The sequence below is a fragment of the Lygodium microphyllum genome, chromosome 1 (assembly GCF_053477565.2).
Source record: "Lygodium microphyllum isolate KBCC chromosome 1, Lygodium_microphyllum_v1.1.10, whole genome shotgun sequence".
NCBI classification, from domain to species: Eukaryota; Viridiplantae; Streptophyta; class Polypodiopsida; order Schizaeales; family Lygodiaceae; genus Lygodium; species Lygodium microphyllum.
The window spans coordinates 6,779,728-6,923,906 of NC_141135.1; the positions used below are offsets into that span (position 1 = coordinate 6,779,728).

Here is a 144,179-nt window from a genome sequence, read left to right on the forward strand (position 1 = left end):
GAGAATTATTGTATGTATGGGAAGAACTTAAAATTGTGCATGGCCTTCAACTTTGAATGTCTTGATCTGATTAAGGATTAGTGTGGCCCAAACCTCCTCCTGGTTCAATAGACACCTAATAATCTATCCAACTACCAACTTGTCAACCATTGAGCTAAGATCGATGAGCCCTAGATCTTCTTTATCTTTAGGAAGTGTACAGGTAGACCATGCAACTTTGGGACACTTGAACTTGTTAGGATCCCCCCCCCCCCCCCCCCCCCCCCTAAACAAGAAATTTCTAAACAGAGCTTCTAATTGCTTGAGGGCACCTTTGGGGGGCCTCTAGCATGCAAGGAAGTATATGCATGTAGGGATGAGGATGTGCTTTAGCACCACACATCTAGACACAATGCCTTGCTGGAATCCCTTCCATCATTCAAGTTTGCTTTGGACTTTCTCAATCACCCATTGCCATTTGTATTTGAGGGGCACCCCAAACCCCATTGGGATAGTGAGTAGCTTGAACACTTTTCCATTTGGGATAATTTGGTAGCCAATTTCAAGGATCCATTGAGATGGGTCTTGAATAAGGGTCATAATGCTTGTTTTTGAGTGGTTTATTTTGGAACTAGATACTAGATAGAAAATTTCCAAGCATTCCCCAAATATTGCTATGGACTCAATGTCATTATTTAATGTGCCATTTGTGTCATTCACAAAAAGGTTTAGGATTATGTTTCTATTGTTGGGTAGTTATATGTCTCTAATTTTGCCGTATTGCATCCTATCATCAATCAACCAACCAAGGCCATCCACCACAATTGCAAACAAAAGGGGGACAAGGGTGCAATCTTGTCTTATGGACCTCCTCAACTTAAATGAATCAATGAGTTCTCCATTAACATCTATAGAGGTTGTTGCATTGCCAAAAAGGATAGATACAAATTTTAAAAACTTCCTCCCTATCCCCATATCAACAAAAGACTACAAAATAAAGTCCCATTCAAGTCTATCATATGCTTTATCAAAATAAAGTCATGATTGTGTTTCTCTGCGTAGTCAATCCGTTCCCATAGGCTAATAATCACATCCAAAATATACCTTCCCTTAATGGACCCTTTATGTTCCTTCCTTATCCATGAGTGGAGATGATGTGTTGGCCTTTAGGCCAAGGCTTTGGCAAAGACTTTAAAAGTTGAGTTTAAGCAAGTTATAGGTCTCCAGTTACACAATGGGTATTTTCCCCCTTTTTTGTGTATTAGCTTTACCATCTATATATGTAATTTCTTGATAAATATTGGCCCTTCATTCCTGTCTTACTCTTGTGAGGGTCTGTTTTGTCTTGCTAAGAAAATCTTGGCTCTCCTTGATTGGGTTGGCCGTTCTTTAGCTAGCCAATCCCTTTGGGGGGGGGGGAGTGATTGTTCCAAATGGTCTTTGTTCCCTATTGAGCATACTAAAACTTGAGTAGTTCTGGATCAGCATGGAACCATCCTACCCTAAATGTAGAGGGGGTATCTTCTGTTAATGCAGTCAACACCGGGTTGTGATTTGACATGACTAGAGTGTGTAGAACATTTTGCTAGCAATTCATGAAAGATGCTAAGAGCCCTGCAAACGCATAGGATTTGTCTAATTTGGCTTTCCTGATGTAGGGTGGCTTTTGGTTATTGCTAGCAAGCTATCCCATTCTCTCCTTTTTGCCCCTCCTATCGTGTCCTTGTTCCATACAAGGTTGTCCACTTATGGAAGGCTCGTAATGCCTCCATTATTGTCGAGCTTATGCAGGGCTTATTGCTTGAGTTTCACTCTCAACTTTAATATTTCAACTTAGCATCTGAGCATTGGGCACACTTGACTGACCGTTATGCAACTTGAGATAGGACTTGTCACATCAATTTGGATCGCGAGCTCCAAAACTTCAAAATCATGAACAAGGATGACTTGCTAGTCAAGTTAGTTGAGTATCGACATCTCCTCACCGAGTTCCCAACCATTGGGGCTCCTTAGTCCTCTGACGATCAAGTCACCCTGTTCTTTAATAAGCCGCCAAGACAATATTTCCATTTTGTGCAGCAAGAGATTTCACAACCTCAAATGCCCACAATTTATGAGTTTGAGTGTTAGCTGTTGTGTTATGCACGATTGTTCGATCAATTTCATAATACGTCCTTGATAGAGGGGACCATAGTTACCTGGAACGAGGAACGGGAACGGGAATGGGGGGAACGACACATGTCTTAAGTGCCCCAAATATGCCCTGCATGACCCAAACTGCCCCAAAGAATATCCCTCTAATTGCCCCAATACCCCAATCCTCCTCTGCTTGCAACTTCTCATTCTTTGACATTTCTTGTGAGTTATCTTCCTTGATCTTTTTTCCATCCATGTTGTTAATTTCTTTCTCGAAGTCATCAACCTCCATTTGCGAATCCTAGAAAAACTGGGTTCCATTGTTTTTCTAATTTTCTCTTTACCTTTAATGGCTCCCAATGACTCCCCACAAAATTAACCAGGAGTGCAGCATATCTATTACCGAAATTCATATTATTGTTATTAATTTTCTTACCTGAGTTTTCCTTTTGCATATTGTTTTTTCGTTTCCTAATTTGGACCTTTTGAAGTCCCTTCTCATCAAGGGGGGGAGCGGTCCTTCGCCTCTTCTTTCTTGTGGTCCTTACCCCACTCCGAGCAAACGAGCCCTTACTCTTGATATACTAACTAGTAACTTGACCGGTGACGCTGTTTCGAAACTTGAAAGAAAGAAATATTCAAAAAGCTGAACTCATCCATTGTACGAAGTACGCGAATGTTGTCATCAATGGCGCAATACCTACAAAAAAGTCAGAGTTAGCGATCGCTTTACTCTCCTCTCCGACACCATTTGCCTTGGTCATCAATCCGCACTTCATTTCGCAAAGCCGAAGCACGCGGAGGACGTCCTGCACTTGATTTCACAGTCCCAAACCCCAAACACGCGGAGGACTTCCTCTGAGGATCTGCGTCAACGCGACCCCTCTATCTCCTTCTCTGCTGGTCCAGGGGCATACATGCTGCAGACTGGTCGTCCGCGAAACCAAATATTGTAAATGGACAGCTCCGAGGATGGCGCCATGGCGCGCGCAGGTCAATGCATTAATTTAATCAAGCCATTGGCTGATTTTATTGATTGATTGATTTATGTGGTTGCATGCTTCATGAGTGATGCCATAGCTATATCAGTTCCGCGTGTCAGGCGTGCCGTTAAAGATTTCTCAATCCAGGCCACGAGCTATTGCATTGTCTGTTCTCGTGAAGCTGAAAGGTGACAAAATTTCAGATGCCGTACGGAACAAATGGTGTGAAGCACATTCGAACCTGCCGTCTACTCTTGTTGAACTTTGGAGGACAGTCTTAGTGTTTGTCCTTCAGCTTTGAAATGACACTGCGGTTGGAGAATCTCGATCATTGCTCCTCTAGGAGCTATACCGCCTCTTTGTATCAACGCTTGCCCTCATTTCCATCTCTTGATCCTGTTGAACATTATATATGTGCTAGAAGGATGGCTACTTATGCCTTAAAGACCTCTTTATGCTTGGTACTTCATGCATCTGTTAGTTCAGCAACATGTAGCCCCAATTGCTACATCCATTTGTGAGGCTGAGTACAAGGCAGCTATTACAGCTACTGTGGAGTTCTTTTTTGGAAAAAACGTGTGGTTAATTATGTTACTCAGAAGAAGTTTTCAAATAAGTACAAGTACTCAACAGTCAAACTGGAGGTATCTGTAGATTAGAAATCACTCATATGTACAAGCCTCTCAAGGTGCTGTGGGGGATAGTAGCCATGGAGGGGGAATGTAATGCCATCGAGGGCAGCTCGCTTGTAATGTGAAAAGTAGGCCATGGCCACATCGGGTGTGAATGAACTGCTGCCAAAGACCTTATTGGTGCTGAGAGTCACCCTGTGGCTGCTCCTAGCAGCCATGGAGTGAGTGGATGATGGACGACTAGACCTCTGTCAGAGTAGTGTACACCAAAAGGCTCTCATTGCTGAAATCATGTGGTAGCGGGACTTCTAGATGTGCCACCCTTTGAGATTCCCAATGATCTTCCAAACCTCTGATCGTGAGGTTGTAGGCTCTAGTACCTAGCAATTGGGCAAAGCCTTTAGGCCTAGCATGGCACATGAGCCTGCCTTGATGAAAGATTGTTTCATGCATCTCTTCCTCAAACAACAAGTGGCAGCCTTGGCTAACTGATTTCCAGGAGAAGGCCTCATGAAATGCACCCCAAGGTAGGCGCAACTTTGTGGAGTTGTTGGAAAACTCCTCTCCACATGAGCAATGCTACCTCGCATGACCATATAGGCAATTCTTTGGAGTCTCCATTGTTGTGAGCAACACTTGTAGACTCTGTCATGTTTGCATTTTGGCTGGCCAATTCCCACTGTTGCTAGGCCCCCATGTGCTATAGGCCATATAGAGTAGGATGCTCTCCTTGGCCACAAGCATTTGCATCTGTGCATTATGAATGATGCCTAGGAGAATGGGGCCAAGTCGACTGCCAATTATGGGTCATTGACAAGAAGGTGATTGGCTTTGCCATTTGTTCAGCTCTAGGCAATCTCTCTCTTCTCCTTGTTAGGAGGACATAGAGCAGAGCTGCAGACAAATAGCCTGGCATTTGCATTGAGTTGAAGATCTCTTTGAATGCACATAGCATGGGATTCTATACCTTCTAGTAGGTGAAGAAAAAAGCCCTAGATAGCCCATCCTCTCTTGGGCACCTTTGCTTATCGTGTGACCAGAAAGCACAAAACATATCCTGCTTCGAGAAAGGGTTGAGGAGTCAACCATGCCAACTCCTTTGTCACTTCAAATAGGATGCAATTCCACTTGTTGCTTGCAATGACATACCCGAGGTGAGACTATCTCGTGCTTGGAAAGCTGGTTGTAAAAGTTTGCAGCGAGCCTTGTTACCTCCTGAGAGGGTAGGATCTGACTCTCTCATATTGATCATACAAGCTGGGGATCTGGTCCTCAAAGTGCTAGGTTTGCATACCTATAGGCACTCTTTGCACATGGTATCCTCTTTCTATGCCCGGAAAGTGGCTGAGGTGCAGAAAGATTGTTAATGATGACATCAACAATAGGTTGTCATCGAATTGGCACTGTTTCTCTCTTTTGCAGGTTTCAAAATCACATCAATGGCTAACTAATATGATTGGTAGGATTGAGTGGATTGGGACTACGAGGACCACCAAAGTGATGATTGAGACTAAGAGGATTGGTATTTCACTTGTTGTGACTATGAGGATTGTTGTGAAAGCCATCGAGATTTCAAAAGAGGTCGCGGCACAAATCAACATGTGGACCATGATTGGCCAACCACCTTATCATTCTATCCTTGTTTCTTCTTTTTAGACCACCAATCCATGATTAGTGACCATGGGATCATCTGTTTGGGTGCCTGTCCTAACCTCACTTCCCGCTTTTGAAAGGTTGGATCGCCGGGCAAGTGCATCCTCAATAGCTTTGATCTTTGGGAGTTTGTTGTTGTCTCTTATTCCCAACCTCTCGTGGATCCTTGAGTTGGAGAGATCATGGACTCCACAACTTTGTGGGATCGGCTCAATACTAGAGCTACTGTTTTATCTTTTTGAGTTGTATAGATTTGTACTTGTGTATGTGAGATGCATCCAACTACTGTAGAGGTTTGGATCGGGTTGGTATTCCTTTAACAAGTCTGTACATTCCGACATTGAATGATCCTGGAGTTAGAGGAGATTTGGGATGAACTTGCATAGTTAGGGAAGGTCATAGCTTTGGACCACCTAGCTGTGACACTTACTATCACATCTCCCATCACCAAAGTATGATGTCTTTCATATGAGTCTTCTCACCTCTTGTATGTGTGCTTTCATCACATGAGAGGAGTTAGTCTCTATGGTGCAAGACTAGGATGCCTAGCACAAGGAGACTGATTTTTGGAGAGCCAATGCCTTGAGTGGTGCTTTTGTAGCATCTTCATTGGTCGAAGGAGAATCCAAGTAGAAGGTGGTGCGAGCTTATCCCAAGCACCCTTTTACAGTTCGACATGAGTGGATGTGGAGATAATGAGTCTCTTGATTGAAAGAGTGATCAAATAGTATGCTTGAGCATCACGTATCTCCCAATGTACTTGATCAATCGTAGGAGAAGTAATAATAATAACTCTTGGAGAGTTGGAAGTTGTAGTAGAACAACTTGAAGTAGAGACACTAGCACTTGTGGGTGGACCATGACTTGTTGGTTGTACCTTTGCTAGTGTATTAGGGCTTGTTGACTGTGCCTTTGATCGTTGTGGGATGCCGGGCATGGAGCCTAGGGAACGCGTTTTCCTTCCCATTAGGGAACGATGTTCCAAGGTGTCGTTCTACCCATTCCATGTGGCTATGCATGGAATGGATCACTCTAGAGATGTTCAATTGGGAAAGGGTGAGCCGAGCCATTGTAAAGAAATACTCTGAATGCAGAAACACAAATAAAAGTGTGTGACAAAGCATAAATTCAATAGAGAAGACGATTAGGGTTAGGGTAACTCAAAGGCAATGAACACACTGAATGAAAAAGTGAATGGATATTGAATATACATGGCTCATATAGCAAACAAACAGTGCAAGGAATGAACACTAAACCTTGAACTCTCGTGTCTCGTGGACCGAGGCAAAGGTAATGAGTTGGAGAGTGTGTTGTACTCTTGATAGATTCTGAAACACAACAAGGCAGCCTCCAAGATGTAAGACAACAGTAAACACAATGGACAGGTAGAGGAGGGAGAAAACTGGCAAACGCAACCGCTGATGATGTTTTAGTTCGTATAGCAGCAGAGGATCATAAACACAATAATTCAGTAGGTTGCCAATTTTAGACAACGTGGCTGATTAGTAAATGCAGCAGAAATTGATGTAGATTGCATGATGGAGGTTGAAAACAAGTACTAGATCGATGGAGACAATCTCGGGCAGCCTCAATTGAGATGTTCTCTGCAAATAGGGTGTGGGCAACAAAGCTAAAGCGCTTGAAATGTGCAAAAACGAGATTAAGATTGAATGGAGGGAAGCATGCCTATTTATAGAAAGTTTCCGGTCCTCAACAGTCTAGAATCTCTCCACGTTTTAACTCTCTCAAATTGTTCCCCGTTTTAGGGTTTTTCCATTAAATGAGCATTTTTGGGGCTGTTCAAGAGGCTAATTAGCATGTAATGCATATTTTAGCTCAACACACTCTCTCAGGCCCAAAAACTGAGCTAGAAAGAAATGTTGTTTTCACCCCAAGACGTCCCACCCCAAAGTAGCTAGGGCATTGAACAGAGGGTGCACGTCGGCTGCACAGTGGCCTACCAAGACTACAGAGGCAATAATTGTCTTACCAAGGGAGTCCAAGTGGTCACCCTAAAAAGGCCAAGGCATCAGACAAAGGGTGCACGTTGGCTGCCCAATGGCCTACAAAGTCTTGCAAAGGCAGATGGAACCACAATGAATGTTTTTTTTTTTTTGGAAGTGTTTGTTTAGAAAATATGGGTTGCAATTGTTTAAGTAACTGAAAGGAGACTAACAACCAAAAAATTGGACCCAAGATCTTCACAAAACAAGTAAGCTAACTCCATCATAACTGGGTGTTGATGATGAAGAAATGGGCTAAGGGTAGGTGAAGCAAATATGGTGCATATGTGGAGAGGTAAAAAAGATGTGCGGATAGCAAGCTAGATAAGCTAAGCAGAGGGAGATTGTCTTAGAGACTGCCATGTGCAATGCCACGAATATGGTGGATCCAGAGTCCACTACTCAAAAGACCAAAAATGGATAAATGTGGATAGATGCATGTTTACAAGAACAGAATGCTAATGCACTCGAGTTATGCAAGAGAGTGTATGTTGAGGCAAAATGCTATGCAACGGTGCCATTGGATAGTGTCCTTGCATGGAAATCGTTCATGACTACCAAAAACTTTGAAGTAAGAAAGAATAGGCCGAGAGCCAAAAAATACCTCATACAGAGTCTTTTTAGAGACTGTTGTAGTTGGGCATTGGTTAAGAATGTACACTGAAGTGTTAACAGCCTTGACCTAAAGGTGCTTAGGGAGCTCTGTTGTGAACAACATAGAGCATCCCATATTTAGGATTGTCCAGTTCCTATGCTCTATGACTCCATTCTGTGCGAGGGAGTTGGTAGAGGTGAGTTGGCATGCAATGCCCTGGTCTTGTAGAAACTCAGAGAGCTCGTGGGAGGTAAACTCGCCACCACAATTACTTCTCATAGTACCCATATGACGACCAGTCTGGTTATGGACCAACGATGCCCAAGTACTGAAATAAGTGAAAGTATGAGACTTGTGCTTGAGGAAGTACACCCACATGTATTTAGAGAGACCATTCACTATAAAAAATAAGTACAGTGTCACGGGAACGTGAAATTTTGAGATGCTTTAATCTTGATGATAACATTTGATTAAATTATGAATTAAATATGCAAGGTTGTTTAGCATATGTGATGTACATGGCAGTTATTTCATGGTAACATAGTGGGTATCAAATGCAAAAGTTGTAATAATTTATATTTGATAGGCACTAGGTGGTACTTGGTGTCAGATTTGGGCCTAGACTAATTTATCGACCAATAATGTCAGTGGTGACATCGGAGACTAGGCATTAATTAATTAATTAATGTTGGTCTAAGGGCTAATAACTACTCAGGGATACTTGGAAGACAAATTGGCCTAGCCAATTTATTTATTGATTGGTGAAATTAATTTTTTGAGCACTAGAATAATTATCAAATTATTTTTTAAAATTAATATTCTAAATATTAATTTAATAAGTTGGATAATGTTGAAAAATGAGATTAGAAGGTTGCCATTTGGTAAAACTTGCCTATGCAAGTGGGGAAAACGTTTTTAGGGGTTGGTGGAAGTCTATCCTAGCCATTGTGAGAGAGAAGGAGGTTATTAGAGAGCAAGGAGAGGTTGTTGATGTGATTTGCAGCCACCAGGGATCAGTCCTACAACATGTGACAGCAATTTGGAGCCCTCCAGGAGTAGATGACAACAATACAAGGTTCTTTTGGTATAGATGACAGCATATAGAATGTGGCAGTAGTCTTTTTGGTGGTTCTAAGTTGTAGATGATAGCTTCCATGACTGTTTAAGCAAGGCAGCAATAGATTTTCAATGTTTCTTGCGATGAAACTGTGAAATTTCTCTCTACAACATTCTCTCTCATCTCTCAGCTTTCTCTTAAGTTATCTCAATATTTTTCAGCAGTTTGAGCCATTAGAGGAAGAGATTTCAGTCAATCTCTGTTGTAAACTCTAATTTATAGCAAAAATTAGGGTTCTAAGAGCCGCCTCAGGATGCATGCTTAAAATTAAGGGTTTAGGACTTGAATTTCAGCAGTTGAAAAGAGGAATTTCAGGGAGATTCAAGAGGATAGCCAGTCAATATCAGATTTGGGACTGAATTTGTCTCTCAAGGAGCAGGGTGAAGGCCAATTCCCAAGCAAAGCAAGGGACAAATTGGTTTAGAGGCTTGTTGGTCAATTTTGATAGGAAGAGGCACTTGGATTAGCGGAGGAGATTAGAGAATCTCAGCTGTACTCCTTCCATTTGCAATATAAGATAAATAAATACTACAAGGAGCAGGGTGAAGGCCAATCCCCAAGCAAAGCAAGGGGCAAATTGGTTTGGAGGCTTGTTGGTCAATTTTGATAGCAAGAGGCACTTGGATTAGTGGAGGAGATTAGAGAATCTTAGCTGCACTCCTTCCATTTGTAATATAAGATAAAGAAATACTGCAAGGAGTGTCAATTTTGGGGCCAATAGAGCGTCCAATGTCCAAGATTAAAGTGGTAAAGTGTGTATTTTCAGTATATGTGAATTTTATACATGCTGTCACTAATACTTAATCATGTTATTTACTACCCTATTCGAGGAGGAAGGTTGGTTTATATAGTGTGCCATTCAAGGCAGCAATGGATGTGGGACCACAAAGATCTATATGAATGAGCCTAAGGGGTTCAGCAGCACGAGCGATAGATTAGTGAGGAAAGGGTGTACGATGTTGTTTACCTAGCTGACATGCTTTATAGATCTCTCGAGTTAATTTTAGGTGTGGAAGGCCCTCAACCATCCCTTGACGTGACAGCTCGTAAAGAGAGTTGTAGCCTAAATGTCCTAAGCGAAAACGCCAAAGATGCTTTGCTTGGAAGTAATGGCACTTTGAATCATTGGAAATCGGCTTGGTAAGAAAGTGTCATGTGGTAAAGGCCATTAGGCTGTGCCTTGCCTTGAGCAATCACTAAACTAGTCTGAGAGTCTAGAACCTCCATTGTGGTCGTGGTGAAGAAAACTTCTCGTCCCAACTAGTAAAGTTGCTGAACAGACAACAAATTCACTCCAAGCTAGGGGACATGATAGAAAGTTTGGGGTACCCAAATTAGGGTTTTTCACGTGGGACACATTAACTCTCGAGGATTGCATTTCTTTTTAAAATAAGGTTTCTTCATTAAATGTTGGGATAAAGGCCCTTTTTCACCTTTGTGTATCAACACATTGTTGGTACACCAAAATCGAATCGTACTTTCACTCACTCACTCTCTCTCTGTCACTCTCACTGCTCGAGCTGCTGCTCACTTCTCTAGCTGAGCTCCAACAATTGGTATCAGAGCACAGGTTGTGTGCGCTTTCCAAGACCACATGCATTAGTTGCCAGTTGCAAGATTGACAGGCGGTAGTCAGCTCGCGAACAGGTCGAGCAATGAATAGCTTGAGGCAAAAGGTTAGTCGGGTCCAGCCAACTAGGCAGCAGTGTGGACCAGTCGAGGAGGAGTCGGGGTGTCCAACAGGCAACCAGCTCGAGGCAAAAGGTCAGTCGGGTCCATCCGAACAGGCAACAGCATGGACCAATCGAGTAGGAGTTGGGACGTCCAACAGGAAACTAGTTGAAAGGTACTGAGCATGTGGCGTACAGGCGAGTGGGTATGGCAGTAGGCATGACCTACGACCAATGTGGGAGTGGCAACTAGTGCAGAGCAGACAGGCAAGTGGCGTCACGTGACGTGCTTGACGGGTCAACTAAAAACACCCCCCCCCCCCCAACACACACCCACCCCCCGCCCAAGCCCGTTTTTAAAAAATTAGAAATTTCTTTAATTTCTGAATTTCCCCTTGTCTTAAGGGGGGGTCGCATAGTCGTCAAATCTCTACAAATTTGAGCTCGGATATTTGGGGCTTTTCCAATATTTGATTCCGTTTGTGTGTGGTAGTGACATTTGTGTCAGAAATTGCAGACATTGTGCGTGTTGATCTCAATCAAATTGGGGATTTTGCCAAATTTGTCGGAATATCGCTCTTTTGAGTAAAATTTCCCGACATTGGACCCCAAAAAATTGGGGCTTTTATTTTGATGAAATTTTGCTTAGATGGGATAGATTGGCTGATATTTATGCACTATTGGACCTGGAATTTCGGGATTTTGTGCAGAATTTGGTAAATTTCTGTAGTATTTGCCTGTGTGGTGGCTGATTTATGTATAAACAGCAGAGATTTATTATTGTTTGAGGAAGAACAGCCGTGTATTTGCTGATTCAGCTTGTGCTTCTGCAGTTCAGTGCATTTATTATTGTGTTTGTGATAAAAATAGTTGCAATTTCTTCAAGTTCAAACATTAAGAGTTTGATGGAAATCAAACGGTTTGATGGTCATGGCTTTGACCTTTGGAAAGACCGTGTGTAGGGCATATTGTCCTTAAAGGATTGTGAGGATGCATTGCAGGAAGATAAACCCGCACAAATGTCTGATGCAGATTGGGCCAGAGTTAACAAAAAGGTTGTGGCTTACATAAAGATAGGTGTCATTGATGACATTTTGATAGACATTAAAGGTTTAGATACTGGTTATGCAATATGGGAGAAGCTGAAAACTATCTATAAGATCACCACACGTGTTAATCAGGTGCATTTAATGCGCAAGTTGGTGAATATGCGACTGGATGAGTCCAAGTCTACAGTTGAGCACTTGAGTGCATTTACTAGCGTTTTAAATTAGCTCAAGGATGGAAATTTGGATTTTGATGATAAGTTGAGGGCGATCTTTTTGATCATGACACTGCCCGATTCTTGGGAGACCTTGGTGGTCTCTTAGTAATAACCCCAATCTCTCATATGATGATGTGAGAGATTCAATCTTGAATCAAGAAATTAGACGTATGTCTAGTGGAGAAGGTAGCAACTCAGCTTATAATGTAAGAGGCAAAGAGTAAAAAGAAAAATGCAAATGCCGGTCAGAGAAACAAAAGCAAGAGCAAAGGAAAGGAATAGAGTGATGTTACTTGCTATCAGTGTGGTCGAAAGGGCCACAAAAAGCCTGATTGTAGGTATTACACGAAGGAACAAGAGAGAAAGAAGAATGCAGGAGACAAAAAGAAGAAAGAGGATAAGATAGATGCATCTGAGGCAGCCAAAGGCAAGGAAAAGGCCAATGTGGCCTCGAGTGTAGTCATAGAGGAGCTTTAAGAGATAGAGACTGATTTATTATGTGCAATTGATTATGATGTCCTTGTATGTCACATGCAGAATATGCAGATTACCAAGACTGATGTGATTGATGCACTTTTGTCAGTTGATGATGGTATTACTCAGACTTGGATTGTAGACTTTGGTGTCTCTTTCCATGTAACTCCTTGTTTGGAGTGTTTTGCTATGTTCAACTCAGGTAGTTATAGAAAAGTATATCTTGGAAATAACCATGCTTGTAGCATTGATGGAATTGACACTGTACACTTGTCTTTAGATAATGGACAAGAGCTTGTGTTGAAAGATCTCAGATATATGCTTGGAATCAAGAAGAGTTTACTATCTGTTGGTCAGCTTGACTTGCATGGTTATACTACACTGTTTGGTGGTGGTTTGTGGAAATTGAAAAAGGGTTTCATGATGATTGCAAAAGGAACCAAGAAGGGCACTTTGTATTGTTTGCACTGTAAAGCTTTGAATGGCAAGTTCCTTGTAGTTACTGAAGATATTGTGGTTTCTCCATGATGGACATCCAAGTTAGCTAGAGGAGGGCTCTATGTGCTAGTTAGGCATTATCTAGATAGGAGCTTGTCACTAGCTCAAGTGGGTTGGGTAGTTTCCAATCAACTCCAGGTGGCATAGGTTGTCATTGGAGTTGTGGTATAAGAGATTAGGCCATATGAGCTAGAAAGGACTTGATGTCCTTACCTCTTTGAAGAGAGTTGATGGAAAAGGCTCTAAACTTGACTTTTGTAATGAGTGACAGTTTGGAAAGCAAATGAAAAATTTCTTTTACTCTGGTGTCTCTCGTAAGTCCAATGTCTTGGACTTATTGCATTTTGATGTATGTAGTATGCCTGTGAAATCGTTGGGTGGTGCTGCATATTTTGTTTCTTTTATTTAATGATTATTCTAGGAAGATTTGGGTTTATCTCTTGAAAAGGAAAAGTGAAGTGTTTGCTGTTTTTAAAACTTTTCACGCATTTGTGACCACTCAGATAGGTAAAAAGCTGAAATGCTTGAGAACTGATAATGGGGGTGAGGTCACATCTACTGAGTTCAAGTCTTTTTGTGACTTGCATGGAATTAAGAGGGAGCTTGTAACTAGCCTTTTTTCCGTGGATGGGTGGTAAATCCCTGATTACAACTTAATTATAGTAGCAAAACAATAATTGCAAATCTGAAAATACAAATTTACCTATTGATCTTAGACAATGCACATCTAATTGGCCCCAAAATTGGTGCCCCTTTCGGTATTTCTTTAGCTTTATTGAAGAAGAAGTTGATTTACAATGGGATTCTCTCGATCCCCTTCGCAATCCAAACTCCCCTTGCTATCCAAAGTGGCTAGCAAGTCGTCAATCTGATTTGCCCCTTGATACGGGCACTTAATTGGCCTTTACCCCCTCATAGACGATGGAAATCCCCCAAATCCAATGATTGGCTAGTCCTCCACTTGAATTTAGCTGAAATTCACCTTCAATCCTGAAAAATCCAAATCTTGGAGCTTCCAATTTTCGACATGCTTCCTGAGGTTGCTGCTAAACCCTAATGTTTGCTGTAAATTAGGGTTCACAGTAGAGAAATTTGCAAATTCTCAGGCTCTAAGGGTCCAAATGTTGAGATATTCAGAGTAAGGCTGTCAAATGACTGGGAGATGAGAGAGAAAGCTGAAGATAGAGAAAATTCAGAGTTTCTTTGGGAACAACTGAAGAAAATTTGTCATTTATTGTTGCTACCCTGTCTCAACAGCTTGTAGATGCTATCACCTATTGTTGATTGGTCTTCTCTTGTGCGTGGCTGTCTCAGAAGGTCCTCCAATAGCTGCAAATCAGACCAACAACATCTCCTTTCTCTCTTTTGCAGGTTAAATACACTATAAATGCCTCTCTCCAGTCTCTAAAGACGTTTTTCAGTCTTGTATGGGCATTTTTGACAAGTGGCAGCCTTTCCAAATGGTTTTTTCAGCATTATCCATAATTAAATATTAAATTTCAGTCTTTAAATACTGAAAATTAATCTAATAATTATTTCGGTGCCTTGAAAAATAATATGATTGGCCAATAATTAAATTGGCTTAACAACTTCCATTCCTGAGTGTTTTTTTGTCATCTTTGACCATTAGATGGAAGTTAAGTACCATTAAATGCCACTTCTCTAGTGTCACCAATTGACACTTATGGCCAAATGAATGACCTAGGCCAATAATTGGCATCAGATACCAACAAGTACCTGTGCGGCATAACTTATAGCAACTTTTGCCTTTGACATCCTTCGATTTCCTCGGGTCCCGGACTCGTAAATTTATTCTAATCCCAGTTACACCTCACATGTGCAACATTTACTTAACCACGTGATTAAAAAGTAATCCACATGTTAAGTGAGGTTTCAAAAATACATGTCCTCATGATCGAGCTTATAGCTCCTTACAACCCTTCTTCAAATGGGGTGGCTGAAAGATATAATAGGACTTTATGTGAAAGAGTGCAGTGCATGTTGTCCACCGCTAATCTCCCTCATGAATTTTGGGGAGAGACACTTAAAACTACGGTTCACATTTGCAACCACTCTCTAAACAGGTCCTTAAATAATGGCATCCCTGAGGAGGTTTGGTTTGGCAAATCGGCATCATATGACCATTTACGGATTTTCAGTTGTGATGCCTTCGTGCATGTTAGAGATGAGCTGAGGAACAAACTTGACCCAAAATCTACCAAAGGCATTTTCATGGGCTATGGTGATGAGGGTGAATTTGGCTATAGAGTGTGGCTACCTCAATCTAAGAAATTTATGCGTAGCCATAATGTTTTGTTTAATGAGGCAAAATTGTTAAAAGGTACTTTAGCCTCCAATGAAGACATGAAAAAGGTCAAATTTCATAATTTGCAGCCACCTATTACTTTAAATGATGAGCCTCATGATGCTGTACCATAGGTTGAAACTAATGATCAGCCGGTTATTTTTGAGCCAGATGATGATGGACAGCAAACAGAAGCACAAGAAGGTCATGGACAGCAAGATAGACTTGTTGATTATGAAAATGCAAATGCTGGTAATGAAAATGAAGGTGCTGTACCGCATGAACAGCATGCTGAAAATGGCTTACAGCAGCCAATAAATGCTGAAAATGACATACCTCTAGATGTAGACCCAATTCCTGAAAATGTCGATCATGGGGTATGCAGGTCTACACATTTAAGAAGGCAAACACATAGGTATGACCCCTCTTTGCATTATGTAATGCTTATAGATGAGGGTGAGCCTCTTACCTATAAAGAGGCCAAGTCATCCAAATTCAGCATAGTAAGTGGGAGCTAGCTATGTAGGAAGAGATTAAATCTCTGTATGCTAATGATACTTGGGATCTTGTGTCGTTGCCCAAAGGAAGAAAGCCTCTTCCTAACAAATGGGTTTACACGCAGCCATGCAGATCATTGTTTGTACATGAAAAAGGATACAGATGGCAGCCCCATCATACTTGTTTTGTATGTGGATGATATGTTGCTAGTTGGGAAAAGAAAGACTAGCTTGGATGCTCTCAAAGATCAGGTGAAATCAGTCTTCTCCATGAAAGATTTGGGGAATGCAGAGCATTTTTTGGGCATGAGGATTCACAGGGATAGAATATAGAAATTGCTATTTTTATATTAAGAGAAGTATATTGAAAAGGTATTGGATAGATTTAATATGGTTGAAGCTAAACCTTTTGGGATACCCTTACCTCCTTATGTTAAGCTTAGTAAAGCCAACGCCCAAAAGATGACATGGAAGGCAATGCTATCAAGGGAGTCCCTTATGCATCAGCTTGTGGCTCTCTTATGTATGTTATGGTTGCTACTTGTCTAGACATTGCTCATGCAGTGGGAGTTGTCAGCAGATTTATGTCAAATCTTGGCAGACCACATTGGGAAGCTGTCCAGTGTATTCTTCGATACCTAAAGGGTACATAAAGAAAGTGTATTTGCTGTGGGCGGGATGCATTTAGTTTGCAAGGTTATTGTGATGCAGACATGGCAGGTGACTTGGACACTCGTATCTCCACTAGTGGGTATGCCTTTACAAATGCTGGTAGGGCAGTTTCTTGGTGTTCCACATTGCACAATGCAAAACATCGTAGCACCGAGTACTACTAAAGCTGAATACATATCAGCTATTGAAGCTTCTAAGGAAGCTATATGATTGAGCAAACTTGCAAAGGATCTTGGCATGTCTATGGGTACTGCAGTATTGGGATGTGATAGCTAGAGTGCTATGTATTTGGCTAAGAATGCCATGTATCATTCACGCACAAAGCATATAGATGTGCAATATCACTTTTTTAGACAGATTCTAGAAGATGGTCTAATGACATTAACCAAGATCAAAACATAGGACAACCTTGCAGATGTTCTCACTAAAAGTCTAAGCAAAGCTCAGCATGAGCATTGCATATGACTAGTGGAAGTTGGTTAGAGGTTCACTTCGGATCTTTAAGTGGAAGGTGGTTGGGATAAAGGCCCTTTTTCACCTCCGTGTATAGTACACGTGCATTATTTAGTTGTACATGTGAATGCACCCTTACGTGCCCTAAGTATAAATACATTTTATTCTTTGTGTACCAACACATTGTTGGTTCACCAAAATCGAATTGTACTTTCACTCTCTCACTCTCTCTCTCTCTTTGTCACTCTCACTTCTCGCTGTTTCTCATTTCTCTAGTTGAGCTCCAACAATTAATTAGGCGTGTTTTGGGGCTATTTAAGTTAGGCTAATGCATTTTCAGCTCAACAGGTTGATGATAGTAAAATGCAGGTTTGATGATGCGGGTTGGTTGACGACAACAAAAACACATGTATGATGACATGGTAGTTTCTACAATAGAAGTGGATCATAAACATAGCAGTTTAGTAGGTCGCTAGCTATAGACAATGGGCTGATCGGCAAAATGCAGCAGAAATTGATGTAGATTGTGCGATGGAGGTTGGAAATAGGTGTCGGATGGATGAAGACAATGTTGTGCAGCCTCTACTGAGATGTCCTCTGTGAACAAGTTGTGGGTAGCGAAGCTAGAGCACTTGAAAGTTGCCAAAACGAGATTAAGATTGAATGGAGGGCAGCATGCTAATTATTAAAAATTTCAGGTTTTCAACAGTCTAGAATCTCTCCCTATTTTAACTCTCTCGAACCACTCCCTATTTTATGGTTTTTAAAATTAAATGAGCAGTTTTGGGGCTGTTCAAGAGGCTAATCAGTATGCAATGCATACTTTAGCTCAACATCCACTAACCCAATTGAGATGTGATAGCATGGAGCTATCAAAGGTGCTCTAACTTGCCAAAAACTTGCAATAGGGACTAAGGGCTATGGCATGGGCATGCTAGTTGTAGGGGATGGTGGCTCAACGACAAAGGAAAGAGGCCATTGCCAAAAAGAAAGACCTATAGAAGATTGCAATCCTTGAAGAAGTTGTCGATGATCCTAGAAATCACCCCACAATTGCAACTTTGAGATGGTTTCCTTCTGAAAGGGATGGGGGATATGAGGCTTCTAGAGGAGATGGTGGAGAATGGGGTAGAATAATCCGTTGGATGGCGGATACAAAAATAGGAAGGGGTGCAACAATAGAAAACTTAATCGGAAGGTCCTTTACATTGTAACACGAATGGAACCGATATAGCCCCCTTTCTTGCCAACTTTTTCCAAGGATGGCTTCTGATGTAGAGTCCTCAACAAAGATGGCATGCTCAATTAAGATAACTCAAGTCTTGGGTCTCATAAGGCCATTAACAAAGTGGAGATGGAAGCCCAAGTCCTATATATGAAGGACTTCAGATGCATAGCTCAAAGATGGTCCATGGATGGTTTGAAAATAGAGACAATGTGCCAAGACCACAAGTAGGCACCGATGAGATGTCACCAACAATGATTGCACGCTCTTGCGGGCAAAGATTCCAGGGCTAGTCTCCTTTTAAAGTCATGCGACTCAATGCACCGCTATCGATGAGCTAGAATATTACATCCTTGGACATTTGGATGGGTGCTAGTAGCATTGGTTACAGTGGTTATGAAGTGACTTAGAGTGAACACACTAAGGGCACATGAGGGTTAAGGTAGCTGAGTCCTATTTATAGTATTCAAGGCTCTATTGTGCACAACATGGTGCACCACTCTTGGACTCTTGGCTTGCAAGGCGATGCATCCATACATTGGGATATTGTGGGTTGGTGATATGGGATGCTAGCTTTGGGGATGTGGCCATGACCTTGTTTGCTGCGAGTTTCTGGGCTCTTTTACGAATTATTGAGTCTTGTTATTATTTGGTACAATGGAGCACCTATTCAACTATGGAGCAAAAGATGGTTCCAAAATACCCATCTTTATCTTTGCATTCTTGAACTCAACCAATTTTGGCAAGTGAGCTTTTAGAATTGGAATAGGTGGAAAATTCCAATGCGCATGCGACATAGTAAAGGTGACCATTCGAGCAACAACACGAGGATCCACACAACCAATCTCGTGTGGCTGAAAACCAAATGCCTTACTATGCTTTCTTAGCAAATTCCTTGAAACAATGTTTTCCTTGTGGGTAAGAAAATCTTCATGACCAAATTTCAATTCTTTTAAAGATTTTGCAGCCCCTTCTCGATTTCGAGGCATGTGTCCAAAAGATTGTCCTTTTTCTTCAAGCTTTGTGAGTGAGAGTGAGAGAGGGAGGATATAAGGTGCTGAAGCTCATACCTATGATTGTGGAGAGATCCCTACTCTCAAAATCATCCAAAGTTCGCTTTGCTTCCAATATCTTTAGAATCTATGGTTTGCATACATTTATAAGGTGCTGAAGCTCATACCTATGATTGTGGAGAGATCCCTACTCTCAAAATCATCCAAGGTTCACTTTGCTTCCAATATCTTTAGAATCTATGGTTTGCATACATTTATTTTGGTTATTTATCAAGTTGTTTCTTCTTTTTGAATGATTGAGATTCATGATGTTGTTTGCTGTCTAGGGTTCCTAATTTTTTGGACGTGGTAGTAGTATGTAACATTGGACAGCCATTGGAGGAGGTGCTAAATGCAAACAAGGATGGGTTGAATGGTGGGCAGCTTGCCTATTTATAGATGCAAAAGGATCGTCCCAAATTAGGGTTTTGCTTATGGGACATAGAAACTCTCTAGGATTGTGCACGGTTAAATGAAACTTTTGGTAGTTCACATGTTTTGGGATGTCTTAAAGAGCTAGTCAGTTTGTAATGCTTTTTAAGCTCAACAGGTGAGTATATGTGTTAGCTAGCTCGTGCGAAATGGAAGGTGGTGGGCTAGGTGAGACACACACACACACACACACACACACACACACACACACACACACACACACACACACACAATGTAATGAAATGATCTGTTAATGTCTATAAGAGGCCAAAATGACCTATAAGACTATGATATCTCATTTGTATGATGATACAATTGTGTGGAAAGAACAATAAATGTAATGGTAAATGAACAATTGAAGAAAGCTAAAAGCTATATGTAAAAAAGAGAACTCTAGAGCGTTCTAGTTGATACAATCTCATGGGGGTATAGAAGGCGTAGCTCTAACGTGAGCGATAATCTCATGTATCCACCTATGAATGCGCCACTGATGTCTGTATTGGGGTCTAGGGTATTTGGATTGACAAAGCTTGACAGCTTGATTAATTAATATCCCCCGTGTATGTGTAGATTGTGGTGGTGTCATAGTGCCCTCTATGGTTTTCCCTTGTGTAGAATGAGGCTGCGATTGCAATTGTCAGTGAAGCCTTTTGAGTCTCCTTCACAAAGAAAATTGTAAGCTGCCTTTGGATAGGGTCTTGGTGTCTTGGAGCTGCTATCCTCTGGAGGTGCATGCCATGAAGCCGTCATATCTCAAGGAGGAAGAGGCCAAGGTATTACTGATCATAGAGATCCATGACTCTAGGTAGTGGTCCAAACCCATCTCTAAAGAGAGTGGAAACGGCCTCAGATGTCATAGTATGCTAGGCAGCAACAAATGTAGTGCTCCTTTGTCTCTAGCTCTAGTTGCCATATCTGGCATATACGCTCCTCTGGTGGTATGGATCTATATCTAGCAATTCAATCTCTATTGAGGCCAAAGTTGGCCTATGAGACACAACCATGTACAACGATGATTGTCACTAAATATCAAAGTGTGATGAAATAAACCTTGGTGAGTGATGGTGATATATAGTGCAATTCGAGACTAAAGTGGTATACAAGAGAGGATACTAGGGATATCATATGGATAATGAGGGGGATATGTGGAGGTGTACACATCTAGTTGTGTGTAGCTAGGTATGAAGATACAATAATCTCTAGCTCCACCTAGTCAAAATCAGTGGGTAGAGTATCTCATATATCCCTAAGGAGATAGTATAGGGGTAATCTATGGTTTGATCTCCTAGCTCTACTAGGTAATTGGTTGTGGCATCGGTGAATCTTCCTCATTCTCTCTAGTATAACCTTTGTGTCTAGTATCCTTACCTTTGTGGTCCACGTGCTACCTTGATCTCCTCAGCTCTTTGGATTGTCACCCCTCTTTGTGTAGGTACTGTGTGTGTGGTCACTATCTAGAAGGAATAATTGAGATGTAATTGTCTTCCTCGCCTTTGTCTAAGTACCATCCTGTGTAATGATATGTGGAGCCTCTAAATCTCAATCAGGAATTTACCTAAGCAGTGTTGGTTTGGTGACTTCATGATTGATTTGAGAGAGGTGTCCTCAAAGAGTGGGGGGTATTTGATTTGGACCATATTGTAGGCTCTGCATCTGCATATGTAGTGCTTCTTGCTCTCCATCTCCTCCGGACATGGCCTCGACATGTCTGCTTGGCTCAAGGAATACGACATGGTCTTCTTGTCGACAAAAGGCCAAATCAGTTTGTGCGACAAAAATAGATACATCGGAAGTTCAAGGAATTGCCATGCTTCCCAAGTACAACAAACGAGCTTTACATCTAGCTAGGAAACTTTGAATAAGAAAGAAAGAAAGAAAGTTGTGTAGACATATGGAAGAGGCTAAAATGACATATGAGATCTAGAATGAGCATGCCATGTTCATTAGAATCCATTGCCATGGAGGTTCAAATGAAAGTCCAACCTGCAACTGAAATTTTAAGACACGAGCATAGTGCTCTCAGATTCTCCTACAGACGATGCTGTATCCCAAAATAGCTCTCATGGGGCATACTAGCATGGAGGTCAATGTGCCTCCATGTGGTAAGAGAAAGAAGTGATTAATGTCATCCAAAGGCCCAAAATGACCTATGAGATCAAAATGATGACCTCAACTGATCCTGGTATATCTTGCTATGAAAGTAGTTGCATAGGTGAATCTCGTGAGGAATATCCCACATGAGAAATTGTATTTGTGTTTTGGAGTCTTGTTCAGTTTGTAAGATGTATTCTCTTGTTAGTTGCTTCTGGTAGTTGAATGGTAATCCAACTTTTACTTCTTTTCACTTTGGCTTATTAGGCGTCCATTTAAAGATCAGTTAGGAATTACAAAATATGAGGGGTTATCTTTCAAAAGTTTGAGGAGTTGGGTCCTGTAGATAATTTTGGGTGTATTCTAGTATGTATGATGAGCAAAATGAATCTTTTTGGTAGGCAGTTGGCTTGTGAATCTCAGTCATAGAGCTTGTGTTCACAGGCACTGATTTTGAAAAGATTCTGCAAGAAGCAAAGTCTCGCTGGCTACGACCTGTAGAGATATTTGACATCCTCAACAACTACAACCATTTCCGTATATGCAATGAACCACCAAACTTACCTCCTAGTAAGTTCGTTTTGAACTCATCTTGTTGGCTTAGAACATGCTTGTTTCTTGGTTTTGTTTGGAGGATTTTGAAAAACGGATTATTCTTCATGCATAGAAGAACATGTTTATACTATGGACTCCAAACATGTTTCAGAAAGTGCAAATGCTTGGTCATCTGGGTACCCATAATGCACTTAAGAGTCATTGATCTTTCATTTAAAAAGTTGTCTTTCTTGTTATGGAACTCGGAAGTGTCTGCAGTTACATGTTCCTCTTTGCTGGTTATTGGGTATGATTTCTTCTTTCAAGTCAAAACGAGCTGAAAAGAAGAATCTTAAACCTTTTCTTGGCATTCCAATCAAAGAGACTGAGCAATGGAAAAAGTCTCTTTCTATGTTGCCATTATTACTTTTAACAGCAGAAAGATATCAACAATTGAACATAAATGGTTCAATGCAAAGAACTAGATGTGTACTTCCACATACTTGTGACAAACAATATATCTGCACACATAAGCATTGTATGTTAAATAATTTGTGCTGCAAGTATTGCAATTCTCATCGTTGTTGTCTTTTCTTTTGTTGTCTTCAAGGTGGTACACTGATTCTCTTTGACCGTAGAATGTTACGAAATTTTCGGAGAGATGGTCACATATGGAAGAAGAAAAAGGACAACAAAACTGTCAAAGAGGCTCATGAACATTTAAAGGTAAGTTTGACAAGAATGTAGAGACCTGTGGTCAGCATTTGTTTGAGCTTTGCTGTGCCAAGGGTGCCATAAACCATTTTTCTCTTTAGTCTTTTTGATGCATGCGAAGGGCACAAGTAAGATTTTTGGCTAATTTTTTTTTGTGTCAGGGGACTCATAAATTTTATCGCTTCCACTTCATTTAGCAACATGTTTAATAGGCTAGTATGAAGAATATTGAGAGGGTGTCTTCATTTCATCCACTTTCTGGTCGTAGTGTATCTATTTGAAGCTGCCCATGTGGTAGACATGTAGGTTGAGCTAAGTATGAAGATTCCAATATTGAAGGCTTAAGGAGATGCTTATTATGTGGGTGACATCCACATATATCCAGGGATCTTGTTGTTTCCTTCTTTATTCCAGTTTAGGTGCATCTTTCACACTATTGTGTTTCTCCCAAGTGGCACCTAGAAAGCCTTTTTGGGTCTGTAAATGAAAACCAAAATATGAATGAATGAGGTGAAAATATACTGAATGACTTGGTTTCTCAAAAACAACGCCCCCCGCCCCCCCCCCCCCCCCCCCCCCCCCCCCCCCCCTTCAGGCCCAAAAAAGAGCGAAAAAGAGGAGTGAAAGAGAGAAGATCAACCACGAAATCCTAGAATTCCACCTATAAGGTGACCTATAGTGAAAAACAATAGACGAGATGAGTTGATAGTACCCAAAACTCAACCTTGGGAGAGAAACCACAACCTCCATTACTCCATGCTAGGAACGATATGCACTCGTACCATATCAAAGAGACGGTAGGGTTTGCGGAAAGAAACACAAAGTGTACGGCAAGCACTGAGAAAAGAAGAAACTTAGAGAAAACACCGAAGAAGAAGAAGATGAATGATAAATTAGTGAATCAAGTTGATACAATGGAGCAAAAGCTCGAAGATGATTGCAATGTCTTGGCCGACTAGGCGGTAGCACTTGAAGAAATCTGCACTGTGAAGGGAGCGAAATGCAATCCTTCCGGTAGAGCTGTCGATGACAAGGGAAAGAGCTGCTCTATGGAGGGGGTGAAATGTAGTCCTCTAGATAATGGAATGCCATATAGACATTGAAAGGTGAAGGTCAGCAGTAGGCGGCTGTTGGGCAGCCCTTCAGGAGTGAAGAAAACACAAAAACGTAGGTATTTGACGTAGGGCTGATAAAGAGGGTGTAGTGTGCTATAGATGGCGTGAAATTGCTGCAAACACAAGCTTGATGGTGACACCTGGTGAGGAGGGCTGATGCCAGATGACGTAGGCTGCAAAACGCTAGGTGGAGATGGATGCAATAGCCATGAACCGAAATGTCCTCCTTGCAGGGTGTGAACAATAGTGGAAAGGATGGAGAAAGGAGAGAAGAATATGGAAGAGAGTGACAGAGGGTAAGAAGGAAGGAATGTATGGGATGAAGAATGAGGGAAGTTAGTGCCATATTTATAGGCACATATTGTCTGGAGTGGTGCCCCAACTCTCTCGAGTGGTGCCCACTGAAGTCTCTTGGGTGGTGTCTTGACACTAGAAAATGATCATATAAAGCCTTTTTGGGGTGGTAAATGGAAACCAAAATAGGAATGAAGTAGGGGAAATGTATTGAATGACTGGGTTTCTCAACAAATCCTCAGTGAACTACTCCTCACATCCCCCTCCCCCCCCCCCCCCTGTTGATGTACATGAGAAAGGGTTATGGATATAATGTTTCATGCCACATGGACATGCAATCACTGTTTGGACTGAGAACATCATTGCAATGCATGTGTGCATGATGCATGTATTATATGTTATTGGGAAAGTCATAGTTGAAACAAGGAATGGAATGAGAATGTGATCCCTCAAAACGGGGGGAATGGCTCAGGTTAGGAAACAGGAATGGTACACTATATGACATTGTTTTGTGAAATAGATGTACTTAGTCACCGCCAAAATCTGTTCTAAGCTTTGATCAGCTGGGCGATCAGCAATTTGTCAAGATCTTTGGTATTCAGAAATAATATAGCAAGGGCGGGCAGTAGGCCTTGGGGTCAATCAGTATCATTATCACTGAGCAGGGGCAATCTAGCTCCTGTATTCATGAGATTTTAATTTGCTGATTTACAGCTTTCAGCTCATTGTCTACTGCCCTTTCATTAGCCTTAAATGGAGTTTTTCATTGGCTGTAATGCACAAGCTAGTTTGAGCCTTGACTGCACTTGCTAAACCTTTGTTGGGGTTCCTTTCTTTTTTTCAGAAACAAAGTGTCTCAATCAGTCTAGAGTGAATGGCACAATGAGTGGAGAAGTTAAAAAGCTTGAACATCCAGGCAGGCTGCTCTATGATGTGCTAGAATATTTACAAAGTTTCAAAATCCTAATTTGGTTCCTATGGATTATGCCTTTATTCCTATGATTAGCATTGAGTACATAAGAGGAGCATGGGGAAATGAAATTCTTATACTAGTGCATGGATTAGAGGATTTAGTAAGAGCTATCAAGGTGGCGTTTTGTCCAAATAACTGACTTCAAACTAAACATAATCAGACTTCTGACCTGATTTTGACCGACTTTGTCTTGTTTGTGATGTCAGGTTGGTAGTGAAGAGAAAATACATGTCTACTATGCTCATGGTGATGGTGGTTCGAACTTGCAGCGCAGGGTGTACTGGTTATTGGACAAGTCGGTGGTTCTTTTTCATTTGTTGTTGCAGTTGAAGCATGTGCTGCTTAGGTGTAGTTTTAAATTGGACTGTGAAATTGTTAATATGGGTGTGCTTTGTCTATATCTTCATGTATTGTTATCATTTATGTTGCAGGACATTAGAGCACATTGTTCTTGTTCATTACCTGGAGGTCAAAGAGGTGCCATTGCTTGAAAACCTGACATTGAATACAGGCTCTCGTACTTGAATATAGGCTCTCATACTTGAATATAGGCTCTCATACATACATTGATGTAAAAGATTCCAGCTTCCACACAGTATATGTTTGTGTGTACTTTAAACAATGCAGATTACAGAAGCATGTTGGTAAACTTTTCAAAATTTGCAGTGTCCTTTTACTGCAGACTAGTAGAACAAATATGCAACAGCCATGGCAACAGAATGCAACTCAAGGTCTATCTGAACAGCAATCAGTATACAGGCCTTCCTCTGTCAGTGCTGGTGCTGATGTAACAGCTCAACAATCAGTGTACAGGCCGTTCCACATCTCACCTTCTGGCACTGTTCTTAGTTCAGAGAGCTCCGCAGAGCGTGTAGGAACACACCAAATGGAGTTATCCAATTCGGCTCAAGATGATGAAGATTTTGATAAGTTTGATCTTGGAGAACTGGAGTTGATTGATTCAGCTGTTAGTACACAATGGTTTTTGCCTCAAGTTGTGGGCCAACCAAAGGATGTCCAAGTGTCAGATGAAAGCTTTGCTAGTATGCCAGGATTAGGGTATGGTCAAGTAAACCAAACTCACAGCGGAAGAAGTGGGATGGAGCTCACACCAGTTGGATCGATAATGAAGCAGGAGGTGTATTTTGAACCAGGTCTAGTACCTTGTGGAAATCTTAGAAAGTCTGATTGTTGTCCAACTTTTCTGGTGGCCTGGGTGTGCTTTTTATAACAAAGGAAGCTGTGATGTGTTAACTTGATCTGATGCTATAAGCTCTAATAGTGTCTTTGGTTGATAGGTAATGTGAACTATGACATGACAGGCATCAATAACCCAACCTGGGAAGGGAAAACACAGTCTCTGAACAACATAGATTGGACTGGAGTGCCCACTAACGATGGTCAGGGTACCGCTATAAGTGGAGCATCATTAGGAACTGTTTCTTTCCATAACCAGGTAACATGACTGGCTTGTGCTATTTTGCCAATCCAGATGACTTTGGATTCCTTGGACATAAAGCCTAGACGTGTAAACTGTCCTCAAGAAATCCTTAATTCGTACAAGTTAGAATATGCCGTTTATGATGTATGAGAAAATTGCTTTCATAATGTATTGCAGCATATAATTTACCTATTATAAGACAATATCTCTCTGATGTCAAAACTATCTTCTAAAGAAACAAGGAAAGACTACTGATGTTCTGCAAAATTGGGAGCTCAGCTTCTTATATTGAGTCCAGCTTGTTTGTCTTACAACTCAAGGATCTTGCATTTTTGATGGCTTGCTCCGGACAGTGGTAAACTTTGTATTTTTACTGATCTGTCACATTCATGCTTGCGTTTTGTGTTTTGAATTTTCAACTGTGAAGAGAGTCTATTGTGTTGGTTGTTGCGATTCCTTACTATATTCACTTCACCATTGATGCCATCTCTGTGGCTTTTAGTGTTTGTGTGTGTGAATTGTGATTGTACTATCGAACCTTTTTTGATTGTTCAGGGCTGGTTGACCATGAGAAGTGTAGCTATCTCTTACTCTCTATTCTCCGTCATCATCTTGTATATCATCGATTTTCATTGTGCTTCCTATCTTAGTGGCTCGATATTTCTTCACTATGGTCTAACCTTGATCTTCTAAAGCTTTCTTTTCAAGCTTGAAGGATGCTTGGTCTTTGGTTCACAAATGCAGGTTCTTCAACTTATACTTCAACCATGGTTTGCGCTTCAAGGATTCACTTGGCATCTGTGGTGGTCCTAGAGGCTTCTTTAGAGGATAGTGGTTTTCGGCTTGCTTCATCAAGTTCTCTTGGTGGCTGCTTTTCAATGGCTTTGGTTGCCTCATTTCTATGCCATCTAGATGAGATGGTGTCATGCTTCATATGTGGTGATCATGTTGATTGATGGATGGCGGTGACATCAATGGTTTTACTTCACGGATGGTAGATGATGGCCACATGGACTTGGCATCTGCTTTTTGATGGCTTTTGTTGCCTCATTTCTATGCCATCTAGATGAGATGGTGCCATGCTTCATATGTGGTGATCATGTTGATCGATGGATGGTGGTGATTGGTAGAGAGAGAGAGAGAGAGAGAGTATATTAACGTCTCTAAAAGGCCAATGTGGCCTATGAGACCAAAACAGTACATACAATGATGATGGTGTGTTTCTCATCTAGAACGAGAAGAAAGATGAAAAACATGCCTATAAGACTGAAAAGGAAATGAAATGAAATGAAATAGTGTCCCATAAAAGGGAAACATGTCAGTGATCTGAAAGTGAGAGTAGAGAAAGGAAAACTCTCCATCAATGATATGTCTGTTCTCTAGGGAAGTGTATCTCTGCATAGCTAAGGCGTCTTGGCATCTGTCTCCTGTGGCGCTCAATGATGGCTTTAATTTGTCTGTGGTGTGGATGTCTAGGCCTTCGTCCGGGTGGATGTGGGCGCCTAGACCGGCTAAGTGCCACTGCTCTATCCAAAGGGACACCTACAGAAGATGAGGTCCAATGATGATGTATTCCTGTAGGCTGTGTGGCAGTAGTAGTGGTATCTGCCATACTCTGTCGTGTATCCATGAAAAAGTCAGTGACTGCTCTCTGTCTATGTGAGCCGAGCTGTGGGGGCCTCCTACTCCGTAGAATTGTTGCTCTGCGCCTCTGGAGCTCCAAGAGGAAAAATCCCAAGCATCTCTGATCCTCATACTGCATGATCCGTCTCAGGGGTCCAAAACCCTCTCGAAACAGACAGTGGTATCTACCTCGTATGTCGTAATATACAGTGCATCGGCAGATGTAGTGTTCCTCTGTCTTTGGCTCTCTGTCGCATAGTGGGCATATGCGTTCTTCTGTCTGTATACCCTCCCATCTGCCTGTCTCAATCCTCAGGTGGTAGAGAGAGGGTCACCGTGTTCTTTGGTGGCATTGTGAGAGGTGGAGAAGATCGAAGCTCAGCTGAGAGTGGAGTAGACAGTGTGGAGAGTGAAGCACGACACCCAATGCAATGGATTGAAAGTGTATGATGAAAGTACAAGGCATAACCCTTAAACCCTAGGGTTGTAAGAGTGTGTTCACACCCGAAGTGTGTGCAACACGATAAGCGCCCATAAATGTGTAACATAGGCACATAAAATAAAGAAAATAAAATTGGGAAAAAAAACCTCTCGTACGGAGAGGAAAAAGTGCCCAATGTCCTACTGATCACACTGACACTCCTCTGTGAGCATAGGCGTGAGTGAAACCCAACAAAACCCCCTAGAGTGAAGAGTGATCAAAATACAAGGGCCATCTGTGCTACCAAAGGAGATCAAATTTGAAGCATTGCAAAATGCTTCAAATTTGTCATGAGGAAGAGCTTTGGTGAAGATGTTTGCCACATTATTGATAGTAGGACAATAGACAAGGTTGATATCTCCTGCATGTAGCCTCTCTCTAACAAAGTGATAATGTATCTCAGTGTGTTTCGTGCATGCATGAAACACTAGGTTCCGTGCCATTGCAATGGCACTTTGATTGTCAGTGAACAAAGGAGTAGGCTCCGAGACAGATACATCTAGATCGGCTAGCAAACGTCTAAGCCATACACATTCAATTATAATAGTAAAAGTTGCATTGTATTCAACTTCACATGACGATGTGGCAACAGTGGACTGTTTCTTGCTAAGCCAAGATATGCAAGATGAGCCAAGAAAGAAACAATTGCCACTAGCGGAGTGATGTGAATCATAATCACAAGTCCAATCAGAATCATTGTAAGCATGTAAGTGCAGTGGTCCCCCCTTGGCATAAAGCAATCCAAGAGATCTAGTACCTTGCAAGTAACGGAAAACATGCTTGACAACTTACTAATGTGACATGCGTGGCTGATGCATATATCTGCTTAAGACTGAAATTGCAAATTGTATGTCCGGCCTAGTGTTGCATAGGTAGATAAGGTATCCAACTGTTGGAGCATATGTGTGTATATCAAACAAATCACTATCATCATGCAGTGACAGTTTCAGTCCAGGTTCCATTGGTGTACAAACTGGCTTGCAATCCTGTAAGCCAAACCTCTCAAGGAGTTTACCAATGTATCTTGACTGTGATAAACCGATACCTCTAGCATCATGTATAAACTGCATGCCCAAGTAATAATGCAAAGACCCCAAGTCTAACATCTCAAAAGTTTGCTACAAATTTTGTTTAAATTCTGAAATCTGATCAGCATGTGTCCCTGTAAGCAAAAGGTCATCGACATATAGACAAATGATTAGCATGGATCCCCCCTCTTTAAATACATAAAGAGTAGACTCTGATGAGCTGTTTATAAACCCTTGGCTGAGTAAGAAGGCATCAATCTTTATGTACCAAGCTCTAGGAGCTTGTTTCAAGCCATGTAAAGCCCTTTTCAGCTTGCAAACCAAGTGTTCGGATCCCTCAACTGCAAAACCAATGGGCTGCTGTACATATACTTCTTCATGAAGTTCTCCATGTAAAAATGCAGTCTTTATATCTAATTGATGCAGAGTCCATCCATAATAGGCAGCCAAAGCAACCATATACCTGATAGTAGTCATGCAAGAGGTAGGTGCAAATGTCTCCTCATAGTCAATGCCTTTTTTCTGTGCATAGCCCTTGGCTACAAGCCTGTCTTTATTTTTGTCAATGGATCCATTTGCATTCCTTTTCAGCTTGTAGATCCATTTTGTTCCAATGGCTTCTTCCTAATAGGCAAAGATACCAAATCCTATGCTTGATTCTTAATGATGGAATCAAACTCAGCTTGCATTGTTGCCAACAATGCACATTATGTTGTGGATCCTCAAATCAAAACATTCAAGCTCCTCATTATCAACCGTATTTGCTGCCATAACAAGCTCCGTGGTATGTGCAGTATCATGCATACGAGCTTGCTACTAGTACGACCAGCCATGGGAGAGCATACAAATGACTATCTTTCATAGTCTGTAAATACCATCTAGGCATTTTTCTTGCCTCCAGACTGTGCACAAGCTCTTGTCGAATTTTAGATTCAGCACTTTGCTGAATATCCAGATCAGCCAATGGCTGATTTTCTGCATTTTCCAATGGAGCAGCTGGCTGAACATTAAGTTCACTTGCTGAAACTCTAGCTGAATCACCAAATGAAATGGGTAGTAGCCCTTTAAAGACATCATTGACAGCCTGATATGTGTCAAAACCAGCAAGGGATAATTCTGATTTTTCATCGAAAAGTACATCCCTATTGACAAATACCTTTTTAGAGGCAGGATCATATAGTTTGTATCCTTTGCTCTCACTGTTGTACCCCACAAAAATGCATTTGACAGCTTTGTTATCCAACTTTTTTCTAAGTACCTTTGAAATGTGTGCATATGCAAGACACCCAAAAGTACGAAAGTGCCTAACAAAAGGTTTCCGGCTATTCCAAGCCTCAAAAGGTGTGACATTCTTTAATGCTTTGGTGGGGCATCTATTCAAAACATGGCAAGCATACATAACAACTTCCATCCAAAAACTATGTGGCAAGCTCTTTGCTTTCAGCATACATTTGGCCATCTCCGTGAGTGACTGATTCTTCCTCTTTGCAACCCCATTCTGTTGTGGAGTATAAGCAATAGTGAATTGATGAACAATGCCCTTCTGCTTCCAAAAAGAATTCAACATAGAGGATATATATTCCCCCCCTTAGTCCGAACGGAAAGTCTTCACCCTATAGCTAGATTGGTTCTTAACAAGTGTTGCAAAATCCAAAAATGCATCATACACTTTTGACTTTTTCACTAAAGAGTAAACCCAACAAAAGCAAGTAAAGTCATCAATAAAAGTCACAAAATAGTAACATCCACCCAATGACTTTGTCTGCATAGGGCCACATACATCTGAGTGCACTAGCTATAACTTGGTTGTGGCTCTAAAAGCAACATCACGGGGAAACGAAAATCAATGCATTTTCCCCAAAATACATTCCTTGCAAGAGTGCTCAGGAGGTCTCTTCAAGAGAGGTAATCCATCTAGTATTTGGGTATGTTGTAAACAAGCCCCATGCGACCATGCCATGACTCTGCCTGTAACATAGCAGGAGTAAGAGTGGATGCTAAATATGCGGAGTGATTGATTGAAAGAGCATCCAACTCTATCCCATGCCTTTTGAGCTGCTGATCTTTGGGAAAGTGGCTGAAGTGGAGCATGCTGAACAGGTTGAGTTGCCCGTTGTCCACATCTTGTTGGAGGAGCAGCAGCAGGAACTACAACTCCGGGCCTAACTTCTTCTCCACTTACGTAATCCCAAAGATTCTTTGCAATCAACACATTCTTCATCATGAAGGACCAGAGTGAATAGTTGTTACCATCCAACTTGTCCTCCTTGAATACATAGGTAAGTACATCACCTCCTTGATTTGCCATGATAATCAATGCCAAGAAAAGAGCAAAAGAGCAATGTCCAAGCTGGACCAACGTGGAAATCTCAAAATTTTCTGAAATTACAACAAATAGCTTGCTGCAATTAGCAAATTGAAGTACACTCTGTCAAAACTGTCTATAATGCATGCAGTCCAAGGTGCATTCAATGCTCAACAACATTGTAGAATTAAAAATCCCAAAATTTTTTACCCAAAAATGCTCAAAAACAGTCTATTTTAGACCGCATTTGCTTTGCATGTACCAACGTCTTCATAAAACTCCAAAGCCCCAAAATTCTTGACTTGTTTGCCAAGAAATTTTTGCATCAATCGTGTCTAAGATACGTATCCAGACTGTTGTGCCTGCTCGGGCAAAAGTGCCTTTTCCAGAGATGAATCTCAGAAACCAATCAAGCTGGTCGCCGGCGGTTTGAGCAGGTGACCGACGAGTGGCAGACTGGTGGTAGTTGAAAATGCAAAGGCGTTGCTGGCCATAGGTGGGCGGAGGTTCAGCCCCAGGTGGGTGAGTATGGAGCAGTAGGCGGCGCTATAGATCAGGCCACAGGGCGGTGCAACTAGCGGAGTTGTAGTGTTGTACTGGCGGGTGGTGCAGCGCATGGCACAGGGCAAAAGAGGAGCGCAGAGGGACCTAATGCAAGGCGCTGATAGTGTTGTAGGTGGGGCAGCCCAAGTTGGCGCAGCAGCATAGGGAAGCTGCATAGGCAGACTGTCAAACGCAGGGGCGGCATTGGGTGCCACAGCCATGACGGGTTGTCTAGCGAGGCGCAACACAGGTGTAGGCGACCACTACTGCATTGGTGGCAGTCGAGCTAGGACTGCTCTGCTTGAGGAGGTAGACGAGACATGGCTTCTTTCGCGGCAACTCTGGTTGATTGGGTGGCACAGTCTGCAGGGTATGGATTGAGTTGTACTTTGCTCTGATACCAAATGTGAGAGGTGGAGAGGATTGGAGCTTAGCTGAGAGTGGAGTAGACAGTGCGGAGAGTGAAGCACGACACCCAATGCAATAGATTGAAAGTGTGTGGTGAAAGTACAAGGTATAACCCTTAAACCTTAGGGTTGTAAGAGGGTGTTCGCACCCAAAGTGTGTGTAACACGATAAGTGCCCGTAAATGTGTAACATAGGCACATCAAATGATCAAAATAAACTTGGGGGAAAAAACCTCTCGTACGGAGAGTAAAAAGTGCCCCAGTGTTCTATTGATCATTGACACTCCTCTATGAGCGTAGGCGTGAGTGAAACCCGACAGGCATCAATGGTTTTGCTTCATTGATGGAAGACGATGGCGACATGGACTCTTGACCTCTCGGGTTATGTCTTGGATGGTAGTTTCTTGTTAGAGAGGGAAATCGATTGCCTCTATGGCGTGGCTAGGTTGAATCGATGATTGTTGGGTTTGCCTATGCAAGTTCTGGCATTTCTTGATCTCCTCTATTGCGACACGTATTTGTCAGAGATCATAGCCTGTTTCAGGCAGGCAGCAGCAGGCAGCAGCTGCACAGTCCAGCTGCACAGTCGGACTGTGCAGTCGGACTGCCACGTGGCAGTCCGACTGTCTGCAGCTGATTTTTATCAGGCTGCGCCTTATTTTGGCGCCCCATCCTAGGCAGATTTTCGCCTATTTATTGCTGACGTTTTCAGCAGTCTGGCATTCATTCTCTGTCGCAGATTACAGACCGGTGCCGTGCAGATCTCTGTCTCTGTTCGCAGATTTCTGACAGCAGACAGTGCAGACTGCAGCAGACTTCGAGGTGGACAGCAGGTCGCATCGTCGAGGTGGAGACACGCAGTCCAGCGCACTGCGCCCGTGTATATCTTTGTATTCAGCATTCTTTATACAGCAGATCTTCAGTGTACACTGTCTCTTTCTCTCCCTTCTCTCTCTGCGTTCTCTCTCTCTCAGTCCTACGCTTCCGCACCGCTGCACTCTGACATGGTATCAGAGCAGTGTATGAGGGCTGACTGAGCGCAGAATCAACCTGAAGAGGAGTTTCCATCGCGACACAAATTTGCGTTTTTTGCGTTTAAGGGCAGACAGGAGGGCTGCGCCTTGGAACAAGGCTGAAACGAGTGTGGGCGCACAGGAAAGGAGTACAGGTGGTGGATTTGCTGCTGTTTACTGCTGTTTGTCGCGGAGAAAGTTTGAGTTTTCAACCTAAAAGTGCAGGTTTTGCTTTTTCATCGCCTCCGGCGGGTGAAGAAGCTTCGGGACGCTGAAGAGCCTTAGCAGGCTGAGTCTACTCAGTCAGAGGGGGCTGCTTTTGCGTTTGAGAAGGCATTGCAGGTGAAGATGTCTACAGAGATGGACCTGGAGTTCCAGGCGATTATGGACCGGAAGGTGCCTGTCCTACCGGCTCTTCCTACAGATCAGAAGCTCGACGGCGACAACTACCGCATTTGGCGCGTTATGATGTTGGCCATTCTGGAGTCCTATGATTTGGCGGAGTTGGTACAGGAAGATATTGACCGACCCTCGGTAAGAGATGAGTCCAAACTCTCTTCCGATGCTCGTGCGGAGTTGGCCAGGGCCCAGTCTCATTGGGACAAACTGAATGCCAGGATTCGATCCTTTCTCTTTCTATCATGCACTACAGCTGTGATCGCTCACATCGAGCACTTGACGGTGGCTCGTGAGATATGGCTGGAGCTTGATCAAATGTACAATCGGATGACCCTGATGAAGAGGGTTTCTTTGGAGGTACAGATGCGGACCTTGTCCGTCAATAAGTCTTCTTCGCTAAGGGAACACATTAACAAGCTAAGGCAGCTACAGATGCAGGTTCAGAATGCGGGGAAGCCGATCTCCTCCGAAGACATGGCGATTACACTCTTGTCCCAGTTGCCGCCACGATTCGGTACATTTTACTCTGCCCTTATTGCTTCAGGGCGAGAGTCTACTCTTCGGTGGGAGGAGTTGGTTCCTATGGTCTTGGACCAAGAGGAACAGTTAAAGGGACAGAATGCTTCCAAGACGGAGGCGTTGACAGGTCAAGCCTCTCAGAAGAAGGGGAAGGACCAAAAGAAGAAGAAGGGGGATAACAAGTCCAAGAAGGACAAGGAGAAGGACAAGGACAAAGACTCCACATGCCATATTTGTGGAAAGACTGGCCATTGGAAGAAGGATTGCCCTGACAAAGACTCGAAGGACACCAAGAAGAAGGAAACCAAGGATTCTGGAGCGGTGGCTGCACCCTCATCAGCTGCATTTCTACATTTAGTTGTCATTGAGGACGCTTCTCCGAATGCTTCTGATGCTGCGATGGCGGCTTCCCAATCTCGAGAGTGGATTATTGATAGTGGTGCCTCACGGCACATGACTCCTTCATCAGATGGTGTCGCCCAGCTGCGACCTTCGCGTGGGCAGGTTCTCATTGGAGACAGCTCTTCAGTTTCTATTGCAGGTCGGGGTAAGATGCAGCTTATTCCGGATGGACGAGGTGGCACCCATACTTCAGAGGTTTTGCATGTACCAGGATTGGGGTACCATCTCCTTTCAGTCCATAAGATTTGTTCCCTTGGTCTTCTGGTGGAGTTTGACAGTTCTACAGTGCGAGTCCTCGATCGTGAGTCGAGGACCATGTCAGAGTGCAGCGGTGCGGAAGCGTAGGACTGAGAGAGAGAGAACGCAGAGAGAGAAGGGAGAGAAAGAGACAGTGTACACTGAAGATCTGCTGTATAAAGAATGCTGAATACAAAGATATACACGGGCGCAGTGCGCTGGACTGCGTGTCTCCACCTCGACGATGCGACCTGCTGTCCACCTCGAAGTCTGCTGCAGTCTGCACTGTCTGCTGTCAGAAATCTGCGAACAGAGACAGAGATCTGCACGGCACCGGTCTGTAATCTGCGACAGAGAATGAATGCCAGACTGCTGAAAACGTCAGCAATAAATAGGCGAAAATCTGCCTAGGATGGGGCGCCAAAATAAGGCGCAGCCTGATAAAAATCAGCTGCAGACAGTCGGACTGCCACGTGGCAGTCCGACTGCACAGTCCGACTGTGCAGCTGGACTGTGCAGCTGCTGCCTGCTGCTGCCTGCCTGAAACAGGCTATGATCTCTGACACCCCCTCTCAGAGCCTGGACAGGGCAGAAGCCTGAGGGATCTGGAATGTTGCCGAAGTAGAGCCTGAGGAAGCGCCTTCGTAAACAAATCCGCAAGATTATCCTCCGTCTTGCAATACTCCACAGTGATGGTCTCATCCAAAAGCTTTTCTCGGATGAAGTGGTACTGGATCTCAATGTGCTTCGTCCGGGCATGAAAAACAGGGTTCCTTGCCAAGGCAATGCAACTCTCATTGTCACATCGCAGCAATGTAGGACGAGTCTGGGGGCACCCAAGCTCCTCCAACAATCTCCGAAGCCACACAACCTCGCATGTGGTGGAAGATGCGGCCCGATATTCCGCCTCAGTAGACGAAAGGGCTACCGTGGGCTGCTTCTTGCTACTCCAAGAAATAACACCTGCACCCAAAGTAAAGCAGTAACCTGTTGTAGACCGCCTGTGGTCCACGTCACCGGCCCAATCCGAGTCGCTCCAACCTGCAAGTACAAGATCTGACCCATCTGTCCCTGCGGGGTAATGAATCCCCAAATCAGACGTCCCCCTCAGATACCGAAGTATCCTCTGAGCAGCCTGCCAATGCACCGTCTTAGGTTCACTCATGAACCCTGCCAAGAGCCCAACAGCAAAACATAGATCAACCCTGGTGTTGAGAAGCCAAATCAAAGACCCTATCAACTGTCGATAGCGGGAAGCATCCGCCAAAGGAGAAGCTGAGTGGGAAGTGGCCTTCCAGTTCGGATCCATAGGAGTAGAGAGGGCCCGACAATCTTCCATCTCAAAAGACGCCAAGAGCTCCTGTACATATCTCTGTTGGGAGAGAAAGATCCCCCTCTGAGACTGAAAAATCTCATGTCCTAAAAAGAAATGGAGTAGCCCCAAATCCGTCATCTCGGACGTCTGATTTGGGGATTCATTACCCCGCAGGGACAGATGGGTCAGATCTTGTACTTGCAGGTTGGAGCGACTCGGATTGGGCCGGTGACGTGGACCACAGGCGGTCTACAACAGGTTACTGCTTTACTTTGGGTGCAGGTGTTATTTCTTGGAGTAGCAAGAAGCAGCCCACGGTAGCCCTTTCGTCTACTGAGGCGGAATATCGGGCCGCATCTTCCACCACATGCGAGGTTGTGTGGCTTCGGAGATTGTTGGAGGAGCTTGGGTGCCCCCAGACTCGTCCTACATTGCTGCGATGTGACAATGAGAGTTGCATTGCCTTGGCAAGGAACCCTGTTTTTCATGCCCGGACGAAGCACATTGAGATCCAGTACCACTTCATCCGAGAAAAGCTTTTGGATGAGACCATCACTGTGGAGTATTGCAAGACGGAGGATAATCTTGCGGATTTGTTTACGAAGGCGCTTCCTCAGGCTCTACTTCGGCAACATTCCAGATCCCTCAGGCTTCTGCCCTGTCCAGGCTCTGAGAGGGGGTGTCAGAGATCATAGCCTGTTTCAGGCAGGCAGCAGCAGGCAGCAGCTGCACAGTCCAGCTGCACAGTCGGACTGTGCAGTCGGACTGCCACGTGGCAGTCCGACTGTCTGCAGCTGATTTTTATCAGGCTGCGCCTTATTTTGGCGCCCCATCCTAGGCAGATTTTCGCCTATTTATTGCTGACGTTTTCAGCAGTCTGGCATTCATTCTCTGTCGCAGATTACAGACCGGTGCCGTGCAGATCTCTGTCTCTGTTCGCAGATTTCTGACAGCAGACAGTGCAGACTGCAGCAGACTTCGAGGTGGACAGCAGGTCGCATCGTCGAGGTGGAGACACGCAGTCCAGCGCACTGCGCCCGTGTATATCTTTGTATTCAGCATTCTTTATACAGCAGATCTTCAGTGTACACTGTCTCTTTCTCTCCCTTCTCTCTCTGCGTTCTCTCTCTCTCAGTCCTACGCTTCCGCACCGCTGCACTCTGACAGTATTCTCCTTCTGTGTATGTTTTTGGGCACAATGGTAATGTCCTTGCACTATAGTGATGGACTTGCACTCATGTATCTCTAGGCCAGAGACTCCAGAGGGATGATTATGAGAGGGTGGAGGTAGGACATGTTGATGCTTGCCACACATTCGTATGATGTGGTGGATCCTAAGGGAGGCTTTCTACATGCGTTGACACCGTTTGGCGATTCAAATCTTGGAGCTGATTCAACTTTCAAAGCCATGATGAGAGGTATAGATAGTGAATAGTGCTTGCTCCTAGTTTGTTCCCACATGGGTGGACACTTTACTAATCCATAGTTTTGTTTTCATCCTGTTTGGGTACCTTGACAAGCTAGACATTTTGCCTTTCCCTTTGCAACATATCCTCATCATAGACATCCTATATTCTAATGATGGCCATTTCTAATTTGTAGGGTGTCCGAACCCAACACTCAAAGGTTGTACCATAGCCTAGGAGCCACTCCTAACCTTTCTTTATCGTGTAGTGGGACGATCAACCTTGTCTCACTTGGAGTTTACTCATGTAGCTTGCATTTCGGGACATGGGAGGCTGGCCACAAGACAACTTGTTTTGCATTTTCAAGCCAGGATATCAGCCAACTTGCCATTGTTTGGAGACTTTCTTGTGACCTGTCAGAAGTGGAGCAGCAATGGAAGCGTAAACATATACTGTAATAAACTGCTGAAATACAAGAGAAAAGAGAAAGGGAAAGAAAGAACACAATACAGACGAGAACTCAGATGTATGCTCGGGGAAATGGAATCCATATGTCAAACATGAGATTGTCGCATACAACAGTGAGTCATTGGTTGCGTGGGCACTGGCACCGGCTCCTCTCTCCACGGGACCTCTAGGTGGTGAACTGAACCAATTGAGGAGGAGGAGCCCAGAATATATATAGGCATGAATAATGCCACAAAATATGCCAGGTCGGTCAGCATTTAATGTTGGCTGACTGATAGCTATAAATGCCACAATAGCATAAAATGCTACACACTAAAAATGCCTAAAATAACTACATAAAGTGCCTAGCCATAATACATATTGAGACTCACACATGAGTTGACGTACTCTGCTAACACCCTCTCTCAGATCATGGGTGATTTGATACAATACAATGGTACAATGAGAATAAATCAGAAACCATACAACATAGAACCACCAAGTATAACCATGGATACCCAAGCAATAGGTGATCAAGCCGCCACCAAGGTGCCTCGGAGAGAACCTGATATCGATGTTGATTGTACCAACTCCTAAAGATAGAGAAGATCATAGCAACTCTCAAGTCAATGATGCCTTTGATGTAGCACACGTGACCATCCTGTCGCCAATGCCGCAACGCATAAATGACCATGGATTCCCTTTAATTAGCCAAACCGCCAAAGTGTCCCCTCATATGAGCTCTAGATGAAAGCCACCCGCTCTTTGTCAAATAACCAACCCATCATGAACTTGGATGTCAATCCCAACTCTAGGATTTGAATTTGCTAGACTTCGTCAATGCATCAAGGACATCCCTTTCTGGATCATGTGCATCTGTATAGAAATATAGATGAGGCGCGGCTGCCCCATCTCACCACCCTCTCACACTCCCTCTCTGGCACGAGAGAGTTGTGAGGGATGACCTCATCACCACCACTAGAAAGAAGCTCAGTTGAGAGTACATAGTTGACAACAAAGAGAGTGTGAGAGTGAAGATACGACTCCCAATGCAATAATCAAAAGAGTAACGTGCAAGTACAAAGTACAACCCTAAACCTTGGGGTTGTTAATGTGCGTTCACACCCGAAAGGTGTAAAACATGATAAGTGCCCGAACTCTATAACATAAGCATATGAAATAAAGAAGAATATAATTGGGGGAAAAAACCTCTGATAAGGAGAGTAAAAAGCGCCCTAGTGTCCTATCGAGGATCATTGACACTCCTCTGTGAGCGTAGGCGTGAGTCAAACCCAATAGTGTTGTCACTTAATCAACCGAGAGAATGCAATCATCTTAGAGCTTTGTTTCATTGTATCAGCATGATTTATTCAACATGATTTAGAGTTAATCATTCTTCACTCTTATTCTTATTCTTCTTTTGTGTTTTTAAGTTTCCTTATCATTGTGTTAGCCATACACTGTGTTTCTCCCCACAAACCCCACCTTTTTTTACATGCTCAATGTTGGAGCATTGAGGTCTTTCTCATTCCCTTTGGGGTGAGTTGGTTGCTACAATGGTACATATTTGCAAGGGTCTCTGACTTGGGCTTTATAGGGCATGACTCCATATGAGGCTTTCTTTGGGAAGGAGCCTTCCATGTCTCATTTTCACATCTTTGGGTGCAATCGCTATATCCATGTGGACAAGATGAAACAAGACAAGCTTGATTTGAAGTCAAAAAAGTTGATCTTCATTGGTTATAGTACGATTATGAAGGGCTACAGGCTCTATGGCCCAATGAAACGAAAGATTGAGGTGAGCAAGGATGTGCTATTTGCGGAAGATCAGTTGATGGTATTTCTACTATAGATGGTTCTTTGCCATCAACTGACCCCCCACCATCGGTCCCTTCCCTTCCTTCGAGGTTACCAATTAGCACCCCTCCTTTGTCTTCGACTCCTTCCCCTCCATCCCCTTGTTCTCTGCCTTCAAATCCCCTTCCACCCTTGAGTGAACACATTTAGGACTACTGTAGCATGTTTTTCCCTTACTAGGAGGCTTTTTTTCCTGTGCTTATTATATATGCCCATTTTCTCTAGGGCAAAATAACTCTTCTAAATGTTCTAGATTCATACTTGTCAACACACTTTGTTTCGTGAGTGTTCAAGCTTCTTCTTCAAGTTGTGTATACATTCCTACAATCCTAAATTCAACATTTGGTATGAGGGTGGGCTTTGATCTCTTGGGGGTAGAGTCATTAATACTGTTCGCCTCATCTCCTCGAGGCGATTCTTGGTGAGCATTTTCTTCTTTAGTGTAGAAATTTTGATACTATTCATTTCTATAGTCAAGGCCTTTTGCAGCCTGTTTTGTATTGTGTAATGTAGTGGAAATTGGTTCCGTTCACATTTTCTTCTATATTGGCAACTTTTGCATGGAGTGTAGTCAATGACCATGGCTAGAATAGTGATGTATTATTCCATGCGTTGGTTGTTGAGGACACATTGGACGGAACTAATTATCCATTGTGGACTTATATGATGTGTCATGCATTGGTTGCAAAAGGATTGTGGAACATTGTGCAAGGAATTCGTATACGTCCTGCTATTGTTGTGAAAGGTGCAAGTGCAACAAGAAGAGGTGTCGTTGAGAACAAGCCTATTTCTTTTGAAGAGGTACAAAATTTAGAAAATTGGATGGTTGCTATAAAATATAAGGATGATGCTATTGTGAAGAATGATGCTTGGTTCTAAGCAAGTTTGCTAGTTGAAACGTAAGCTAGATGATAGTGTCGATCGCTATAAGGCTAGAGTCGTGGCAAAGGGCTATGCTCAATAGAGGGGCATTGACTTAGAGGGCATTGCTCCCACTTGTTGCTTAGCAACAATTCATGTCAGCAGTCTAGTCAACTCGTGTGTGGGTCTGTGTCATGCTGGTTATTACTAGGGTATTTAGGCATTTTAATGTGGCCTTTAATGCTGCTTATTTGGGCATTTATTTGCTGGAAGACCAGCATTAAATGTTGGCTGACCTGCTGCCATTTATGGCATTATTTTGTTCTTTATATTGAGGTTCCTCCTCCTCAATTAGTCATTATCACCTATAGGTTTTGTTGGAGAGAGGGAGCTGGTGGCTTTGCCTACTTAGCTAATGACTCACTATTGTATGTGAGTGTCTTGTGTTTGGTATATTTTGTTTTCCGGGCATTCTTTTGAGTTCTCTTTTTTGTAGTGTTCTTTTGTGTTTTTCTCTTTTGTCCTTCTGTTCAGCATTTATTTATGCTTCCATTGCTGCATCCACTTCTGACATGGTATTAGATATCAAGATCTGTTCTTCTAATGCTATATTCTGTTGATTTCAGGTCTTCCATTGCTCTCTGTTGATCGGGCAACCTCCTACTACTGCAAATTGCGCTGTTTTCAGCTGTACAGATCTGGGTTTGCTGCATTTAATGCATTGCCAGCCTGCATTTAATACTCCTACAGCTGCTTTTTCAGTCTGTCTCTCACGTGCTACTCCTGGTGGCTACTGAACTGTGGGCGATTTTTGTCCCTTGCTCAGCATACATGCGTTTTCAGCACATGCTGGTGGTGCAATGCTGGGCGACACCTTTTGGCTGTTTTTTTGCAGATTTTTGTGATTTCAGCATTGTGTTTTCGCAATTAGCTTGTGTACATTGCATGCGAACTTTGTTTTGTGCAGTTTGTGTTGTTGGTGTGGTTGTACTCTCTCTCTCCTCTTCTTTCCTTTATTTTCTCTTCCTATCCTCTCCAGATGGCTCCCCCTTGCTCTTCTATTGATGACAAATCACACGGCCTTGATTACCTAATATGGAGTGTTGTTTTGAAAGCATGGCTTGTGCAGAAGCAATTATGGTAGGTGATGTAGTCATCCCTCATGACTCTCCAATGCCAAAGAGGGAGTGTGAGAGGGTGATGAGGTGGGGCAGGTGAGCCTCATCTATATAAGTATATAGGTGCATAGGTTCTAGAGAGGGACTTCCCTGACGCATTGCTTGAAGTTTGGTGGGTTTTGAAATCTTGGAGCTGGGATTGACTTTCAAGTTCATGATGGGCTCTGTTTGACAGAGAGTGGGCTTGCCTCCTAGTTTGAGCTCACATGAGGGGACACTTTGGCAATCTTGGCCGAAGGCGGGGAATCCATGGTCATGTATGTTCAGAGGCATTTTTGATAGGATGGTCTTGTATGCCATTGTGAGGCGTTGTTAATAGATACAGACATCTGTTATGATTCCTCTCTATTTTACAAGTTCTGGTATGATTGACATCGACACTTAGATTATCTGTGTGGCACCTTGGTGGTGGCTTGATCACCCACTCCTTGGGTATCCATGGTTCTATTGTGGTGGTCTTTGTTGTATGACTATGATGTGTCTTATCATTGTATCATTGTATTGTATCAGATTACCCATGATCCGAGAGAGGGTATTAAGAGTCTAGTCAGCTTGTGTGTGAGTCTATGTCATGTTGGTTATTAATAGGGTATTTAGGCATTTTATTGTGGCCTTTATGCTACTTATTTTGGCATTTATTGCTTGAAGATCAGCATTAAATGCTGGCTGACCTGCTGCCATTTATGGCATTATTTTGTCCTTAATATTTAGGCTCCTCCTCCTTAGTTACTCATTATCACCTACAGTTTTTGTTGGAGAGAGGGAGCTAGTGCCGTTTCCTACATAGCTACTCACTGTTGTATGCGACTATCTCATGTTTATTATATGGATTCCGTTTCTCGAGCATTCTTTTGAGTTCTCTTCTTTGCAATGTTCTTTTGTGTTTCTCTCTTCTATCCTTGTGTTCAGCAGTTTATTTCAGCATTTGTTTATGCTTCCATTACTGCATCCACTTCTGACAATTCATAGCAATATGCAAGAGTAGGTTAGGATGGTTGGAATTTACATTATATTTACATTACAACTGCATTTTTTAATGGTGATGTGCATGAGAAAGTATATGCATTTTAGCCTCATAGTTTTGTTTAGAAAGGGTTGGAAAGTAACGTGTGTAGATTAAAAAAGTATGGTCTAAATCAAGCACCTTGGCCTTGGTATGAGAAAATATATCTATACTTGACTACATGTGGTTTTCACATAGAAGGGTGATATGCATCTAATTGTTGTTATCTTGATGACATGTTGTTTACTTGTTCTAATGAGACACGTATCCCAGTGCTTTGCTCAAGCCTTTGCACACCCAATTCACTTTCAAACTAACCCAATGTTGTGGAGCATTTACCTTGACATCTTTTCTGTATAGTTCTCATGTGATCTTGCATTCTTCCTCTCACAAATAAAGGAATTTCCCATGAAGAAACCATGAATAGATAACTTGCTTTGTGACAAAGTAGTTTAAAAAGTGCACAAGGTTTGAGATCTCAGAGGAGGAGAGGGAATCTCAACCTTTTGTGCTGTAATAACACATTTTAATGATATGTAGATCAAAATTGTTATGAAAAACATGAGATGGATTGTATGAGAAAATACAGTATTGAATGGTACCCTAAGATAATTTAACATATGACATGATAAAGTTATTTTGTTCTCTCCAAAAGCTACTTGGAACCTAATTTTTTTGACAAAAAAGATAGAGAGGTTGTTTGAATCTCGAACAACATAATCCCGTGAGAGAATCTTATTAGTACACGAAGGATTTAACCGATCCCAAACTGTGGATCAGACTGGAAAAGAAGTATCCATTTAGTTGGTAACCTATGGTATTAACACATACAATACAGTACCTATAGTATGGTATAGTATAATGATCTTCAAGACCATTGTCCTTCATTGCTTTTGTGTGATTGACACTGGTTCGTTCTTTGTCGTTGAGAAGTGAGAGGAGGTGACCAATTGTGAAATCTATTTTTTAAGGGCTTTGTGCCATATTCCAGACTGCATTAGCCAGTTCCTGCAATACTGTTTTGCTGCATAATGTGGACTAGCTATAATGACTTCTACAATAATACAAAACTTGCACTTTATGACCAGAGAAATCTTCCTGATTTTGGGAAACCACTGTACAATAAACATAACTCCATGAGTTCATCCACAGATTTAGGAGAGTTGTTCCACACAGTGTATATGTATATAGTGTGATTTAGCTCATTGAAGTTTCCTAGCATGAGGCTCGTTGGTTTTTGTGCTAGTAGCTATTGAGGTTTGTGATGGTTTGCAAATGCTGAGGCTGCCTGACCCATCCAAACACTACAGGCTGTAGCTTCAGAAGATCTGCAGATGTCTTCGATGTATGATGGCCTGAGGCAGACTGCACATGGTAATCTGGACAAAGAAGATAATGGTAGTCAACCATGGCTTCAAAAATCAGATTCAAACTTGCAAATGGAGTGGTCAGAAGATAAACAGAACTCTCAGAGTCCTGTTTTGCAGTATCCAATTGGAGATGAAGTACTCAAGAAGCTTGATAGTCTAGATAGATGGATGCAAAGGGAACTTGTGGATACCGAGAACAGCCCTTTAGCTGCATCCACCAATACTTCATCCTGTTTTGACATATCAATACATGAACAGAGCCAAGACAAAACCGAGGATCTTTCAAGTATAACCTGGCAAAGTCCATCAACTGAGGAGCTGACTCCATCCTTTCTTCCACCTCTACATTTTGAGATTATAGAGTATTCACCAACCTGGAGCTTTTCAATGGAAGAAACCAAGGTATATCTCTTACAGGGATTCATTATCTTTATATTATTCAGAATATGTGCATTGGCTTAAAAATGAACAAGTTGATAAGGCAAGGAACTGATAAAAGTGGTGATTGCATCCTTATAATGTAATACAGACTTGCCTGGTAATTCCTGTCAAATATACTTTGATTTTCTTTTTTAAAATTGTGACTCAGATGCCATATCCACAAGTCCACATGGTCTTGCACACCTATTGAGATCACCACACTGTCACATGATGTAAATTTCAAGAAAAGCTAATTTCGGAACAAACTAATGTCACTGTTCTTTGGTGCTGGCTTGGATTTAATACTGTTTACTTTTGAAAGCTAAATGTAGTTAGTATGAATTCCTGTGTTAACAGAAAAAAATTCCAAAAACGTTGGTTGTTGTAGTTCCGTTGGTCTGTCGCTATGGGGCAGGTGGCAGGTGGGACTACTGCAGTTCCAAGGCTTATGTAAGCAGCTGGCATATCATTTGTGGTGTTTAGACATCCATTGATTGTGGATAGAGATCATCATCAGTCATCGACAGCAAGAATGTGAGCCAAAGGGGGTGGTGTGGATCGAGGAGCATGAGTAGAAGAGTTCATGGCTGATTGTGGACTGATTGAGGCTGATTGGGGGTCTGTCCTTGACAGGGAAGCAAGGCATACTTTGAGGGTTTTGAGCACATAGAGTGCAGGTTTCTGCTCGGGTCTGATTGCAGTAGTGTGGTTTCATTGTTGGCAGCCTTTACCATTCTACACATTTATATTACTGTTATATGTATTTCATAGGAGAATTGTTTCCACTTTGGGTTTTCTTATTTTGAAGTTTTCTTAATTTCACCAAGTTGTGCATTTAGGAGACTAATGTCTTATGCTTGGTAACAAAAAACGATTTTGGCAACCTGCTGAGGAAGCTGAAAGCCAAAGGTCTATAGGTGAAGATGAAACAACCGTGTTTTGTATAGGGCGTGTGTCTTAGGCTCATGGTTACACCAAGCACCTAGAAGCCACACTTACCCATATGCCATGATGCATTGAGTCAAAGGGCTCCCATCTTCAATTTCCTATCACAGTCACAATTTGGAGGATCCCATTATTTGCATTTTATTTTCCTTATGGCAGTAGTACAAGGGTTTTATGCTAGGGATACAGTATACAAAGAGCTTGTGTTGCAAGTGCAAGCTTGTTGCACACATGGGAGGCGGAGGTGTCATGCATGGAGGTGGTGGAATGAAGAATTTTGCCACAGCCTTAGGGCTTGGTCTCTTGGTTAAGGGGATCCTCTATAGAGACTTTAGATGCCAGTTGCACAAAGTCTCATATAGCCTGATTTTCCCTTTGGCTGACATACGTATTCTTGATTATTAGCGTGTCTATGTAGCCAACTTTTGAGAATCACTTTATGAGTAGCATAGTACCTCAAAATACCGTTTTGGGCAGTCTGAAATGAACTGGCCATTTCCCCCCGAAATGGGACTGCTGGAATAGCGTTTTGGGCAGTCCACCCTTTGGTCAGAAACAGGCTTATACAGAACGTTTTTGGGTCATTTTTTTTTCTTGTCCCTTGCATATTTGGTCCTACGTTTTCTCCTCTATGACCCTGTGGTGGTGGTGGTGGTGGTGCTGCTGCTGCTGCTCCTCCTCCTCCTCCTCCTTCCTTCCTTCTTCTTATTCCTTCCTTCCTTTCTTCCTTCCTCCTCCTCCTTTAACCTTCAAGTTCTATCCTTTCCCTTCTTCTTCCTAAGTTCGCATGCCTCCTTCAAAGCCATCGCACTGGACCCATTTTGGAGGCATGTGATATGAATTTAATCATGTGACATGAAGGCTTGAAGTTTTGTGTGAAATTTGGATAGATATTGTTGTAGGCATTGATATATTTAGATACCTATGCATTTATTTTAGGCTAAAATCCGAAACTCCTCCCCTCCGGCTTCTGTTGTTTTCATTTCCCCCATTTCCGAAACTCTCTTGTGCTATGATGAGTAGGTCCTTTAGCAAATCAAAGTTTACTTTCTCGGTAGTAACTAAGCTTGTGAACCATGTTCTCCTGTTTTCTCCAAGACAAAACTTGAAGGCTTGAGTGTTCTCGGACGTAGTTTTGAGGTAATTAGCTCCATTGACTTGCCCAACTTATTAGTTCTAGTTGTAGCAAAGGTTGAATTGATGGTTTTCTTGCCACTCTAATCAAGATAAAAATTGTGCAGCTTGGCAACTAAGATGAAGGTGTTGGGCCACTCTAATGCAAATGATTGAAGCTATGTTGAACTTGAAATCTTCTATTCTTGTAATGTTACTTAGTGGAAGATTCACTTCTTTAACTTTGTGGACAGTTCATTTGTATTTGTGCCTCCTAAAAAGTTTCGTTTGCAATCTTTGGCATGTTCAACTTTAGTTACTAGCACAGCACAAGTGCTTTGTCATTGTCTTATCTTCCTTGGTTGACCATTTCTATGGATTGTTTTGTTTGGAATTCTGAGAGAGAGAAAGAAAGAGAGAGAGTATATTAACATCTCTATAAGGCCAATGTGGCCTATGAGACCAAAGCAATACATACAATGATGGTGTGTTTTTCATCTTGAACGAGAAAATATGAAAAACATGCCTATAAGATGAAAAGTGAAATAGTGTCCTATAAAAAGAAAACATGTCGATGATCTAAAAGTAAAAGTAGAAAAAGGAAACTCTCCATCAATGAGATGTTTGTCCTCTAAGGAGATGTATCTCTGTATGGTTGAGGTGTCTTGACATTTGTCTCCTATGGCGCTCAATGATGGCTCTAATTTGTCCGTGGTGTGGATATCTAGGCCTTCATTTGGGTGGATGAGGGCACTTGGACTGCTTTAGTGCCACTGCTCTAGCCAAAGGGTCACCTAGAGAATATAAGGTCTAATGATGATGTACTCCTGTAGGCTGTGTGGCAGTAGCAGTGGTATGTGCCATACTCAGTCGTGCAGCAGTGAAAAAGTCAATGACTGCTCTCTTTCCATGTGAGACGAGCTGCGTGGGCCTCCTATTTTGTAGAATAGCTGCTTTGTGCCTTTGGAGCTACAAGAGGAAGAAACCCAAGCATCTCTGATTCTCAAATTGCATGATTCGTCTCAAGGGTCCAAAACCCTCTTGAAATAGAAAGTGGTATTTGCCTTGTATATAATAATATACCATGCATTTGTAGATGTAGTGCTTCTCTGTCTCTAGCTCTCTATCGCATAGCGGGCATATGTGTTCCTCTGTCTATATGTCCCTCCATTTGTGTGTCTCAATCCTCAGGTGGTGGGATGAGGTGTGGATCTTACAAATAACTGTGTGCAATCCATGAGGCAGTTATGTATCCATGTAATTGGGTTGGGTGATGAAACCATCCTTAGATACTTGAAGGAAGTGGGTTTGGTAGTGTGCCATCCTCATGCTATGGGGGGAGGGGGGTCAGATCCAAGTCTTCTCCGTATCTAACCTCAGTATGTTTGTTCTGATCACATGGTTCAGCTCTGATCGGCTTAGGTCAAGTTTAGGCCAATTCAGCCCATGTAAACTCATCCATGTACTCATTTGAGCACACCAACAATGTATGTTGCCATTTGTTGCTAGCTATCTAGAAGAGGCTAGGGCTAGCCGTGGGTATCTATCTTGGGGGAGCTCCCATAGTCTATGTATGAAAGTCATTGCCTGGACCAAGGCCACAACTACCATGGGTGATGCTCCCAACTCAGCTTTGATAATCTCATGTGGGGTCGAGCTCTTTGCTTGTATCATACGTGAGATCATCATGACTAGTGGTCTTTCCATATTCTCCCACCCGTCATAGCATTCCTTATTTGGTCCATCATGGTTTCCCAAAGGCTGTCTCCTCGTGTGGAAGAGACTCGGACCCCAAATAGCTGCCCCATATAGGAGTGTGGGTGTAACTAGGGTATCAAAAAGCCACAGTTTGGTGTGCGGTTCTTGAAACTGTATGTGAGCACATTGCCTCTCCAGTGCATCTAAGGTTGCATATGCTTTTGCCAAACGGGCCTGTGATATCTCTCTCCAAGAGAATTGTGGTCCCTTCAATGTGACCCCCAAATAAACATATTGCCTGACCATCTCCACTGGCTCTCCATCGAAAGTAAATTGGTGCTCAGCTCTCATCACCCAAGTAGCTGAAGTGTTATATACCATAACTCTAGTTTTCCCAAGGTTCACCTTAAGGTCTCGATCTCTGCAAAAAGCCAATAATGCATCCAAGTGTCTATTTAGTACCTCATGTGAGTCAGATATAAGTACAATATTGTCTGTATAAAGCAGTGACGGTATCAGTAGTCAAGCTAGGCTGGCTCCAGCCCCACCAGTTGTGTCCATGTATTCTGAAATTTCATGTACAGTCCAAATACTGTCACAGAGAGAGAGAGAGAGAGAGAGAGAGAGAGAGAGAGAGAGAGAGAGAGAGAGAGAGAGAGAGAGAGAGAGAGAGAGAGAGAGAGAGAGAGAGAGAGAGAGAGAGAGAGAGAGTTATATTAACGTCTACAACAGGCCAAGTTGGCCTATGAGACCAAAATGTTGCATACAAATGTCTGGGAGATTTCAAAAGTCCTAGTGAAGCTAACATTTATGCTATGTTGAACTAAATTGAGTAGGTACAAAATGATATCTGGACTAGATACAATCTAGAGGTACTCCCAGTGCGGTGTGGAACTGCTCCTGGGGTGTTCATCCTAAGATGTCCCGCATGGGTCGGTCTAGTATGGAGAGGCTAAAGCGGCGGGGCAGGGCCCTCCGATGGCGGCGTAGTATCCCTTGTATCTTCGACCAGTGTCTTCTGCGGGGACGGGGGCTGGCGGGGCGTGGTTGCCGGGTTTTACCTCTCGCTGTGGCTATTTCTAAGGTGGTCCCCGGGGGCCGGGAGGCCGGTTGGGCTGGTGGGGCCTCGGTGGTGGGGAGGGTAGCTGGTATTTGGTAGAAGTCGTTGAGTGTGCGTTGGTTGGTGGCTCCTTGTCTTTGCTCCGTGGTTCGTGGGAGGTGGTCTTTGTGGCATCGTATTTCCAGTAGAAAGAGCCCCAGGCATCTCTGGTCTTTGAATTCCATCACCTTGGAGAGTGGTCCGAATCCTTCGCTGAATAGGCAGTGGAAGTGTCCCCGGATTTCGTAGTACACTGGGTATCTACAGATATAGCGTTCCTCTGTCTCTGGCTCGAGATGGCAGAGCTGACAGATTTGGTCTTTTGGGGGGAGGGGGTTGGCCCCGTATCTGCCCGTTTCGACCCATAGTTGGTGTGAGGACGTTCGGATCTGTCCGATGGCACTTCTGACCCCGTGAGACAAGTGTGTGTCCATGTATCTTGGGCGGGTGATGAAGCCGTCCGGGGAGATATGCAGGAAGTGTTCTCGGTAGAAAGCCTTCTTGGTTCCTAGTTCCGATGTGGGGGTCACCCATGTCTTGGTGGTGTCTGTCTGGATGATATCCATTCTGGTGATGCGATTTACCTCCTCTCGGCTGAGCTCTAGGTGTGGGCAGTCTAGGCTGTATTGTAGTGGGGGGAGGTGGTCCATGTGCAGGCCGTGGAGCCGTAGCCAGGTCTCTATTCGGGCATACCAGCACTCAGTGTCCCCTTGTGTTGCTAGCTGTTTGGATGACTTTAGGGCAAGTCTGGGGTATCGGTGCCGAGGCAGGTCCCATATTCGGCGCAAGAAGGTCACGGTTTGGAAGAGGGCCTCCGTCACAAGGGGCGGTGCCCCCAGCTCTGCGCGGATGATCTCGTGTGGTACGGAGGGCTTGCTTCGGATCATCCGTGAGATCATAAGTACTAGGGGTCTCTCCATCTGGTCCCATCCTTCATAGGTGGCCTCCTCCTCAGGCAGTGGCTGATCCTGTGGGGCCCTCCGCGTGTGGTAGAGATTGAACCCCCATATGGGAGCCCCGCACAGGAGGGTTGATTGAACCCCCATATGGGAGCCCCGCACAGGAGGGTTGGTGTGACCAAGGTGTCAAAAAGCCAGAGTTTTGTCTGGGGTTCCTGGAACTGTATGCGGGCACATTGGTTCTCCATTGACCCGAGGGCTGCATAGCCTCGGGTTAGTCTATCTTCCGCGGCCTTTCTCAGGGTAAATCTTGGTCCAAAGAATGTAATCCCCAGATAGACGTATCTTTGGACCACGTCCATGGTTTCTCCACCGTATGTGAAGGGGGGTACCGACCGACAGAGCCATTGGGTTGACGTGTTGAACACCATGACCTTGGTTTTCCCCAGGTTCACAGTTAGGTCTTTGTCTTGGCAGAAGGCTTGTAGTGCGTCCAGTTGGCGCTGCAGCCCTTCGGGTGTGCTGGAGATGAGGACTATGTCGTCCGCATATAGTAAGATAGGTATCAGTGTCCCTCCCAGGCTCGATCCCACCTCGCCCAATCTATCTATGTACTCTGAGATCTCATCAATGTAGAGGCCAAATAGGGTGGGCGAGAGTGGGCATCCTTGCTTGACTCCGATGGTGCTGGTGATCTCCTTTGACAGCCCTCCCGGTGCCCGAACTCGGCCCGTTACCGATTTGTATAGTGCCAGTATCCCCCATCATATTTCGGTTGGTACCTCAAGTTCTTGTAGTCTTTGCGTGAGCCTCGCTCGTGGGACTGTCAAAGGCCTTGCGGAAGTCCATGAAGTAGCAGTACACTCGTCTTCCATGCGCTCTGCCCTCCTCTATGATGGCTCTCAGTGTGAGGATATGGTCAAGGGTGCAGAACCCCCTCCTAAACCCTGCTTGTCCTGCTGCTCGGTGTTGGTGTTGCTTTGCCCACTTGCTTAGCTCCTGGTCCAGTATGGATCCATAGAGCTTGGCTAGTACATGGCCAACCATGACTGTTCGGTAGTTCGTGGGAACCATGGGGTCTCCGGCCTTCAGGATAGGTATTATGGTGTTGGCTGACCAACTGGCTGGGAAGCCTTCGCATAGGGCTCTGTTGAACATGTATGCTACGAGAGGTGCCAGCATGTCTCTAGCATGGGTCAAATGCTCTGCTACCAAGCCTTCGTGGTCTTGGGCACGGCCATTTTGGAGTTTGTCAATGGCGTCCCGAACCCGCCCCGTGCTGAAGAATGTGGATGATCCGGGTCTGCTCCGTGGGGGCCGGGGTAGCTGGGGCTGCTTGGGTACTTGGTATAGTGAGGTTGCATATGCATGCCAAGTGTCCGGGGAGGTGATGGGCGTCTGGGCTCGGGGTTCCTGAAACGCCTTCCATGCCTCTTTGCTGTCCTGTCCTAAGAATAGCTGGTAGAATTCGTGTTCCACCTTGGAGAGGTAGGCTCGTTTCTTCCATCGCACTAGGTGACGGAAGATCAAGCGTGCCTGTTTATGCGTGTGTACTCCCCGTGCTTCATCCTGTTGAAGACGGAGCCGGGTTTCCCTGCACTGCGTTGTACCAGCTATTCTGTGGGACATTCTTGTTCGGAGGGGTGGGGTGGGGGGAGGAGGATGTGTGGGGGAAGTATTCGGCAGCTGAGGTGTGTAGTGTGCCCGCCAACTGTGCTATGACCTCCTCCAGGGGTGTGTGGGGGTTCATTTCTTGCAGGCTCCAATAGAGATGGTTGGAGTATGCCTCGCAGTTAGCCTGGTAAAGTGGTATCTGGGGAATCTTGGGGGGTTGCTTGTTGGGGGGGTTAGGTCATACCTGCAAGTTATGTCAAATTGTAGGTATGCATGGTCGGCAGCCACTGTGAGTGGGTGAGGTGATATTTTAAGGGACTGGACGTCAGGGATAAGTGATAGAGGGCCGAGGATATAGTCCACTGTGCTTGCTCCCAGTTTCTGTGTGGGTGCTCCATGTGCCCCCCGTCCGATGCAGTTGGCCGCGTGCTTGTGTGGGAAGCATGTGAGGGCATCCGACCCGGGCCATCTGTCGAGGCCATTGAGGATGGCCAGTCCGTGTGCCCCCCCTAACGCCAGTAGGTGTTCGCCATATTCGGTGCACTCAGCTGTGTCCTGTGACGCCCGGTTGAGTCCTATCTCCTCCGGTGCAATCTCTTTGTACATGTGGTCTTCGCTCTCGAAGAAGGGGGTCTGCCTTTGTGCTGTGCGTGCGTTGAAGTCTCCAGCCAACATGACATCCCCCAAGAGAGAGAGAGCTGAAGGGTTCTGCTGTGTCGAATTAGGGTTTCAGACCTGCTGATTTGGGTTTCGACTGTCAGACAGTAGGTTTTCTGTTTGTTTGACCTGATACACAGGTGCAGTTCACGCAGAGAACAGTCATCAAGAGAGCTGTCTTCAAACAGGGCTGCGACTACGGTGTACACAGTTGTCTGGATGCAGTCCTGCCACAGTCAGAGCGGCGATCAGAATCAAGAGCAAAGCAACCATCTGCTGTCCTACCCTGCACCCGGCCTGTATACCTCTAGATCTGAGCATGTTTGGTGGGGGACTGCCTGCACCTGGCTGAAATTGAGGGCACCTGGATTCTGGGATTCCCTGTGTTTGCAGCCTGCTTTGACTGCAGACCTGTAATTGGCAGAGAGAGAGAGAGAGAGAGAGAGAGAGAGAGAGAGAGAGAGAGAGTGAAACGCGATGGCGAGAGAGCACGCGATGGTGGATTCCGCCCTGCCGCCGGCCGTCTGACCTGCGTGTGGTCGTCGCCCGTTGGCCCTGTGTGTCAGGTTCCCTGTTGCCGTCAGATCGGGGCCCTGTGGGCCGTCGCCTGTCCGCCTGTCCGCCCTGCATCGCCTGTTCACCCTAACCCTGCCGTCGCCTGTTAACAACCCTAACCCTGCCGTCACCTGTCAGAGCGAGCTGCGCCCTGCCTGAATTCTCCCCTTAGGCGTCTGCCGGGTCCGTTTTGCCCCTTCGCCACAGTGTTACACGCGCTGGTCGTACTGTGACTACCCCGTCGACCCCTACTGCTCGCTGGCTGCGACCTTCCTTCTGGGGTCGCCCTGGTTCGAGAGAGAGAGAGAGAGAAAGTGCGACCCTGCGCCTGCGCGTGTGCTGCTTGTGTGACGAAGGCCTGCGTGCGTAACACTGCACCCCTGTGGGACTGCGACCTGTGAGCCACCCGTTTGCATCAGCTGCCTGCTGCCTGTTCCTGCAGCGATTGACAGAGAGAGAGAGAGAGAGAGAGTTCTTGGCAGCGAGAGAGAGAGAGAGAGAGAGAGAGAGAGAGAGAGAGAGAGAGATTTCTAACTCAGCCGACCGTGATCTGCACTGTGCGTCAGTCCTCCTTCGAGATCAGCTCGTCCTACAAGATGGCTGGTTTGGATCTGGATTTCATAGACCTAACGGTGGTAGCACTTGGCCCGGATTCTGATGCTGAGGAACCAGAGGATATGGTTCCGTGCACTGAAGAGATGCCCCCGGGTCCTGACATCCAGCTTGCGGGTAAACGTACCAAGCATACCTAGGAAGAGATAGGTGTTATTCAGGATTGTTCCTATGCGCAGGTTGCTTCAGATCCTGTGGACTCTCAGGAGGTGGAGTGGGAGCATCTGCTGGAATTTGCCAACACTCTGCTTGGTGAATATGTTCAACATAATCAGGAAGCCTTCTCTGACTCTGCACCTGACGATGTTCTGGAAGCTACTGTCGACCCCAAAACTGTCCTACGCTCCTTTTCGGTGTTTTATGATCGCGCTGTGATACTCTTCTTCACTGGTCGAATCCCGCTGCTTTCCCGTATTCGCCAATGGTTGTAGAGTCTGCTACAAGGGGAATGTGTTGAAGAGATTTTTGTTGGGTCCCGAGGTTTCTTTGAGGTCCTTTTGAAAACTGAGACGCACCGTGCTGCTCTCCTGTCTAAACTGCCTTTGTTTTTTGATCATCGGTTGGTTCATGTGGTTCCATGGCGCCCGATGGCAGATTTTCAGCGCCTCCTGCAACGTGAATGCCCCGTGTGGGTAGAAGTGGAAAATTGTCCGGCTGTTTATTGGCCGCTATTGAAGGATGCTATGGCCGCTGTGGGCACGGTTCTGGTCCCGCCCAGTCTCCGGGCTGTGAATCGCAACCGCTTGTGCATGTTATGGGATACTGCAAGGAAAAGGCCTGCTTGGTTACGCCTCAATTGCTCTGGCATGCATCCGTTGCACTTTCGTTTGAAATGGGGCAATTTTGCAAGCCATTGCTTTTCCTGTGGACAGTTGGGGCACTTTATGGCCGAATGCCCAGAGTAGCAACACATTTCAGATGCGTGCCATGTTGCTCCGCCCATGGAAGATATGGTGTGTGATGCTCTGTCGCTGGATACTATCCACCCGCCCCAAGTTTTGGCCAAAGGTAAACAACAGGTTTCGGGTCTGGATTCCCGTGCCACTGATTGGGTTGAAGTCCATGCAAAAAAAGGCAACAGGATTGTTGCTGGCATGGAGAGTACTGTGCCTCCTACCTCACAAGATTCCATGCGTACATATATGCGCCAGAAGGAAATGTTGTCTTCCGAGCGCTCTGCTCCTGCTATGGTTTCTTCAGCCCCCCGTCCCCAGCCCGCTAAGAAAATGTATTCGGATCGTCCAAAGGGTCGACCTGCAAAGCTGGCTTTTGATACCAGAGGCAACGTCATTACTGCGTGGGACCGTCGTTATCCACGTTCCAACCCCAAGTAAGCAGATATGCCATCTACTTCCAAATCTAGTCCTCAGAACTCTTTTGCGGTGTTGGCGGATTTCTTGGATGAGGGAGTCCTGGACATTCTCGCCGACAAAGTCAAATCGAGGCAAGCTGTGCCTCGTACCTGATTGTGTTTTGCATACACATGAAAATAGCCACGTGGAATGTGCGAGGAATTTGTTCTCGACACAAGCAACATGCCACGTGGACTGCATTGTATGAGAATCAGTGGGATGTCCTGTGCGCTGTTGAGCACAAGAGTCACGGTGACGCCGGAAAAGTTGTGGATTGCCATGGCTTTCGTTTGTTCTATGCAGGAACACAGGCCATGCATTATTCGGGTGTGCTCATGATTGTACATGCCAAATATCAGCCTGTTCTTATTAAAAATGATGTTCATGGCCGCTTTTTGGTGGTTGAGATTTTATTCGAAGGGGAAATCTTATGGTTACTTGGCCTCTATGCTCCGAATGATTCGTTATCTCGCCGGGAGCTTTGGCAGACTTTGCAGACTTCCTTGGCACTTGGCAGACGGGGCTTCTTCATGGGGGATTTCAATATGTGTGTTGATTCTTCCCAGTCCACATCGGAGCACTCGGTAATGGATGCGCCGGAAAGTCGTATGTGGCATGAGTTGGCTCTTGCTGTTCTTAAGCAAGATCTTTGGTCCTGGCTACACCCGTCTTCTACAGGATTTACTTTCCATTCGGCCCAGTATGCAACAACATGGTCGCGGTTGGACCGTATATATATCATGCAGAATGATGATTTTCTGCCTGAGATGCTCGAAATAAAAGTGCTGCAGCAATATGCCTTGTCGGACCATTTCCCTCTGCAGTTCGAGTTGCTTGCACAACCCATTGCACCTTTCAAGCAATTTCTGGAGAGACTCCCTTTGCGTTTCAACTCGTCCTACTTGAAGCATGCAATTTTTCAGGGCTATATGCAGCAATTGCTTGACAGATTCTTCTTGGACTTTTCCTCTCAGGGCACTGCGTCATTTGAAAGATTGCTCTCTAATGTGCAGCGGGTTGCTCGGCAGTATGGGATCTACCATGCCTCTCTTTGTCGGCGCCGTCGACAGGCAGCGGAGGACCTGCTGGTTTTGGTTCGCTCCCTGCTGGTGGACACGCCAGATGATGCATTTCTGCTTGCACTGGCCATGCGGGTGGCCGATCTTATTAAAGAATTTTAGTTAAAATCGTATCAGCAGGCCAAATTGCAACATCTGATAGAGACGTTGCAAGATAGTGCATGTCAGACCCATAAGTTCTTTCGCGCTCTTCATGCCTTTCCTGCTTGAGAGAATATGACCAGACTCGAGGATGCAGAAGGCCACCTTATCCTGGATCCATAGACTATTGTGCATATGTGCAGGAATTATTTCCGTGACCTTCTCGGTTCCGCTTCTCCACCTTCAACCCAAATTACTCAGGCCCGTTCGGTTTTTTATGACCTGGTCCGCAATTAGCTTCCGCAGGACATGCAAGCTACTATGGAGTCAGATATTGGTGAGGCAGAGGTTGTGGACGTCTTGTTACACTTGCCCAAAAGATAAAAGTCCGGGTTGGGATGGTCTCACCAATGAGTTCTTTGAAGCTTTCGCTACCCAACTGGCGAAACCATTGCATGCTTTGTTTCAGCAGGTGTGGGAAACGGGGATCATGCCTCCCTCATGGAAACAAGGACTTATTAAACTGCTTCCAAAAGTTCCTTCGCCATCTAAGTTGGCACAGTGGCGCCCAATTTCTTTGATGGGTTCAATGTACAAAATCTTTTCCAAAGTAATGGCGAATCGGCTTCATAAGCATCTCCCTGCCCTTGTGTACCCTCTCCAGTATGGTTTCATTAAGGGCCGAAATATTCTACACAACGTTTTGAATGCCCAATTGGCCATTGATTATGCCAGGCATTCTAATCAGGAGGTCGTACTGATTCAACTGGACCTGGAAAAGGCTTTTGACTATCTGGACTGGTCTTTCGTTGCTGAACTTATGTCTGCTATGGGCTTTGGTGCTCGGATGTCTCGTCTAATCTACACCATTAGTGTTGCGGCGTCTTCGCGAGTCATGCTGAACGGAGGTGTTACTGAGCCATTTGTCCTTGCCCGTTCTGTCAGACAGGGGTGCCCTTTGAGCCCTTTATTCTTTGCCCTTGCGACACATCTAGTTCTTTCCATGTTATCACATATGGCCGCCTCTTCTCAGTTGGCCGGACTGTCGCTTCCTACAGGACAGCACTTCATTAGCGAATCCCTGGCAGATGATACCTTTATGATTTTGCGTGCGGACAAGGATAACCTTCGAAAAGCATTGGATGTTTGGGAACTCTTTGGTCAGGCGTCAGGCCTTCGTATCAATGCGCTCAAATCAGCCATTCTAAGCTGCACGGAGTCGGATTTGCAGTCCTTGGACTGGCAGGGTCTGGTTGTTCCTTGTGGCTCCATTGTCAGGCATCTTGGATGCCCTTTGGGTGTTGATGTTCCTCCAAAGCAGCTTCTGCAGTGGATTTCTCAGAAAATGGTGGCTAAGTTTATGTATTGGAAGTCTTAGGCCTGGCCCTTCCACGTTCGCCTCAAAGTAGCCCAGATTATTATGTTGCCAATGCTCACATATTTCTTGCCATTATTGCCCTGGACTACTACGACTCTGAATGCTCTTACTCAGTCTATTCGCTTCATGCTATGGAAGAAGGACTCATTGCATGCAGGTATTTTTTGGATCTCGTGGTCGCATGCGTGCACCCCCAAATGCATGGGTGGCGGAGCTATTTTAGATGCCCAAACTCACATGCAGGCACTTCGTTGGTCTCTTTTCCGCGCCATGTGCTCGGATCATCATCCGTGGATCACTATAGCCCGTTATTTCCTTGAGGGCCATGGGCTTCTGCATGGCAATACCCAAATCCGGAGTTCTTGGTGGCATGTTCTTAATGCTGATTCGCGGTTCTCCAGTTCTTCTTCATCACTGCTTACTCATTTGGTATGTTCCTGGAAACACGTCCTTCAAAAGGCTCAGTGGCATCCAACGGAGGATCGCTTGGCTACTAACTCTTTTCAATTGGAATTACTGGCAGTCTCGCGTCTACTTTCGTGGGAAGGTAAACATGAGCTTAGACCACAATTCAACCGGATGGCACGTTTGGGCTTGTCTTCGGTTGTGGATGCCACCCTTGCCAGTCGCAATGTGCTTATATCGTTTCGTACAGCTAGGAGGCTTTTCAGGATCCCTCGTGGATATAGGCCTTTATGGGAACAACTTTTGACGGTACTCCAGAGCAGACAACCCTTTCCTGCTCTTGATTCGGATCGTCCCTGGCAGGATTGGGACCTACAAGGCCGGCTGAATTTGAGCAAAGCTTCTGCTAACCAAGTGTATCATCTTCTGATTAAAGATCATCAATGGCTGGTTACTAAAGTGAATGCTTTATGGGGATTGCGTAAATCCCGGTCATGGTGGAGGGCAACTGTGATGGAGGGCTGGTTGAACAAGACACCCTTTAAATATAAAGTTTTTCTTTGGAGAGTGATGATTGGGGGTCTTCCGCTTGCTTCGGCTCTTTCCAAGCGACGAATCTCCAATGGCACCTGTTTCTTTTGCACCACTACTATGGAATCCGCCCGCCACCGATTTATCTCTTGCCACGTCACTAAGAAAGTCTGGTTATTTTTGTCGGCAGTTTGGCGAGGGGTGGTTGGTATCACCCTGCGCCCCTTTGATTGGGTTTTTGGCCAGCCCAAATACCCTACTCCCGCACAGCCACATATGAAGCTCATGTATCACTTTCTTCGATACTGGGGCTGTTGGCATAACTGGACCATTCGGAATGCTTTTCTGTTTGACTCCGCCTATAATGTTCAGCGGCATATTGTGAGGCTTAAGGGCCTCTTGTATTGGCAGTTAGCTCTTCTCCATCGTTCTGATTTGCTCTCTACGGAGGACTTCCGTCCCTGGCATATGGCAATTTCATCCGCATCCTTGCCATGACATTGTAACTTGTAGTTTTTAGAACCTCTTCACATGATGGCTTGGATTGTCGTCATGTATCTTGTAATCAAGTAATCTTGTATTTTTTTCGTAATTAATACAATTACCTTTTACGAAGAGAGAGAGAGAGAGAGAGAGAGAGAGAGAGAGAGAGAGAGAGAGAGAGAGAGAGAGAGAGAGAGAGAGAGGAGAAGACTTTTACGAAAAAAAAAAGAAAAGAGAGAGGAGAAGAGATGGCGGATGATCGTGCCCTGTCCGTGACCTACCTGTAGAAGCCCTGTCCCTGAGCCGCGTGCGGACATTGTCACTCTCTACTGGCGGACGTCTACCTGCAAGCGGACGCCTACCTGTGGATGGTCGAGACTCGCTGCGGATGGCTGTGTCTACACATAACGCCTCGTTACCTTATTCGCCTCTTGCCTTCCTGCCTTCCGCCTTGTCCATCCGTCTTCTGCACTGGTCGCGATCCTGACTCCCCCTGACGTGCGGAGGTATTTACTTGCCCTGCGCCCTGTATGAGTTCTCCCCTCAGACTAGTGCAGAGTCCGTTCTGCCCTGCCCTTGCCTATCCTATCGACCCGTGCTGCTTACCGGCGTGCGACCTTCCTTCCAGTGTCGCCCTGTTCCGCGAGAGAGAGAGAGAGAGAGAGAGAGAGAGAGAGAGAGAGAGAGAGAGAGAGAGAGAGAGAGAGAGAGAGAGAGAGAGAGAGAGAGAGAGAGAGAGAGAGAGAGAGAGAGAGAGAGAGAGAGAACTGCTGTTGTGTGGACCTGCATAGGTTGGGGGCCAGAGTTGCGACTTGAAGCGCTGATCTCCTGTCCTATAACGTTTCGCCCTGCAGTAAATCCTAGCCAGCAAGTGACATCGTCTGAGAAAGGGAGTGCCTGATCACACAGGTGAAGTGCACAGAGAGAGAGAGAGAGAGAGAGAGAGAGAGAGAGAGAGAGAGAGAGAGAGAGAGAGAGAGAGAGAGAGAGAGAGAGAGAGAGAGAGAGAGAGAGAGAGAGAGAGAGAGAGAGAGAGAGAGAGAGAGAGAGAGAGAGAGAGAGAGAGAGAGAGAGAGAGAGAGAGAAGAGCGACAGAGAGAGAGAGAGGTGGAGAGAGAGAGAGAGAGAGAGAGAGATTCGAACGATGTCGCCGCCTGTGCGTGAGGCCCTGCCGTCGGTCGTTTGACCCGTCGGCCCTGCCCGCCATCACGCCTGCCTGCCGTCGGGCGTCAGACCTACGGGTCTGGGTCGCCGTCGGACCTGCACGCCGCCCCTGCAGACCTGCACGCCGTCGGACCTGCTCGTCGCCCCTGCTTGCCATCCGCCCGCCCCTGTTCGACCTGTTCGCCATCGCACCTGCACGCCACCGGACCTGCTCGTCGGCCCTCCTTGCCATCCAACCTGCCCGCTGTTCGACCTGTCCGCCACGAGAGAGAGAGAGAGAGAGCGAGCTGGCGCGCCCTGTGGTCTGCGCTGTCACCGCCTGACGCCCTGCCAGACGCCACCCCTCGTTCGCGCCCGCCCAGCCTCGGTTCGTTGGTAGGTCGCGCTGTCCATCGTCGAGGGCTACATCGTCGCCTCTGGTTGACGGTCGCACCTGCTCACGGAGCCGTCCCGCCGCCCTGTTTCTGCCGCCCTAGCCACGGCAGCCTGCCCCTGCAGCCGTGAGTCAGCGGATCCGCCCCTGCCTGTCTCGCTGAATCATCTGAAGTCGCCCTGTCAACTTCACCTCTGCTGCGGCTCGAGGCGCCGCCTGCGTGTGCTCCTCCTTTCGTGCAGAGGCACCCAGTTCCTGTGAAAACCCTGAACCTGACCTTCGTCAGAGAGGAGAGAGTTCGCCCTCTGTGTGAAGACAGCAGTATGGCTGGCCTGGATTTGGATTTTCTTGACCGGACGGTGGCAGCCCTTGGCCCTGATTCCAATGCAGAGGAGCCGGAAGATATGGTGCCATGCACGGAGGAGTTGCCGCCGAGTTCTGAACAGCCGCCTGCCGGCAAACGCTCCAAGCCTACGCCTGATGAGCCAATGAGTCCTCCGGAACGCTCCTATGCGCAAGTGGCCTCTGATCCGGTGGATTCGCAGGAAATCGACTGGGAGCATTTGCTGGACTTCGCCAATACTCTGCTTGGCGATTATGTCCAGCATAACACCGAATCTTTTTCTGTTGCGGGAACGGATGATGTGCTGGAAGCCACGGTGGACCCCAAATCAGTCTTGCGATCTTTCTCGGTGTTCTATGACCGTGCAGTTATTCTTTTCTTCACTGGCAGGATCCCAATGCTTTCGCATATTCGCCAGTGGCTGCACCATCTATTGCAAGGGGAGTCGGTTGAGGAGATTTTCCTTGGACCTCGCGGGTTTTATGAGGTCCTGCTGAAATCGGAAACGCATCGCGCTGAGCTCCTGTCCAAGTTGCCGCTATTTTTTGATCGCCGCCTGGTTCATGTTGTGCCATGGCGCCCCATGGCCGACTTCCAGCGCCTGCTTCAACGCGAATGCCCGGTGTGGGTAGAGGTGGAAAACTGTCCGGCGGTCTATTGGCCCATGTTGAAGGATGCGATGGCAGTTGTGGGAACAGTGCTGGTTCCCCCAAGCCTCAGGGCGATGAACCGCAACCGTTTATGCATGCTATGGGACACGGCCAGGAAAAGGCCCGCGTGGCTTCGCCTCAATTGTTCGGGCATGCATCCTTTGTATTTTCGCTTAAAATGGGGCAACTTTGCGGGCCACTGCTTTTCATGTGGTAAATTGGGGCATTTCATGGCCGAATGCCCTGAAAAGCAATCGTCTTCGGATGATGCGCAGGTTGTGCTGCCCAAGGACGACATGGTGCTTGATGCCACGCCCCAGGAAGCCCTTCAGTCTCCTCATGTCATGGACAAAGGCAAACAACAGGTCCGAAGTGTGGATTCCCGTCGTACTGACTGGATTGAGGCACGTCCTCAAAAAGGTAAAAAGTTCGATACAGGCTTGGCGGATCCTGGGCCTCCCGCTTCCCAGGATTCCGTGCGCACGTATACGCGCCGGAAAGAAATGGCCACTTCACAGCAGGCTCCGCGTCCTAGGGCCCCGTCGGGCCCCTGCAATCAGTCTCCAAGGAGAGCCTATACCGACGGCCCCAGAGGCCCACCTGCCAAGCTGGCGTTCGACGCCAAAGGAAATGTTATTACACCCTGGGATCGGCGTTATCCCCGCCCCTCTCCCAAGGCAGTGGATTGCCCTTCTACCTCCAACGCAGGTCGCCAGAATTCTTTTGCAGTATTGGCTGATTTTCTGGACGAGGGTGTCCTGGATGCTCTCGCGGAAAAGGTGAAATCGAGGCAGCAGGTGCCTCGTTCCTGACTTCCTTCTTTGAGGATACATGAAGATAGCCACGTGGAATGTGCGAGGCATTTGCTCTCGCCATAAGCAACATGCCATGTGGACCGTCTTGCACGAGAACCAGTGGGATGTATTGTGTGCAGTTGAGCACAAGAGTCACGGTGAAGCAGGAAAAGTGATGGATTGTCATGGATTCCGCCTGTTTTATGCAGGGACCCATGCTACGCACTATTCGGGCGTGCTGATGATTGTCCATGAGAAATATCAGCCTGTCCTTGTTAAAAATGATGTGCAGGGCCGCTTTCTGGTGATCGAAGTCTTATTTGAAGGCGAGATTTTATGGCTGTTGGGCCTCTATGCGCCGAATGATCCCGCATCCCGCCGGGATCTTTGGTCCACTTTGCAGGGCTCCATGTCACTCGGCCGAAGGGGATTCTTGATGGGAGATTTCAATATGTGTGTCGACTCTTCTCAGTCCACTTCAGGGCATTCGGTAATGGATATGCCGGAAAGCCGGGTGTGGAGTTCTTTTGCTTTGCACGTGCTCAAGCAAGATCTTTGGTCGTGGCTTCACCCTTCTTTTTCAGGGTTTACTTTTCATTCCGCACAATATGCAACTACCTGGTCGCGGCTGGACAGAATGTATATCATGCAGGGCGATGACTTTCTTCCCGACATGCTGGAAATGAAGGTCTTGCGGCAATATGCGTTGTCGGACCATTTCCCCCTCCAGCTTGAGATGCGGGCACACTCTATTGCACCTTTTGTGCAATTCCTGGATAGGCTCCCTTTACGTTTCAACTCCTCTTATCTGAAGCATTCAGTTTTCCAGGGCTATATGCAGCAGTTGATTGAGAGGTTCTTATTGGACTTCGCCTCTGAGGGCTGGCCTTCATTTGCACGGCTGCTCTCTAATGTGCAGCGGGTTGCTCGCCAGTATGGGATCCATCATGCCTCGCTTTGCCGCCGACGTCGACATGCAGCAGAAGACTTACTGGCCTTGGTCCGTTCCTTGCTCCTGGATTCCCCTGATGATGATTTTCTGCTGTCTCTGGAGAGGCGGTTGGCCCATCTTATTCAAGTGTTTCAGTTGAAATCTTATCAACAGGCCAAGCTGCACGACTTGATGGACACAATGCAAGATAGCACCTGCCAGTCTCATAAGTTCTTTCGCGCCTTGCATGCATCTCCGCCCCGCGAAAATATGACCAGACTCCAGGATTCGGAAGGTCGCATGGTCACGGATCCGCAGACCATTGTCACTATGTGCAGAAACTATTTTATGGATCTTCTTGGTTCCTCTTCCTCGCCTTCTAGCCAGGTTACGCATGCCCGTGCGGTCTTCTATCATCTGGTCCGCCAGCAGGTTCCAGTTGATATGCAAGCCGCTTTGGAGACGGATATTTGCGAGGACGAGGTTATGGACGTTTTGTTGCACCTGCCGAATGATAAAAGCCCTGGCTGGGATGGTCTCACTAATGAATTCTTTCAGACCTCGGCCACGCAGTTGGCGAAGCCATTGGTGGCCATGTTTCAGCAGGTGTGGGAAACGGGGGTCATGCCCTCCTCATGGAAAGAAGGCCTCATCAAACTAATTCCAAAGGTCCCTTCGCCGTCAAAGTTGCAACACTGGCGACCAATCTCTTTGATGGGCTCCATGTATAAAATCTACTCCAAAGTGCTGGCGAATCGGCTCCACAAGCACCTTCCAGCTATTGTGCATCCTCTCCAGTATGGTTTCATTAAGGGCCGCAACATTCTGCATAATATCTTAAATGTGCAAATGGCCATTGACTATGCGCGGCACTCTGGTCAGGAAGTGGTATTGATCCAATTGGACTTGGAAAAGGCATTTGATTATGTGGACTGGTCTTTCATTGCAGACCTCATGTCGGCTATGGGCTTTGGTACCCGAATGTCTCGCTTGATCTACACCATCAGTGCTGAGGCTTCCTCCAGAGTTATGCTTAATGGTGGAGTTACAGAGCCATTTGTCCTTGCACGCTCGGTCCGACAGGGTTGTCCTTTGAGCCCGCTCTTCTTTGCCCTGGCGACTCACCCGGTTCTTTCAATGTTATCCTCCATGGCAGCCTCTGCCCAGCTGGCCGGTCTGTCTCTTCCGTTGGGTCAGCACTTCGTTAGCCAATCTTTGGCGGATGACACCTTTATGATTTTGCAGGCAGACAGGGACAACATTCGAAGGGCTTTAGATGTTTGGACACTCTTTGGTCAGGCCTCTGGGCTTCGCATCAATGCCCTTAAGTCAGCCCTTCTCAGTTGTACGGAGCCTGATTTGCAGTCCTTAGGCTGGCAAGGCCAGGTGGTTTCCCGTGGCTCCATTGTCAGGCATCTTGGATACCCATTGGGGGTGGATGTACGGCCAAAAGCCCTGCTGGAGTGGATTTCACAAAAATTGGCAGCAAAGTTTATGTATTGGAAGTCGCAAGCGTGGCCATTCCATGTCCGCCTCAAAGTGGCCCAGACAATCATGCTTCCAATGCTAACGTATTTCCTGCCATTGTTGCCATGGACTCCTACTACTTTGAAGGCCCTCACTCATCCCATCCGTTTCATGCTATGGAAGAAGGACTCACTGCAGGCCGGCATTTCCTGGATTTCTTGGTCGCACGCATGTACCCCTAAGCGCATGGGTGGCGGGGCGATTTTGGATGCACACACTCATATGTTAGCTCTCCGTTGGTCCCTTTTTCGTGCCATGTGTGTGGATCACCACCCTTGGTCCATCATAGCCCGTTATTTTCTTGAGGACCGCGGGCTCCGCCATGGCAACACACGGCTTCGGGCCTCCTGGTGGCATGTCCTTAATGCTGACTCTCGTGTTTCCAGTCCCTCTTCCTCTTTGTTACTGCACTTGGTCGGCTCTTGGAAAGTGGTGCTCCAAAAGGCCCGCTGGCACCCAGTGGGGGACCGCTTGCAGACTAACTCCTTTCAGCTGGAATTGTTGGCAGTATTGAGACTCCTTTCATGGGAAGATAAACATCAACTCAGACCAAGATTTAATCGCATGGCCCGTTTAGGTGTGATGTCGGTTGCGGATGCTACCCTTGCTACTCGCAATGTCCTCGTCTCATTTCGGACTGCGCGGCGACTCTTTAAGATCCCGCGTGGATACCGTGATTTGTGGGAGCAGCTTTCGTCGAAGCTTCAGGGTCGGCAACCCTTTCCTGCCTTGACGGTGGACCGCCCTTGGCAGGACTGGAATCTTGCAGGCCGCCTGAGTCTGGAAAAGGCCTCCACTAATCAGGTGTATCATCTTCTTGTTCAAGATCACCAATGGCTGGGAGAGAAAGCTAACACTGTTTGGGGACTGCGGAAATCGCTGTCATGGTGGCACAAAACGCTGATGGAGGGCTGGCAAAATAAGACACCTTTCAAATGCAAGGTTTTTCTTTGGCGGGTAATGATTGGTGGTCTTCCTCTGGCCTTGGCCCTTGCCAAGCGTCGCATCTCGAATGGCAATTGTTTCTTCTGTACCACACCGGCGGAATCGGCCCGACATCGTTTTCTCTCTTGCCCGCTCGCCAAGAATATCTGGTCACTCTTGTCGCACATTTGGCGCGCGGTGGTGGGATCCTCGCTAACTCCTTTCGATTGGGTTTTTGTGCGCCCGAAGTATTCCGCACCGCCACAGTTGCATGAGAAGATCTTATTTCATTTTTTCAGATATTGGGGATGCTGGCACATTTGGACCACGCGCAATGCTTTTCTCTTTGATTCGGCCTCTAATGTACCCCGACATATTGCCAGGCTTAAAGGTCTCTTGCATTGGCAGCTGGATATCATCCGACACTCCGACTTGCTCCCCCGAGAGGATTTGCATCCGTGGCATATGGCAATTGCCTCTGGATCGTTGCCATGATTGGTGTAACTTTTTCAGTGCATTACTACGGGGCTTCCCCACACGTTGGCCTAGGGCCCTCGTGTATCTTGTAATCAGAAAAAAGAGAGAAAGAGAGAAAGAGAAAACCTCTTCACATGATGGCCTTGTGTCATCATGTATCTTGTAATCCAGTAATCTTGTATTATTTTCGTAATTAATATAATTACCTTTTACGAAAAAAAAGAGAGAGAGAGAGAGAGAGAACTGCCGTTGTGTGGACCTGCATAGGTTGGGGGCCAGAGCTGCGACTTGAAGCGTTGATCTCCTGTCCTATAACGTTTCGCCCTGCAGTAAATCCTAGCCAGCAAGTGACATCGTCTGAGAAAGGGAGTGCCTGATCACACAGGTGAAGTGCACAGAGAGAGAGAGAGAGAGAGAGAGAGAGAGAGAGAGAGAGAGAGAGAGAGAGAGAGAGAGAGAGAGAGAGAGAGAGAGAGAGAGAGAGAGAGAACCTTGCAAATAGCTTTAGATCTCTTGTTAAAGTGGTGATACAACATGGCTGGTCTGGACATGGCCTTTATTGACCAAACAGTGGCAGCCCTTGGTCCGGATTTTGAAATAGAGGAGCTAGAGGATATGGTTCCTTGCACAGAGGAGATGCCACATGGTCCTGACTTCCAGCCTGCGGGCAAACGCACCAAACATACTTCGGAAGATACAATGGATCATCATGAACGTTCTTATGCTCAGGTTGCTTCTGATTCTGTGGATTCTCAGGATGTTGACTTGGAGCATTTGTTGGAGTTTGCCAACACTTTGCTTGGTGATTATGTTCAACATAATCATGAAGCGTTTTCTGACTCTGCAACTGAAGATGTTCTGGAAGCCACTGTGGATCCTAAAAATGTTTTGCGCTCTTTCTCAGTGTTTTATGAATGTGCTGTTATATTCTTCTTCACTGGTAGGATCCCAATGCTTTTCTATATTCGCCAGTGGCTGCAAAGTCTACTACAAGGGGAGTGTGTTGAAGAGATTTTTGTTGGGCCCCGAGGCTTTTATGAGGTGCTGTTGAAATCCGAGAAGCATTGTGCCGATCTGTTGACTAAACTGTCGTTGTTCTTTGATCGCCGTTTGATCCATGTTGTGCCATGGCGCCCAATGGCAGATTTTCAGCGCTTGCTTCAATGCGAATGCCCGGTGTGGGTTGAAGTGGAAAACTGTCCGGCTGTCTATTGGCCACTGTTAAAGGATGCCATGGCCGTTGTGGGCACTGTTTTGGTTCCCCCGAGCTTAAGGGCCACGAATCGTAACCGCTTGTGTATGTTATGGGATACTGCTCGGAAAAGGCCTGCTTGGTTATGTCTTAATTGCTCTGGCATGCATCCTTAGCACTTTCGTTTGAAATGGGGTAACTTTCCAGGGCATTGTTTTTCATGTGGAAAATTGGGGCATTTTATGGCCGAATGTCCAGCGAAGCAACAGACTTCAGATGCTGAGCATGTTTAGCCTCCCATGGAAGATATGGTGCTTGATGCGCTGTCGTAGGATGTGACCTAGCCACCTAAAGTTTTGGACAAAGGCAAACAACAGGTTTCACCCATTGCACCTTTTAAGCAATTTTTGGATAGACTCCCTTTGCATTTTAACTCGTCTTATTTGAAGCATTCAATCTTTCAGGATTATATGCAGCAATTGATTGATAGATTTCTATTGGACTTCTCCTTTGAGGGCAATGCTTCTTTTAAATGATTGCTCTCTAATGTGCAGCGGGTTGTTCGGCAGTATGTGATCCATCATTCCTCTCTTTGTCGGCGACGTCGACAAGCAGCGGAGGAATTACTGGCTTTGGTCTCTACTGGTGGAGACTCCAAATGATGTATTTTTGCTGCCATTGACTATTTGATTGGCTGATCTTATTAAAGAGTTTCAGTTGAAAATTTATCAGAAGGCCAAATTGCAAAATTTGACTGAGAATTTGCAAGATAGTGCTTGTCAGACTCATAAGTTCTTTCGAGCTCTCCATGCATCTCTTGCTCGAGAGAATATGACTAGAATCCAGGATGCAGAAGGTCGAATGGTCATTGATCCTCAGACTATTGTGAATATGTGTAGGAATTATTTTCTAGACCTTCTTGGTTCTACTCCTTCACCTTCTAAACAAATTACTCATGCCCGCTCAGTTTTCTATGATTTGGTCCGCAATCAGGTTCCACATGATATGCGAACTACTTTGGAGACAGATATTACTGAGGCGGAGGTTATGGATGTTTTGTTACACTTGCCCAAGGATAAAAGTCTCGGTTGGGATGGTCTCACCAATGAATTCTTTGAGGTTTTTGCTACCCAACTGGTGAAACCATTGACGGCTATGTTTCAGCAAGTTTGGGAAACGGGGTTCATGCCTTTCTCATGGAAAGAAGGACTTATCAAACTGCTTCCAAAAGTACCTTCGTCGTCTATGTTGAAACATTGGCAACCAATTTCTTTGATGGGTTCTATGTATAAAATCTTTTCCAAAGTGATGGCGAATCGGCTCCATAAGCATCTTCCTGCCATTGTGCATCCTCTTCAATATGGTTTCATTAAGGGCTGAAACATTCTACATAATGTCTTAAATGTGCAAATGGCTATTGACTATGCAAGGCACTCTAATCAGGAGGTGGTATTGATTCAATTGGACCTGGAAAAGGCTTTTGATTATCTATACTGGTCTTTCATTGCAGAACTTATGTCTACTATGGGCTTTGGTACTCGGATGTCTCGTTTGATCTACACCATTAGTGCTGCGGCTTCTTCGCGAGTTATGCTGAATGGTGGCGTCACTGCACCATTTCTCCTTGCATGCTCTGTGAGATAGGGTTGCCCTTTGAGTCCACTCTTTTTTGCCCTTGCGACTCATCCGGTTTTTTCGATGTTATCTCATATGGCAGCTTCTACTCAGTTGATTGGATTGTCTCTTCCTTTTGGACAGCACTTCATTAGTCAATCCTTGGCTGATGATAGCTTTATAATTTTGCGTGCGGACAAGGATAATCTTCGCAAAGCATTAGATGTTTGGACTCTCTTTGGTTATGCTTTTGGTCTTCATATCAATGCTTTGAAATCAGCCATGCTCAGTTGCACGGAGTCAGATTTGCAGTCATTGGTCTGGTAGGGAATGGTTGTTCCCCATGGTTCCATTGTCAGGCATCTTGGGTACCCTTTGGGTGTTGATGCCTGGCCAAAGCAACTACTAGAGTGGATTTCACACAAATTGGCAGCTAAGTTTTTGTATTGGAAGTCACAGGCTTGGCCCTTCCATGTTCGCCTCAAAGTGGCTCAGACAATTATGTTGCCAATGCTCACATATTTCTTGCCATTGCTGCCTTGGACTACTACTACATTGAATGCTCTTACTCAGTACATTCGTTTCATGCTATGGAAGAAGGACTCCTTGCAGGCAGGCATTTCATGGATTTCTTGGTCACATGTATGTACCCCCAAACGCATGGGTGGTGGGGCTATTTTGGATGTTGAAACTCATATACTGGCACTCCGTTGGTCTCTTTTTCGTGCCATGTGCTTGGATCATCACCGGTGGGTTTTTATAGCCGGTTATTTTCTTGAGGATCACGGGCTTGTGCATGGTAATACCTAAATTCGGAGCTCCTGGTGGCATGTTCTTAATGCAGACTCTCGGTTTTCTAGTCCTTTATCATCCCTGCTTGCTCATTTGGTATGTTCCTGGAAACTGGTTCTCTAGAAGGCTGATGTGTATCTTTGTCTACACAGTGTGGATTAGCAGACATATATTGATGCAACATGATAAGGACTAGGCGTCCACCCATAGCTAGCATTGGGGACAGCAAAGCATCACAAGGCCTTTCTTATGTACCTTATAGAGGTGCATGTGGCACAACTAATAGCTGTGGAGGGTCTCTTTCTTCCTCTTGCTGGTGGCCTATGGAGGTCTTGTAATGGGCAGCTCGTTGATACAGATGCAACATGATGGGGTTTGCCTATGTTGCCCGTGGTAATGCATGGAGATCTTGAAGTATTGTCTATGGTCACTTGAGGCAGCATTTGGTGTGGAGAGGGACTTGTAGGCTCCTCCATCGACTAGAGCCAAGCCTTGGGTGTATCACTGAGGGAGTTTTTTCTGTGGCAATGTCTACAGGTCAATTAGTGTGGAGACTCGCATAGTAATAGGGGACGGCCATTTTCTAGCTTCCCATCCTAGTCCCATCTTGTCCCGATACCATCCTAGTTGCGTCCCCATGTTTGAGCCCCCTCTCATGGTAATAGAGGATGGCAAATCCTGTCCCCATCCTGGTTCCCGTTCCTGTCCCCAAAACCCGTTTCATGTTACTATGGTGGAGAGGGACTTGCAAGATCCTTCGTCAAGTAGAGCCCAACCTTGGATATATCACTTTTTACAGCTTTCTGTTGGCAATCAGTCAATTAGGGGAGACATCTACACTATCAAGTGTGTAATCATCATAGATGATGGTTTGTGTAGTGTTGTTCATTTGATGGCTTCCTCAGCCGGCTGGTATGAGAGCCCTTGGCGCCACAATTACACATGTCGGCACTTATTGGGAGCCCCAAAGGGTGGCATATTTGGAAGGCTGCTTACTAGATGATCCTCAGCGAGGGGGAGAACGCTCTAGTATATGCCACCTTGCCGGGACTTGTGGTCCTTCATTCACTCCATTTGTGTGCAGCAGGAGTAGCTGCAGGGAGATTCTCAGCCTGAAGGGAGCTTTGATAGTTGTTCCTGCACACGCAGGGTTACCATAACTTGTTTTTTACACTATGGGTGGTAAACCCAATAATTCTATACTTCTACACTGTAGCTTCTCTCCCCCATTCCTTGTAGACCACCTTGAGAGGCCTTGTTCTTGTATGATTTAGATTTGTAGCTCCAGCTACACTGTCAAGTACATGCACTTTGAATTTCTTGTGATTAAGATATTTAGCATCACTTTTCATTTCACAAAAACAAAAAAAGTACTGTTTCTTTCATTACCCTAATTATGTAACTTTTGGTCTCATAGGTCGTTTTGGCCTTTTGTTGATGTCAACATAGCATTTCACTTCATTTTAATTTTTGTCCCAAACCTTGAATTCTATATCTCAGTAAGACATTCAGTTTTTCCTGCAAATTACTGCTGACATATGCACACATACACTCTTAATAGTTATATATGTAAATCTGTCACATGTATCTACACACAAAAAGTGAATAGATCCTGTGTCTATGTATGCTTGTATTAAGTTCAGCAGTCTCTATACGCTCTGTATTGTTGGGCTCCTTGGTTTCTATACAATTACTTTCTTATTGTGTTTTTGCATGATTTTGATGGTTGATGAAGGTAATTTTAACTGGTTCAGGTACTAGTAACGGGGCAATTTCTTGGTGATCTACACGATTTCCAGAAGATTCATTGGTGCTGTAAGTTTGGTGACATTGAGGTTCCAGCAGAGATCGTTCAGTTTGGTGTTCTGAGGTGTGTATCACCGAAGTCAGCTCCTGGTCATGTTTCCTTTTGCATAACCGATGGAAGCAAGCAAGCCTGCAGTGACCTGAAAGTTTTTGAATTTAGAACAATGCCAGAAAAACAAATGGTCACTGTGAGTACTACACCTCAGACATTTATTGAAGATTTTGTGCTACAAGTGAGATTTGCACGCTTGTTGCTAAGAGTTTGCGGCAAGGATGACATCCCAGGTCGTGGTCCATCAGCTTCATCAAGAGTGGGAGAATTGCATGGGTTCATGGATGATGAGTGGGATACAATGGAGACTTTATCTGAGAAACTCTTGGATCCATGTGAAGCAAAGGAGAAGCTTCTTCAGATGGTTTTTAAACAGACACTGGCACAGATGGCATCTTCAAAACAAAAGGGAAAATTGTGGTCTTCTAACAAGTTTGGACAAGGTATATTGCATTTGGCAGTGTGTCTTGGTTATGAATGGGCTTTGCCTATTGTGAAAGAATGTGGAATGAGCATTGACTTTCGGGATAGGAAGGGATGGACTGCTCTACATTGGGCAGCCCACTATGGCAGGTGAAACCTTAAACATTGTGAATTGATGATCATCTTTGCTGTTGTTAAATCTGCATTGAGCAACTATATTTATTTTGTGCTTGGGCATGATTACACTTGCATGCTGCCATATGCATATTCTTTCCATTCCTAAAGCATCTGAGAATGTAATTCTCTGTTCCAAGCATCTTGCCAAGGCTCTTTTAAGTGTTCAGTTATTGTTGTTGTTATTATTACAAAAATTTTATTGTTCAGGGGGTAGGGGCCTCATGCAAGTTTGTTAGGGGGGGGGATAATTTCAGTCTTCCTATTGTCAAGGATACTCTAGACAAGTTAAGCTATTTTGTGGCTGATGATGTGACATCTTTAACTGTGTCTCTGGACATCATTAAGAGTTGGAGAAAGGAGGAAATGGAAATGGGAATGGTGAAGCGCCAGAAGAGTGGACTGTTGAGTAACTATAGGATTCCTGATTCTAGGTAGAGTCTCTGTGGTAAATGCATCCTGCTTTCTATGGCATTGACTTGTTGTGTAGATGTATGAAGCTATGATATCCTAAAGGATCTTCTATTGTGACGCTATGTTAGTGCTAATGATCTGTTATGAAGTCCTGCAGTCCACTCAGTTTTTGAGAGTCTAGGGTGTAAATGATGGTTGTATTCTGACAGATGTTGCAAAAAGAGATGTAAGAATGTGCGAATGAACGGAAGTGTGAAAAGACAAAGCATATATGGACAAGGAGATGAACACAAGAACTCAAGATCAACAGGAAATGGAATCCATGAAAAGAAGCACGAGATGGATGGTACAATACCACCAGGGTATCAGCAGAATGATGATGAGGCTAGCTAGGTACCTGCTATATCCAATCTAGGAGCCAATTTCTAGAATCCTGTGTGCCACAAGCCAAAGATAACAAAGGTAAGGAGATGACCTATCTGTACCAATGGTGAGTGGATACCCATCTCACTCTAGTGTTCATCTGAATCCTCTTCCCTAGCTTTGTGGTATAACCAGAAGGGAAACCTCACAGTGGCTCTCTTGACTAGCCTGCTTGGAATTGTACGGGAGATAGAAACGAACTTCAGAGACACAAAAAAAGCCAAGTAGAAAGAAGATCAGGCGGTAAAACTTTCAGTACACTTCCCTACACAAAGCAAGAAACCTTGCTGACTTTGCATCCTCATGCCCTCTATTTTCGATGGTGTGGAGATTGGCATTCTCATAGCACATGACTGGCTTGTAATACAGTGCTCTAGTTTGAGCCTTGTATTTGTTTGCTGCTCCGTCTCACCTTCTATATTAGACAATATTTTGAGTCTCTCTCTCATAGTCAGTTTTTAACATATAATTCTTTGGTGAAATAGTTGGGATGTTACTCACATTGGGGAATGATTTTTTAATTTTTTAATTTTTCTTGTGGTGAAGAAGTTTGAATTAATGTATAGAAATATTTACATCAGGCCTTCTGGCCAACCAAGCACAAACATAGCCTTTTGGAATACATCAGGCCGTCAGGCCAACCAAACAAAATGGCATTAGCTGTCATGAAGCCAAAAGGCTAACAAAAGAACACAATGCATGAACAAAAGCTCTCGAAAAATCTATCAAGCAACAATCCACCGGAATGCAAGATGGGGATCATTAAGATGGTACAATAGGGATGGAGCGAACAGTGTCCATGCATGGAGCAGCCACCTCTCCAATAATGAGGCCAGATGAAATCATAAAGAAATCTGCCATGATAGCAAGCCTTGCCCTTGTCCCACATGGCCACAGATGGTTGAGGCTGAATCAAATATAAAGGCATTTCTAGTCTGCCAGTTGTGCCAAATGAAGTGAAAGAGCCAAAGGATGATAAGACTGCAACCTGGCTGTGGAAGGCATCTTGCCGAGGACCCAAGAATGGACCAGCAGTCTTTGACCTATTAGCGAGGTCCACACTCTTGAAATGAAGTCCCAAACCTATCTGCCAACCGGACAAGAAATAAAAATAAGTCCAAAGATGAATCGGTGTCTCATCACAAGTAATACAAAGGATGCATCTGCTCGAGGATATCTTTCGGGCTTGCAGCACATTGCTTGTGGGGAGAGCCCCAATGAGAAGTCTCCAAAGAAAAACTTTCCCTTGATAGGAAAGCTTTGACTTCCATAAGGGAAGCAAGCAATCCCTCCACTTAGCCGCACTTTGATGAACCAAACTCTTAGCCAAGATACTCACACTTGGCCCATACAGTTTTCTTGTTTTCTCCAGAGCATGAAGCGGATAGGCTACACCAGTTCATGTAACAACTTTTGCATTCATGGAAGTAGTGGCAAAAAATATGAAATCATGTTGATCATGATTGTTTGGGCCACTTTCAATCGCACATGTAGAGGCCAACCTTGAGATTTCCAACATGTAAACTGATCATATATGCGGGAAGACATCATGGTCGAGTAGGGCTTGAGTATCCACATCCACCACTATGGGATAACCCAAAAATAGTAGATCTACTATGCTTAAACTTACTTACCATGCTAGAATAACCACCTACTGGTCATCCATCCTCACCAACTCTATTTTGTGAATACTTCTCCTCTTGGTCGCCCAACCAAGCTAAATAGTTGAGCTTTTATCTTTCACTGATTTATGATGCTGGAGTAACCACTTCTTGGTGGATGTTAGGCAACCCCTTTGTTTGGCACTAATGCTCTAACCTTCTGCCTCAGGACTATATTAAGCATGCCTAATCATGCCTAGCAGACATCTTGCTCACACATGCTGCAGATTTGGAATAAAAGCTTGAGCTCTCCAAATACTTGGATTTTGTTGAGATAACTTGAGAGATGGTTGAGGAATGAGGGGAAATGCTGTAGAGAGAAATTTTAGAGTTTCATCTTGCAAGAAATGCTGAAATTTGCTTTTGCTCTTCTCAAGCAATGATGGAAGTTGTTACCTATAGCTTAGGACCACCAGAAGGACTGTTGCCTCTCCTCCTGTATGTAGTCACTTGCGCTAGAAGGACCTTGGGCTGTTGTCATCTGCTCCTGGAGGCCTCCAAACTACTATCACTTGTTCTTGTAGGAATGGTCCCTAGTGGTTACAAATCATATCAGCAACATCTCCTTGCTCTTTAATAGTCTCCTTTTCTCTTATAATGGCAAGAATAGACTTCCACCAGTCCCAAAAACGTTTTTTCCACTTGTATGGACAAGTTTAGTCAAGTTTCAGCCTTCTAATTCCATTTTCGAGCAGTATCTAGCTTATTAAAATTATTTTTTATATATTAATTTTGAAAATTAATTTAATAATTATTCTAGTAACGAGAAAAACAAATCTACTAGCCAATAATTCAATTGATTGGGCCAACTTGTCTTCCAAGTATCCTTGAGCAGTTATTGACTCTTAGACTAGCATTAATTAATTAATTAAAGCCTAGTGTCTAATGTCACCATTGATATTAGTGACTAACAACTTGGTCCAGGTCCAAATTTGACACGGGTACCACATAGTACTTGTCAAGTATAACTTTACACCTCACATGTGCAAGTCACATTAGCACATTTAAAAACTTTAAATCAAATGGTAAGCAAAGTAGTAAAATTTAACGTCCTCGTGACAGAGTAGTCGAGCAAAGAACCAAAGACCCAATTAAAAGGGCCCCACAACACTCCAAATTTCAACAAAAGGTTTCAAATTTTCCGAGACAAAGGGCACGAAAGAAAACAATGAGGGTTTTGTCCCATAACATTAGTCGACAATAAAGATTCTAGGCCATACATGTAGTTATGGAGCTTGGCATCATCGCTTATGTTCTCCACATACATAGTGAGATTAAGGAATTGGTTTGGTGAGAAGATTTCACACTGGTAAGATAGAAAAAGCAATTACCGTTTGAAATTCGGCATTTTGTAGTGTCCTAGCAAGGGGAAGCCCACCAAGCATCATGTACCAAAGGAAGACTTTACATTTATACGGTGTCTTGTTGAACCAACTCTCCATGACAGTCATTTTTCATCAAGCTTGAGATTTATGCAATCCCCAAGAAATATTGTCCTTGGTGACCAGCCAATGGTGGTTCTTAATCATAAGGTGATACACTTGATTGGCTGAAGCGTTTCCATATATATTTGACCTACAAGGTCCCAATCTTGCATGGTCGATTAGAATCAAGGGTAGAAAAGGGCTCCCTAGGTTGCAGTGCCATCAAAACCTGGTAGCACAAGTCCCCGTATCCTCGAGGGATCTAAAAAATCCTCCTAGCAGTAATGAAAGACATCAACCCCTTGCGACTCACGAGAGTGGCATCAAAATAGAAGATAAGCCAAGACGTGCCATACGATTAAATTTAAGATAGTTCTTTTGTTTCCCATTCCACAAAAGCAGCTTGGACAAAGCCAATAATTCATTTTAAAAAGAATTAGCAACCAAACGATCCTTCACAGGATGCCACTCAACCTTTTGAGGAATGAACTTCCAAGAGCAGGCCAGTTGAGTCACTAGAAAAAAGGAAGATGAGGAAAAAGGGGCATCAACATTAAGAACATGCCACTAGGAACTCGGAATGGTTGTACTACCATGAACTAAACCCTGTTCTTCCAAAAAGAAGTGTGCAACAAAGACCCAGGGGTGTCAATTAGTGTATGTGGCATAAAAGAGAGACCATTGGTAAGTAACCATGCAAGTGTGCGTATCCAAAATAGCCCCACCGCCCATACTTTTAAGAGTGCAAACATGACTCCAAGAGATCCACTAGATACCAACATGCAAAGTGTCATTTTTTAATGGCATAAAATGAATGTGTCTAGTAAAAACCTTCAAAGTAGAGGTAGTCCAAGGTAGGAGTGGCAAAAAATGAGTAAGCGTGGGGAGCATGATGGACTATGCGATTTTATGGTTAATGTGGAAAGGCCATGTCTCCGATTTCTAGTAAAGAAACTTAGCCTCCAATCTGTGGAAAACCCATTGCAGCAATTGCTTGGTTGAGGCCCTAGGATAGCCCAGATGCCTTGCGCCATTGCCACATGTATGGTTGTCATGTACGAAAAGTATCATATGGTACAATATAGTAAAATATAGTGCTAAATGGTACCTTAAGATTTTTAACGTATGGTATAGTAAAAAAAAAAGTTACTCTATCCTAAAAGCAACTTAAAACCTAGTTCTTTTTGACAAAATAAGGTAGAGAAAATTTTTGAATCTCAAATAACCTAATCTCGTGGAGAATCATATAGTATAAGGAGTATTTAGCTCATTCCAAAGTGCAGTTCGAATGAGAAAAGAAGAATCCATTAAGTTGATACATTATGATACTAATACGTAAGGTACGGTATCTAGAGTACAATATAATATGAACACTTTCGTATGTGGTACTAGTGCAACTATAGCCATAGGCTATCACCATACTCCAAATCTGATTGCGCACAGCTAATGAGGGAGGACACAACTCTCTCTCTCTCTCTCTCTCTCTCTCTCACTCACTCACTCACTCAAGATGCCTAAATGTGAGTTACAAGAAATATCTCAATAGGATTCTTCACCTGAAGAGAATGATAAGGATTTATGTGTGCAACTCAGATATAAAGAAGAGGATCTGAAAGGTTGGAGGATAGGGAAGGATGTGCAACAATGCACCCTCATATTGTGATTTTGGGATGAGAAGGAAAGAATGGCCTTCCTAAGGAAGAAGGCTATCTTGTGATGATTCCTAGGGGATCCTATCTATATAGATGGTGATCTTACACAAATACTCCAGAGCTATAGATGATAGCGTGGAATCGTAATGGCTCACTTTGGACATATCCAATGAGAATAATGGAGAATGTGGTGGAAAATTAGGATATAATGATGATTATAGAGACACTCTAGAGTTCAAAGAGAGGCTTGCCCAGAGTTCAAGGATACACTTGGGAGTCCAACAGCTAATAGATCCAACATGAGACATTACAACACCGCACAAGGGTCAAGAGAAATAGTAGTATTGATCAAATAGGAGCTATAGGATTGGGTATGCATCATGCCACAAGATCCCAAAGCTCAATATATATGGCTTAGGGTGGAGATGTCGTTAGGTTGGATGTTATACATCCCTTTATGCTACTTTCCTTCGACAAATTAAGATACTCTAATGGGGAGATACAACGAGAGAGAGAGAGAGAGAGAGAGAGAGAGAGAGAGAGAGAGAGAGAGAGAGAGAGAGAGAGAGAGAGAGAGAGAGAGAGAGGAGATGGCGAGGAGCGATGGCGAATCTGGCCGTTCCTGCTGCAGCGATTTTCCCTGCATCTCCTGCTCGTCTAGGGCAGCCCGTCAACCAGGATTCGGCTCCTGCCCCTCCACGCTGTGTTTTTCGTGTGCTTTTGCAGGCGCGTGTGTGGTGGCCGACCTGCGATAGCCTGGATCTGCAGGCGCACAGAACATGCACACAGAGAGAGAGAGCGAGAGAGAGAGAGAACGGCCCTTGACGTCGCCCAGTCCTGTGCGACCTGCTACCGTCGCCTGTTTAGCCTGTGAATCGCGCCCCCTGCCGTCGCCCTAACCTGCGCCCTCTATCGCACGGCTCCGTTGACGCCCGACATCTGCTCACCAGATCCGCCGCTGGTTGCTGGTTCTGCGCCAGCGAGCAGCGCCCTTCAAATCTGCCCCCTCGACACCTAGCCTGTGCCTGACCCCGTCACCGTTTGCCCTGTGCAGAGAACTCCGTCTGTGGTCGACTGCTCTGCGTCAACGTGCAGGACTGATGCAGCCGCGTTGAAGCCCCACCTGTGTCTGCCCTGTTACCGTGCGCCCCGGTTCATCTGCGCGTGTCTGTCCTGTTCTCCACAGGAGCCCCGTTGCAGTCCTGTTGCTGCAGCCGGGTGGTTCCCTGATTTTGCAGGTCTGCGGGACTTGCACACACACAGAGAGAGAGAGAGAGAGAGAGAGAGAGAGAGAGAGAGAGAGAGAGAGAGAGTGAGGGAGCGAGCGAAAGCGAGAAGACAGCAGTATGGCTGGCCTGGATATGGATTTTCTAGACCGGACGGTGGTAGCCCTTGGCCCTGATTCCGATACAGAGGAGCCGGAGGATATGGTGCCATGCATGGAGGAGCTGCCTCCGGGTTTTGAGCTGCCGCCTGCAGGCAAACGCTCCAAGCATACTTCTGACGAGCCAATGGGTCCTCAGGAACGTTCCTATGCGCAGGTTGCCTCTGAACCTGTGGATTCGCAGGAAATTGACTGGGAGCATTTGCTGGACTTTGCCAATACTTTGCTTGGCGATTATGTCCAGCATAATAATGAAACTTTTTCTGATGCGGGAACGGATGATGTGCTGGAAGCCACGGTGGACCCGAAATCAGTCTTGCGGTCCTTCTCGGTGTTTCATGACCGTGCAGTTATACTTTTCTTCACTGGCAGGATCCCAGTGCTTTCACATATTCGCCAGTGGATGCACCATTTATTGCAAGGGGAGTGTGTTGAGGAGATCTTCCTTGGACCTCGCGGCTTTTATGAGGTGCGGCTTCACTCTTCTTTTTCAGGGTTTACTTTTCATTCCGCACAATATGCAACCACTTGGTCGCGGTTGGACAGAATGTATATCATGCAGGGGGATGATTTTCTTCCCGAGATGTTGGAAATGAAGGTCTTGCAGCAATATGCGTTGTCGGACCATTTCCCCCTCCAGCTTGAGATGCGGGCACAATCTATTGCACCTTTTATGCAGTTGCTGGATAGGCTCCCTTTACGTTTCAACTCCTCTTATTTGAAGCATCCAATTTTTCAGGGCTATATGCAGCAATTGATTGAGAGGTTCTTATTGGACTTCACCTCTGAGGGCTTGGCTTCATTTGCACGGCTGCTCTCTAATGTGCAGCGGGTTGCTCGGCAATATGGGATTCATCATGCCTCTCTTTGTTGCCGGCGTCGACATGCAGAAGAGGACTTATTGGCTTTGGTCCGTTCCTTGCTCCTGGACTCCCCAGATGATGATTTTCTGCTGTCACTGGAGAGGCGTTTGGCCCATCTTATTCAAGTGTTTCAGTTGAAATCTTATTAGCAGGCCAAGCTGCATAACTTGACTGACACATTGCAAGATAGTGCTTGCTAGTCTCATAAGTTCTTTTGCGCCTTGCATGCTTCTCCGGCTCGCGAAAATATGACTCGACTCCAGGATTCGAAAGGTCGCATGGTCACTAATCCGCAGACCATTATCAATATGTGCAGAAATTATTTTATGGATCTTCTTGGTTCTTCTCCCTCGCCTTCTAGCCAGGTTACGCATGCCCGCTCGGTCTTCTATCATCTAGTCCGCCAGCAGGTTCCATTTGATATGCAAGCCACTTTGGAGGCGGATATTTGCGAGGAGGAGGTTATGGATGTTTTGTTGCACCTGCCTAAGGATAAAAGTCCTGGTTGGGATGGTCTCACTAATGAATTTTTTGAGAACTCGGCCACGCAGTTGGTGAAGCCATTGGTGGTCATGTTTCAGCAGGTTTGGGAAACAGGGGTCATGCCTTCCTCATGGAAAGAAGGCCTTATCAAACTGATTCCAAAGGTCCCTTCGCCGTCAAAGCTGCAACACTGGAGACCAATTTCTTTGATGGGCTCAATGTATAAAATCTTCTCCAAAGTGCTGGCAAATCGGCTTCACAAGCACCTTCCAGCTATTGTGCATCCTCTCCAATATGGTTTCATTAAGGGCCGCAACATTCTGCATAATATCTTAAATGTGCAAATGGCTATTGACTATGCGCGGCACTCCAGTCAGGAAGTGGTATTGATTCAATTGGACCTGGAAAAGGCGTTTGACTGTGTGGACTGGTCTTTCATTGCAGATCTCATGTCTGCTATGGGCTTTGGTATCCGGATGTCCCGATTGATCTACACCATTAGTGCTGCGGCTTCTTCAAGAGTTATGCTCAATGGTGGGGTTACAGAGCCATTTGTCCTTGCACGCTCGGTCAGACAGGGTTGCCCTTTGAGTCCTCTCTTCTTTGCCCTGGCGAATCACCCGGTCCTTTCAATGTTATCCTCCATGGCGGCTTCTGCTCAGCTGGCAGGGTTGTCTCTTCCTTTGGGGCAGCACTTCATTAGCCAATCTTTGGCTGATGACACCTTTATGATTTTGCAGGCGGACAGGGACACCATTCGAAAGGCATTAGATGTTTGGACGCTCTTTGGTCATGCCTCTGGTCTTCTCATCAATGCCTTTAAGTTAGCCATTCTCAGTTGCACGGAGCCTGATTTACAGTCATTAGGCTGGCAGGGCCAGGTGGTTTCCCGTGGCTCCATTGTCAGGCATCTTGGATACCCATTGGGGGTGGATGTACGGCCAAAGGACCTGCTGAGTGGATTTCACAAAAACTGGCAGCGAAGTTTATGTATTGGAAGTCGCAAGCTTGGCCATTCCATGTCCGCCTCAAAGTGGCTCAGACAATTATGCTACCAATGCTAACGTATTTCCTGCCATTACTGCCATGGACGCCTACTACTTTGAAGGCTCTCACTCATCCCATTCGTTTCATGCTATGGAAGAAGGATTCACTGCAGGCAGGCATTTCTTGGATTTCATGGTTACATGCATATACCCCTAAGCGCATGGGTGGTGGAGCTATTTTGGATGCAGAAACTCATATGCTGGCTCTTCGTTGGTCTCTTTTTCGTGCCATGTGTGGATCATCACCCGTGGACCATCATAGCCCGTTATTTTCTTGAGGACAGCGGGCTCCGCCATGGTAACAGATGGCTTCGGGCCTCCTGGTGGCATGTCCTTAATGCTGACTCTCGATTTTCCAGTCCCTCTTCCTCTTTGTTACTGCACTTGGTCGGCTCTTGGAAAGTGGTGCTCCAAAAGGCCCGTTGGCATCCAGTAGGGGACCGCTTGTAGACTAACTCCTTTCAGCTGGAATTGTTGGCAATATCCAGATTGCTTTCATGGGAAGATAAACATCACCTCAGACCAAGATTTAACCGCATGGCCCGTTTGGGTGCGACTTCGATTGCGGATGCTACCCTTGCCACTCGCAATGTCCTCGCATCGTTTCGGACTGCTAGGAGACTTTTCAGGATCCCACGTGGATACCGTGATTTATGGGGGAAGCTTTCGTCAGAGCTTCAGGGTAGGCAACCCTTTCCTGCCCTGGCTGTGGATCGCCCTTGGCAGGACTGGGACCTTGCAGGCCGCTTGAGTCTGGAAAAGGCCTCTACTAATCAGGTGTATCATCTTCTCATTCAAGATCACCAATGACTGGGTGTGAAAGCTAATACTGTTTGGGGACTGCGGAAATCGCTATCATGGTGGCAGGCAACGCTGATGGAGGGCTGGCGGAATAAGGCACCTTTCAAATGCAAGGACTTTCTTTGGCGGGTAATGATTGGTGGTCTTCCTCTTGCCTCGGCTCTTTCCAAGCGTCGAATCTCGAATGGTAATTGTTTCTTCTGTACCACTACGGCGGAATCGGCCCAACATCGTTTTCTTTCTTGCCCGCTCGCCAAGAATATCTGGTCACTCTTGTCGCAAATCTGGCGCGCAGTGGTGGGGTCCTCACTAACTCCTTTCGATTGGGTTTTTGTGTGCCCAAAGTGTCTCACACCGCCACAGTTACATATGAAGATCTTGTTTCACTTTTTTAGATACTGGGGATGCTGGCACATTTGGACCACGTGCAATGCTTTTCTCTTTGATTCGGCCTCTAATGTACCGAGACATATTGCAAGGCTTAAAGGGCTCTTGCATTGGCAGCTAGATCTCATCAGGCACTCTGACTTGCTCCCTTGGGAGGATTTGCATTCCTGGCATATGGCAATTGCCTCTGGGTCCTTGCCATGATTGGTGTAACCTTTTTAGTGCATTAGTACGGGGATTTCCCACACGTTGGCCTAGGGCCCTCGTGTCTCTTGTACTCATGTAATCATGTAATCTTGTACCTTTTTTCCGTAATTAATACAATTACCTTTTACGAAAAAAAAAGAGGAGCAAATAGATAGTCACCTTTCATAGATCCATCACATGACAATATACACTACTTTACACTAGGACAGCTGCTTAGAGAGTAGAGAATGTGATACGCACGTCTTTGAGGACCTAGGGAAACTATATGTTATGTAGGTAGAGGATGCAGATTTAGACAGGGTATTAATTGATGTGGGAGGAGATAGCACACACTATGGTTAGCACTTATTGCAACTTTGGTCTTGATATCATCTCTTTGTTTGCAATAGGATGAGGAAGTGTCTATGATTTGGAGCACTTATCTGTTTCCAGCCCACTGGCTCCAATTTGTGGATTGTGTCCAAGCTCCACTAAGACAATGGAGCTGACCAGATCCTTTATTGTCCCCTTGCTCCATTGACACTGATCATACCTACTTATCCCTCACGATAGCCACTTCATTGCACCAACAGGTATCAACCATCACCCATACCTAGCAGGCCACCTTTCACTCCACATATGAGCTGGCTGATACAGTCACCATGCTTACAACGATCTCACACAATTAGAGCACATTGCGCCTCTAGCAAGACTCACCTGCCAACTCACTTCCATTCTACATTCAGTTGTGCTATAGAGCTTCCCACACTCAATACACACTTCAATGCACTTGTTTGGTCTCATTATGGTTGGTGGCTTTCATGACAGTGCTATCTTCATTATTGAGAAACTAGATGGGACCAACTACAGCTATTGGAAGACCTAGATATAGCAGGTTCTAGTGCAAAAATAACAGGCTAGACCACTCAAAAATGAGGGTGCCAAACTCGAAAACATTGTTGTTGAGGATTGGGATGAATTGGATGAGCTATGCAAGTCCACAATCATTTTATCACTCTCTAAGCCCTCACTGTTTGGTAGAAAGTGAGCATGCGAGCAGACCCAATAGTGTGGTATGTATAATCTATTCATGAATAGGGATGTAGCCACAACATGGTGTAAATTACAAGAGCCATGTCAACCCACACCTATAGGAGACCCAAAGATGGGACATTTTTATGCAGAGAGGCTATATGGTCGTTGTTGTGCGTGCGTGTGTGCACACACACACATACACATGTGTGCGTGCACGCAAATGCATGCATACACAAACACACACCCTTCTTGTTATTCTTACATCTCATACTCATAGCAGCAGCAGCAGCAGTAGTAGGAGCAGTAGCAGCCTAATACAAATATAATAAGCCATTTTTGAGTCCCCTATCCCCATTTCGCGTTCCAAGTTTCCATTTTATGCCTATTGCATGTGACTATATAGTCAGATGGAATGGCAATTCATGGCCTTGTAGGTTCCCATTCCCATTTCCTGTTCCATGTGACTATGTAAATAAGTCATCTGATATGAGCCAAACTAGAAGGAGAGTGAAACTAATACTGTATATCCTTCAACTTACTAGTTAGTGCACCATAATGCCTTATTCGTTTTTTGAAATCCATTTCATTATCAGTATCATTCTCCTTTTATTTCAGTTTTTCTTGCTTTGCATGGTTGGCTCTTAGATAGGGGACTCGGGGGGTAGTACTATATTCATTAACGAGTGCTACAAGGGAAAAGTTGCTACAGTCAATGTGTTCACAGATGAGAATGGGTTAGTCTTTTCGTGCCCATGTAAATGTATTTCTGCATTAAATTTGCAGCTTTACAGATGAGCTCTGTTTTGATTTCCAGAGAAGCAATGGTTGCAGCCTTGTTGGCTGCTGGGGCGAAGCCAGGGACGGTGACTGATCCAACACGTGAACATCCCTCTGGTCGTACTGCAGCAGATATTGCTTCTTCAGCAGGTTATGAGGGGATTGCAGGATATTTGTCAGCGTGTAGCCTCACAGGTCATCTTCATTCTCTTACTCTCAGTGAGAATGAGCAAGATAAGAAGACTGCCCATGAGCAAGGGCAACGAGTTGTGGAGTACCTTAGGAGAAGTCCCAGCCTGCGGAGAACTGTGAGTAGTGTTGATGATGAGAAAACACTAGAAGAATCCTTGTCTGCTGTAGGTACAGCTACAATGGCAGCTGCTCGTATACATGCTGCTTTCAGAGAGAGTATACTTAAAGCACAATTGGAAGCTTTTGATGAAGTGGATGAATATGGACTCTCACAAGAGGAACAAAGGACTCTAATTGCAGCTCAGAAAATTCAGAAGGCATACAGAAAGCATCATGAAAAAAAGATCAAGGAATCAGCTGCTTTGCAGATTCAACAGCGATTTCGAGGTTGGAAAAGTCGCAAAGACTTTCTCAATCTGCGGCAAAATGTTATAAGAATTCAGGTATTGTTTCTGAGATCTTTGTTTGATGTCCAGAAGACTGGCTTAGGATCCTTAGATGTTGTATATTTGCCACAAATGTCGGTTTGAAGAAAATATGTGCTTAAATATTTTATCTCAAATTTCTAGGAAATGTTTCTGTTACTTCTTTTTGTGTTCTTCATGTGAAAGTCTGATTGGGTATCTTGCACTGGGTTGGAACATAGAAGTATCCTAACCTGGATGGAGATGAATTGCTAGTGCTTCAGGAATGAAGAGACAGGTAGTTCTATCTTTTGTCTTGCCATTCATGCATGAGCATCAAGTTCTGTTTGACTACCTCCATTCAAACATTTGTGTGGAAGAGTATCTACTCCTGCTCAACTATTTGGGCTTCCTGCAGAACTCTTGGATGGGGTTCATCTTGACGTGCTACAAGGATGGTCAAAGTGTAGGTTTATAAAACATGATGCCCATTGGTTAGATGAAAAATCAAAGTGCTGCAATTGAGAGTGGAAATCAAGCAATAGACCTTGCATGAGCTCGACAATGGCCGTAGTATTTCTGCTTTTTCAATAGCGGGTTATCTCATATGAGGACTGATAGCCTAATAGTGGTTTGGTTGGGGTTTCAGCCCCTGGTACATTATAGTATTTTTCACGGCACCGAGGATACTTATCGTTAGGGAACCTATCGAATAGGTTCCAGTCCTATCTTAGAGCTTAGGAGTGAAGGTGCACCCATGGTGGGAGTATATCCCCCAAACCAAGCATCCAAAGGGACCTACATACAATGGTATCCATCACAAGCATATAAAACCCCAAATATCACCCAAATGGCACCATAGTTTGTGCACATGCCGATGCTTGTTGGGCCTTGCACCTTCAACACGTCAACCGCCATCATAGTAACAGGGAACGGCCGTCCCAAGGCCTCGGAACGCGGGAATGCCCTCCTGAACAAATGGGCCGAATGGGGATGCCAAAATGGGACAGGGACGTCCTTGTCCCGTCCCGGCCGTCCTCTACCCCGTCCCCTTGTCACGTCTCTTGTTAGGGGATGTTTTTAACGGGGGATTTTTTTTTTTGGGTGGAGTGGGTGTCTTTTAGGGGGTGGTTTTTTTGTGGGTTATTTTGTATGTTCCTCGGTAGTATACATTCACCCACACACACAATAACATGGGACCAGTTTTGGGGGTAGGGATGGGAATATGGACGGGCCCATGGGAACAAGAATAATAAATTGCCATCCCTTGGTACCATGAGAGGGGGCTCTAACATGGGGATGGGACTAGGACGGGAAGCTACAAAATGGGCATCCCCTATTACTATGCCCACACATCCATCCACCACATCACATGCATACATTTTCAAATGCTATTTGTGTATGCCGTTCCCTCCCGTGTCCCACCCCCCATTCCCATTCCTTGCTTTTAGCCGTTCCCCGACCGTTCCCGTTCCCCGTTCCATGTTACTACGACCCCCATGAGTCAGCATGCCAAGCACCTTGATATTGCATCTAGTACCAAGCCAAACATCCACCTTTCCACCACAACCCTTCCATGTGACACCTCACTCATCTTTCCATCCTTCTGCTACTTCAAAAAATGCATTTAGTGACAAGAGTCATCTTAATGGGTCAAAATTTTCCACTTGGTCAAACCTCATGCAGCATGTGTCACATTCACAAGATTTGTGGGTGTTTTACTGTTCCAGCTGTCACCTATGCTGCCATGTGCCACTCTAGCCTTTGTTGTGCAGTTTGCAGCCACTGGCAGACTGCCATGTCATCATTCCAGCCTGCATTTGATCATTCTTCACTTGATTGGCTTGTTTGATATCAATCTAGCTCTTGACTACCGTGTTTGCTGCTGCCAGATATTCATAGAGACTGTTTGTTGTGTTTGAAGATCTGTGAGAGTATGACACACTCTCCAGCTCAGACTTTCACACCTTAGAACTCATTGTTATCAGATGTTCCCATTCCTGTATTCATGGAAACATTCTTTCCGCAATGTTCTTTTTTGCTGTACATAATGACGTGTGAGTCTTGAACAGGCATACTTCAGAATGCACAGGGCTCAAAAGCATTACCACAAAATTCTTTGGTCTGTTGGAGTTTTGGAGAAAGCCTTACTGCGATGGAAGCAAAAACGTAAAGGTCTGCGTGGCTATCAAGGGGAAACCACCTCATCTTCCAATGACATCAAGAAAGAAGATTTCTTACTGATAGGAAGAAAGCAAGCTGACGAAGTATTAGATAGATCTGTTATACTGGTGCAGTCTATGGTCAGGTCACGGCTTGCAAGACAGCAATACAAGCGAATGCTTGAGCAGGTTGATTCTCTTCTAAAAAGGCAAAGGATTGTCGCTGTACACACATGGACTGACATGTTTCCTTGATTGTGTCAGGTTAATGAGAAGCTTCACATGTCAAGGCCTTCCTTATAGAGACATGGGACTGAATGTGCCAGCTGTTCTGAAGCCCAATCAAAGTCGCCCAAGCACCCCTGAATCCGAATGCTTAGCTTCAACATGCAATCAGTTATGATAAAGAATTTGTGCTTCGGACCAGGCCAGCACCTTGAGGTGAAATTTGTGTGTGTAAAATGTTTAGCTAGTGAAGTCTTCTGATTGACTTGTAGATCTAAAAGACTATCTTGTACAGTTTGAATACCAGAGTGGTTTGTATGGTTCTGTAGTTTCACAGTAAATCAAATATGTCAATTGCATGGCCTCGTTTGTAATCGTTGATCATCGTGTGCTAGCCCACATTTTGGCAGGCAAAGATGAGTCAGTGTGTGGTCACTGACTATCTTGTGTTACTGGGCATGTGCAATCCCACCATTCTTGTCCACTGATTGAGATTCATCTTTCGTTCTTTCAAATGAAAGTTATCGTTCTAATCAGTCAAAACAATGCTCAAACAGTAAAGACAGTAAGGCGTCTAACAAGAGGAAAATGATATCATCCCACACCACCAGCAGATGGTCCTTACAGTTTGATCCATTTAGAACCAAGAGACTTGACGGATTTCATGTCCATTCGCGTGTAGTTAATCCTTCGTACTGTCATGTATCACCCATGTTTATCGGGGGAAGTGTAGATCGATTATCTCCCAGAGCTTCTCAAAGAGCCGTTGGGAAAAGTACGCTCCCATCTTCATCGCCATTGTTGGAAGGAGAGGCTTGCTTCGTGCCACTGCCGCTCATGCAAAAGCTGTTACCTGGCATTGCCAATTATGCAAGCGAGTGTCCCACTCGCAGGAGTGTAAACTGTCGATACCATGGATCTCTCCAGTCTTGTGTGCCTTAATCAGCTAGAGTACATATCAGATAAGAGAGCTTTTGTATTTCGAGTATATCCTCTCCTCTCGAAAGACATGTTTCATGTAGCTCGAGGGTTCTCGTATAAGCATCGCATTTTCGTATTGTGGCTCACACACTAAATTCACACTTAACTTGGTTTTATGGCTTGCACTCTAAATCTCACAAAACCTATCAAAAGAAACCATACGCACAATGTAATGCCATGCTTTTATAATAATTTCATTAATGTAGGACACTATTGTGTAATGTGTGTATGTGATACACATTCTTCAACACTTAATTGATCTCTCCTCCAATCTTGTACTCTTATTCTCACTCCCCTTTCTGCGTGCAAACTGGGAGAATGGTCGGTGCTTTGCTCTAGTTTTAATAATAATTAGGGCACTATACATTCCTAAAGTATGCCTTATGTGGCGCGCGCGCACACACACACACACACACACACACACACACACACTCTCTCTCTCTCTCTCTCTCTCTCTCTCTCTCTCTCTCTCTCTTTGTGCGCTCACAATAGCAACTTGCAGGCAATATATTTAAAATAAGAATACATATAATAACACACATTCTATAACATATATTACAATAATAATACAATGTATATGATATATATATGTTATACTATACATATCATGTAAATACAATATGTATGTAGTGATGCATTAAATATAATATATAATAAAATGATTGTTACTTTATAATAAATATATATGTATATAATTGTATGCAATGAAATATTGTAATGATATCATAATCATTTGAAAATGTGTAGAATAATATGGTAATATATTATTAGATTGAAACAATAATTGATCAATATATTAATATTATATATTAGAATGTATTGTATAGTATGCACAATTAATTTGTTAAACAATGCTATATTAAAAGTATACATAACGCATAATTTATTTTGCATTATAAATTTTATTATATAGCTTTTGGTACTAAAATGTACCATATAACGTGTGATTATTACTTTTATCATAAATGTTAAAATGTTTTTTTGAAGTGATATTTAAAGAAATAATAATATATTATGAAATAAAATATTAACATTAACCCTTTAATAGTGTATTATTTTAATGTAATAATATATATCATAATGAAAGTTATATTTATAATATAGTGTCACCTTACAAAAGGTTTATTAACTAAACAAGAATTATTAACTTCATGCTCTTGGATTGTTCATTCTAAACATTATGTTCTATTCTACTTTATAATACGATATGATGCAGCGAAATCATTATTTTCAATCTAATATATTGATCAAAGTTGTTTTTACAAGAATATATTATATATTAGAATAAGGCACAATATTATAGTACGAATGAATGTTATTGATATTATATTAAAAACTCATTATAAAAAATTAACTATTAGCTAATTGTTATGAAAATCACATTTTTTTGAATCAATCACTTTAAATTTGTCTTATTATTTTTTTAAAACCATAATTTGATATAGTCGAATTTATGTGCATATTTATGTTCATGTATATGCATGTGGAAGTATGTGTGTTTGTATTTAAATGGTCTTATAAGTTGATTACGTTTCTTTCCTCTCTCTCTCTCTCTCTCTCTCTCTCTCTCTCTCAATAAGAACATATATGTGTGTTTGCATGTGTACATATATATATGCATATTTAATGTGTATGTGTATATTACATATACACATTCAACATCTAAAATATTATGTCATCTCTCTTTTTATAGTGTGCACATTTAAGAATGTGTTTAGGTACGTATACATTCATATATAATTTTATCTCATCTCATATGCTTCATTAAAGAGAGAGAGAGAGAGAGAGAGAGAGAGAGAGAGAGAGAGGCTTTTTGAATAGGCTCCTTTTCTTCTCAATTTAGATGATGGTGGTGGTGGTTTTATTGCAAATATTTCTTTTAAAATAAAATTAGATATATAGAAAATATATAATTTGTAGGCTTTGGGCCTTTAAAAAGAAAGAAGAATCTTCCTCTTTGTTGGGGATTAAAGGTCATATGTACTTAGCCACCTACATTTATACTTATTCATTGAACCCACACGTCATAGGTAGTGGGTGTCCATCATTGTCACTTTAGTTTTTCAATGGAAATAGAATAAGGAAAGGTACGTCACACATTGAAGCTTTTGGAGCTCTCATGCATCGGTCTCTCTTCTTGCTTGAATCCTATAGCTATTTCTTTCACTTTCACTCCATCTTTCAACTCTAGTATGTAGTTGAGGAGCTCCATTGTCATTTGATTTACCTAGGAGGAAGAAGAGCTCACTTGAAGCTTTCATGATTGTCTCAACCTTTTACTTTTGAGATATGTTTTGCATTTTCTCTTAAGTAAGGCTTTCTCCTAACATTTTTCTCAGCTATAAGAGGTTCCATGGAGTATTGATTAGTGACCATTGAGATGGAGAGTAGTAGCAAAAAGACTTGGTGGAGCCAACACTTTTTATACTGATTTTTTGTGCCTCTTCCATACATCATTTCACCTCTATCACTTTTGCTCTTGCTCCTAGGGTGTTGTCCATACTCTTTGGCATTACTCTCGGTATTGAAGGCTTAAACTTAAGGTACGTTTGATCTTGGCATTGAAGGCTTGAGCTTGCCATTTTCTCACAGTTTGGTACATGGTAGTATGGATAGCATGTATTCGAATACTTTCGATTTATACACTGCTTATGGAGAACGTTTGTAACTCTCGAATGTTGGCTTAATGTTTGCAACAATGCTTATAGCAAGGTTTGAACAGTAAGCATACACTATGAAGGTCTATATATTACATGCCTACGCGCACTTTAAGGATTCTACACATATATATTGATGCTTGGCATTGATGTATATATCCAGATACACTTATGATGAGCTTACAACTTCATATTTGATCTTGGTTGGCATATTTTGTTAGTGGCTTATTGATACAATGATTCTTCACTTGTGGGTTAAAGACATGTTGGATGCATATACTCTTAAACGCATTTATGATATACTTAAGCTTCTTCGATGCTATGCTACTCATTTCTTAATCTTTGCTTATACGCTTGACATTTCAGATTCACTTTCCCGTGGGAGATATTGGTATTTACATTACAGAGCTTGGTTCATTAGAGACAGTGGGAGTCTCTTACTTGTGTGCATGCTCAATTGATCTATGTATACACTATTCTCGCAAATAGTGACTATTGTGGTATGATTTGCTTTTGAGCACTCAGATATGATGTACCTATAATTGTCAATGGGTTATCGATGTGGTGGATACATGCTTGTTACACATTGTTGTATATATTTATGTATTAGAAACCTTGTATATTTTGCTAGTTCTTGGTACTTGGTTGCCTACTTGTTACATTTTATATGTGTGTGTGTGTGTGTGTGTGTGTGTGTGTGTGTGTGTGTGTGTGTGTTGCTAATTGGATATTTTTAGCAGCGGAAGGATACATCTTTGATCATATGCCTATAAATATATGGCTATTTATTGTGGTTTTATGGATAATAATGTTGAAAATTATTTATGAGTTGTTTCTTTGAGAGTAGGTACTTTGTTTGAGCACTCTAGTGCCTACTATTTATGGACGACTATATTCTCTTTTGTTTCTCGCTTCTTGATCTCACTTTTGGCTCAGCTTTGCGATTGTTTTGTTATGATTATAATAGTCTATACTCTTGTATTTTGTAGTCATTTGTGGTCATAATGTCATGTACTTCAAATGCATGAAATCATAGTACTCTTTTAAACATTGAGAATTTAGATAATAATGACTATCAATATTTGAAGATACAAATATCGTAGATATAGATGCAAAAGAAGAATGTTAGGCCATTGAAAGCCAAGGGCATAAAGCTAGAAATTTTGGATAAAGATGATTGGGATGAGCTTGACAAGTGATTCAAGTTTACTATCATATTGCCCTTGTTTAAGCATGTATACTTCTATGTTATTTTAATTGATGGTGGTGCATATGGTTTATGGTAAAAGATGTATGATCTTTGTGACTAGTAGAGTCCTACATCTCAGTTTTATTTGTTTAGCTTGTGGATGCTCATATAAAGAAGAGTATCCTTATGTCTACTCATTTGAATGAGTTTCACTCTATTTTCAGTCAGCTTATTTCATAGGGCATTCACTTTAAGAATAATATAAGGTATTTGTTATACTATGATATTCATGGGATAGATATTGTATTGTTATGAGTGCTAATCCTCTTGAAGATGGTTTTGAATGTAGTGATGTAGAGAGTGCAATATTTACAAAAGAAGTAAATGTAATATGCACTTTTCATGCACTTACAGTTAGAGGTAGAAATGAGAATAATAACCGTATTAGAGACTCATAGCCCAATAGGGGTAAGTCTTAGTCTCATGGGTGATCATACAGTAAGTCCTACGGCAGCTATAAGTCCTCTTTGACATTTTGTTATTGTGGATTGAAGGGTCACAATAGATTGTAGTGCCATAAGACACCCAATGATAGATGCAATGGAAAAGACAAGGAGAAAGTGTAGGAAAATGTAAAATCCACTATGATTCCGTTTAAATCTAGTGTGAAGATAGAGGAGATAAATGCCTTGGAGTATTGTTTTGATGATTACATACTTGCAGCTTCATCACTTGATTCAACTAAATTGGCATATGTTCTATCTTCTTACTCTCAGTATTCGTTTCTTGAGTTAGGGGCTTTGTTTCATGTTATCCCGCATCATCATTGGTTTCATAGCTATTGCATTGTTACGAGTTTTGTTAGACTGGGAGATGACACTACATTGGGTATCATTGGTATAGGTGATGTTAGATTGCAAGGTACAAGTACTTCATGATGTACGTGTGATGCCTCGGCTTTGACTAAAAACCTTATTTCAGTTGGATAGTTGGGTGATGATTGATAGGTACCATGTATCGTTTGGTGATTTTGCATGGAAGACCACTCATGGTTGTCTTGTTTTTGCTAGAGGTGCTAAGGTTGGTAGCCTTTGCTTGTCTCTAGGTCTATTGACCATGTTTTGGTTGTGATTGATTTTTCACATTTATTTTTATGTCATCTTTGCCTTCTTAGACACATATCTTTGAAAGTAATACAAATATTTACTCATTTGCAATATCTTTTGCATCTTAATTACTTATGTTTCAATTCAAGTGATCATTAACTTTAAGGTAGGCAAATATGCAACTCTCATAAAAAGTATGACTCTATATGTGTGGATAAGTCTTTAACTCTTGCACATTTAGATGTTTATGGCCCCATGCTCTGCTAGTCATTGTCTAGTGCAAAGTAATTTTTACATTCATTGATGATTATTAACATAAGGTTTGTGTCTATTCTATTAAGCAAAAGTTTGATGTTTTACCTACATTGCAACACTTGTTTACTATGATTGAGAACTAGCTTGGGTATCGGCAGAAATGTCTACCTTCTGACAATGGGGATGAATATGACTCTAAGGCATTTGAGCAACTTTGTGATGAGAGGGACGTTAAGAGTCAATTGATCGGCCCGTATACCCACCCCAAAATGATTAATAATTAGTAGTAATTAGTATTAGTTGATTAGATTAGTTAATTAAATTGATTTAAATTAAATTTAAATGATTAGTTAGCAATTCGATGATTTCGATATTAATTTAATAGTTTTAATGTTAATGTGAGATTATTACATTACTCATTAAAAGCTAGTATTAGATTAATCAACAAATGATATGTATTAGTTTGTGTTAATTTAGAAATTACGCCATGAAATTAATTAATTAGTGATGGATGTTAGTTTGCGTTAGTTTAGAAACTAGTGTTAGTTTAGTTTTAGTTGTTAGTGTTAGCTTTAGATATTTGTTTTTTAGAAGTTAATATTTAGATGTAGTTTTAGTGGTTATACTTTTAGGTTTAGTGGTTGATATTCATTAGTAGTTTGAGTTAATTATTACTATGAGTTAATTTTAAATAATGGTGTTAGTGAGGTAGATTTAAAGGTGAAATACGGGCAAGAGACCAATATCGAACAAGTACCACGAGGGAAATATGAAAATGACTTTGAAAAGAGAGTTAAAAAGTGCTTAAAATTGATGGGAGGGAAGCAAATGGAGGCCGTCGGTGTGCCCCGATGAGATGCAAACGGTGGAAATTGGTCTACCACTTGATGCGGGGTGCTAGTTAGCATGGGTCGGTGTGGTAGGATAAGAGCAGGCTTTAGATGGCTCACTGATGCCGTTGTGCTATTGGTCGAGGAACAAAGCTGTCAAAACCATACGAGACTTTGCCACGTGAGTGGATTGTATCCATTATGTAAAAACGGGCTCAATAAGAATCCGTTTTTTTAGAGTTCCAAAGGCTACTACAAAGTGCATGAAGAGGACTATTCAAGAAAGAGTCCATATAGTATGCTTAGTCATGTAGGTTTACCCGACACTTTTGGGTTGAGGCAATTAATACTAATGTGTATCTCATTAATAGATCCCCATGCATTGCTCTTGATGGTATAGTCACAGAGGATGTATGGTCTAGGGTAAATCTCCTTTGTCGGCACACTTGCGAGTCTTTAGATGTGAGGCTTTCTGTCATATTTCCAGAGACAAGCATAATAAGTTAGATTTGAGATCCATCATATGCACCTTTCTTGGATATGGTGATGCAGGTGAGATGGGCTATTTCCTTTGGGATCAGTAGGCTTGGAAGGTTATTCATAGCCATGATGTTATATTCCATGAGAAAAATATGCATATGAGACTAGAGCATGTGATTGAGATACACAGAATGAACTTTTGAGTAGGAGCCTCCTATTATAGTACAATGAGCCCAAGTGAGATAGCTTGTTGCAGCTGCTAATGATTTAGCGGCCCAAGATCTGCCTATTGTACAAGATCATTGTTGAGAAATAGACAAATGATGTATGCTCCAAGAGGAGCTGTCCTGAATCCCATATGCACAGTGAGAAGAGTGGAACAACTCAAAGCCTATAAAGCATTGTACTTGACTATGAAATGAACACAATATCATGATGCTTTGTACTTTCAGTTAAGTGTCTGTCATTGTCAATTCTACACAAGATTGTGTTTATGAGTCCAAGCTAATCTATCTTGGAACCTAATTCACTTGTGTAATAGTTTATCTCTACTTGTCCATGTCATTATGAACTTGGTCTTCATCTTTGATCCACCATAGCTTGTGTCATGTCCTAGATCCGCATCATTTAACATGGTATCAGAGCCCAGTTGGGCATGGCACAGCTCATACTCTGAATCTCTAGTCTCCCTTCACCTCTGGTGATCTCTAACCAGCTCACATTCAGCTCACATCTTCAGCTTCAACTTCAAATCTCAGTTGGACCTTGTGGCAGCCATAGCCAGATTGCACCTACCCACCTTGGAGCTCTTGGATCTCTCTCTACGGGCCATATCTTCAGGTGATTCCTTCTGGAGGTATCTTCCCTTGCTCAAGTCGCTTCATCCTAGCACTTCAATCGACGACATTACTGCTTCCTAGCTCCCGCATTACACAAATCAAAACGCGCTGTCCTGTCTGCGCCTGTCCACGGTCGTACTGCTGACGCGAATCGTATGGTTCGAAATCGACCCTGTGAGCATAGGGCTTTTGAAGCTCACTATGCAAGCCTCCTCCCCATACAATATCTTGGGCAATGGTGAACTCGTTGAGCTGCACGAACTGAAAGAATAGTCGGCTGTGTGAAACCCTAGAGGAAGCCATATCCAGAAAGTTGAAAAGCTTGGTAACCTTGTTCTTTTTCTCATTACCATCATCAACAGTGATTTTGATCACTGAGGAATAATCTCTGAAGCTCATTACTAGTCTGGAAGTGTCCAAGGAAGCTCAGAAGCCACCACGAAGTTCCTGAGAGGAAGCAAATCAAGTACCGACTAGTATCCATTAACACTCAACTAGTGTCAATTGACACTGATTCTCTTGTGTCTCTTGACACATTAAAATACAATTTTTTCCTGGTTAACTGAAGATTAGCAACATGGCAGAGCTTGAGCAAATAGCAAAGTTCAATGGAGAAGGCTTCCATGCCTGGAAGGAAAAGACCATGTATCACCTAATGCGGAAAGACTTGTGGGACCTGTTTGAAGATGATACAGATAACAAGAAGGAAGATGATGAAGACGGGTTTGTTGAAGAAGACCAGTTCAAATCCAAAGAATGGAAGAAGATAAATAATAAGGCACTAGGCATCATTTCCTGGGGATTAAGTGATGATGTGTTACATCATATATCTGGCATTAGAAATGCTAGAACCGCCTGGGAGGAACTTGATAAAATGTTTGGTACTCAAGCAAAGAATTCAAAGGTAAAACTTCTCATGCAGTTTTATAAACTGGATATCAAAGACAGTGCTTCTATGACCATACACATTAATAAGTTTAAGAGTTTAAAAACTCAGCTTGCATCTCTTAAAAAGAATATTGAGGAAGATGAAGCAATAGCCGTACTGCTTGCAAGTGTAAACAAGGATCCATATGAAAATCTTGTGTCCACTTTGAGTAATGTTCCAAGCCTCACACTTAAAGATATTGAGCACTCACTACTCGATGAAGAAGGCAGAGTGAAAACCAAGAATGCAAAAGACAATGTGTCATCATCTAGGGAAAATCTTTTGTACACCAAAGGAGCTGCTGGACCAAAAGGAAGAGGTCGAGGATTCATCAACAACAATAACAAGGATCGGATTACATGTCACTATTGTGGTAAGACTGGCCATGTAGCCAGTGAATGTTTCCACAAGAAGAGAGCCCAACAATTGCAAAGTGATCATCACCAGAATCAATACATGGAAGAAAGAGAAGAAGAAGAATATGCTTCCACTACCATCAACAACTCTGACAGATTGTTTTGAAGAACTTTCATTGTATCTTTCATATGTTTTTCCCATAGTGGATCTTTCTTAGTGAATTTGATTTGTACAACCCTTGCCAAGATGTAAAGTCTCAAGCTTTAACTTGACTAGGCTGCTTATGAGCTAGTCTTCCGGCCCATGTCATCATGAAGGGGGGGCAAAAGCCAGCAAGTGTAGGGACTCATCATTTGAGGGGGGGTGTTGAGAAATAGACAAATGATGTATGCTCCAAGAGGAGCTGTCCTAAATCCCATATGCACAGTGAGGAGAGTGGAACAACTCAAAGCCTATAAAGCATTGTACCAAGGTCAATTCTACACAAGATTGTGTTTATGAGTCCAAGCTAATCTATCTTGGAACCTAATTCACTTGTGTAATAGTTTATCTCTACTTGTCCATGTCATTATGAACTTGGTCTTCATCTTTGATCCACCATAGCTTGTGTCATGTCCTAGATCCGCATCATTTAACAATCATAATGTCCAATAGAGAGGGCATGTTGTAGAGGAGAGAGAGCTTTACATTCTCATGATCGTTATGGGCACTTTATGGATTATATTAAGATTTTTTTGAGCCATAGTACCCTTGGTTGCACTAAACCAACAAATAATGCTAGATTGGTTTCTAATGATTTTAAGCAAGAAAAGGGAGTTGAATTTCATGAGATATTCTCTTGTGTGGTCAAGATGATTGCCCTAGGCTTGGTATTGGCCTTGGTTACTCTGTTGGATTTGGATCTTTATCAAATGGATGTTAAGATGACTTCTTTTCAAGGGGACCTGCATGAGAATATTTGTATGCATTAGCCTAAGGGATTTGTGGGAGAAGAAAGGGAACACCTAGTGTGCAAATTAAAGAAGAGTCTTTATGGGCTTAAGGAAACACCTAGGAAATAGTACCATAAGTTTGATTATTTCATCTGTTAACATGGATGTTTCTGTAGTGATATTGATCTGTGTCTATACGTGAAGAAGGCCAATTATGGTAGCATTGTTATTCTCGTGCTTTCTCTCGGAATAAATAATGAGAGGATTACTAGGGAAAGGAAATTGAAAAGAAGGTAATTGTGCTATGAACATATTGTTTGAAGGTTTTTGGAAAGATTAGGATATTATCATTGTAGGCAACACAATAGTACCTAAAAAAAGTAAAGATGGAATCCACCCGCCCGCTGTTAATAGAGAGATGAGATAGTTTTGATTCTAAAGGAAAGGACGATCCATTAGAAATGTCCTTGAGAGATAGAAAAACTTATTTTGTACTAGTCTTGAGAATTGATATTGAATTTCCAAAACCTTGGTTTTAGATCAAAATTAGAGAAGACGTGAGTATATTGGAGCCTTTAGATAAGATCATCTTTTAGGGTAAGGAATGCTTGTTATCGAGAAGGAATTTATTAAGAGGCTTATAATGAATGACAAGCCTCTTTTTTTCCTCTTTTTTCTCATTGAGTTTGTTGGCATAAAAGGCTTGGCACGCTTAGGGGACTGAAACGTTTTCAATCAAGCCCTTAGAGAGAAGATCTTTGATTTGTTCTTGGTAAATTTGCATATCTCGGGCTCATACTTGGATGTGTAGCTCTTGGTGGATTACCATGGGGAAGTTCAAGAAGAGAGATGAAAGATTCAGTATTTTTCCAGAATTAGAGAGGATTATTTGAGGAAAAATTTATAATCTTATCCTTCCAAGGCTAAGTTATAATCTTGTCCCAGTGAATAGTCAGCTTCGCTTGAGCAACTAATGATTTCCACCAGTATAATGGAGGTTACTAGTGAACCCATGGGTAATATGATTTACAACATTGAGTTAAGCTATACCTTGTATTCTATGCAAGGAGTAAAAGTAACCAAACATCTCATGGAGTACATCTTCTATTTCCTTTTGTGTCATGCTATCATGTTCCAAAAAGGAACTTTGCCAACCTTGTGTCTTTTGGTTTTTTAATTTGGTTTAGTGGTCTCAATCTTCATCATGTTGAGAGCCAAGGAGTGGGATCATAATCCCCATTTGAATCACCATTGTTAAGAGATTCTTGGAAGTTGAGCTAGCTAGTAAAGGCTTTAGGAATAGAGGGAGGGAAATATCTAGTCAAGTCAATGACATAGGGATTTGGTTTTGGAGAAAATGCAGATGGAGGGCTAGGAGGAAAAAAAAATTATCTTATTCTAATATGTCTTATGTTCCTTTTCTAAAGAGACTAGTTTATAATATAGTCAAATCCTTTTGGACTATAGGAAGATCTTCAAGAGAAATTCCTCTTATTATACCACAAAACTTTGTACCTTTGTTATATTGATCCATCATCTCTTCAGTTGCTCTAATCATATCCTCATCCCAATTGGAGAATACAGGACAATCTTTTGGGACGTCTAGAGCACAACATCTAGGATCTTGATTAGCTTGGGAAGAAGATGAATGCCACCCTTCAAAATTGTATAATTAAGATTAAGGCCATGAAGTTGATGCATGATGCCATAGGCATCCATAGGAGTATTAGGTTTAGTGATTTCTGCATATTGGAGGTGGAGGTAGGGAGATCTCCAAGCAGGGTTCCTATCATTTGGTTGAATTCCATATCCTACCATTGATTTAGATCTACTCGATGAACATCAGCCTACTCCTTGGGGAGGGATCTTGGAAACACAGACTCTTGAGATCCTTTTAGATGAAAAATATTTAGTGTGATAGCTCGAGGAGAGGAGGGTAGAGGATTTACAATAATTTCTCCATGAGTTGTAGAAGTCTCGTAGTGACATCTTCTTTTTTGGGCAACATAAAAATTTTCATCCAAAAGAGGGTCATCTCTATAATGAGGCCGTGAGAGGTCTATCTATGTAGTTCTCAAAGTGGATTTGACTATACGGGGTAGTCTTAGCGAGCTTTAGAGGTATATTCCTCTTAAATATCGACATCATAGACAAACTGCTAGACGTCGTTAGGAGAAAGGTCCCATGGAGTGGGAGCTATCATGGGTTGTTGATGATGCTAATTCTTTGGTAATGGTCTTAGGAACCTACCTAGATTTGTAGGCTTAGGAAGCTAGTAAGTAGAAATGAATAATACTCTCATTATGGCCTATTGCTATATCCTTACAACACCTATAATTTCTTTAGCTTTCCCTTTACTATGCATTTCATAGAGCACATCTTTATTTTGGTCTCCTTTGAAGGACTAGAGAGAAAGCCATGTAAGGTTTTGGATTCCTAAGTTGGTTGAGAAGGGGATTGAGAAATAATAGAAGAACTAGATTTTTTTTTTTTGTTTTTCTTGTAAATAAATTAGATGTTCTATATTTAGTTGGTGGCTTAATTGATTCAAGCATTTAGTGAGATCATATATAGACCATATATAGATCATGATGGGAGTAGTTTCAAGAGAACAAGAGGCCTCTGTTAAACTTCTGGGTGATGTTTTGTTTTCCTTTGGAGGACTTGGACACTACATAATGGTTTGTAGCAACTTCTCTTAAGGATATAGGAGCAAGGGATATCACTTCATCGTGTTGTGTCATGGAGATATCTATATCCCATTGGTTTGGTAATTGGAGTTCAAACAAGTGGATTGTCTAGGGGGAATTAACATTTCAATAGTTGCATCCATCTACATGATAATGTTCAGGCATTTCTCTTTCAAGTCTAGGAATGGACCTTAAGACACTGGGGAGATTACGTTAGAAGAGCAAAACACAGTAGAATAATGAAAGATATACGATCGATGAAAGAGACAATCCAAAATATATAACTGGGAATAGGAATCCACTATGACAAGAGTTCAATGGTTGAGTGCCATCTCACACACTCCACAATCTCCCTCTCCACCCTAAGAATCTACAAGTATATTAATGGGTGGATAATGGACTATGGCCACACTCCCTCCTTTTATAGATAAAAGTAAAGGAGTTGTCCTACCACAAAATAGATTGGCCAATTACCAAATAAAGAATGAAGAGAGTGCCCATAAATGAGGTGAAGAGAGTGCCCATAAATTAGCTCGTGGGTGTTTGTGAACCTGTGATATGACCACTTCAAACACACTCTCTCAGAGCACAAGTGAACAAGAAATGAACAAGAAGACCTAGGATGCACCATGGATACTACAGTAACGTGCACTCTACTAAATGCGCCTTGGAAAAAAAGCACCCTGAAGAAGAAAACCAAATCCCATAAACCCTCTTTGAAATCAAAGTAGTTGAGCTAGCCACTTGCACCTCTTGGAGCTACACAAGCTCCATGGATAGCTCACCATGACACCAAGATTCCTCCGCTAGAGCATTAGCATGCCCTTTTGGTCCCCTCATGTGAGACCACACGAACACATCATGTCACTCATCCCAACGTGAACTTGGTGCTAGAGATGTGAACTTGATGACACACACCAAATCCACTAGTAATGTAAGAGCATTAGCATGCCCTCTCTCCACCCACACACTTTCTCCTTCTAGTTAGGAGCATGTGAGGGCATGTAATATCACTAGAGCCGAGAAGACCTATACACTCAAGCCATCAATAGGCCTTGAGTAAACCAAGATGATGTAGACATATATGTACATGGTCTTGTGCTTTGCTAAGCATGACCATGAGATCCACCACATGAAGTAGCAGCATGTCTTTCATATCTTCCTTCTCTTCAAATGTGACACTATGCCACACCATTTTGTCTCATTACCTTCATATGCATGATCACAACTATGCCACATTGTGATAGAAGTTGAGATGCCTCTCCAAAGACTAGAGGAAGCCAACATGCTCTTTGAAAAGTATTGATTAAGTGGAATGAGAATGAAAAGTTACTTGCACATTACCTCGCTAGGGAGAGCATAGTTGAGGAAGTGTGATTAGCCTGCAAAGGTCTCAAAATATATGATAATTGCAAGGGTGAAATGAATCAAATAAGCATGCCATAGGAGCAATAGTAAAGAAGGTGCATGTGAAAGAATGATTCAAAAGCTAGGAAAATGTAGAAACACCAATCACCAGCCATACAATGTCAAACAAAGGATTGGATAGGTCAGCCCATACATCAATGCCAAGATGTAGAAACACCAATCACTAGCCATACAATGTCAAACAAAGGATTGGATAGGTCAGCCCATACGTCAATGCCAAGCCATACAAAACAAAGGTCAATGGTGTGGCCATCAAAGCTGACATAAAATGAGGGTGACAAATCAAATTCAATTACATGCAAGTTGACCAGGATATGTAAGGTCAACATAAGTCAAAGCATAGTCAACATGATAACATGTCAAATAGGGTGACATGTGTCACTAAATTGATTGATTTTTTAGTATATTTATATCAATAAAATAATGGCTCACTTTTCTTTAAGTGTTGATGATGATCTAGCATGGCCATGAGACCATTTAGAGACCAATATTCCTAGTGCATCCAATATTCCTAGTGTATCACTTAATGGGGTGATCAGGGCACTGTGATGGGGATATTTGGTACATGCAGTACAAGTTATGAAGGGGGAAGGAAGTGTTTGCCAAGTGTAAGAGTGTACACAAGAACCAAGGAGTTACACATAAATGAATATGGATTGAGCTCTAAGAAGAGGAAGTGCATTAGCATTGTGTATATGTATTTATGGTGCATCCAAGGACACTTGAGAAGGTTTACTTGTGTGTAATGAGCATTGCATTCATCTGGGGTCATCCTCTCCCTTAGAAGTCAAGTTTTAAGGTCTTTTCTAGGGGTGGTTGACCCTTAGCAACAAAGGACGGCGTATAGGCTGAAATCATTGAAAGAAATGTTTGTCGCATTTCACAATGCTGATTTATAAATCATAAGTTATTTGAGAACTTTGGCATTCACAGTTGCATTGTCATATCACATGGTAACTCTTGGATACATTACAATTGGTTTTTTATACATATGATCCATGCTGAGTTGTGAGACACCTAAGCTGTAGGTTTAGGCATTTGGGTTCATTGGAAAATTGTCAAGTGAGGAAATATCTATCTCCTAGAATGTTTTAAATAAGAGTGGAGTTTGCGACACATGTGTTATTTGTGTTAGTGACGCATCAAAGGGTCAATCCCCGAGGTGTAGGAGAGTTGTAGTGGGGCCACATCATTCAGCCTCGGAGGGGTGCCTCCTTTTGTTTGTGCTTACAAGGTATTTTATACCAATCTATGTGTAGAGACTCCCTCTAAGGAGTGTGGGGCTTAACCATTGGACTACATTTTAGACCACCAAACACAAGATTCACGATAGTAGTTAGGGCAGTATGTCCCTTATACGCTCTTGGCTGTGAGGCAGAGGGGTTGTGTTCTTTGAGTGTAGATAGGCCTTATAGCCAGTGTCGGGCCCATTTTAGGTCAAGACAATAGGCAATGTAGGATAGTCATAGCTTTCAACAAGGGTATTGTAACTTCACCAAACCCTACAACACCACTAGTGGTTCAACCTAGTGTCAATCCTAAAGAGAGGGGTAGTGAACCCACACACATACCCAGTCTAAAATAATTGCAACACTTAGAAGTCCCAATCAAATCTACAATCCAAATAACCAAGTGGGTTCCCAAACATAAGTGACAGCCTATCAACCAAGAACACATTGGCAACGTCTCATAGCTCTCATGTCCCATACACAAGACCTAAAAGAAAAATCTTACGTTACATGAATAGGAAAAGTACCAAACCGTGATAGGTGCCAAAATCTCTATTGTGTGCCCAAGGATTCTATGATAGCAACACCATTGTATGGTTTCCTAAATCCACAAATGGCATGCTTACTCATCCATTACAACCTCCCAACCAACATACACATACCAGTAAACCAACTAAAGGTAAAAACTAGAGCAAGAAAAAAGATGCTCAACCCATGATCACTCAACGGGTCTATCGCCCAAAAGTCAAACCCTCTATCGATAGGCCTTGCTGCCCTAATATCTCTAGTGCACCAAGTCTTCTATGACAGCAACACCATTGTATGGTTTCCTAAATCCACGAATGGCATGCTTACTCATCCATTACAACCTCCCAACCAACATACACATACCCGTAAACCAACATACACATACACATGCTTACTCATCCATTACAACCTCCCAACCAACATACACATACCCGTAAACCAATATACACATACACATGCTTACTCATCCATTACAACCTCCCAACCAACATACACATACCCGTAAACCAACTGAAGGTAAAAACCAGAGCAAGCAAAAAGATGCTCAACCCATCAACACTCAATCGGTCTATTGCGCCCAAAAGTCAAACCCTCTACACATAGACCTTACTGCCCTAATATCTCTAGTGCACCATCCACTACACAAACAGAGGACCACACCTCCCTTGAATCACAAACTCAATCAAAGGAAAAAAATAACAAACACTCCAAATAATAACCACCTTATAGCAAAGGAAACCATAGTTAAGCAATCCAACCGAGTCAAACCCCAACCATCCATAGGCCTTAAACCATCTTATGAATGTGAATTGGCATCCGATATGGCCATGAATACGGGAGATGACTTAGTGACATGCATCAAAAAATTGGACTAAACTTTCACATTGTTTGCTAGAAGCTATGCATGCTTGGACCTAGGCATGCTTGATGAACAAATAGCAAGACATATGCTCTTTGCCTTATTCTTGAGAGGAATTTTAATTCATATTCACAAAAACTCCCATGATTGTAGAAGATTTGATTACCACTAAAATCTCTCGAGAACAAGCCTTAAACCAACGGTTAATCACATCCTTCAAGAAAAGCAAATTTCCAATGTCATCACCAATAAACTTGATGAGATAAAAAAGCTATCTAAATCCAAATCCAATTTCCTACAGAAATGATACACTCTCCGCATTGAATGGGAACAAGAGGGTTGTCATATCATGATCAATATACAACAAATATGCACCATCAAAACTTTTGAATATGATCCCACTTATGTGGCCCCAACTTTTTTTAGAGTACCAGCCATGACACAAAATAGACCATTAGAAGACAATGACATGCTGCATCCATACTTAGCTAGGATCCTAATAGAAGAAGAACTTCATGTTGCTAGTAGAATGAACTCAAGTGATCTCTTGACCAATGTATTGACCTATATTATACATGTGGGCATTCTGCCCACAAGACATAGATTGCCATGCTACATTGGAGTATAACACAAACTTCTACAATTGGCTCTTGAAACACTAGAGCACACCAAGAGCATACCAAATGCCCTTACCCTTCATTCTCCAATCCTAGGAAGGATTATTATCATTTTAAGAAGGGAGCAAGTAAGGTGAAAGGTGAATATGAGTCAAAATAAGGTTGAACTCCAAAGAGAAGGATGAATTTAATTTCCATTTAGTGAAAAATGGTTCATTAAGTTCTTGCATGGAATGTATGGATTGATTGATATGAAAAATTTTCATTCCTTGTCTTATATTTTTCACTACTTGATAATGTTTCCTTATAACCACTTTTTAAAAAAAGCAAAACTTGTCCTTCAAAGAGAAATCATTATTATGAGCTGTTGTGTTATGATAGGAATCTAAATAGCAAGGCTCCAATTTTTTGAGGAAGAACAAAATAAATATTGCTTAACCATAGAGATGCATGCTTTTAACCAGTTTTGCAATACTGAAGCATACACAACCTAGAAAAACTTGTGGCAACTAAGCACATGGCTAGGTAGATCATTAAGCAATGCAATCTAGCCAAGTACCTTGAGAAGGTTGTCCAGCAATAGATCATGACATGTGCATAGAATTTCTCATATCCTTTTATGTCAAGAAGAACACTGGTACAGTGATAGTCAAACAAAGGGATATAACTAAGAGTGTGGAAGTTGTGCTTAGCCCAAAGTTGGTTGAGAAAGTTCTAGGATTAGTGGACAAGCTAGAAAAGAGGCAAAAGAGAGACATGTAAAGCATACTAAGAATAAATAAGTAACAAGTGTATATGAATGATGGGATTAGCCTAGTAGATGATCCTAAGCCCATTGTTAGATTGCAAGCTAAGATGGTGCATGCTCTCTTCTTGAGCCAGAGGTACAATGCACTCATGAACATGATAGGGGTACCACTAGTCAAGAGTATTGCAACCAAGGCACTACTACGTCCAAACAATAATCCAAGCATTAGCTAAGGTACTGACATCAACTCCAAGAGCCATGGGTGAAAAATCCCCATCGACTAAAGGCTAGGTCAAAAAGAAGAAAACCCACATCAAAGGCATCAAATTTATGTTTTAGAGGAGTGCTAACATCCCTCATACAAGCAGTCATATGGGAGATGGACAAATAAGAAGTGGAGGAAACACCAAAATAATCACCAATCCATGAGCATCATTCACACAATACAGTGAGCCCTCCCGTCTCTTTCTCTATAGGGAACCTTAAGGAATAAGAAGCTAATAGAGTTCAGTAAGTAAAACAAGCATCCAAGAAGAGATAAGCTAACTGCCAAACTCAACAACAAGAAACCTCAAGCAAGAGAACAGTCAATAGGTAGGGAGCGTAAGGCTCAACACCATCTAGTTAGGGATATGCAAAGAATTATACTAAGGATTCCTATCAGGAAGAGAAGAGCCACTAATGAAAAAAGAAAAGACTTGTAGAGGGCTGAATAATAGTCAAGGAAACTTGAAGAGGAATATAAAAAGGAACAAGAGGAGGAGGAAGAAAATTTAAGACGAGAGGGGGAAGAGCAGGTGATCATTGCCATCAATAGATTAGTGGAACAAACCTCTTGATCCCAAGAACTAGGATGATGAGCCTGATACATGAAGATGTGCCTAGAACAAGCGGTGCTGTAGAGGAGGAGGCTAAACAAAGAACAATGGTAGAGGCTAAGAGAAAGGCCCCCATGCATGCACTACCATTAGTCATCATGGGTACCACAACCACCTCAATACAATGAGCCACAAAAGTAGTAGTCAATAAAAGTAACGTGATGTCATGGATATAGTATCTACTAGGCAAAGTGCATGAGGTAGCACCAACAACATTAGAAGGGGCCCCTATAATAAGAGCAAAGAGACTAGCAAAGTTGATGCAAAATCCCGCCAAGGTCCCAAGGTGCCACTCCTTGAGATATCAACCACTTTGGTACCATCAAGGTGCTACGCAATATGGAGGAGTATGATGAGCTAATGAAAGAGATCTAGAGCCACAAAGACATAAAGAGATGAAGAGACTATGAAGAAGATGGCAAATCTATAGAATCAACTCCAAGTAGCACTCCATGGGCATGGCATCCTAAAGGAGCAGGTGGAATACCAAGGCCAAGACAAAGAGAAGATGCTTGCGATATGAAAAAAGCAAGAGGAGCTGATAATCATCCTCCCACAAGAGAAAAACCAAAGTCTCAAAGAGATGAAAGAGAAAGCTAAAGGATAGGTGAAAAGGAACATGCTAGAATCAAGGATTTAACAGAGCACTTGGTGCTATTAGAAAGCGAGTGTATAATAGCTAAAGGAAAAGAAAAAGTAATAGAGACATGAATGCTAGCATAACAAGAGGCTTTCATAAACATTATGTTGAATATCACTCGGGCAGAAGGAGAAGAAACAATCGATGGGCTCAAAAGGAGATTAGATTTTAGAAGGAGAGCATTAAGATATAGTCTCCATGAAAAGACACCCAAGGCCACTACTAGCCTAAGTATGGAAGTGTAAAGCCAACATTTGGTCAAGGCAGGAATGTCTAAGTAGGAGCTTGATTTGCTAGAATTTGGGAAAAAAGAGTAGCAAAAGCACAACCCCATACTAAGAAGTGTGTAGGAAAAATTCTATAAGGAGAGCCTAATTTTGAGTAGGAAAGTGATGAGGAAGAGAAGCCCAATGTGCCAAGTCCACCCTCACAACTAGATTGCAAGAAAAAGAACATGACAAAGATCTCACTGCCCTAGAGAGAATTATGGAAATAAGGCACAGAAGGAGGGAACTGGTAGATCGGTCATAGAGAAAGCTTAGTGCCAGGCCTCAACCAGTGCTTGAAGTCCCTATCCCTCAACATGAAGAGTGCTTGCTAGTCAATTGGGCATGAGAATTGACCCTATGGAAGAAATATAAAAGCTATTGCAACCCATTTGAATTCATCCTCTCCTATCCCTAATCACTTGATTGAGTACTGTCACCAAGGGTGGTGGAGGAGGTGATCAAGCTTTCAATGCAATTGGGCAAAAGGTGGCTAGAAGAAAGGGCAAGGTGACCAACACTGTGGTAGAGGGAATCCACTAGATACTAGGAGAATAAAGTGATGGATGAGCCTAGAGTAGTTAAAGGATATGAATCACAACCAAAGTGGAGAAGGAACATATAGGATGGCAATATGGATGCGTGGATGGCGTTTTGCAACACATTGCTATATGAAAGAGATAATCCAACCTACATGCCCTATCCAAGGAGATACAAAGTAGATCTTGATCCAAAGGTGTATGGAAGGTACAGTTATCCAAGAATTTACAATGTGGATGCTACGACCTTGAGGAGTGCATGACCTTCATTGAAAAAGATCTTCACCTATATATTGCATAATTCCTCAAGGAGTTTTCTTCATGTCCAAATTTGGCATTTATTACCACACACTTGTAACTATCTACATCTCCTAAGAATCCTTCTAAGCAAAAGTCCACTGTAGAGGAAGAGTGACTATTGCCCCTCTTTTTTTATATAAATGTGAGCATAGATAGTTGCGCTATGACTAGAATCGTGATGAGAGCTACCCTATTGCTAGCTTTTGTATGAAGCTACTAGAGGATATGAGTGATAATCAGTTCACGAGGTGTAACCACCCACTTTTGTCCACTATACCTTTGAATATGAGAGTTAACTTAAAAGGCTATATGCTAAGACGGTCCTTTTAAAGTAAGTCATTTAAATCTCCACCCAACTCTGCCCCTACAAAGAGAATGGGAGGAAACTTAGTATCATCTCTTGCAAAAAAAAGAGAAAAATAAAGAAAAATAAAATTCTCTCATTTGTAATGTACGAGTGCCACAAACATTGTATCTAGGGACCATTAATTCCCTAGCCCCTCCCCACTTCACACACTTAGGATACGTCAAGGTCAAGACACTATGATAGACCTATCTCCCTAAGTCATGCACAGCACCTTCCACTCCATGAACTAGGTCCTCAACTATGGGACAACACCTAGGCAACTTGCATGTGATTTGTCAACCCATTTCCCAGCTCCACCACCACTTGCAAAATGCACTATACCGTAAGTTAGACACACCCCTTAGGTAGTGTACATATTCTTCCTTTACATATAAATTTTGCAGTTGTGTACCTAGCTAACAACTCCCAAGGCCCTCTTTGATCAGTCTACATATCTTTAGTACCAGCAGTCTCCATCATATGTTACAAGCTTATTCTACATGACCAATTTTCCAAAATCCCCAAGTACCATTTCACAGACCACCCTCAACCTCTCCAATCCATACCATCCAATACCATGGGACTAGCACTTAATTGCTCTAGGAGGGGGTAATATTAACCCTCAAAATGACACAAAGCACAAAGAAGGCTCTTGAAGGAGCATAAGAAGACAACTTGATAGAAAAGGAAGACCAATCAGCACAAGAAAATTTTTAAAATCAAGAATATGACACACAAGAGAAAGCACATTTTAGTCATTTGTAAAAGAGTGAGAGCGGATTTTTAGAGCTCTTTTGAAGCAGAAAAGAACTTGAGAGGCATAAAAGGCCAAATTTTCATGCAAAATGAGATAGTTGAAGATCAATGAGCTAGAGTTTTCCTAGATGGAGTTCAATGCCACGAACACAACACAAGTCTTGGTTCATTGTTTGACTCTCCATTTAATCCCTAAAGCGTTTGGCTTTATAAAGCAGCTATGTGATTTTTGGAGCCAAAAAGTGCATGGCGGATGCCAAGTTTCTAGATTTCGATGTCACGAAGCTAGCTAGCCAAAGGAATCTTAAATATCAGCTTGTTTGCCTTGCCAAAATGGAACAAAACACTTTGCCAAAGTGTGAAACCTCCAAGCATGAACTAGATTTTTTGTGGTTTAAAACTTAAGCCTTGTTTAAGGCCAAGAATTGAAGAGTCATGATTTTTATGAAGCATGAATGGGGAGGGGGGGAGGGGGAAGGAGTGGGGTGTGCCAATTTTTCGATGCCCCCAAAATCATAAAAATTTTGATTTTCTAAGCAGGAGGTTGAATTAAGGGGAATGCTCCAAGTCTTGAGATGCTCGATTTCTTCACCATCTATCACTATGAACTGATTAGAAAAATGATGCATTAATGGAAGGGATTTGATTTTAGTCTTTCTCTCTCCTCTCTCCTCTTATTGTTTATTCTCATGGATTAGTGTATGAGAGAAGGGGGTGGGCTGAGATAAATGATTTTGATCATGCAATGATGTGGGAGTAAAAAGAGACGTAAATAAAGATTGGATGGATTGTCAACAACCTTTGAAGAGCATCAGCGGGCCTCCAATTTCAAAATATGTATGTCATAATGTGTGATTTCATGAGAATAAGTCATCGATTTCATCGTTTTATGATAAATTTTCATTGAAAATGGTTGGAAATGATTGTACTTGATTGTCAATGTTCTGATTTATCAGCTATGTTGAAGAAATCACAAAAAACTACTAAATTTGTAAACATTAGTAATTTTTATAAATAAATTGCAAAAAAAAGAACAATTGAAGGAAAGTAGTTTTTTTACATTTGAAAAATAATATATATGTTTATGAATATATGCTAGAGTTGAAGCATGAGATTTAGCCTTATTTTAGCCCTATCTTTTTGTTAAATTGGGTTTTATTGCTGTCGCAAAAGAAAAAATACATGAAAAATGTGCAGTCTTAAACCTACCAACAAATCAATAACTCTAAACATAGGGAAAAGGGGGTTGTTGAGTGTCTAAAGTACGCTAGATTATGATGCTATGTAATGCATATCATATAAGGTTTGTTTTTTTCTAAAATTAAAGGGTCTAGTAGCACAAGAGAAGCTCAGTACTAGCCCTAAGCAGCAACGAAGCAATCGCGTATTAGAAGAAAAGAATGAAAAAAAATGTATTTGCACTTTTACCATGTTGATTGTTAATGAATAAATTTGTTTGAGCATGGTAGTTATATAAAATTTCATTGCATGCACCATATGGTATCATATCCTAGATGCATAACATGTGTTTGTATGAGTAATGAACTACATTGAGAGTGCAAGGTATCCTAAGTTGTAGGGTTAGAGATTCGGTTCCTTGGGGTTTATTCGATGATGTTTATCTATTATCTCCTAGATCGATCAATTGAAAGAATGGAGTTTTTTTAAAATGTGTTCTATGTGTTTATGGCACATCTTGGGGCCAATCCCTGAGGTGTAAGAGAGTGGTAATGGAGCTACGGTGATCAATCGAGGGTGCTCCCTTTGTATGTGCCTACGTGGTGTATAACAAGAATATGTTTAGGGACTCCCTCTGAGGAGTGTGGGGAAGGATATTCATTGGACTACAAAAGATACAAACACAAAGTTCTTAGATGCTCCTGGCAACAAGGCCATGCAGGGTGGTTTGAGGTGAGTAGTAGAGGCCCGACTAGTGCCTTAGAGCTAGTGTCGGACCATTTTAGAGCCCGACAGGTGGTGCATTTTTTAGAAGCTGCTAACAAGTGGTAGTTCTCGGATCTCGGTCAATAGGGACCAGTTTATAACTGTATGCCAAAAGGAAATGAGATAGATTCAAAAGACCATCAAGTTGCGCTTTAGAAGCAAGAAAGAGCTGAACAACGGGCTAGATGGTGGGCCAAAATTAGTAGAAGATATCCTCTGCAAAGGAGTGGTCCAATATCCCTACAAGGGAGGGCTCTTATTAGCAACCTTAATCCTACACATATCCTATTAGGAGGAGGAAGTTCTAGTACTTTCCCTCTTCTAGTCAATCAGCCCACTTCAAGTTGAGTAATAGTTCCCATTGTTCAAACATATTTAGTGAATCTGGTTGTTACCATGGCGCAACCCATTGCAATCCCAGTGCATGAACATTGGACTTGCCAACCTTTAGGGTTTCCTCTACCCATTTTTAATGGGTTAGCAAAGGAAGATGTGAAACTTCATATCAATGAATTCGAAAAGTTAATGTTTAACTATCAAATTCAAGATGAAGGACACTTGATCACGTTCTTTAATATGACTCTCAAAGGATGAGCTGCAATATGGTATCACAACCTAGAAGGTGAAACCATAACTACAATCGACTTCTTCTTTGTGGCCTTTCGAAGAAAAGTTTCCCCGAAAAGGGGAGGTTAGTATTGGTTACGTGTTCTCAATGTAACACATTAGGAACCTCACGAGAATAATCGTGGGTATGCCAAGAAACTGAAGGAAGTATTCCGTAAGTTGCAAACATATATTCATATTCCAGATGATGTTGCTCAGTTGCAATACTTTTTGAATGGGTTACACTTTAACATTTAAGTGCAATTGAGCCGTGTTGCTCTTACTGACATAGATACATCTATTACAGGAGCATAGGAGGTAGAGTCGCGATTACAAGTGGCCTATACCTCTAGGGAAAATTGGAATCCAAGTCTAGGTGTTGGAAATACTTTAGCGTTGATGAATGGTACTCAAGGGATGCCCATGAGTACTCCCAATGGGAGAGGAAGCATGATTCAAAATGTACCCATGTTGCCAGCTCCTCCCAATGTGACCATGCCTATGGCTAGTCCGATGGCTCCACCAAATGTTGGAAGCCAAAGTATAAATCCTACCATTGTCCTAGGAAATCAACTGACAATCCCTAAACAAGTGGTCAGGCCGCCAATGGAATGACAGGTAGATGATCGTGGCTATGAGTTAAGTGCCTCGAATGTCCTTGGCCAAGTTAAGGATATGATGAAACACTATATTGACATGATTAGCAAACAATATAAGCAAATAGCTATTGACATTAATTGTCTTAAGAAGCAACATAATTTGATAGGGAGTCGATGCCCTAAGGAGGATGCCCCCTCAAGATTTAGTTGTAAGTGGTGTGGCAGCCAACATTTCCCTAGGAATTGTCCAAATGTTAAATGTGACATATGTGAAAAGTCCTGGCCACCTAGCTAGTACCTATTGGAGTAAGATTAGTTCTCTCCAGCAAGAAATTAATTAGCCATGTCTAGTTAATCATTGAGCATAAGGAAAAAATCTCCAACAAGATAAGAAACCAAAACAAATACCCAAATAGCTTCTATAAGGCTGACTCCACTGGTACTAGGCAGCTCCTCTACCATAGCTTTCCCTATTTGTAGCTAGAATTCACTTTGGCTCCTCGAAATCCACAAGACATTCCACAATACCCTGTAGCTTCGGTGGCTTTATCCTAATCTCATAATCAAACTTTTGCAAAGTGATTAATCACTTTGCTAAACGGTCATGCAGCTACAACTTATTCATCAAAAGTCTAAGTCCTTTCACCTTTGTAAAATATACTACCTTCTCATAGAGAATATAATGTCTAAATTTCTTTGTTGTGAAAACCATTCCAAGGCATAATGCTTTTCAACATGCTCAAACCAATCATCATCTACTCATGCTATTCCCAAGGGCTCAACAATATACCAAGTGCAAATAATCTTCGTAAATTCTTTATGCACTCCTAGAGACAACTTAATCAACTATAGAAGATTTACATCTAGATTAGCATCACAAAGAGAACTTGCTAAATTGAATTCATGATAGCTAGCAAGAGCTCTCTTTTCTCACCAAACCATTCTCTCCTTTGGTCTTTGAACTGGCTTTGATGTGTCTTTCTTGGATTTTGCCTTCTTCTTTGGCAACTCACTATCCTTCTTAGGGTCAACTTTACTATCTACGGCTTTTAAAGGTTTTCCTTCCATATTGGGATTAAGGGCTTGCGTCCCCTTATCATCTTGCTTAGGGAGAAATAGATGCGCTAGGAAAATTTCTTATGTATGTTTCATTTTCAAATCCTTCACACATCTGGAACTAAGAATGTGGTACCAGATGCTCTATCATGGCGACCTCGAGTGAATGCAATCACAACTATTTACCATAACAAGCTCATGGATTTACCCAAAATATATGCAACTGATTCCAACTTCTCAACCATATGGGATCGGCTTAACTCAGGTCAGTCGATTGCACCTTACTCAATTTGAGATGGTTATTTGTATCATCATCAAGCAATTTATATAGCATTACCATTGCAACATAAGGTAATGGATGTATGTATGTATGTATGTATGTATGTATCCCTCTCTCTACTTTCCCTTCTTTGATTTATTTTTTTATCTCCCTCTCCCTCCCTCACTCTATTCCTCTCTCTCTCTCTCTCTCTCTCTCTCTCTCTCTCTCTCTCTCTCTCTCTCAGCCATAGCCAACCTTGAGCTCCCGTCACTCCTCGGCTTCCCGAGCACCTTCCTGGCCTATTGAGGCACCCTCAAGGCATTGCTACAGAGGTATTGAAGTGTTCTTTTAGTGTTTTTGATTCAATTCTCAGGTTGCAGTCAATCAGGGCAACCATAACTCAAACCTTTGGAGCTTGGATCTTGCTCCCTCTTGCATTTAGGCACTTGAGACTTGTTGTGTGCCTCCTTGGGCACACCTTGGAGCTTCCTTACCATCCTAACTAGCACAACAACAGTAAAAAAATCCCTCACCAAATCAGTGTGATTTGCACCTGATCTACTGGCTCCTTGGACAGCTCATCTCTCACTTGCTGAAGGTTATGCCCCACTCCATGATCAATTTGGCACCCTTGGCATTGATGCTTGACATGCTTTGAAGCCTCTCGAGCCTTGGAAATTGATCTGAGGTCCTATAGCACTTTTTTGAAATAGTTTACAATAGCCTACAAACATTAAAGGTCAATGCTACACTAGCAGTTGATGTCTATGCTTGTTTGGTGCTTCTTAGTTAAGCAGTTTGATACCTATTGATGATAGATTGTTTGGGGGATGCAAGGCACATGTTATGCCATCATTTTGGACTGATTTTCTTGCTGAAAATACTTAGTTTTGAACAGTTAACCACTATTGTACCACAACGGGCTGAAGCATATTACCTCATGTTTGGTTATGCCTATTGGTTTCAAGCTGTCTTTGGGATATGCAATGAAGTATTGACCTTCGGGGTATGACATCGAGCTTGTCTTTGGTTCCGGTTCTTTATTTGCACTTGAGCTCAACTTTGGAATGCATTTGATGCTCCGTCTTGGATGTACATATGGCATGTATATTACCTATGTCTGACCGGTCTTGACATGCTTGGCCTATGCCACTACTACATGCTCGTTACATTGTTTAGAGCTGAGTGCTACTAGTGCCTTGTCTTGGCTTGCATATGGCTTCCCAAAACTTACTTGGGATATTTCTTGGCTTTCCAAAGTTGTATTTGGGATATAGTTGATGTCTATGGATGTTATACTTGGAGGCTACAGAGCCTATATGCTCATGATGTCTAGTCTTGGATCTTTCATCACTAGTGCTCTCATATGCCTTTCTTGAGCTTCTTGGCTTGATCCATACGGCTTTTGTGCCAGTGGAAGCATTGTTAGGTGTTTGACAGACATTGAGCAAGTGATTTATGCTATTGAGCTTTGAGTCTTGTGAGACTGGGATCTTGTTCACTTGGATGTTGCATGGTTGATATGTCATGGTCTGTATACATGTACCTGGGCTGATTTGGGCTTCACACTCCCTGAGCATACACCTCTTTGTGTCAGGTCTTACCAGTGTTGTGTACACTTTGCCCTATTACACAGGGAGTGTGCTGGCTTATTGACGGATTTGTTTGACATGCTTGGGTCTTGAAATGGGGACAAATGCTATTGGAGCTATTTTAATGCAAAAAGGGAAGGTTTCTCAATATATCAAGTTAGTCTCTTTTGCAAGCATAGTGATGAGAAAGGTAGAGTTTTCAAGATTAGGAAGGTAGAGTTTTCAAGATCAAGTGCATAATACCTAACAATTGAACCACCAGCCTTGTGCTTGAGTTTAAAAACTCATTTAGTGCCAATAGCCTTCTTGCTAGTAAGTAACAAACATCTCAAGACTATTTTGTTGCATTTATAGGATCCCTTTCTTGCTCCAACTACTTAATCCACTGCTAGAGGAAAAATATGATCAACCAAGGGCTGATCTGGGGTAGGTGGAGCAGCAATAGCTTACTATAATACATCTGTTTTGGCATTTACAATAGGCTCGGATCCCAATACAAGTGGCAAAAGACCTCAAAGACATCACTAGACTTATAGGTGATTGGTATCTCAAACTGATCTTGAGAACAAGCAGCATTTTCAAAAAAAATGGCAACTCTATTGACATAAATATTTCGAGTACAAGGATTGTACAAACAACAGCCTTTGCTCTCCAAACTATAAACAATAAATACATACATACATACATACATGTGTGTGTGTGTGTGTGTGTGCACATATATAAAGAGAGAGAGGAGGAGATAAATAGTGAGAGATATATAAAGAGGAGAGAGAGAGAGGAAGAATGAGAGAGAAATAAAGAAGATAGAGAGAGAAAAGAAAAAAAGAGAAAGAGAGAGAGGGATTGAGATAAAGAGGAGAGATGGAGAGAGAGAGAGAGAGAGAGAGAGAGAGAGAGAGAGAGAGAGAGAGAGAGAGAGAGAGAGAGAGAGAGAGAGAGAGAGAGAGAGAGAGAGAGAGAAATAGAGGGAGGGAGAAATAAAAGAAAATGAGGGAAAATAGAGACAGGGAGGGGGAGAGAAAGAGAGAAAGAGAGGGAGATGGACATAGAGAGAGAGAGAGAGAGAGAGAGAGAGAGAGAGAGAGAGAGAGAGAGAGAGAGAGAGAGAGAGAGAGAGAGAGAGAGAGAGAGAGAGAGAGAGAGAGAGAGAGAGAAATAGAGAGAGAGAGAGAGAGAGAGAGAGAGAGAGAGAGAGAGAGAGAGAGAGAGAGAGAGAGAGAGAGAGAGAGAGAGAGAGAGAGAGAGAGAGGGAGGGAGGGAGGGAGGGAGGGAGGGAGGGAGGGAGGGAGAGTATAGAAATAGGGAAATAGAGAGATCAAAATAAAAATGGAGAAAGGGATAGAGAGAGGGAAAGGGATAGAGATAGAAAAACACATAGAGAGGAAGAGAGAGAGGGAGAAAGAAATAGGGAAAGGGAGGGGAGGAAGATAAAAATAGATATAGAAATAAGAGAGAGTGAAAGGAGATAAAAATAGATATAGAAAGGGAAAATAGAGATAGAGAGGGAAGGAGGGAGAGAGAGAGAAAGAGAAATGGGGATAGGAAGAGAGAAATAGAGGGAGGGAGAGGGAGAGAGACATGAGAGAGGGGAGAGGATAGGGATAGGGATAGGGATAGAGAGAGAGAGAGAGAGAGAGAGAGAGAGAGAGAGAGAGAGAGAGAGAGAGAGAGAGAGAGAGAGAGAGAGAGAGAGAGAGAGAGAGGGGAGGGAAAGGGATAGAGGGAGAGGGAAAGTGATAGAGATGGAGATAAAGGTAGAGGTAGATGTAGCGAGAGGGAAAAGGAGAGAGAGAGAGAGAGAGAGAGAGAGAGAGAGAGAGAGAGAGAGAGAGAGAGAGAGAGAGAGAGAGAGAGAGAGAGAGATGAACGGAGTTAGGGAGGGTGAGAGAGAGATATGGAAATGTAGAGAGAGAAATGATCGAGTTATTTAGGTATATACTACACTCTCTTATTTTTACCGTATAAACAAAAAAAAATGATCTCTTCAAGGTGTTAGATTTTTTTCAAACTACTAAAATGTCACATATTGCCATGTGGAAACACGGTACTTGAGTCACACGATAATGCATGACAAGTGTTGCAAAAGTTGGGCATGGATTATAATAGTGTTCATGCATGTGTAGATGACTGAAAAGATATCCAAAGTGTGGTACTCATAGGTCTCGACAAGACCTGAAGGACCAAACCATCCCTTAGAAGATTCTTAGACACTTTCTGCTCATACCATGCATTGATCACATATTTCACACATTAAACACATGGCAAGCTTGACAATGTGACATGCACAAAATAGGTCCACAAATGGAATCCAAAAAATACTAGTAGACTCGCAAGCATGGGGTCACATTGATTTCACCTTTCTAGGCTTTGTACGAGAGGCAAGAAATCTTCAGCAGCTTAGTCTTGCTATGGATCGCATGAATCCATTCGTCGAACTTTGCTTGACTTCTTACAGAGTGTGTAGCTAGTAGTCCTCGTGAAGTATAATATGTTGCCATGGCTTTCTATGAAGAAAAGACACCCGATTCTTAGGTTTCTTATACTCAAGCATTATAAAGTCAAGAATATGGATGTCTATCTCTATCCATTGATTGATGAGCTTAAAATGTTGTGGGAGAAGAGGACTCTTGTGAAAGACATGAGCAAGTGTATTGGGAGGCAATCCATTAATATACGAGCCATTCTTATGTCAAGACCATGCATGACTTTCTAGGCTTCAAGGAGTACTCATGTAAACAAGCTTCTCTTCTCATTGCTAGTATCTAATATCACACATTCTATTTGTGTTGACTAGATATAAATGTTGTGGCAAGCTTGGTCACCTTAGGTTACCATGCATTTCCATTGTGTGAATAAAAGTTGGGCTCCCTAAGGACATGGCATGAAGAAGATGGTTTATCAAGGGCACATTGCATTCTTGCCATCAGAGGGACATGATTTAACAAAATGATTCCTTGGACTAACCCCTACACAAATGAATGCCCAAAGCTAGTATGAGTGGAAGATGATCCGAGGAGTTGCTTCCAAGGAGAATGCAATGATTCTCAGTTTTCTATGAGTTTCCATATTAGTCCCGTTTATAGATTAACCATTTGTTGGATCACACGCACATTTTCAAGAATGTTGGAAGCTTGTTGTGGAACCATATCATGGGAAAGTGAGAGACTTTGGAGGCACAAATGAACTTAAAAGATATAGCTATACCGATTGAAATTGTGGATTGTAGGGTAAAAAATGGGGGTAAATTTTAGCCCAAATGCTATTTTTTGAGGTTTTTTTTTGTCATGAGGCAATTTTTAATGCTTAAAAATTCAAAACATAGTATATACATGCAACATTATATATATATATAGACCTAAAATTTACCCAAAAATAAATCAAAAATAGGATTTTCTCTCAATATTCACCCAATTTTTAAACTCCTTATCAATCATACATTCATCTATCTATCTACAAACTAAAAATCATGGGGATCCCTTAATTTTTTAATTGGTGGATTGTCTCACTCTAGAGATACATTATTCGATAAGTTATAAGTTGTCAAACTTAGTATAGTGGATCTCCTAGAAGAAGGAGATAAGGACATCCTCCATTGAATATGCCAGGTAAGGAGTAGTAAAAACAATCAATCTCTTTAAGAAGTACTTGCCCACAAGCATGCTCATCACGATACAGACTCACCTCCTAGTACATCTTATGGCTAAAGTGGTGATTGCAGGACAGGTCCATACTCGATGGATGTTTTTTATGGAGCACTTCATGAAAACCTTGAAAGTCTTTGTGTGACAAGAGGCTCATCCAAAGGTAGTATGGCTAAAGATGGTGGGCTAGTGTTGGAGGTATTTGTATATATTTTAGAGTAGTTACCAATGGTGGATTTAGATAACAAGTTACTATAGACACTGAAGGACAATGATAGACTAAGAGGAGATATGATAGTTGGACATAGGATAGAGAAGAGGATGAAAGGATCCGAGGAGGAGAAAGTGAATAAATTTTGTATGTTACACTATGTATCCATGGAGAAGTGGCTAGGTAAGTATGAGCATGCCAAAAGGAAATGAGAGGCAGCATGATTAGAATTTTAGTGTAGTACACATCAGTGGCTTGCTTGATATCCCTATCCCATGAATCACATGGTGGGGATACTTTCTTGAGTTATTCTGCTAAACACATACCATGCACAAGAGGAAGCTCACTCAAAAACACACAAAGAGAGAAGGAGACCAAAACATTTTCTTACTGGTTTCTTCTTCTTCTTTTACACATAATATAATCTACAAAGGTATAGATAAGATACAACATAAAGGAAAGTATTCTTCTAAGTCAAATATTGCATAATTGACTATACTAATCAATTCACTACAAGGATACAGACACATAATGACGGCAGTTTCCAACGTAAATTAGCGGCGACGTCGCTATTTGTGTCGCATTTGCGATGAAAATAGCAATGGTACTCAGGCAAAAAAATGTAGGTCGAAACTCGAGCGCGTCATTTTTCGCGAACGAACGCAAGAGAGAGCAAAAGGGAGAGTGAACTGCATCTTGCGTTTGAGAGGGAGAGGGAGAGAAAGAGAGAAAGAGGGAGAATGAAAGCTTCCCACTGCTGCCGCTGCCATTTGCAAAGAAGAGGAGGAAGTATACGGAGGGTGAAGAGGAACCGCCGTCGTGAAGAGAAGCCACCGACTCCATCCTCGAGTTTTTGTGGTGAGTGCATTGTTCCCTCTTACTTTGTTTTTGTTTTTTCTCCTTTTCTTTTGCTTGTTTTTCTTAAAAATCATATGTATTGAGAGAGAAAGAGAGGAAATGAGGGAGGGAGAGGAAGAGAGAAAAGGAAAGAAGGATTGAGAGAGAGAGAGAGGGAGAAAACATTAAACATAATAGAGAAAGAGAGAAAGAGAGAGAGGGAGGGAGAGAGGAGAATGAATGAATAAAAAACAAAGAGAGGGTAATATCATGCTCTTTAATTTCTTCTTTTCTTATTTGTAGTAGTAGTAGTAGTAGTAGTAGTAGTAGTAGTTCTTTAATTTCTTCTTTTCTTGTTTGTAGTGATAGTAGTAGTGGTGGTGGTAGTAGTAGTAGTAGTTCTTTAATTTCTTATTTTCTTGTTTGTAGCAGTAGTAGTGGTAGTAGTTGTTATTTTTGTTGTTTTATTTCTTCTTTTATTTTTTCTTGTTTGTTATTGTTGTGGTAGTCGTAGTAGTGGTAGTGGTAGTGGTAGTGGTAGTGGTAGTGGTAGTGGTAGTGGTAGTGGTAGTGGTAGTGGTAGTGGTAGTTGTTGTTTGTTGTTTGTTGTTGTTGTTGTTGTGGTAGTAGTAGTAGTAGTAGTAGTAGTAGTAGTAGTAGTAGTTGTTGTTTAATTTCTTCTTTTCTTATTTGTTGTTGTTGTGGTAGTCATTTTTTAATTTCTTCTTTTCTTGTTTGTTGCTGTTGTGGTGGTGGTGGTGGTGGTGGTGGTCGTAGTAGTAGTAGTAGTAGTAGTAGTAGTAGTAGTAGTAGTAGTAGTAGTAGTAGTAGTAGTAGTAGTAGTAGTAGTAGTAGTAGTAGTAGTAGTAGTAGTAGTAGTAGTAGTAGTAGTAGTAGTAGTAGTAGTAGTAGTAGTAGTAGTAGTAGTAGTAGTAGTTGTTGTTTTCTTGTTTGTTGTTGTAGCTTTTTTTCATTTTTTTTCAATTATTGTTTAGTTTTCTTGTTTGTAGTAGTAGTAGTAGTTGTTGTTGTTGTTGTGTTTTCTTATTTTCTTATTTATTGTAATGGTAATGGTAGTGGTAGTAGGAGAGAGAGATGTTTTGTTAAAGGAAATTGGTAGTAGATAAAGAGAGATGTTTTGTTAAAGGAAATAAGAGAGGGAAAGGAAGAAAAAAAGAAAGAAGGAATGAGAGAGAGGGAATAAACATACAACATAATAAAGAAAGAGAAAAAGAGAGAGAGTTGGAAGGAGAGAAGAAAATGAATGGATAAAAAACAAAGAGAGGGTAAGATCTTGTTCTTTAATATCTTCTTTTCTTGTTTGTAGTAGTAGTAGTAGTGGTGGTGGTGGTGGTGGTGGTGGTGGTGACGAGGTCCGGTACAATACCACGAGATGGGAAACACTTTGCCGACATACGTTAATTTGTGGGTGGGTGGAGACTTTACATACAGTAATTTTGTTGAGTTAGAAGAGAAGAAATCCATTCTCAAACAATTTAAGAAAGAAAAAAAGAATGATAATAAAAATAAATTGTTTGTCGTAACGTAGACCAAATGGAAAACAATGAAGGTTGTGATGTTCAAGATCGTGAGGCATATCTTAATCAATGTGTCCCATGTCCTTGCTCTCAATGTAAGTTGGCAATTAGACAAAAATGCCAATTGTCTATAGAACACATACGACGCTTCAGTGAGTTTCAATCAGAGATCATTGATTAGGCGATCTCAGATTTTGAGCAAACGATAAGAAAAGTGTATATCAATCATGCATTGTATTCGCAAGCTAATTGAATATCATATACAAAAACATTGGGTGTGGCTAGCAAATTTTCTATTCAGGGAGGTGATATCTCGTCCCAAGGAGGAGTGCACCCTTTGCAGCTAGTTAGAAGAGTTCATGGCCATGCGATGGATGGAGTGCCTGAGCCAATCCACCACTTGGAAGATACTACCCAATCTATACCTTCAATACCAGAGGAGATAGGCAGCCTTCCAGACTTTCCTACAATGTTGGAGCCTAAGATGGAGGCAATGATCGATGCATTGATGCCCATGGATGTCGATACATCTAATCCACTTGAGAGGAAGAATCCATACCATTATATGATGGGTGCCAAGTATCTTGCCTAAAGACATTGCTTGCACTCCTAAAGTGTGCAAGCAAAATACGGGTGGAGCGATGCGAGTATGACCGAGTTGTTCAGGTATCTTGTACGTACGTTTCATTGATTTCTTTTTGGTACTATCTTAAAAAACATTTATGCTTTTTAAGGTGCTTTAAGATTTTTTTTTCAGGTTACTGAAGCATCATATATTATCACTTGTAAATACCATGCCTGAGTCTCATGATGATGTGCGTCATGTTTTACGAAAGCTTGGCATGGACTATAATAGCATCCATGCATGTATCAACGATTGTATAGTATTTTGAGGAGAATACAAGACTATGGAGACATGTCCAAAGTGTAGTACTCACAGGTATCGACAAGACTTGCAAGGGCAAACCATCCCTCAAAAAGTTCTTAGAACTTTTCGCTTATCTCCCACATAAACCACATGTTTCGTATGTCCGGCATGGCGAGCTTGACAATGTGGCATGCACAGAATAGATCCATGGATGGAGTTCAACGAATATCAGCAAATTCTCGCGCATGGAACCACATTGACTCTACCTTCCCAGGATTTGTCTGACAGCCATAGCTCGATCTTGATATGGATGGCATGAACCCATTCGGTCTGCACTCAACTTCTTACAATGTGTGGCCTATAGTCCTTGTCAACTACAATATCCCTCCATGGCTTTCTATGAAGAAATGACATCTCATCCTTAGCTTGCTCGTTCGCGGTTGCTACAAAGTCAAAAATATGGACGTGTATCTTCGTCTATTAGTCGATGAGCTTAAGATTTTGTGGGAGAAGGGGGTCATCGTACAATATATGATCAAGTGCGATGGTCAATGGTCCGCGAGCCATTCTCATATGGACCATGCATGACTTTCCAGGATTGAGAGAGTGCTCAGGTAACTAGGCTTCTGTTCTCGTTGGTAATATCTATCATAGCTCGTTCAAGTTTGTATTCACTGGATAGAGGTGTTGGGACAGGTCTGGTTACCTCAGGTTATTATGCATGTCCATTGTGTGGGTCATAGTTGGTCTTCTGAGGATTAACATTACCCCCTCCTAGGTCGAGTGCTAGTCCCATGACACTTGATGAGCTAAGGATGTTGAGGGTCGGTGTGGAATGGTTCTTCGGGACTTTGGAGAGGTAAGTCATATTTTAGAGATGCTCTCTGAAAAGTGGTTTTTGAATATTGCAAATGTCAAAGATAGATGGGTGGTTAAGAATGCTTCTGCAATTGTTGGCTTGCCACACCACTACACAACGTACCTGAAAAGAAAAAGAGTGCACTTCTTAGGGAGTGTGTCTACCTTACCATGCAATGCACTATGCAAGTGATGGTGAAACTAGGAGATGGGTAAAGCCTAAGGTGTTGAACCACACTTGAGGACCCATTTCATATAAAGGAAAGTGTTGTGAGTGACATAGGGAGATAGATTTGTCAAAATATCCTACCCTTGATATGCCCTAAATTGTGAAGTGGGGGAGGGGCTAGGGTAGTCCCTAGGTGTAGTCGTTGTGACACTCATGGAATACAAATGGAGGGATTTCTTTTTTCTTTTTTTTAACTTATTTTCTCTTCTTCATTTTTCTTTTTTTTAAAAAAATTACAAGGGAGCACATTAAGTGGCATCCCATTCGTGGGTAGGGGCCAAACTACAAGAAGACTTAAGGGATTTGCTTAGGAAGGCCCTATTTGGCATATAGCTCTTTAAGTTAATTCTTACATTGAGGGGCATGGTGGACGAAAGAGGATGATTACACCTAATGAACCTATTATCACTCATATCTTCTAATAATCTCATATAAAATGCTGGAAAGAGAGTGGCTCTCATCATGAGATGGGCCATTGTATAGCTATATGTTCCTACATTGGTATAAAAAAAGAGAGGCAATAACTACTCTTCCTCTGTGGTAGGCTTTTGTTTTAGTAATATTCAAAAGATATTGAGATAATTACATTTGGTGATGAAGGCAAGATCTAGGCAAGAGGAGAATTGGAGCCCCAAGAGGAACACCAAGGAAAAGGAAATTCTCTTGCAAGAAAATCTATTTTGTAACATCAACAAGCTTTTATTTCATTCTTTTGATCATCAAAACAAAGAAAACAGCAATTCTTCACGCAGCATCATAGTAGATTTTTCCCACGGATTTGATAGAATCAACCATAATCTTCAACATCTTCATAGAATTCTTCAATATAACAAAGAACACAAAAGAATACACCATCTTTGAATGGAAATCAATCACATATTATTCATCTTCAATGTCTTCATAGTTCTCTCTCTCAATCTCTCACATACAGTTATACTGTTTTGATAGAATTGGCTATCTCTGGCTCTCTCTCTCTCTCTCCATCAATAGTAAATCATCTCCTCACTACAATGCTCCCATAATAACCCTCAATAATCCTTCTTAGGTCGTGGATGCACCTCCCAAGAGATATGTTTGATATGAAGAGTCACCAGAGCCACTACAGTGTCTTTTCACAGCTCACTACTGTCACTGTCACTGTCACTTAGTCTTCTCTTCAGTCTTCAGCAGCTGCTTCTTTCACTTGTTTTAGCTCTTTTGAACTTAGATTCATCATTTCCAAAGGTTAGAAAAATTTCTCAAAGTCACACATACGTTCTACAGAACACTTACAGAAGGTCTACAAAATAGTTACAGTACATCACCAAAACAGCTACAGTACAGTTACAGTATAGAGATAGAGTAGAGACAGAGGCTCTACAGAAGGTCTACAAAGGGTTACAGAAGGTCATCAGAACCTCATAACTCATACTCAAACCATTCCAAACTATCAAAAACTATTCCATAAGCTTCCAAAGATCTCAATCTTCATCAATCATCAATCCATTATTCATACAAAAGACAATCAGAATAAAACAAAAGCTATACATAAGGTATACAAAACCAATCAGAACCTATCAGAACATCACAGAGCTTCATATCTCCACTGAGAATCATCGTGAACTTCCAAAACATAATCAATATCATCCAAAACACTCTCAAATACTTCCATTAACAACCATACATCACTCTAAATCCATCAAAAATCAATCATTCAAACCTCAAAAACAACAAAAATCAGTAAAAAATTTAGTCTTTTTCCACTCTCAACATATCCCCACACTTAGAAAGAAAGCGTCCTCTCGACCTAAGGAAAAGAAGAATATAAGTTTATTAAAGAGCACAATTTGGATCTTCCGTCGGATCTTCAATAATCTCGCCAAACCACGACCCCAACTTATCACCTGTATCTGATAGAAAAATACTACTAAAGGAAAACTTCCGTTATTCATTAACTCTTCTAATTAATCATTTAAAAAACATAAAAAATTTGTAAAGGATATAAAAGATTTTCTTCAACTTTCCACCATAGGCTTTCCATCGATCCAGGAATTGTTTGAAAAGAGCTCTCGAACAGATTATTCTCAATCAATACAAACTCATTACATACAATTATTACAACACACACACAAACACTACCATCTGAATGACACCTCCAAAAAGAGATATATATCATTAAGAATCATCCAAGATATATTGCAAAGGCATCAATGAAGATGATCCCTTTTCTGAAGGCTTGGTGGTTTTGAAAGCGATCCATGGAGAAGGATTCATCTACAAATGTCTTTGGAGGATTTTGAAAAAACTGCAAGCAACACATCCTTTCTAGCAAAACAAGGTATCTGCTAGGGAGACATAGGGCATGAAAATACAGGACATCCAAGTAGTGGGAGTCAATGTTCACATTGACATTCATACAAAGTTTTGAAATGGCCTTTTGATCATTATGGGAATGCCTATGCATGTATGCTTGATACCAAGCAAAATGAGCTGTCAATCTCACCGAAGGATCTAGAGATTGTGAATATTGGTGAGCAAAATGAAGGTAGTTCTGGTATGCTTGACTGGCAGTTGTCCAATCTCCTAGAATTATTGGCCAGTTTATCTGAGGTCCTGTAAGAGAATCAATCGAGCTCCATCCTCGTCTTCTAGGAATCTGCTGATCAAACCCTTCATATTCACTTACCAACTGAGGGCGTTGAGAGATAGAAGTGGCAGGAGATGGAAGTGGAATAAGTAAAAGAAGATGAAGAGAGGGGTAGGAAAAATCATAAAAGGAGGAATAGGTGAAAGAAGGAGTGGCTGAAAATTTTAGGGAATCAGTTAGGAAGGGTGTCAATTGATAAATAGGAAAGGTAGAAGGTACATGGATGGATGGAGAAGAGCATGGTGGAGAAGGGAAAATTACTCTATCTTTGATAAAAGAACAATATGTAAATATGGGAATTTGAGGAAAAGATTGAGGTTGGAAAAGAAGGGGTAAGATTGTTGTTGAATTGGTTTGATAAAGGGAAAGATAGGTATCATAACGGTGAGCCATTTGTTGGTAGTATAGTAGGCTAGGAACAGAGGCACCTAAGACAGATCTTCTCTGATACGTATCAAAAAAGGTTGAATCAAATGGATGGGTTTTGGAAAGGTGAGCTAAGAGATCCATCCTCAGTTGGTTAGTGCTCTGTACATAGGTAGAAGCTGTGTTCTGTCGCTGATTCAGGACCATAGAATCAATCATTGAGTGTCAGGAATTATCATGGCAAGTAGCCACTTTTGAGGAGTAACTCTGGAACATGTCATCTATTCGCAACTCTAAATAGTTGACATACAAAACAGCTTGTAAAACCACGTCTCCCACATATCGAGCCATATCTACTTCATCTGGAATCAACAGATCTCACTGTAGATACATATATGACAACAACATGGTATCCTTCGTCACAGAATCTTCAAACACCATACGGACCACTTCTGTCAGCAACTCAGGAGACCAAGCCCCACTCCAACCATCATCTGGAAGAGGAAGATCCATTGTTGAAAGCTTCATGTAAAAGGCCAACTTCTGCAATTGATATTGAACAAAGAAAGAATGGTCCGGAGAAACATATTCTTGGAAATGCTCAGATCCTGACTGTGTCAGTTGGTCTTGCAACTGCTTGATTTGGGAAGCTTGTGATGCCATTGTGTCATTAGCAGTCTATAAGGCTAAGAGTTTTGCATCTAAAAGAGTCTAAAACTCTTGCACTGCTTTGGACATCCTCTCCTTCTCCTCTGATATTTTAGTGACCGCTGATTGAGCTTCTGTTAACTGAATCTTCAAAGAAGATATCTCTTCTCTTTGGGTCTCAATCATTTGGGTTTGTTGCTCCATCTCCTTAAACAGATCTGCGAGTGTGTCTTTAGCAGAGGCTAACTCTGATGTTTCCTTATGCAACTAGTCTTTGGACTACATCAGTTCTTCATAAAAGGAAGCATACAGCTGTTGAACATAAGCTGTCACTGAAAGTTCAATTGAACTCTGAATGTCTTTACATAGGAATGGAATGGCATCTTCCGACACTAAACTGCTCAATGAAGGGACTGATATGTCCAAGGAACCCTCTCTATGTGCTCTGAACAGGTTGTTACATGTGAGATAAGCAAGGAGGTCACTGCTAGATGTAGCAGGAATTGTAACTGAAGGAAGAACTGAAGGAGCTTTATTTGCTACAAGCTTCAAGCACTTTTGTTGAATGACCAGTGGAGGAGGAGAATCCAGATCTTCGATATCAATAGGTTCTGACTCTTCTGAAAGTAGTGGAGGAGGTACTGGATCAGATGGACGAGGTGGAGACACACCCTTCTTTAAACCTGAGTATGCCAAGAAAGCAAACATGTAGGATCTATAGGTGACATTTGTGACATTGCCCCTGGTTACTTTGACGAAATGTTGATCCATCTTTGTGAGTAGGTAAGTACTCCAATCAATAGCTACTCCTTTTAACACCATCCTGGAAGCTGTAAAGAGCTCTTTGGACAAGTAATGGGATGCTGTTTTGGCAGGCATAAACCTATCTTGCAGGAACTGGCAGACCAATTTCCACACAGGATCAGTGATCATGGAAAAGGAGACTCCTAAAGTGTTGATCACTTTCTTGACATCCAGAATTTCCTTGGTCTATTTTTGTAACAGCTTCAAAATCTCCTCGTTGGAGAATACCTGTCGAGCTTTAACAAAGGGATCTCCTTTGTAGGGAAGAGACAGAGAGCCTTTCCTAACACTCAGGGTGTCAATGTCATGGAAGTACCATGGACCAGTCCCGACTTCTTGCTGTATGAGGCAAGGAACTTATCACACATGGATGGATCTTTTGGAATCAAGGGAAAGGAAGCAGCCACGAAAGTCTCGAGTCTTGCCTTCGCGATAGGCTTAAAAGTGAGTAGGGAAGAGTAATCCCTACCAACCAGTGGGACATACTAGATAGGGGGAGGAGCGTGAGGTGCCATTCAGATGATAAACACATACATCACAATACAGACAATCACAAAGAATGCCTGCAAAACAACCAAAGGGCTATAAAAAAGGAATCAATAAAAAAGAAGGACACACCTATAGACATAGACGTAACTAACCCAGTTACCACCCCAGACAATACACATCCTAGAAAAAATTTGGCATAACCTCTAGACATATGCCACCGAAAACTTCATGCGATGCAACAAACAAGAACCCAAATCCCCGTATCAGGCAAGAAAGAAAGAACTACACACCGTACCCGTAATTGTAACATATAGACAAATCAAACTACAAGAAGAATGTACATTAAGACTTGACCATAACCTTGACTCCATCAGTGTCAACTAAAAGACTGTTACGCACCCATTCCACGAAGCGTGTTTATTAAAAAGGAAAAAAAAAGAAGTGTAGTGAGGGGGAACTATTTTAATGAAGGGTTCATGTTACAAAATTATTAACAATGGGTGACATTTTATTAGGTTATAAACCTTAATAAGAAAACGGTGGTTCCTTCTTAAAATATGAATTACAAATTATTATGGTAAAACGGTGCTTTATCACAACCCGGACTATGATTCCCATACTGGATCTCTAAATGCAAATTCCTTAATTAAAAATTAAGAGTGATGTGGAGCGTTTTTTTGCCAGCGTGTGCTCTTTAGTGACGGTTGGTTCATTTTTATTACAAATTAAGGTGCCTCTTAAGTGCACGTAGCACATGCAAAGTGAACGACGAGTTGATTTTAAAATTATTAAATTGTGTGTTTAGCACGAATGCACGTGAAAAATGTGGGTGAATAAATAGTTCATTTTAGCAATTAATTGTGATTAAGGGGGAATAAAAATAAATAAATCTCACAAAATAAATACCTGGTAGGGGTGTGTATGCAACAGCCGGAAGGCGCATGGAAGAGTCCCCCAAAAGTAATGAATCCAGTCAAACAAAATCAAATACCACTGACTGAACAAAAAAGAAAACACCTTAGTGGGTTTGTTAAATTTTAATGTATTTTTAATTTTTTATTGTGGATGGTAGTGGGGTTATATTTTAGGTGTTTTTTTTTGTTTTATAGTGTGGTTTGGTTTATTTGTTTTATTTGTTTTTTTTAAATTTATTATTATTGGTGATTGGTTTTTGTTTTTGTGTTTGTTTTAATAATAATAATAAAATCAATATATATAGCACATGAATATGTGATGAAGGAAAAAAATGAAAATTTAGTCATGGAGGAAATATCCACAATTTATGTTAATAAAATTAGGGTTTTGTTTTTTTTCAAAAGAATATTTGGGCCTTGTATGAAAATATTTTAAAGTGAGAAATTAATGGAAAAAGGTCACGGGGGGTGGATGGAATTTTCTAGAACTTTTTGGAATTAATTCTGTATTTTTACTAATTTTAAATGAATTTTATGCATTTTCAGGTCATTTTGAATGAATTTTCAAATTTTAAATTTTCTATAATTTTGTTTGTTTAAATTTCCACCAAAGAAATATTCCAAAAAATGGCAGAAATAAGAGGAAAATTTTAGAATTTTTTTTGTAATTTTTCTGAGTTTAAATGAATTGTTGAAATTAACTAAATCAATTAAATGATGTAAATCGGGTTAGTTGGGTAAGTAAGGTCAAGTTAGGTCAACTAAATCAGGTTAGTCTAGATAAGTCAGGTAAGTTAGGGTAAGTCAAGTCTGGGCTGGTTAGGTTAGTCAGGGTTAATTAGGTTAGTCTGAGTTAGTCTAGGGTTAGTTAAGTCAATTAGGTTTAGTCTAGGGTCAGTTAGGTCAAGTTAAGTTAGTCTAGGGTTAGTTCTATCTAACCAGGGTTAGACTAACTAACCTAGGGTTAGTTAGTGGGGGTGGAACTAACTTGAATTAGGTTAGTCAAACTAATTACAGTTAGGGTAGTGGACACCTAACCCTAGTTAGGTTAGTAGGACCCTAACTCTAGTTAGGTTAGTTGAACTCTAGTGGGATTAGGGTAACTAAAAGGGGGTTTAATAACTTAAGTTAGGTTAGTTGTTAACCTAAGTGAGGTTAGAGGTTAACTTAAGTTAGGTTAGTGGTTAACTAAACTTAGGTTAGTGGTTAACCAAACTTAGGTTAGGTTCTAACCTGGCTGTGGTTAGATGGTGGGAGGAGAAGAAGGAGGAGGAGGAGGAGGAGGAGGAAGAGGAGGTGCTGGATGGAGGAGGTGGGTGGAGGAGGAGTAGGTGGAGGAGGAGTAGGCGTGTGGAGGCTGCGGTTGGAGGAGACCACCCGAGGCGCTATGAGGTGGACGGCAGCGGAGTTAGAAGGCGGGGGGGAAGAAGGCCGCGAGAGGGAGAGGGAGGCGGCGGGTTGAAGAGGCCATGAGAGGGAGAGGGAGGCAGTGGGTTGAAGAGGCCCAAGAGGCGCTGAGGGCAAGGGTGCATGGAGGAACCGCAGGCGGCGTGTGGAGGAACCACAGGCAAGGGCGGCGGGGGAAAAAGAGGAGATGAAGGGAGCGATAGCAAGCGACATAGCAGGCGGCTGAGGCGGAGCGCCGAGGGGGGAGAGAAGAGGTGGAGGAAAGAAATGGAAGGAGAAGAAGGAGGGGGAGGAAGAAAGAAGATAGAGTAGGAGAGGAAGGGGAGAAGGGGAGGAGGGAGAGGAGGAGGGAGAGGGAAGAGGAGGAGGAGGCAGGGAATCGATTCGTAACGGCAAGTATGTGTGTTTTTTTTTCTTTCCTTTTTCCTTTTTTCATTTTTCTTGTTTTTTTTCTTTTTCTGTTCTTTTGTATTTTCATTTGTGATTTTTGTGTGTGTGTGTTTTTTTTCTTTTTCTTCTTCTTTTAAAAAAAAAGTTTTTTTGTTTAATTTTTTTAAAAATTGTGTGTATAGTTAATTTTTTTGGTTTGTTTAATTTTTTTAATGTTAAATAATAAAAACAGAAAAATAAAAAAATAAGAAAATAAAAGAACACATCCTCGGCCCGTGCGCATGCGCAAGCAAGGGTAAAAAAATTTGCAATGACGGGGTCAAACGAGCAGGGACAGGGACGCGCGAGCCACGGACACCATAAGGTGTCCCGAGGCGCGTAAAGCCAAAAATAGACGCGTTCACGCGCAAGGTGAGAAACGTGGTTAATGGGAAAAATGAAAAAAATTTAATAAAATCCAAATCGTATGTCGAATAAAAAATCCGTAAAAAGGAAAAATGGGCCAAGAGGCGAGGGAAAAATGTTGGAAACATGCAACATAGGTTCCGGGACAAAATCAGGATGTTCATATGGGAAAAACGCAAAAAAAAACTTGAAAACGCATATGGGTATTAATATCAAAACATTCGCGCATCGGAATGAAGTATGAAAAGAAGGAAAAGTGTGCAAAATAATGTGTCCGACAACCCTATCACGAGAAAACACAGTTCCGATCAAGATAGGACGCGTTCACATGGAAAAAACCCCAAAAATGGTTCGAAAAATAGACTCGAAAATTTATACGAGAAGAACCGTGCGTCGGAATAGAGGATAGTAAAAAGGAAAAATGTATGAAAAAAAGGAATGCATAGGATTGGCACATCAAAACTCAGTTTGGGGGAAATTAGGAGGGGTTAATGTGGAAAAAACACGAAAAATGCATTAAAAAACACTCGAAAAAATTAATAACTAAAAATCTGGCAGTCGGAAGAGAGGGGAGGGAAAAGGAAAAAGTGGGGGAAAGGCTGACAGGACATGAGTGTCAAATCAAACAGGATTTCCGGTGAAAATAGGGCAGGTTCACATGGAAAAATGTGAAAAATTGGTACGAAAAAGACTCGAAAATCCGTAAAAATTAATAATGGATGAACTGTGCATTGAAATGACACAGAATAAAATGGAAAAATATTAGGGGGAAGGGGTAGAACAGGCCTGATACATCAGATCAGGGTTCCAAAGAAATAAAGATGCGTTCACATGGAAGACTATCCAATTTACGAGAATTACATCAAAAATTAATATCTTGAGAATCGTCTGTCGGAATGGGAGTTGGTAAAAAGGAAAAATAGGCAGTTCGAAGGGACGAACATGGCTGTAAGGTTGGATTGAGTTTTCAGTGAACATAAGATCCGTTCGTATGAAAGAAGCTCAAAACCCAAAAATAAGGGCAAACGGTCAAGGAACAACCCCTAGGATAGGGTGAAATAGAACGTAAGGGTGAGGAAGGGACCCCATCAAGGTAAAATGAAATCATGGCATAGATGCATGATTAGAACAGGGTGTAGGCATGGGGATATGCAACATAGACGCGTAGGGACGCGTCCCCACACTTAAGACCTTAATAGGAAGGGTAAACCAAACATTAAGGACTTGGCACCTCACATCAGACCAACCACAAATATCCCCACACTTAAAACATGACCAATATTGAGAAACAGAAGGTGTAGGGTCAGAAAAACTTGGCCCATATTGCCGAGGAGGAATGTCAACTATCGAGGTTGCATCTGGAGGCATCGTTGACTGTCTGCAGGAGGTAACAAGGTATCTTCACAGCACTCGTTCCACATCCTTCGTGGCAGGAACCATGCGACAGCACCCAGGGAGGTAGTTGGTTGAAGGAATCCTAGGAAATTCGTTGATGGCGAGGGATATGGCACTCAACTCACAATCACTCAAATGGATTGAAAGAGCAGGCACTCGCCCCATGACTGATATCACTCAAGGAAATCAAGACGAAACCCATAGCTCATACCCGGTTTAGGAGTTGACAAGGGAATAGTGCGAAGAGAGTATGCCAGGGTGCACAATTGATGGTGCATCAGTGCATCCAACTCGTTTGGCATAGGTGCAAGGAGAAAGGCCAAGGAGCCTTGTAGTGCGGTGTATAGAACAGAGTGATGTGTCCTGTGCTATTGGCAGAAACCCAGCCCGTGGGTGCATAGGGAAATGGAAACGTACCTGACTCCAATGGTCGTAACGTCCCTCAATCCTCACCTCTCGGTAATTGATTGAAGAAATACCAGTCACACTCAGTGCACCCTCTGTCTCACGTTCTGTTGATAGATACAGAGGGCAGCCCTGTCCTGGAACCCGTTGATGTAATCCTCATGGTCACTTGTGTAGAGGTTGTATGCCTTGTGCGCATTTGATGGTGCAACTGTGCATCCCGCCCTGTGTTGGTATACAGTGCAAGAAGAAAGGCCAGGAAGCCTTATAAACACCATATTGGGAAATATGGGAATTTCCCATAAGTTTGGGAGACGAGGCTAAATCTTTAATATTTGCCATAACTTGAACACTATAACTCCAAATTAAGCGCTATATAGCTCAATAGATTCCATTTTTCAAGCGCTTTCCAATGATAGGTCACATCATATGGTTTTGAGAAACTTATAGGCATGTTATCCGGGTGCCACCTTTTTAGTATTCAAAAAATGGAAATTGGGAGATTCCCAAACTCATTAATATTGTGTTTATAGTACAGTGCACATGAAACAGATCGTGCATTGTGCATTGAGAGGCCCATCCCGTGCGTGCAACACACTGTTCATACAACTCACCTCTCATTTGATTTGAAGGGAAAGACTGGTCACTCACCCCACCCTCTGTCTCACGCTCTGTTGATAGATACAGAGGGCAGCCCATACTCACATCCCCATCTTGTTAGGATGAAAGCTCACATCACTCAAGGGGTTGGTGATGAAGATCATGTCGGCTATTGTTATTGTCAGGATCTTTAGGACAAGGTGTACCTAGGGAGGCAGCCTATAAATCTCATACTTCAATGACTTGTAAGAAGAGTCGTCTGTTAAGAAGGGCAGACGAACTGATATTGCAAAGACAGTGCAGCAAGGGAGATGGCTTCAAATTACTTGCTAAAGAGGTTCTGCTGGTGAGTCAGCTATCCTGAACTGTGGGGTGTTACCACCTTTTCCACAGTCAGCTTCTCATCCAAGGGTGTTTCCACCTTTTCTTGGAACGAGGCCTGTTATGATAGGGAATTTCTTCCTTTTCTCCCATAACAATTTTGTTGTTTTTTTTCTTTTCTTTTCTTTACTTTTATTTTCCCTTTTTTTTCTTTTGTTTTTTTTTCTTTTTCATTAAGAAAGAGAATGGTAGAAATACCATATGTTAGGACCAATCTCGCCACAATTATTGGATCAGAAGAGAAGATAACAATGTCAGGTTGAGATGTTTCTGCGAGGGGGTAGCAGAACGAGACCGCCTCATGAGGAGAATCATAATGGCTATCAGAAGCATGACAAGAAGGACAATGCAATGCCCAAAAGGGAGAGGGTAGGTTGACTGTGATTGTCAAGATCCCCAAGGAGAGAAGTACTTCTTCAGGCGATAGCCATTGATCAGGAAAGGATCATCAGAGGCATCAACGGTCTGCACCTGAATAAAGCCATTAGGATTGATGGCCAGTACCTTGTACGGGCCCATCCACCATTGTTGAAGCTTGCCAAATCTCGAATCATAGGCTAGAACAAGATGGCCTTCTTTGAACTCCTTGTGCTTGATGAAACTGTCATGATAGGCCTTGCATCGTGCTTGAGTGGTTTCCATGCACTGTAGGGCCATCCACCGTATCTCATCCGAGTATTCCAAGTGTAGGAGACGGCATTGAACTAACTCACTATTTCCCAAGTATTCTTTAACTGCTACTCGCAAAGAGGGTAATTCTAGCTCAACAGGGAAGACATCTTCTATACCATACACTAGTTGAAAAGGGGTCTATCCTGTAGCTGCCTTATGGGAGGTTCTGTATGCCCAGAGGGCCTACGTAAATCGATCATCCCAGTCACAACGATATGCGGCAATCATTCTTGCCATAATCAAGCAAAGGATACGATTGGTAACTTCAAGTTGGCCGTTGGCTCTAGGGTAATAAGGAGTGGACTTGCGATGGTGGATCTTATACAGTTCCGTCAGCTCTATGATTTTGTTAAGGAAATGAGTACCTCGGTCACTTACCAGCTTAAGGGGACTACCAAAACATGTGATAATATTCTCATACATGAATAGGGCGACACTGTTACCATCATCCCGCTTCAAGGCTTTAGCTTCACACCACTTTGTGACATAATCCGTACACACTAGGATGTATTTCTTCTACTTCCATCTAGTGGGTGGATCAATGGGACCCACAAAATCAATCCCCCACTTCTCAAACGGCTTTAGGGGAAGAATGGGTTGCAGTGGCATGGCACTTGTTTTGGTGGGTTTCCCCATTCGCTGACAAGCATCACATCTCTTACAGTAGTCATATGCATCCTTGTGGAGGGTCGGCCACCAATATCCTACTAGCAGAGCCTTCCTGGCTGTCGCTTCTCCTGCGAAGTTTCCACCACATGGTTCATCATGGCATGCTATCAATACTATGCCGATTTTATCCCCTGCAACACATCTCCACAGCACTTCATCTTTGCCTCTCTTGTATAGGGCACCGCCTAACAAAGTGTAGGGGGCTGATTCTAACAAAAGCTTCTTCTTCTCACAACTTGAGATGCCAGGAGGATACTATTGAGTTGCTAGGAGATTGGCTATGTCTGCATACCAGGGAGTAACTGTTTCAACTAGAAACAAGGAAGCATCAGGAAGTTCTGGATCATCCTGTTCCTCTTCTTCTGTTTGAGGGATTCGTGAGCCAGATGATCGGCTAAGACATGGGAACGACCAAGCTTAGTGACCACTTCAAAATCAAACTCTTGGAATAGGAGTAACCATCTCATCAATCGTCCTTTAACATCTGCTTTGTTCATCAAGAAGGACAGGGCCTCATGATCCACATAGAACTTGAAATGTGTTGACAATAAATAGTATCGAAACTTCTCTAGTGCAAACACCATTGCCAAGCACTCAAGCTCTGTCACTGTATAGTTCTGTTCCCTATCAATGACCTTTCGGCTTACATAATATATCGGTTGATCTAATTTAGAGGGGCCCTTTTGACATAGGACAACACCTAGCCCTTCAATTGATGCATCTGTGTGCACATGGAACTCCTTCGTCCAATCAGGAGGCTGTAAAATATGTGCTTGGATAAGGCACTGTTTTAGGGTATTAAAGGCTTCTTCACAGTCATCTGTCCAAAGAAAATCAGCTTCTTTCCAAAGAAGCTTGTGCAGAGGGGCTGCCTTGGTTGCAAAATGTGCAATAAATCTTTTGTAGTAGCCCACATGGCCAAGAAATCCTCTTAATTGCTTGAGGATTGTTGGTGTTGTTAAGGTGGAAATCTTTTCAATTTTTGCTGGGTTTGTTGCAATCCCTTGTGCAGAGACAATATGGCCCAATAGAACTCCTGAGGAGATGCCAAAGACACATTTTTCGGGATTGAGAGAAATCCCATACTCTCGGCATCTGTTAAAACATTGCTCTAGGTGTCCCCAGTGCTCACGGATCAAACTATAGACACAGAAGTCATCAAGATACACCTCAATGAAATCATGCAGATGATTTTGGAAGCCAGCCATCATTACTCGTTGGAAGCTGGCAGGACATTACAGAGCCCGAATGGCATCACTCTGTAGGCATAGGTCCCCCATTCTGTGGTGATGGTTGTTTTAGATTGGTCCTCTTCTGCAATTTGGACTTGGTTATATCCGTTGAATCCATCCAAGAGGGAATAAAGCTCATGGCCTACCACTGTGTCCAAGAGTTGATCTGTAAAAGGGATAGGGAAATGATTTTTCTTTGTCTTCGAATTGAGCTTTCAGAAGTCACACATATTCGAAGTTTCCCATTCTTCTTGGGTACTACCACAATGGGCGAAACCCATTCACTGCTAGCCACGGGATAAATGAACTCTGCTTCAAGAAGTTTCAATAATTCAACCTTCACCAGAGTAGAGTAATTAGGATTCACCTACCTTTGTCTTTGCCTTACAGGTTTGGCATCGGGCTCTAGGTCAATGTGATGTTGACATATTGTGGGATCAATCCCCTTTAGGTCTTTGTATGACCAAGCAAACACATCTAAGTTCTGCTTGAGTAGGTCTCGCAGGACCACTAGTTCTTCTTCTGGAAGATTGAGACCCACTTTCAGGTGATGTTCAGAACCCTCGGTATCCAAGAACGTCACTTGTCTTTCACCTTCCACTTCACGAATAAATGTTCCACGGATTGCTTCTGGATAGAGGTCAGACTCTTTCAAGAGAGTAGTATCCTCGTTTGATGTTCCGCTAGAACCAATGTCCTCCTTCTATACAGATAACTCATTCATCTGTTTAGGTTGTTGGAAGGGTATCAGAGCTGTGTTTGCTTCTGTATGACTGGTAATTTCTTCAAGGCTTAGGGATTCATCTTCAGAAGATGCATCCAAAAATGTCACATAGCACGGACTTGCTAGAGGCTGGGGCTCTGAGGGCTTTGGCTTTTGTTGGCAGGGGGCATCATCATCATCTTTTCTTTGGACTGAACAGTCAGGGCGACAAGAGCCACTGATGAACTTAAAATTTATGCTTTTAATCCATTGCTTATACAGATTCTGTATACTTTGTGGTCCATTGATAAACCCAAATGGAACCATAGTCATTCCATCCAGCACCCGGAGATATTCAGCCTCTGAGGTCTCTGTAGGGACATCAACCAAATTATCCTCTATCGGAGGGAATTTTTCATCTGCACTTTCATAACCTGCTTTATTTTCTTCCTCATCATTTTCATCCTCTTCCTATGGAGGCTCTGTCACTGCTTTTGTAGAGGCTTTGTAGGAGAAGAACAGATCTTCTGCCTCTGCATCTACTTCTGCTTCTGTCACAGCTTCTGACTCTGCTTCTGGCTCTGGCTTTGGCTCTGTATCTGTTACTGTCTCTATAACTGTCTCTGTAACTGTCTCTGTATCTGCTCTGTCTCCATTCTGTAGCCGCTCTGTATATGCTCTGCCTTTGTAGTACTGTCTCTGCTCTGTAACTATACTGCCTCTGTAGTACTGTCTCTGCTCTATCTCTGCAACTGCCATGTAGCAGGGAGAACAATACATCCATGCTTCTATTTCACTGCCAGAGGTGATTTCAGATGTTAATTCTAATTGAGGCAGGAGGTATTCACCCATGGACAAGGATTTTACATCCCGTGGCAGTTGGCTTAAAGTGCCCACTCTTAGGGATTGTGCCTCTGTTTTCTTAGGAAAGATTTGCTTAACAGGATCCTCATCTCCTGATGTACCATCTGTTACCTCATTAGAGGAGTCAGTTATGACTTCAATGGATGTGAATTCATTGCCTTTTTGCAATCCATACAGCTTCAACACCGCTTTGTTGGGTCCTCTGCCTAAGGTTAGGGTTCCTTTGAACCAATCCGTCCTGGCTCTTGCTTCAAAAAGCCAAGGTCTTCCCAACAGTAGAGGGTATGAGGTCCCATAAGAATTTGGTTTGACCACCAAATATATCAGCCAATAGTCTCTTCCTGCAAGGGTTGTTTTTACGTATGGGAGGATGCCCAACCGTTTGACTCTACTTTGGTCTGCCAATCTGATAAGCCACTATATAGGTTGAATTCCATGCAACCCTAAGTCCTTCATTGTGACATCCATCATTATGTTTACTGATGAGCCTCCATCAATCAATGTATCTGAAATAAAACATCCTTCTATCCATACACTAATCTCTAGGGTTCCAGGATCTAGGAAGGCACTAGCCATATCTACTTCCTTTACAGGCTCTGGGGTCTTATTGGTCTTGGTCGCTGTTGAAAGAGCGATCCTTAGTCCACGCCTTCTTGTCAAGATGCTTTTGAATCTCTTTCGGCAGCTGGGAGACAGCATCAGCAACTGTCGGAATGTTAAGTTTGGTTTAAAAGTATCTAGGTCTTTGACCAAGTCATAATCTTTGATAGGATCCACAGGCTTCTCTAGCCTGCTGGGGAATGGGGCTACACCCATTTTCATCTTTCCTTTTTCTTCTAATAATTGCAACATCGGCACTTCTTCTGTCTCTGGAAGTGCTTCTGTATCATCCATCTCCTGGGCCTCTGGTCCTATCTGTGGGACTATCTCTGTAACTCTCTGTGGCACTGTAGTGCTCTGTACTGCACTGTTCTATTTTGTACTGCTCTGTCCCTCTGTAGGTAGGTTGAACTTCACAGTCTTGGTAGGAGAATTATTTTCATTCTGAACCACTGGTTCCTTCTTCTTGGTGCGCGTCACAACGACAACTTCCAACTTGACCAGATTGGAAGCAGGCTCTTGTACCTTCTATTGGCTATCAGTGGCATTGGCCTTTACAGGGACTGGACTAGGATAGTCCTTTGGAGTGTGGCCTTCTCCTTTGCATCGACTGCACAAGGGCTTATAATCCACATATCGTCTAGGGTTTGGACAATTTGGGGAGATATGTCCCTTTTCTCCACACCTATAACATTCCACCTTTGATCTCTGACCACCGCCAGACTGTCGTTCTCTGTAACTTTGAGAGGGAAACCTCCTTGGACCAAAATTAGGACCAAACTCCCTAGGCTTTGGCCCAATATCTTGTGTTGTCATTTTGGATTCCAACAAGTTGAATCTTGCATTTTCATCCTTCTGTCTTCGTTCATGCATCTCTTTCAGAGAGCAAATATCCTCTGTATGGTTCTTCCGCTAACAGTAGGAATAGAAGGCTCCAAGAATGGTTGGTTTTTGGGTACATTCAATGGCTAAATGTTCCGCTTGATGACACTTTCCGCACCATGTATTAGAGCGCATCACATCTCTTCTAGCTCTCGCAAGAGTGCATATATTGGTGGTATTCACCTTCAGCGTCTATAGCTGCTCTGTAATCACATCCAAAAGCTCTTTCTTGATACTTGCAATTGAGTTGGATAAGTAGTCCTTTAGATTTTCACCTCCTGAAGTACTTGTAGTAGAGTTTTGGGAAGCGTCTGTAATTATTGCATAAACTGGTTGGGTAGGTCCAGAAGGTCCTCTGTTCTGGCTCTGATTCAGAGCTCCTGTTTTGAGACTTGGGGTTGTTGATTCCAGTTGGTAGTGTTCCACTGTTGTTGAGTCACCATTGGAGGAACTGTTTGAGACCACTGTTGTTGTGGTTGAACCATCATTTGAGGCATTGTCGTCTACGGCGACCACAGTGGATTAGGTGCATTATACTGCGGCACTGTTTGCATCTGGGGATAGGGGTAGAAAACTGTCCCTGGGACTGCATTTGGTGGGTATACCATTCCAGGCATGGGAGGAGGTAAGACTCTTCTTCCTGGAGTCATTGACAGCCTTGCTTCAACTTCGTCATACAGTCTTGCACCTTCCACTGCAGCTTGTAGATTGATTGGTCTTCTCAATTCCACGAACTTGCAAACTTCTGGTTGTAGGCCCTTGAGAAACACTCCTTTCTGGATTCCCTCATCCAAATGATGGTTAGTCCATCTCTTCAGGATGGATTCCATTCGCGAGACATAATCTTCTACTCTTTCTCCAGAGGACTGACTTAGGTTCATGAACTCCTCCCGCATCTGCTCTTCAAAACCTTCACGCCTGAATTTAGTGAGGAAGGCCAACTTCAGGTCGTCCCATATGCCAAAAGTTCCTGATGCTTGTCTCTCATACCACTGAGACACCGTGCCCTTGAAAGTGGCGGGGAATATTGCTAACCAATGCTCAGGGGTTCTGGCATTGTTAGCCACACATGTTACCATAAACTCTGCTACATGAAGATCAAGGTCTTGATTGTACTCTCCCTTAAAAACTGGCAATGGGACTACATTTGCTGGCCTGTCATTAATATTTCCAGGACGAATCTGACTAGGAAGGGGACCTTGAGTCGCCATGGGGACTTCTGTAAAGAGTGCTCTTAAGGCGTCAAAGGAGGCTTATGCTGCTGCGAGCTCGCTCTCAGCTTTGATTTTTGCCTTCTCTCTTCTCACGTGCCTCTGGACTCGTTCTAACACTTGCCTCTTTATTGCATCATTCATCAGGGGGTTGGCTTCAACCAGTTGGTCTGGACTCAACAGGATAGTATCAGAGAGGGCTTTAGTCTCTGATGGATTCTCTGGCCAACATCTCCTCTACTTCCTTCTTTTCAACATCTCTGAATTCGGCTTTCAAACCACTATAGAGGGGAATATATTCTGTTCTAAAAGTATCAAAACTCATTCTTCTTAGGATCGTTGTTGCGTCATTATAATAATGCCAGCTTTTGAGGGTTTCAACAGTGTATGTTGTGAAAAACACTCTATCTACCAACTTCCAGTGGGTTTTTAATTGGGCAAATGGATGATTATCAGTGCACCAAGCATCCCATGTATCTTGCTGTTGAGCATCCACGAACAAATTCCAACTCTTTTCCTTCTTGTCTTCGTGAACCTCCACAGACCAAGACTCCTAAAGCTTCTTCAGAATCTCCCACTTGATGATGTCTGGAAACTTCTCAATGAATGCCAAATCTTCCATGGATGGTCATTCTCTCTGTTTCTACTCTTTAGTTTGTTCCCAAACAGTTTGCCACCAAGATGCAAGTTTCTGCTACTTCAACAAGAAGAGGAAACAGTCCACCACATAGAGCATGCATCATGATGGTGATATGTTTCCACCATTGTGGGATGAACTTCTTGTGGAAAGTGGCTTTGATAATGAGAAATTCCAACTCTTCAGTGGAAAAAGGAACTTTACAAACATCCATTGAATTCTTCTCTTATTGGCAATGCCATTTCCTTCATTTTCAGCCTCTTTTGGTCTTGTTGATGGCAAGTTTCCCCGACTGTGCACCAAAAACATGGAGCCTCAAGAGGAACACCAAGGAAAAGGAAATTATCTTGCAAGAAAATATATCTTGTAACATCAACAAGCTTTTATT

The 144,179-nt window shown here is 42.8% G+C and overlaps 1 protein-coding gene across 4 annotated transcripts; it reads left to right on the plus strand.

Moving 5' to 3' along the window:
- The first annotated feature begins 2,759 nt into the window (after window positions 1-2,759).
- On the plus strand, window positions 2,760-89,934 carry LOC148040814 (calmodulin-binding transcription activator 6-like). 4 transcript variants are annotated; one of them, XM_087667341.1, is made up of 12 exons: window positions 2,760-3,108; window positions 22,176-22,301; window positions 22,876-22,991; window positions 25,568-25,707; window positions 25,793-25,838; window positions 26,044-26,515; window positions 26,684-26,817; window positions 45,137-45,598; window positions 72,653-73,329; window positions 85,927-86,524; window positions 88,558-88,836; window positions 88,912-89,934. In XM_087667341.1, exons 1-12 carry the CDS (start codon window positions 3,072-3,074, stop codon window positions 88,948-88,950), a joined length of 3,126 nt encoding a protein of 1,041 aa, XP_087523467.1. In that variant the 5' UTR covers window positions 2,760-3,071; the 3' UTR covers window positions 88,951-89,934. The 4 variants fall into 4 exon arrangements, with proteins under 4 accessions (XP_087523467.1, XP_087523403.1, XP_087523530.1 ...); XM_087667277.1 differs by having other exon boundaries at window positions 2,761-3,108; window positions 26,660-26,817; window positions 88,912-89,932; XM_087667404.1 differs by having other exon boundaries at window positions 2,763-3,108; window positions 25,568-25,656; window positions 26,660-26,817; window positions 88,912-89,931.
- The last annotated feature ends 54,245 nt before the right edge of the window (window positions 89,935-144,179 follow it).

What these genes read in the sequence shown, in the direction of transcription:
- LOC148040814 (XM_087667277.1), top strand. Translation starts at nt 3,072, where the DNA reads ATGGACAGCTCCGAGGATGGCGCCATGGCGCGCGCAG. An exon ending in CTGTTTCTTTCCATAACCAG is followed by an intron (nt 26,818 to 45,136) that starts GTAACATGACTG and finishes CAAACACTACAG; the next exon opens with GCTGTAGCTTCAGAAGATCT. An exon ending in ACAAGCGAATGCTTGAGCAG is followed by an intron (nt 88,837 to 88,911) that starts GTTGATTCTCTT and finishes TGATTGTGTCAG; the next exon opens with GTTAATGAGAAGCTTCACAT.